The sequence below is a fragment of the Anopheles arabiensis genome, chromosome X (genome assembly GCF_016920715.1).
Source record: "Anopheles arabiensis isolate DONGOLA chromosome X, AaraD3, whole genome shotgun sequence".
NCBI classification, from domain to species: Eukaryota; Metazoa; Arthropoda; class Insecta; order Diptera; family Culicidae; genus Anopheles; species Anopheles arabiensis.
The window spans coordinates 3346227-3484365 of record NC_053519.1 but is presented as its reverse complement, the minus strand read 5'-3'; the positions used below and the strand labels follow the sequence as shown (position 1 = coordinate 3484365).

Here is a 138139-nt window from a genome sequence, read left to right as displayed (position 1 = left end):
ACACTTATCTAGGTGAAGGAGTAAAAGCATTTCTGCTCGTGATTGCACCGACGAAGTTAGCGCGAAATAATGGTACAATTTTATGCCCCGCTCGCCGCCTTCCTCGGCCTGGTCTGTATTCAAACCCACAGACACACACACACACTAATAGAAGGAGAGAAAAAACGACAAATGCAAGGCCCAGGAATTACCGTATGTGTGTGTGTGAGAGAGAGATAGAGAAAGTGAAAAGGAGGAGAGCACCGCTAAGGATAATAGTATTGCGCGGATTATGCCCACCGTGTTCTGCTTGCTTCATTTCCTCTTTTCTTTTTTCTTTTTTTTTTTTTGGTCCAGCCAGGAAAAGAGTGGAGTGAAACGCGCTGCTACATATTTTCACTTTACAGTGAATAGATTTGATGACGTTCGCTAGCGCGCGAGGCTCACGCCACGCGATGACAGGATCCCGACGATGTCGTAGCGCGAAGATTTATGGTCATTTTGAAACCCCAGCTAGCGTTTATTTGCCTTTTGCAACTTTTTTTTGTTTTTTTTTTTCTTTTGCTTCACTGTGACGATCTCTCGAGGGCAGGGGAGAGGGAGTAAAGGCACAGGGGCCGACCGACTTTGCTACCGTAGCGCTCTATTACACCTTCTGGGCGCGTTTTATTAGAGCCACCGCAGTGCCGCTGAAAGAGCCGGAGCTCCGATGAGATTATGGGAGAAATTTAATTACGAAGGTTAATTGTTGCTCGCGCGAAAATGAAGATGGAAGTGATGGGAGTGAAGGAGAGAGACAGAGAGAGAGTTGTTTCGCTCACTCACCCCTTCCTTGCAAGTGTCCGCTTTTTTGTGCGGAGACAGAGGACTCGCAGCTCTCAGGAACGTTGCTTCCGGGAGCGTGCCGGTTGATCTTTGCGGCGCAATGAAAAGCAGATTACAAGCAACTTGACTTTGCTCGTAAAACGTGATTAATGCTTTCGTGTACAGCAACACAAAGCCTCTCACACACACACAGACACACAGACACATAAACACAACACTGTTGTGGTGCTTTCACTGGGCGCAGCACACGAATGACATCTCCGCTCCGACGACGACGTACGTTAATTCAATACGCCACTGGGACAAATGTTTGATGCCCAGTTGCAGAGAAATTGAAAATCCTGGAATGTACCACCCCCTGGGGGTGCCCATCCCATCCCACCAAGTGAAAACCAGTTCGCATCCAGCTGGTGAAGGTGAGTGTAATAATCAAATTAAAAGCAATAATAAGGCAAAGTGTTGAACCGAGCAAGCGGTTCCTCCCCGGGAGGGCCGGCTCACGCTGAAAACCCCCAGTCGGGGGAAGGTTTCGATGGTGCGACATTCGCCTGGCAAGAGAATGGCTGGAGTGAGATCTTACCCCGAAAGATGGCGATGGCTCCTGGGCGACGACCACATGCCGTTGGAATTTCGAGCAGCATTCGCCGAGCGCTCGCCCGTAGGCACGCTGTGCAAAGAAGCGCTGCCAGTACCGAATGCCAGACTTATCAACCACTCCCTCCTCCCCACCCCCCACTCCCACCCCCCAGTCGACAAGTCCAATCACCTTCCACAACAGCGCGGAGTAGGAAAAGGAAAGGCTCCGTGCTGGGTTAGTAAGCAGCTGTTGCTTAGTAAATTGCATAATTTTGGGGCGCTTTAGTGTCATACCTCTGCAATAACGACACAGGGTATTAATTTATTTATTTGTTGAAGGTAATCGCGCAGCACGCGTAGGGGGCCTTTGCAATTATTTTTAAACATACTTAAGGTAGCCTCATTCTCGATACAGTTGAACAGAAAACATGAACATTGACACGCGGCCACAGAAACATTGAAGTCGAAATATCTTTGGTAGAAGCTGCATCAATTTAGCGTTTAATTGATTTAGTTTCGAGAACTGCTTGTGCTACGCCTATTTGAGACTTGCAGGTCAAGGAAGAAGCCTTCTAATCTCGTATGTTAGGGGCTGATCCATATAACATGATATGAGTTGTCCGGAGTCGTAGTCGTCTGGGTCGGAGTCCCCCGGAGTCGAACAGAGTCGTCGGAGTTGTACGGAGTTGTCCTGAGTCGTTTGGAGTCGTTGGGACTCGTTTGGATTTGTCTGGAGTCGAAGTCGTCGTGAGTCGGAGTCGTCCGGAGTCGGGGTCTTCCGAAGTCAGCCGAAGTCGGCCGATGAATCAAAAGCCTGTATACGAAGTGTAAGTGCAAAGAGAAGACAAAAAACACGAAATGAAATGTCTGATCATTAGCGCATTGCACCGGACGGCTCCAGTTGACTCCGACCGACTCCAGGTTACCTCCAATCGACTCTGGACAATTCCCAATGACTCCAACTCCAGTGAACTCCGGATGACTCCGACTCTAGACGACTTCGACTCCGGATAACTCCGAACGAGTCCCAATGACTCCGAACGGCTCAGGACAACTCCGGACAACTCCGACGACTCCGGCCCAGACGACTACTTCTCTGGACAACTCTGTATGACTCCGGACAACTCCGACTCTGGACGACTCCGGACGACTTCGACGTTTCTGTACGATTCCGGGCGACTCTAAACGACGCCGAATGACTCCGAACAACTCCGAACGACTCCAGATGACTCCGGACAACTCCGACGACTCTGTACGGTTTCGGACAACCCAGCCGACTACGATTCCGACTCTGACTCCGGGTGGAACTAGTTGTGCGGTGCGATTAGATTATCGAAACAAACCTGTGTTGGCTTGGATTGATGTAATACCAGCAACCACTAACTAGCGCTTCCTGGACAAGAATTTCAAGAATTTGTGGCTATAGCGCATAGATAAATTACGCCGCGGTAATTAGATATAACAAGTATCAGTCCTTTTTCATGAACTGGTGTCATCCAACAAGACTTCCAGTCAGTAGGATATTTTGAACTGTACAGAGAGAAATAGAGAGAACTTGACCAAGTGGACCAGTGGCTCGGAAAGACATGTTGAGCACTTCAGCGAGAGTACTGCCGGAATCTCGCCCAAAACGTTTTCTACTGGATTGTTTTGCAAAACTAGTGCGTCAATTCACCAGAGTGTTTTCGTCGGACTTAAGATTTGTACTACATTTGCAACAAAACTGCTAAAATCTTGTTCCCTGTGCGATGTGACTTATTACCGAAAGGATTTATTTATGACATTAATGAAGATCCTGATCATTATCTGAGGGCATTACGGGTACTTAAACGCCCCAAACTTTAAAGCGTGTCTACAGCGGCACATTACGGCAAGGATTGCGCGGAAAATGCCATAATCGAACTATAAAATGTCAATTAGCCGATCTCATTATCCTATTTTCCCATGTCGCCGACAGGGCAGCAAGCTCGCCCACACGAGATCTGGTATCGCACAACTACGTGCGTCCACAAGCGACACGCATCCACCTGCTGCCTGCTGCCCAACCGACACGCACGATCAATCTTGTCGACCGCGTTGCAGCCCTCGCTCGGCCCCATCCGCCGAGCTGCTGCGCGACATCATAAATCGTCCGGTAAATTTATGAACTACGGGCCGAATATTGATCACCGCGTGCCACCAGATGCTTGGGCACGCGTACCGCATCGTGCCTGCGAGCGGTAAAGCAGGCCCAGTTTGTTGTTTCTCAACAACCACCGCTCAGGGTTTGCTCACTCTCGTGCCTTGCCCGTACCGTACCCCATCCCTAGGCAGCTCTCCGCGCTGCGTTGCAATTTTCGCAAATTTTCCAGACACTTTGCCCAAACCCTAGGTCCACTCGGTCCACCCCATTCGCCCACCGCTCCATGCCATTCCAGCGCCAAGGACAAGTGTCAATCCATGTCGTAGCGTGTTTCTAGCGCCCGACGCTGATAGATGCGAAACCCACAACACACCCAGCTTATCATCGACCGTTCAGCCACGCAGGGTGTTGAGGCGGGGTGGTTGTGGAAAACTACGCAGCCGAAGCGAACCCATCTCAGACACACATGAGCGCCTCCGCTGGGCGAAGACGTCCAGCAGCGGGACGGAGCGGGTAAAACCAAAACCGGAACGTCAAAGTTTGCTCCACCATCATTGCACCACCGCTGGATGTGGCACGGCACGACGTATGAAAGGGTAGCAGGCTGGTGCGTACCAAAATTTAAAATGCCTTCATTTTTCATGTACCAAAAACCTAAGCAAATATTGTACTGCACGCTTCCACACCTTGCCTCCCAGCTGGTTACGCTCCCGGCTCAGCGTGAAATGTGTGAATAGCGGGTGAAATGGGGCGGCTACGACTAGGGAAGGGGAGGGGGGGAACGGAGAAGGAGCAAAGTGGGAAAGCGTTTTCGAGACGCCTGTTGTGCCTGTAAAGCTGCGATGCGTAATGGGGCACAAGTTATGAAACACACAAACTCACTCCCTCGAAGGTGTTTTCACGGCGGGCGAAATATGTAAATATGTTGCCGCCCTGCCGTGCCGCGCTGCACGCGTGGTGCTATTTATCAAAGGGCTTTAGGTGCAGGGGCGAGAACACAGGAGACCGGGGCGGTGGGGCGGGATCGGCAACAAGAAGCACAGCGGCAACAGCGGTTGAAACGCAGTCCAAGGTTACCGCAAGACGCTTGCCTGGATACGTCACACACCTCGTGTATCGCGGGCTGCCTACCTTTCGGGCGCACAGTATAAATTAAACGCCACCATCACCACCACGCAGCGCGGAGTGTGAACTGCCACTCTGGCTGGCGTCTCGGTTGGAAAAAGAGGTGGATACAAAAAAGAAAACGTCAAACCAGAGACGTCATTCTTGGGCGAGGGACACTTTTTGTTCGTGTTATTATCTTTTTTTGGTGCGCTTCTTTTGCTTCTTCTACTACTACTTCTGCAACAGCCTGATCTCGAAACCCAAACACCGCCCTTGTCGAGCAGAAGCACATGGTGCGGGCTAATCTAGCGAGCTGGCACCAACACGCCTTGCTACCATCGACAGGTGGCCTTGCCAAGCCGGTAAATATGTTTCAGCGCTTCGGCGTTACTCCTCTTCCTTGCCCTCTGCCGGGTACCGCTCGCACAGGGAAATTAACCTCATTACGATTTTCCGTCCCTTCCTTGCGCATTCGCTCAAGTGTCTTTTTATCTGGGCGTATGCGTGTGTATGTGTGGCATATTATCAACCTCCACCCGTACCGGCTGCACCCGTCGCGACCGAGGCTAAGTGCTATTAACGCGCGAGTTTGCGAGATAGCGCTGTGTGAACGATGGGCAATGGAAAAATCATACCTCGTTGTGATGAGTGGACAGATTTTGCCCGCATCGCGCATTGCTTCGGTGCTTCGTATCTTGTTTTTTTTTCGTTTTTTGGTTTTGTCTCCAGCTTGTAGATGATGTTTTCTCAACCTAGCAACCACGCTCATGTTCCCTTGCAAAGGATTGTGCGGTACGCGAAGGAGGGATACACAAAGAGGTGCAACAATACTGATACATTTTTTTGAAGAAGCCACCCAGCGAACCGAGAATTTGAATGTTTGTTGGAAGAGATCATTTACATTTTTGTTTGTGTGTTTTTTTTTCCTCATGTTGTGAATCCCATCTGTGGAAAATTATTACATTTTGTTCAACCCCGTACATAGTCTATTAAGGAGGTATGTAACAGGGTTTTCCAAGTTTTCAGTTCTTACACATCATTTTCCAAGTTTTCAGTACTTACACTTGATTTTCAACACATCACAAAGAACTGTCAAACTCAATCCAGCTTGATGCAATTCCACATCGATCAGCCATCATAATTTTTAATTTCTTCAGCATGATTTTCAACCCGTCGTTCAATCCAGCTTATAGGATTGAGTGCGGCCGTTCTTTGTGATGTGTTGAAAATCGTGTGTAAAACTGAAATTTCATTATGAAGCTGTTGAAAAACATCTTGGAGGCGGTGAATAATTATGTGCACATTCGATACCGACTTGGAAGACCTTGCAAAACAGGTTGCATACTTTCAGGCGTTTGTACGAGAAAAGAGGTATTACTAGAGAAGATGTACTAAACTGTACTGAACAGCGCAAACGCAGAAGAATATTGATAAACACCCTTTTTTCTAGCCAACAAGCTGAAAATTTAGCCTGTCAGTGAAACAATGGGGGTTTGACACTTAGCTACTGAAATCATGCCAACCAAGGTAGGAGCGAGATCCCGTAAAGATTTGACAAGTAGCCCAAAGTCCATTAGATCCAGTTTGACATCTGAAAGCCCTTTATGATTCAAAATTTGAATGTGATTATAATGATGAAATGATCTGGTCATCTCAAGAAGGGTGTTCTTTGGTTCATGAGTTGTACAGCAAATGTATGTCTGCCTCTTGTAATAATAATTATTCGCGGGTTGAATTGAGTTTTGAATTTTTGTTGTAGATCTAGCAACCGGGAAGTAATCCTCCCTCAATCATACGGGCCACACTTAGTAGGCCGTGAACCTGCCAATGAAGATCCTGACGAGCAACGGAGAGACGGAGAGAACTCTTCACCTGAATCACTCGACTGCGATGGTGTCCAATCGTGTAATGATGACGAAGCAGCGGACGCAGACGTTACCTCCCTTCGCATCTTGATCTGTACCTGTCTGTCGGCCCTAGTGGCGGGCGGTCCAGGAGGCGCTCCTCAACTATTTTATCGGGTTTAGTGATAGTACTGTTGGTCTTCCGTTCTCTTCAGACGTTCCTGAAATGTTTAACGACATTCATGCTCGTGAGAATCGTGAGCGATGGTATCAATCAGTACAAGACGAACTAAACTCCATGAAGGTCAACGAAGGCGTGAAACCTCTAAAGACAAAGTCGGTGTTCCGGCTGACGGAGGCTGAGACTTGTACTCAAAGGGTTTCTGCAACGGCTCGGAATTGGCTTTGAAGATACGTTTGAACTCTTCGCCATTTATCGTGGTTTACGCAAACACCAGAAGGACGCTAAAAAAGCTTTCCTACACAGAGTGTTGAAGGAGAGCCTCTGCGTGGAAGTACCCCAAGGCGTGAAGGCAAGACCAGGCATCGTGTACAAACTTCAAAAATCACTTTATGGTCTCAAACAAGCCACAGGATGCTGTAATGATCCTTTCAGCTGTACGTTTCAACCGAGGAAGGTGAGGAAATGTATCTGGTGCTCTACGTCGACGACCTTCAAACTGTTGGAAGCAATATGCAAACGAACGAGAGGCTGAAGCTGCGGCTTACTGGCGAATTTGAAATGAGCGACTGTGAACAAACAAAGTATTTCCTGGGAATGCGAGTGGGGTACAGCCGAAATCGTGGACAAATTTAGAAAAATTTGGAATGTCCGAATGAAATTCAGTGAAGATACATTTTAAAAGATCTTTTCAAACAGTTATGAGTCTTTCTTCACAAAATATGTAAGCTTCAGCAAAAAAATACAAACCTTCCTGAGCTAACCTAATGGAGCCTGCGACGAATTGGCGTATGTTTACATTTTATTTTTATTTTTTCAGGCTGAAATAATCTTGGCCGAAAAGCTGAGGCTAGTTTGGCGTATGGTTTTGTATGGAGTGATTGATATGATTTCAGCCACGTGCTGTCAAACTCCACACGGAACAGCTGGCTAGTATCGAAAAATTCCCCAAATTTGGTTTTTATCATGAATTGTCTACATTTAGGCGCAAAAGATCACGTCCAATTTACAGTTTTTTCTCCACTGCCCGATACGAAGCTTCCTTGGTGCTTCCATTTCGCTGGAATAAGCTGCCCATGTCCTTCAGCTGCCAAGCGGTTTAAAAATATTCCACTTAGCGTCCCTACCCTCCCTGCATGCCAACATTATTCGAGCGCATCAAAGTTACGTCAATCATCCGCACCCATTGATAGCCAGCGTTCTGGAAAGTTTATCCCCTCGGTGCGTCGGCTCTGTATTTTTTTTTTTTTTTGTTGTTAGGTTTTGTTTCACCTTCAGCAAATGATGGATGGCAATTGTGTTATCATAATGCTAACAATAATGACAATCAAGATTTCAATTTGCTGACGCTACCGTCCCGATCGGGGCATCCACGCAGTTACATGGATTCTGGCAGTGCTGCGTATACTTTCCCGGCAGCGTAACGTGTTACCCCGAAGGAGAAAAAGGAAGACAAAAAACCCCAGCACCGTGATAACCCCATATCGCCTCAGTGATGGAGAAGAGAACAAAAAACAAGAAACAACAACATCAGGGCACATAAACGACAAGAATACGGTACCCGTCACGCAAAAAAGCGAAAGGATAATGGTACCTTTACCCACGCCCGCGCTGGTAAATGGGTTTTTGTTCCAAAAAATTTACTTCGCACCAAACCGGGAAGGACCCTCGCCGGTGACCGAGTGCCGATCGGGGCGAGCGAGCGCCTCCGGTTCATTCCTTTTCCTGCCTTACGCCTTAACAGCGGTGTAGCGTGCGGGACAGACAGGCTGTAGCTGGGGCTAATCGAGTTTCGAGATAATTTTGCATATTTTCACAGCTGTCCCCGGCGGGTGGACTGTAACAAAAAACACACACACACACACAACTTTACATCCTGTGCTATCAACTCCGTTCGTGTCACTTTATTCTTTTTTTTTTTTTCTTGTGGCACTTTTGACTCTACCGTTTTGTGCGGTGCCAGAGCAGAGCATAGCTCATCAAAAGGACAGTTCGCGTACGGGGCAGTGGATTACTGAGCGGGTAACAACACCTTGACCGCTGGGCCGCGACTGCGAGTGCTTTCCCTGGTAGGGCAATTGCGTGGGCAGCAACGCAATTTGTAACCCTATTACGGCGATGACGCAAATGCGATACAGCCCGGCGCCTTGTTTGGCGCACTCGCTCCATTTGGACGCTTGCTGGCAATGCAATTTTCAGCACAACTCGTTCAAACTTTAATCTGCAACTGCTACCGAGAAAGCAATAGCATCTTGCGCGGTTTGATGCATAGCTTCACCTTCTCACAGTGAGATCAACAACGAAAAAGGTTCTACACTGCGAGAAATTGAAATAGTACCAACATGCTTTTTGTTGCAATTATTGTTGCCGACTAAGACTTTTTTATTTGAGAATATTAAAATACTCTGTTACACACCTTTCAAGCACATGAATTTGATATATTGATGGGCTATTTCACAATTATACTACAATATTCCTTAAAATAGGAACGAAATAAGCACCACCGCGTAAAATAAGTTTTATGTATTTTTATTTTTAGGATTTTATTTAAGTTATGATCCAGTTTCGATTAGTAATCATCAGAAAAGAAGTGTAACTCAAAACGAAGGAAAACCGATATTTTTTTTTTTCGTTAGACTACCAATATTAGCCGGCATCGCGAATATATGAACACATTTTAACAGTCGTTTAAAGTTCATTTTGGTTTAACCGAGTTCATTTGTTGTTCATTCCTGTTAAAATTAACGACCGTCAAAACAGTTAACGACTGCTCGATATCGCATATAGGCAAACACGGGGAAAAAATTCGAGCAGTATAATTAAACGACTGTTAATTTGTATCGCATACGCTCTTGACAGTCGTTTGTTTAACGGCGGCATAGGAACAGTCGTTAAAATTAACAAATGAACTCAATGCGTTCGCGATGCCAAATTCTAGCAATTTTTAACGACTCTGGTTAATTTTTAACGACTGTTAATTTTAAACCAATTCTTTCGCGATGCCAGCTATTGTTCTGATCGCTGCATCTGCAAAAATGTCAAACAATACTACTTCTAAGACAAAACTTCGAGCAAAAACAAGGCTTCAATGACATCTTCGTGAAGGATCAATACAAAAGCAGTGTACTACTTAACAACAGCTTATCAAAAACGAGCATGATTACCGTTTCCGTAAGTGTTGAACATAGTATTTTATCAAATTCTGCAACAAATCAATACATACAATCGCATTGATTCCAGACATAAAATGTCGGAAAATGGACCAAAATACTTGAAATTATCTAGATGAAACAGTTTGAGACAAACATAGGCCTAGACACAGTTGTATAGAAATGAAATTAAATAAAAACAAACAGCTGAGGTATGCTAAACCCCCTTATTTGTGAGCATTTTGAACCGATCGAGCATCACTCGCTGTAATAAATATGTTTGCCCATATATTAGCGATTAATTGAACTAAATTGTATCAGTAACATGTAACTTCATTCCTAGAATGTTCATTGTCTATTGAAAATATATGTTTGTTATGCTACAAACAGAAATTTATCAGAAAGTCCAACTGTTGCTATTTTTATTTCGCACCTGCTTTTAGGAATATTCCAGCATAATTTATATTTTATTTATAAATCTCATGAATAGTTTAAAGAGATTAAAATATGAATAGATTCAAGAGTAGATTAAAGCTTCCAAGGTGTAAAACAGGATAAACACTCTGAAGTAAAGCAAAAATCATAATGGGTAAGGTAAATCCACAATTATTGCAATAAAAAAAAACAAGCCGGTGCTAGTTTTATTACGCACACTGTATAGCGCATGTTTTGCCCTGCTTGGTTGCATACATTTAGGTGCCTTTAACTCCAACGATTGCATACGTTCGGGGGCGTCTTTTGCAACAAGCCGGCCATCGTACTTTCCACAGCGCCCGCTCAACACTTGGTACTGGTGGAGGGGGATGCCGGCAGTGTGGCAAATTAGTTGCGGTTCGCAAGGCACGGTGCATAATTAAAAGGGGCAAACACACACACACACAACACACGAACCACCCAGCAAGTGCAGCGCGAGTGCAGCAAAACAAAAACCGACTCACAATCGTGACGCTGCTTTAGTGGGTGACGCCGGCACGATTGATTGATTTGTGCAGCCCCTGTGTGCTCGGTTGATGGGGGGAGGGGGAGCAACTGTGGCGTGCAAAAACATTTGCCAACATCCATTAGCATAAAACCCACCCTCGACAGTCCCGTTGAAATAAAAAAAAAAACAAACACACACTCGCTCTCCTATAAACACGGAAATGGCATGCAGGCGGAAATATGAGTGTGCGGAAGCAATGCCAGGTAATTGCTCGATTTAGCAAATCATTCTGCCCCACTCCCGAGGCCCCTTTGCTCGATCGATTCGCTTCCGTAAGCCATTAAGGAACATGAAGGGTACATGCAAGCCGGGACGTAAGTGGACAGGTAAGGGGCAAAAACTACTACACACCCCATCTCGAGCATAAAACAACTTTATCGCGCATTGCTGCCGATCGTGCCCGAACGGCGAGCTGTCCCCGACTATGACGAACCCTCACCCCCCCCCCCTCCCCTCCTTTATTTCGTCACCTTTCACTGCGTCTTTTTCTTGCCCTGTTGGTGCTACGGCAACAGGGCAGGGCGTCTTCGCGCAAGGCTAGAGTTAACTGCATCGCTCTCCCCACCAATCAACCTGAATGAAAACGCTCGTTCAGAGTGCAACCAGCGACCGAAGGAGGCACAGATGAGAGAAAGAGAGAGAGAGAGAGAGAGAGAGAGAGAGAGAGGAAAAAGAAGTGCAACTCCAGCGCGGAAGCCGGCACCCGGTTGAACCCATATCCGGTGCCACTTTCTCCAGCCACGCTGCGGAATAAAAACGGAATCGTATGAGCAACTCGTTTTTCTTCCGGCTTCCTTCCATCAATCTGTCCCCTGCTACTGCCCCCCCCCCCTCGCCAGAGGTAGAAATCCACTCAATCATTCCATTTCCGCAGTGAATGCTTTCGTCCCTCGCTTCCACCACCGGCGAAAACCATCGAAAAGGACGCAGGTCGGTTCGGTAATTTGCACTCCTGCAAATGCCATGCAAGGCGAATGTCATGGCCCCAGTCACCGTGTGTGCGCCACACAACCGACCGATGATTGATTGTGAATTTTATTGGTCCCCGAGCGGCATGCATGTGTGTGTGTGTGTGTGTTGGCCAAATTGGTCCCACAGCAGTGTTTGTGGGACCTGTGTGACATCTGACAGTGGTGCACAAGGAGTACCATGGAGTACCGGTGCCGAATTTACGACAAAACCCGCCGGGGTAGCAGGCTAGCATTTCGAGGGGGGGGGGTTGCTCTGTTGGTGTTGGGATGCGGGTTTTCGAGGACAGCAGCCGAGCTCTCGATGTCTGTGTCGACATTGTTCCTGGTTCTTCAATACCAATGGCTTGCTAAGTCGTGCAAACAGACAGCTTCGAGAAGACAAACGGAATGCTCTAACCCAGCGGTCGGCATACTTTTGAGGCAAAGGGCCAAATTTAGTAAATGATTGAGTGCCGAGGGCCAGGAGAATGCGTTTTTTTTATTATTGCGCTTAAATTATTACATTTTAATCGTTTAGAAACCTTTTGGGTATTATTGATGTTTTTCTGTAATTATATCATCCAAGCATGGTTCAAAATTAATGATACCTACTTTAAAAACTAATTGTAATCTTTAATCATTTAAGAATCGGCAATAGATGGTAAAAAATGTGATCAGTCAAAAAATAACAAAAAAGGATCAATATCGCTTCTAGAAGACCCCATCCTTGCATAAATTGATAACTGATTCCTTATGAAAAAGCACATTGACAGTGTGGAATTGTCGTTCTCGTTAAAACAACTTCTTCTTCTTCTTTTTGACTCAACAACCGTTGTCGGTCAAGGCCTGCCTGTACGCACTAGTGAAGTGAGCTTGGCTTTCAGTGACTTATTGATTGATATTGAGTCCTACGTATGGCGGCCCGGTCCATTTGGGGCTTGAACCCATGAGGGCATGTTGTTAAGTCGTACGAGTTGACGACTGTACTACGAGACCGGCTTAAACTACAGGGGTTTTTTAATATTATTTTTGGCTTTCAAATACGATCGAAAATATCCCTAAAATAGTTTAAAGGGAAACCAACTGATTTGTGTGAAATTAAGAGGAACTTATGGAGGTATTTCACTATACTTAAAACTTTGTATTGCGTGCATTGCGTTCGCGAAAGTCAAATGCTCACCCATCGCCAAGTCGCATGCAAATCTTCAAATAAATTTATTGTAACCTGCCCTAAGTTTATCTCATCAATATAAAATTTCTTATTCGATTTCCTTAATTCCGAAAGTCTTATTGTAGTGTTGAAACAATGTTAAAATTACATAACGGTTGACGGTTGAAAATTGACTAATTCATTGGTTTATCAAGGGGTTATCTTCACCCGCACCAACAAAACGTTATTTGCATATACTTTGAATAGTAGTATCCCATAAGACAACAGACAACATCTATAAGTCACCTCACCTTGACACTTCTATCAGTCGAACTCTAACCGTGATGGCCAAAAAAGGGAACCAACCAACTTAGAATCGTGCGCGATCAACGAATGACACCCCGTAGCGTCTTAAGCTGATTCCGTACAGAAGTTTGTCGTCGCATAAGAACGTTTCGACGTTTTGGTCGCCAACATCTTGGCACCATTAGGCAACAATCAACGCATCGAAAGAAAGCCCAGGTTCATTTTTGAGGTTCCAAAAGAAGCTAAAAATGAAGACATAGGTACCAGTGGCTACATTACTGCGTGTTCTGGGCCGGGAGATCGATGTAACCCGCCAAACAGTGAAATAGTACTTGGGAAGCATGAACACACATATCAGGAAGCAGAAACCGCGTCCACTGGCTTCGGAGCGGCAAACAATGACGCCCAAAACTCAATGCGTTTATTTTAAGGTTAATTACGGCAGAATTTCTTACATAAGATGGCATAAAATGCTATAGCAAAAGATATTCAGTAATGTGTATACGAATAGTTTCTTCCTATCTTTCAAGATTAGTCAAAACTTTTCCGGACTTTGCCGACCGCTGCTCTAACCATTTAGTGCTTTGAATTGGAATCTACATTTAATTTAATGTAAAATTCCACAAAGAACTGATAACATTTTTTTGTTTAAGTTCAACAAAACACAACCCTTACAAAGAACCTGGCTGCCACTGGTTGCCACTGCATCGTTACTGCCGAGGAGCGCGCGCGAAAAATAACTGACAATCATAAAACAAATCGCCAGCAGCCAGATGGAACGATATAAATCATGCTACAATTTACCTATCGCCACTTGGTGAAAGGCATTTTACAGCCAAAAAACAAAAAATAATATAGGTAATAGGGTGCGTACCGTGCCCCGGGTGCCGTCGGTTATGAAAAATCGTTCAAAATTGCCGTACCGAATAAAATAATAAACTCCCGAAACCCGTCCATCAGGCAATGGCACAGGGAGAGGGGGGGGGGAGAGGAATGGGCGGTCCGTCATCATCCCCGTCAGGCTCGATGGAAGATTTATCGCCGGGCTCATTTATCCGACAGTCAACATCGGTATCGTCTGTCATGGAGAACATTCCCGCTTTTCTACCGCATTTAACGGGTAGTCTTCCCTTTGCTCGTTTTGCCGCTCCGTTTCCCCCCATTTCCCTCGGCACGCTCCTGGAACGCTCAATGAACTCAGCGGGCTTGTTGGTTTCTCTCTTTGCTCGGCCCACCACCCGCCCCTTACTTCCCACTTGCTGTCGAAGAAAAGGTGTCAGGGAACAGGGGAACATCCACTTCAACTTGGACGGAGCTATTTACTCCAACGCAGCGCCTGCAGCAGAAGGGCAAGAAGAAATCAATTCCAGGAAGCGAATTTTGTCAATTTGTTTGCCCCTTCCACCTTTCCACTGGGCAAAGAAAGCTCTTTTTCTCTTTCTCTCTTTCACACACACACACCTGGGTAAGTATGGAACGATTGTGCCCGTGGAGCATTCTTCACATTGCTGCGGAAAATCTTCATCTCGCACGTCCGATAAATCTTTCCAACAGAACCTTTTTGCTTCGTTTTGGGTTTAGTTTGTTGTTGGTCCGTTACTTTCCGAACAAAACAACCAAAAAAAAGTTAACTTTTCGATAGCTTTTCGATGGAGCAGCCGCAGTCGAATCGGGAACGAATCGGCTCAAGGGAGCCCAAAAAAAGAAAGAAACTAGCGCGCATAACGCGCGAAATAAAGGAAACGCTCTGCCGGCTTTGGCGGTGGGCAGTGGTGGGGCACGGGGAAAAGAAAACGACTAGCAGTTTGATTGCAAAACGTTGATTTATAGCGAAAGGATCGAGAAATCGTCCGTAGACTATGGTCGGGATTTTCCGAAACCAGGCACGAGCACATGGTGAGAAAATACAGAAAATAAGGATTCTTGTAAGCTCCACTACATCTGGTTTGGAGGGCGAGGATAGGGATGTGCTCACTGGAGCGCACCCGAGAACTCCGATTTGACTCCGGAATCCACTAGTTCCGCCCGGAGTAGAAGTCCTCCGGAGTCGGAGTCCCCCGAAATCCGGCCAACTCCGGACGACTTCGACTACAGACGGCTCCGACTTCAGACGAATTCGGCTCTGAACGACTCCAACTTCACAACACTTTGGATGGCTCCGACTCCGAACGACTCCGACTCCAGATGACTCTGGACGACTCTGGACGACTCCGGGCGATTCTGAACGGCTGCAAACGATTCCAAACGGCTCTGGACGACTCCGACTCTAGACGACTCCGACTCTAGACGACTCCTTCGGATGACTTCGAAGATGACTCCGTATCTAGACGACTCTGACTTCGGTCAACTCCGACTATAGACGACTCCGACTCCGAACGACTCCGACTTCAGACGACTCCGACTCTAGACACTCCGACTCTGGACGACTTCGATTCCAAATGACTCCAGCTTTGGATATCTCTGGACGACTCCAACCTCAGACGACTTCGAGCGTCTCCTATTCCAAACGACTTCGGCTCCAGACAACTCCGTCCCCGGATGACTCCGACTCTCGATGAGTCTGACTCCAGACGGCTCCAACTTCACACAACTTTGGATGGCTCCGACTCCGAACGACTCCGGACGACTCCAACTCCGAACGACTTCAATTGACCAGATGACTCTGAACGACTCTGGACGACTCCGGGCGATTCCGGCTGCGACTGCAAACGATTCCAAACGGCTCTGGACGACTCCTACTTTGGATGACTTCGGATAGCTCCGACTCTTGACATCTCTAGACGTCTCCGACTCCAGATGAGTCCGTATCCAGACGACTCTGTCTCTAGATGACTCCAACTTTGGACGACTCTAACTCCAGACAACTCCGACTTTAGACGACTTTAACTCCGGACAACTCAGACTACAGATGATCTCGGATAACTCAGATTCCGACCGACTACGACTGCGATCGACTCTGTCTTGGGATGACTCCGACTCCGGATGACTCCAGACAACTCTGAATGACTCTGGCCGACTCCGGACCACTCCGGATGACTCAGGATGACTCTGGACAACTTCGGGCGATTACGGACGGCTGAAGACGATTCCAAACAGCTTTCTTTCTGGAACCAGTTCTGAATTGTTTGGAGTTGGCTCGGAGTCGACTGGAGATTTTTTTTTTCCAGCTTCACTACCCATCACTAGTCGGTGCACTCCCCATCTCGCCTGTCCAAGAACGGAACGTGCCTTACCCTCGTCATTGGGTGCAGCACAAGCGTCCCAATTTCCAGCGCGATCCCGTTGCTCGATATTACCCAATCAAAAGGATAAAGACAAACGACACCTTCGTGCGGTGGTGGGAAATGATAAATGAACGTACCACCTACACGGACAGCTCGATTGGCAACACGAGCGCACGGGAAGATTAGTTGGGCAGTGCTGCAAACAACCACCAAAACAAAACAAAAAACCCAAAATCCAATGCAACTGCAACGACACACCGTCTCCAATTGGTTTCGACACGGTGGTGCTTGTACGTAGGAACGTTCGCCGAAACGGGGTTTCGTAAATTAAATTGTGCTCTGCGGGGGAGGGGTTTAGTGAACGAGGAGCGCATCATAAACCAAGCAGCTAATGGCGCAACCCCAAAAAGTCGAAAGCACGACCAATTAGCATTTAAAGCGATCAATTTACCTGCCCCACGAACCTGCCAACGATGCAGTTGAGTGTGGACAAACGCAATTACATTTTTCTCCATCGTTGTGCTCGTCGTCGTCGTCGCCGCTGCCGCAGGCAAGCTTAAGGGAATCCATCCCGTGAACTATCCTCGGAAAGAAAGAAAAAAGTTCGGACATCACTTTGGACACTTCGGATCCTTGCCTCAAATGTGGTTCACTTTTTGTGTGAGTGTGCGCGCGACAGGCAGCTAGATAGCGAGATAATCCGTTCCTCCAGTCCCGGACGTGATCCAGCGTGGGGAGTGGGAGGTAGGTGGGTGGACGTGTGTCGTGGAGTACACGGTGCACACGGTGCAGCGATGCGATAAGGATGTGAAGCGAGAATCCGCACCGACACACGCACAGATAAGATACGGAAGAAACTTTCGCCATCCCGAGACGCATCCCAAGGCCCTAGGCAAAAGTTTCGACATTTCAATTAAATGCTCGCTAGAGTTCTATTTTTTTTATAATGGAGTTTTTGGAGGACCGCATCAGGGCACATGCCCACGCCTGCGCCCAGAAGTGTGAAGGTAGTGTAGGAGCAGACACTAACGGCACACACACACAATGTGGAGAACATTTTAGAAATGGTTGGACGGTCGCACGCAGCATTCGCTCGAAGCGAAGGCGCCAGTATGGAGGCAAGCCGGGACAGCTACAAGAGTTTGCAGCGCTTCCAGCGCTATCCAGCAGTGGACATTGGCGCTCCGAAAGCGAGTGCTCGCTGTAAGTAAGCGTTCCCCATGTACTACGTGCAGGATTGATGCAATCACTTACCGCCGGAGTGGACTTGAAGGATAATGGGAACATTAAAACGTCCTGAAATCGGACCCGACGCGGACAGCGTACGTCCCTTGGAACGATGCTCCACGGCTGTGCGAGCCCTTCACTTCCAGGCTGTGCACACCTCTCCCCTCCCCGCTGGGATAACTGGAAAACCTTACTGTCAAAGAGCGGTAAAATACAATCGCTAGCGACAAACTTTGGAGTTCGTTGGAACCGAGCGGGACGAGAAATACAATCTTGAGTGGAGCAACAACAACAACAACAACAAGAAAAGCAGCAACCCACTCCCCTTCCGGTTTTCACTCCCCCGCAGGGCAGGAGCATACTTGGAGCATGGTGCGCGAGACTTGCGCCCTCACCGTGCAGGACGCCACCGGGTGACTTCAACTTTTGCATCGCTCACAATCAGATCGATTCGGTGGCATTTCATGCCGAGCATCATCGCAAGCTAATAGACAACCCTTAAAACATCCCCCCCCCCTCCTCCTTCTCCTCCTCGGCCACACAACAATGCCAGCATTAATTATGCGAGACCACTCGCAAACCGCTCACCCGCACCCATTTGCAACAGGTTCGCCGTTTCGCTGCGCTAATTATCCGTGCCGTTACTGGCCGGGGTTTTGCAACACTGGCCGCCTCAAAACGCATCAATCAGCCCCGTACGACCTGTGTGGCCCCCGCAGCTGTTGAGCCGCATCAAACATTCATTACCAGTGGTTCATCCGGCGGCAGGGGTACCGGGGGCAAGCACTCGGCGTTCATTCGTTTGCCGTTTTTTTTTTGTTTTGTACTTGAAGTGTGTTTTCGGTTTTCCACCTTCCCAATCAATGATTAATGAGGCGGAGCAGCTCGGTGACGCGGGATTAAGCCAATTCACTGGCACTGGTGCAGGTTCATCGTCGGGGCAATAAATATGCAATACCGGCTTGCAGCGCGAACGAGGTTAATTGATAGCTGTACGGGCTTAACGTGCGATACGGATCAGGATGCGTGCCACTGTTTTCTCCCTCCTTCTCTCTCTTTATCTCTCTCTCTCTCTCTTTGTCCTGCCTAACGAAGGGACTTTTGTTCGAATGAATTGTAGCTACCCGAAGCAGAGTGGTAGTGTGTAAAGGGTAGTCGAACGGCGAGTTAATAACGAGCATCGACACCGGGGATGAACCGTCAGTTGTTACAGTGGAAACAATGGGAAAGCAAACACATTGATGGACCCTGTTTGCGATACGTTTCGATACAGATCGTAAAAATCAGTGGCTGGCTGTGAACAAAAAAAGATAGCTACTTTTGTTCAGCAGATTGCATACCTTTGGGCGTTTCGTGCGCACGATGCGCGGATGCCGTCGTGCGCAACAGGGCCAGCCCAAAATCATTTAAGCTCCAATGGATACGCATTTCCGAACGATTTTCCGTGGTTTTCAGCACCCCCCCTTGGCGCGCGCATTTCCTACCCAACCTGCCGCAATTGTAATTTGATGATAAATAATTAAAATTTAATTGTAACACACAAATCCCGACCCGCCCGACCCACCGGGCCTGGGCGGGTTTTCCCCATTAGCCCGAATTCGCAAATTCAATTTACTGCACGCACACAAATCCCGTCACCTGTAGGGTGCCTAAACCCCCCACCACCGCCTTTCACACAGTCGGATGCATTGGAGCGGTCGGTCGGAATGGTGCGCGTGTTGCGCCCGGTGCTTTTCGCGTATGAAAACCGCCCCGGCGAACCAGCCGCCGAAAGATCGCATCCGGAAAGGGGGGAGAGGGGGGAGCATTTAATCGCATTCACGCCACGCTTGCTGTACGCGTACCGGTGCAGCTTTCCAGCAGCTTATAGCCTGCCATCGAGCCGTGTAAAATAAAGGGAAAGCCGGTAAAATATACTTTTCCCGGTAAAGAAACCCGAAAAATCGACCACGTGAGCGGGCACCCAACCACCATCGGGGAACCTTTCGGAAACATGACATTTGCTCACGAAAGCGTACGCAATGCAATTGTGCGAAGGTGGGTGTGAATTTTCCCCCGCTTCCCATCCCCCTTCCACTTCCCGCTCGCCTCTACGAGCAGGCGATGGAATGCAGTTTCCACACTCGCCTGGTTTCATAATTGAATGGGTGGGTGTGGTCGTTGGTTTGCTTCTGCTGATATACATCTAATTTTTGTTCTGTTTTTTTCCCCGAATGTGGAGCTACAATTTCCCTTCAACACGATACGATTTACTCCGGCGCGCAAAATTCTGGCACGGACGTGTTTTATGAAACGTACGCATGGGTCGTTTGTGCGTTGGCGGTCGGTCGGTGTGTACTTACGACCATGGTGCATAAGTACATTTTAGTACAGCGTTGCACAGACAAAGCGGGGGGGGGGGCGGTGCGAGAATATGTAAACTGCTCAAAGCGTTTACTACAGCGGCCCATCATCGCACAACGCAATTTGGCAGCGCAATCATTGGCGCTGGTCGGTGAGGTGAGGCTTCTAGCCATCAGCAACCGCAACCGATACGATGGCACTGGCAACCGGTAACACTAATCGTACAGAAAATGTAAGCTACAGCATTGCAATCGACACCACCGTGTGTCATGTATTGGGGAATTAATCTCCAATCCTTTTCCATCTATTCAGCTTGGTACCTGGTACAATGCGAACTCATGGTAATAAAAACTCTTTTTTTGCAGCAAAACATCTATTACTGCTCGAAAGTATATCTACTCAAATGCAGCCCAAGTGACATTTGTTCTTAATTTTTAACCATGATCTTCTCGAATGGTGCTTGAAATACCAACAATTGTGGTTTTGTGCGTGATAAACCGTGTTGAAAGCGTCAAAATATGACCAATGATAAGGATTGGAAACGTTATTTCCCAAAGGACAGAGAAGAAAGCAATCAGAAAGGTACATCACAGATGATGTTAAGATTTAAAGTGCCAGTTTAAGGAAAATAACTCGAAAGTCTATTCTTCTACATCGCCCTAGAAGGTGTCAAACGAAGCGCGGGGCTACACAACCACATCCGTGGCACGAACTGCTACCGGTCTCTACAATGTCTTGGCTTCGCGGATGACATCGACATCATCGGCAGAACAATCAATCGAGATTGAGAATCAATGCGACAAAGACGAAGTACCTGTTTGCCGGAGACTCAGACCGTCTGGAACGCAGTGTATTAGTTGATGGCGATATCCTTGAGGTAGTAGAGGAGTTCTGCTATCTTGGGACGGTCGTTACTTCAGACAACGACATCAGCAGCGAAATCCGGAGACGCATTGTGCAGGGGAATAGTGCATACTAGGGGCATTATCGACTGCTGAGATCCAGAAGACTTCGAGACCGTACGAAATGTGAGATATATCGCACATTCATTCACCCGGTGGTCCTCTTTGGACACGAGTCTTGGGCCATCCGAGCGAAGGATGCAATGGAGTTTGGAGGAGAAGGATGAACGACGAGCTTGCTAAGCTGTACGGTGAACCCAGCACCCTGACGGTGGCGAAGGCTGGCAGGATATGATGACTGAGGCATGTTATGAGGATGTCGGACTCATGCCCCATCAAGAAGGTGTTCGACAGCGAACCTCAGTTCGGCATGATCCTGGAGTGCATCCTGGAGAATGATTGTAGATGTCGGGCCATGTCACGACGGCGTGCTCTTTTGTGAATAGATCAACAAGAGAGAGAGAGAGATAGATAGAGAGATAGAGAGAGAGAGAGAGAGAGAACTCAAAGCCTCGAAAATGTGGCTTTGTGTCTGATTAATCGTGTTTAGGACCCCATTCAATGGACAAATGTATTGCCAAATGTGAGCTCATTATAGATTCATTTCGTTTTGGTATTTGACAAAGAAATAAGTTATTTTGTTTCACGTAATTTATTGAAAATTTTGTGATTTCCAGTCTATTAATGAATATACGACCAATTGAAAGGATCGGTAACGTTATTGCTTAGCGAAACAAGAAGAAAGAAACGAAACAGCTACATCATAGCCACGGTGGTGCCTTAAATCTCCCTTAAACTGTACCAGTTTTCAGAGAATTGGGAAGTGACATTTGTTCTACATTGTTACTCCATATTGAACACAAGTTGTGCATTTGTCTGTGATCAACTTCCCTGTGACATTTACTCGAAATTGCTCTTCCATATCTGGTCGACTAGTACTCAATACGCCCGAATTTGTGGATTTGTGTGAGATCAAGTGTGTTGAAAGCGCCAGGATTTTGTGTGTTAGTAAATTAGACTTTCCTCTATCGATGGATTATTACGATTATTTCGTGGCGAAACCAGAAGAAAGTAACAAAACATCCGCATCACAGTCGATTTTAAAGGATTTGTTCTACAGCTCCCTCACACTGGTGCAGTTTAAGGGATTTTTAAGGCTCCACTTTCGGAAAAATAGATCGAATACTCGATAAACCGTGCTCGAAAATGTCAACTGTGTTGGTAGACAAACTGCGCGAAATTTCTTGCGCATCGCGCTTGGGCTTGCTTGTGCAGGGAGCAAGCTACTTCCATTTGCTAGCCAACGTTTTTCTCCACCCTCCGCTGCCCTCGTTCCCTTTGTCGCCGCCTTCATCCGCCACTGCAAGAACCAGTTTGTGGGAAAATAAGGGAGGCTCACTAACGCAGCAAACGCACCATTCAACCGAACACAAAAAGGGGTTTGGTCGGCACAAACAGCCCAGCCAGCGCTGCGCGTTGCGGCACTGCTGTGTTGTGATAATTAATTATTCAATTATTTCCCAATCACTGGTCACCTGTGGCGGCAGCGTTCTGTACGTTTTCCCGCCCTATTGTGTATCTAGTGTTTCGTCCTAGAAGCGATTTTTTTCCAAAGAAGAACGTGATTTCTGTGGTGTCGGAATGCTGGGGTCCGGTTTTTGTTTTCTATTTCTCGTTGTACTCTCTCTCTCTCGCTCTTTTTCTATTTTATATCATTTGATGCGCTTCGTCCCGTCGGTTACCCTTTCCGGCAGCCATTAGGCAAAAAACAGGTACCGGCTTTTCTCCGTACAGTCGTCTTATTTATCGAAAACGGTAATTAGAACGCTTCGTTTTGGGGATGTTTGGCGTGAAGAAGTTCAAAAATTCCCCCCCCCCTCCTTCCATTCCCTTTTGCACGCAGACCCGCCCAGTGGGCAAAAGTTTTGCTCCTGCTTTCGTCATCCTCCAGCCACGCTTCAACAAAAAAAAAAACAAAAAACGCTTCAACCGCGCTTCACCAAACTACGGGCGTTTTCAACCCTCTTTTTGAAGGTGAGTGCAGCCAACGGGTCGAGCGGGTATGCAGGCGGCGTGAAATACGGCGGATTGAGCGCGGAATTCAATTTGATTCCCATTTCGCCCTGCCCCTGTCCCAACCCTCCCCCCCCCCCTGCGACGGGAACACGGCTATGCGAAAATCGAGACAAATTTGTGACTGATGCGACAGTGAACGTACGGGCAGAGCGGGGAAGGGGAGCCGGTAGCGAAGGGCAGTTATTGGGAGCGAACCATTTCCCTCGGCGAGTTAAATTAACTTTACTAATTGCCGTAAATCCTCCACAACCGTCGCCGCCGTGTAAAATCTCCGCCGCTCCGCAAAACAACCGGAGATAATTTCTTTCTCCTACTTTTTCGGGACACCCTACCATCTCCTACCCCCTTCTCTTTCTCTCTCACACACACACTCTTTTACACAACTTTTGCTCCAAATTGTTGAACCCCCGCGGGCGGCAGGAGCACGCGTGACGCGGTGCGGCCACGAGGGAGGAGGAACGCTTTTTGGGTAAACCGCGCAGCCGGTGCCAGTGCTGCAACCACCGCCTTTTTTGGTGGCGAGTGGAAGAGCGGGCCGAAAAAGAAGTCACTTTATTAGCAAACCACGACCAGAAGCCCTGGAAGCAGCACAGCAGCGCCGTGGCGCCGTTTTTCCGTCGTCGACGGAAAGGGTTGAAACGAAAAATCGGGAAAATCATCTCCTGCAATCAAAGTGTTGCGTTGATGAAGCGATCCGCCAACCCCGCTAATGGGTGGCCGATTAGCGAAGCAAATCAAACCAAACTTGGGCAAGCTCCGCTTGGGCTCCGGAGGAGCGCGGACGTGTTGCTTCTTGGTGACAATCGTTTTGATTTTGTTGTTCGTTCCGCTTTATTTTTTTGTTTTTGTTTTATGGTTTTCGGCGATATCCAACACAACAGGCTGCAGGATATGAAGCGCGCCGGGCTGGTGCAGCTGTTGCCACAGGAGCGACACCCGGGGCTAATGAGTTGCAGCCTGGCTGCAGGTGCCGAGTTTCATTGCCAACAAATGGCGATTCCTAAAACGACATCATCATTTGTGCGTCACGCACACATTAAACCTGCCCCGAAAACGAAGCCCAAACCACTCGCAAACCTCCTCCAAAACGGTCCATCCAGCAGAGGAAGCAGGAGAGAAGCAACCACAAAAACAACAACAAAAACCAAACAAACCATCATTCCTGTCCCCATGGTGCACGGGAAACACGTGCACCGAGTGTCCGTTTCGTTTCGTTTGCTGTCGCAAAGGACGCCGGCTGTGCCGCCAGTTATTTCTAGCTTTTCCGGGGCGACGGGGCCATTCGGCGCGTCGATCGAACGCTTAAAAAGCAAAACTGCCCGTAATGTGACTAACGACCTCGACGCTTAGCACCACCAACACCGACAGCCACAAGTGTACAAAAGCCCGATGACAGCCGAAAGAGGAGCAACAAAAAACGAAGCGACACACTGCAAACGATCGAGTTCATCGGTTGCGCCATTCCCCGAGCAGCATCCGGTTCCGGTCAGCAAAATGGCCACCCAGTCTCCTACACCCTAGTGTCCATCGCTCGGATGAGGGCTGATGGTGGCCGACCAGTGTACAGCCCATTCTTCGGCGTTGTCAATGGTTTTGGCTTTTATTTGTCGCCGCTCATATTTGTGCCGGGTGCTTTTATTATCCACCGATTCAGAGGGGGGAGCCGGAAATTCGTTTTACTTTGTCCAGCATGTTTCGTTCCGTGTTTGCTCCCCTGTTTTCCCCTAATGCCACACCAAAACACCCACAATGCCACATCCGCCCGCTGCTTGACGGGATTGGAGGACAATTGGCATTGATGCGCGCAACGTTCGGCGGGTTCGGCGCTTGGTGGCGATTTCATGGAGACGCACAACAACATCAGCAACAACACCTTGGAGATTATAATTTAATCTCCGAGCATAAGTGGGATCGGAACCATTCGATGCATTTTGAGTGTTTGCCCTTCCAACAGACTGCTCCGTTCGTTAGGCACCCGGGGGAGGTTATGCGACATTGGTACATTGGCCACTGTAACGCGTCACCCAGGCCCTTGCTCGGTGGCCTGTAGGCGGGATGAAAGTCATAGTATCTACGGTATCAAACTAAGAAAAGACACGAAATTTCAGACCTTCACTGGTATTAGTTATTAAGATGCAGAGTCTCAAACACTTAAGTTGTGAAAAAACCGGCTCAAAACTCTTCAAACCATTGTAACTTGAACAATTTTCAACTATTTTTTAGAAATGAATATGTTTAGAGAGGTTTTAATCTATTTTCAACCAAGATGTTTAGTTTATAAAAATATGTCTATCAGTTTAGAAGTTGAAGAGTATAGTGTGCGCAATAAAAAAGTGCTTAGTGCGCGCAACAAAACACCGTGGCCTCAGGTATACCACGTCAAAGCTTTACATCTTAACATCAAAAATTAGCCGTTATTACCCGCAGCTTTGGCAGATATTGACATTTTTATAACAGTATGATTTCATAAACAAGAATTCTAAATTGAACTTAAAAAACAAACTGTTACTTTATAAAACCGTAATTAGGCCAACAATTCTTTACTCATCTAAAATATGGGCAAATTGTGCAAAAGTTCATATAAATAAGTTACAAGTATTTCAGAATAAGTTCTTGAAAAGAGTCCTAAACCTTCCCCCATGGCATAGCACATTTGATATACATAGAATTACTGGTTTTGAACTAGTAAAAAATTTTGTCCGTAACACATAAGTTTTGTAATGCCAGTGAAGGCACAATTGTAAATAGCTAGATTATAATGTAGATGTAAAAATAGGAGTAAGGACTAGTACGTAGGATTATCTTAAGGTAAAACAATCAGAGGGTTTTTTTTTCTAATTTTTCCCGATCTACTTCAATTCAGGTAAAGATGTACAATCCAAATACGCAAAGCGTTATAACAATCAGGTTATTGCGTAGAGGTCCCTCGATCGGAACCAATGTATAATTCGTGGAATATTGTTACAAAACAAATCAATAAATTACTTACTTACTTACTTACTTATAACAGTATAACACTTTCAACAGGGCAAAGAGTTTTCTGGTGAAGAATCACTAATGACGAATCATTCTTGGAGTTGTTGGAGAAGGTGTTTATAAAAAACTTGGTCATTGAATGTGAAGATCATCAGTGATGTTATTTCGTTTTCATTTTATTTTTTTAATTATATATGTTTGCCTCTGGTGTTGAACATATATGCTTAAAACCTGGCTGGCCATAAGTATCTCAACATTTATGATGTATTTAATAATACGGATAACAAAGTTTGGAAGAATGAGACATCTGGTGGGTCGGCTTAATAGTGGATGACACAAGACATTAACAAGGTTGAGGTAATAAGGGAAAGTATAAAAGGATATAACAGCATTGAGATCCATGGTAACAGAAATAAGCAGCAGATAAGTAACAAAACAATTTCATAAAAACAAAATAGGTTGTATGAAATAGGTTGAAAATTAAAATCACTCTAGTTTTCATTAAATTGATAACAAACATATTAGGCACTGGTCGTTAGTGCCAAACGTTGTATTGCGTAAGGTTATCGCAAGAGCAGTTCGATTTCTTAAATTCCCGGAAGGAACATACCAACAAAGTTGGGAAAGCAAGTCTGGAGTATCTACGTTCCCCCGTAACCAATTGCTGATAAAAGCCACACATGCTTTTGTTTGTCTAGATTCGAGAGTCTTCTTCTTCTTCTTCTATTTGTTGTAACGTCCTACGCGGACATGCCGGCCTATACAGGCTTTCGAGACTTAATTTATTACCACGCAAGCCGGATAGTCAATCCTTACTACGGGGGAACGGTCCATTGTAGGCTTGATCCCATGACGGGCATGTTATTGAGTCGTTCGAGTTGACGACTATACCAAGGGACCACCCCAGATTCGAAGGTGTCGAGGTTGAATAATATGCAACGATCACTGTATGATGGCAATGTGGTGGTGGAATTTCCAACAACGACAATATTATGATGATGATGATGTCCCACCCTTTCCCCTGCATAGGGTCCAGATGGACGAGATTATCTTGAAGATATTTGGAGTAGTATCATTAAAAGAAGAAAGTCTGAAAAAAATGAATTAATGTCTGGGGACTTAATTCCGACCCGTGCCTCGGGCTGGAGATAAATTCTTGCCGACCCCAAAGCCAGTTATCTGTTACACTCAGAGTTCGTGTTCTGCGTGCGTTTCTCGAGACTATGTACAATCTTTCATTTTATCCGAACAATTTCATATCTCGCTGAAAGACTATATTATATGCCTGAACAAAACTACAACTCGCTGAACATGTCGATATAATCCTCGAAACCGCTGTAATATGTCCCGAACATGATCGGTTGAATGGATGGAGATTGGTTTCCTCAGTTATATTCCTTGGAAGGTTGTTAAAAATCTGAAGAAATATGAAGATCATGAAATATTTTCTATATGTTGGCATGACCCGGGGATCTATTATAAAAAGCCTTCTACAAGGTCAGGAAAAATCAATTAACTGACTATACGGATACGTAGTATATTATGTATAATAATGTTAACGTAACCATAATGTTGGTTACAGAGATAAAGAAGAGCATTTGTGGGTAATATGGTTTTGTTTTAATAATTTATATATTTGTTACATATTCATAAAATATAAATATTTTAATTAATTTACATTTTCAACGCTATATTGTACATAAGAAATCATATATGCAATGAAAATTACTTGTATCCCGCTTTATGTTCTACCCTGCCCACTCTGCCTTTGAAAGCGTAGAGTCGAATCCGGAGCACGCATATGACCGCAGTGAAAGTTGTCAACGTCAACACACCGAGCACTCCCCGCTGGGGCACTTCACACGAACGCTGGCGCTTTGTACGGGGGAAGGGCGGATTCCCATAAGCATCCTTCAGAATTTCAGAATGTTAAACACGACGAAAACAGACCGCTGCGGGGCTTACCTGCCGCTAAGACAATGCCGCTTGTTCTTCGACTGTGCCGTGTGCCTGCTGCAGGAGAAAACAGGGCAAATTTCCGCGCATATGTCGCACATTTCCCCACACGCCCAACTTCAGCTGCTTCAGCTCACGAAAACGTAATAATATGCTGCCAGGGACAGCGAGGCTCGGCTTCACACGGCATCCAACCCCGCAACGCCAGAAGGCAGCCTGGCGACAAACCTGCTTAACCTACAATGTGTAATGACTAATGAAAGCCACGGAGGGGCAGACATAAACCAGCCTAAGTACATCATGTATCAGCCATCTAAAAATGGGTAGCGGGGTGGGGGGGGTATGCTTCCCATTAAGTCAGCACTAGCTGCCGTTGCGCGTTGGATGTCTTAAAATCGCCCAAATCTCAAACGCGGCACTTCCTTTCGTGAGATTCGATTAGTATCATTAGTGTCGTTAAAAAAAGTGCTTTAAATTAAGCGTTCAGCTTTTTTTGCTTTCTATCTGTTCTCACATTCTTGCTCCTCTTACAGTCTCGCGCGGTCACAAAATATTAGTGATGGGAAGAAAAAAAAACATTCAAATGTTACGCAATGGAAGGGGACAAACCATAAATCACGTAACGCTTGTAGGCGGTGGAGTGCCTCTTGTTGCTTTATAAATAGAGGTGTGCCAAATGAACCAGGCACGGTTCATTTAGTTCACGTGAAAAAAACAGAATGAAAAAATAACCAGTCACAAGAAAAGAACATTATGGTTCTTTTTATATAAAATGATTCAGGTTGATTCCGGACGACTCCAGACGATTCTGACGATTCGGAACACCTCCGGACGATTCCGGATGATTTTAGATGATTCTGATGATTCCGGACGATTCAGATTGATTCCGGACGACTCCAGACGTTTCTGATGATTCGAAACACCTCCGGACGATTCCGGATGATTCTGGATGTTTCTGATAATTCCGGACGATACCGGACGATTCCAACGATCCCGGACCATTCCAACGATTCCGATGATTCCTGACGATTCTGGACGATTCCGGATGAAACCAGACGTTTCCTAAGATTCCGATGATTCCAGATGATTTGGGATACCTCTGGATGATTCTGGACGATCCCAAATCATTCCGATGATTTCGACGATTCCAGACGATACCGGACAATTCCAACGATTCCAGATGATTCCAACGATTCCGATGATTCTGAACGATTCCAGTCGATTCGAGATATCTCCAGACGATTCCGGACGAATCCAGACAATTCCAATTCCACAATTCTCCGGACAATTCCGGACGATACTGGATAATTCCAACGGTTCTGGACAATTCGGGACGACTCCGAATGATCACATCGAAACCGGACAATTCGAACGATTCCGACGATTCTGATGAATCCAGACGACTCGGAACACCTCCGGACGATTCCATATGATTCCGACGATTCTGACGATTCCGGAAGATATCGGACGATTCCAGATGATTCCGACGATTCTGACGATTCCGGAAGATATCGGACGATTCCAACGTTTCTGGACGATTCCGATGATTCCGAATGATTCCAGACGATTTCAGACGATTCCGACCGGTTCCAGCTTGTCAGGTTAAAGCTACCATTAGGAAATGTTTCCGAAATCTGTTAAAACCGACCGGAACCAGTTCCACTTTTTTTTGGTGAACTTTTTTCAATTCTACGAGGAAATCGTTCAGGAACAGAATCTAGCAGGTGCTGCGCGAAATTCCCAGCGCTAACGAAACCTCTCGCATGAAGAATGTATGAAATCATCCCGCTAGCCAGGGAGAACCACCCTAGCTCCCCAGTCACGTACCATGCCCACTGGGGAGGGAATCAAATTTGTGGAAAATCTGCCGCTCGCGTCCTTCCCTTCCCCTCCTAGTTCTTGAGTACACATGCTACCGGCGGCGGTGGTGGTGGGTCACGAGAAAAATGTGTGCATAAATCGTGCACGAGCCGGTCTGCGCAGCGTTTCGTTTTCCGCAGGCTCCGGGCCCGAGGGGCACGTGTGCACGGCCAGCATGCCTCGATCCAAAAATCTCGCCGTGTATCGAGTCGCGCATCCAGCAAATCCAGCAGCAGCAGCAGCAGCGGTGGGCAAGTGGGACCCACCCCCCAATGAAATGTAATGTTATGACACAGATTCATTGTGTTACTGTCACTTCCTTCTTTCGTCTCTGGTTTTTTTTTCGTTTTTTAGTACATATTAACGCCATTATGATGCGCCATATTTAATGTCGTGCGTTTTTTTCTCCTTTGTGCCGGAGCGGCGGTGCGGCTACAAGCGCCGGTGCAAACCAGCCGCACGGTTTGTCGTCTCTTGGCTTCTTATTAAATTTACATATTTTACACATCGATTAAGACCATTAACGGCACCATTGTATCGTTATCATCGGGCTGCCATTTTTCACATCCCCTTAGCGCCATCAATCCGTGGAGGGGAGGGAGGGGGGCGAGCAGAAAGAGAGGAAAAGGCCTCCCACACACACACACATACGCTGGCGTAGGATCGTTAATTTTGTGAAGCGTTCATCCCGCCCACGGAAGGTTCTTTGTTCCTGCCGAGTTGCTAGAAGGCATCCACTTAGATTGATGGTTCTTTTTTTTTTCTTTTACCGCTCCCCCAAAAGAATTGTCAGTGACACAAACGTTTCCGAGTCTTCTCTTTTTCGTTTCTAAACCGGCCTATTAAAGACAGAGCGTCATTTTTCCATCGGTCAGAGACACGTTCGGCGTCGAACGATCCCGTAAAATTGCTTTTAGCTGTTTCAATAATTATTGCTTGCATGATTATTTTTTGTTACATTGAACAAATAGCAGAGCCATTGTACAGAATAAGCCTACACAAGTTGTTGGTTGCACCCTTTGGCCATAACACTTCAGGAGAAGAAGCTTCTTGTGAAGTGATGTGAATTTAAAATCACTTGGTGTAGCATGCATGATCGATTTGGCATGATCTCTATCAGCCTACAAAGCTCTTGAAGCAGGCTTACAGGATTTCCCACGATTTATTGGTTGGTTCCCGTAACTTGTTGAGCTCGTCTCACGATTTATTCATCGTACCAACAAATGCGGTGTTTATCTTTCCCTACGACAGAGTGCCCGTCTCTCCCACTTTGATGGCAGGATGCTTACACCGTCAGAAAATAAGAATTTTTATAGCTTTCATTATTAATCTTCCTCTCGAACGCGCCTAAGAGGCTTACGTCAGATTTGGACAGTGTCCATGTCTCAGAGGCATATGTGAGTACCGGTACTATATAGGTACTATATAGTTCCAGCTTCGTCCGTTGCGACAGGTTATTTGAGGTGAACTGCTTTTTTCAGGCTATAGAAGGACGTGTTGGCAGCCAGACACTCAGCTTCCATGCTATTGTCATTACTGTCCTTTGGCCTGAGATAGGTGAATTCTGGATATTCAAAAGTGCGTTCACCTATCTGTAAGTTACGCCTTGGTAAGTTTGAATTTGTTGTTGGTAGGGCCGCTGATGTTGCCACCAGTGTGATCTTTGTGTCGTCTATCTGCAATCCTTGGTTCTGTGCCGCCTGCTCGATCCCTTGATAGGCCTCTGCTACATAGACGAGCCACAGACCAATGTTGTCTATATCATAAGCTTATTCCAGAATCTGGGTTGACTTATAAAAGATGGTTCCCGAAGACTCCACCCTCGAGTCCCGGATGGCTTTCTCTAGCGCCAAGATGAATAGGAGACAGGCAAGCCCGTCCCCCTGGCGCAGACCTTTGGTGGTAGCCAAAGACCCTGAGAGTTTTCCATCCACCTGGTAAGTGACATTGGTAATAGCCATTGTAACTAGCCATATCAGCTTGGTACAGTTTTACCCTGGCTATCGGTTATACGGTTTAGAAGTCAATGATGAAATGATACGGGTTGTGTAAGTTTTCTGCCATCTTGTCCCAGATCTGTTGCATGGTGAAGATCTGATCAATGGTTGATTTTCTGTTTCGGAATCCTCGTTGATCATTCTCGACTATCTTTTTGACATGAGGGACAAGTCGATCATGCAGGAACAGGCAGAATATTTTATAAGCGATATTCAACACCGGAATACTCCTGTAGTTGTTGCAGTCCAACCTATCTTGTATATGGGGTAGATGATACCGATGAAATATTGGATGCTACATTGTTGAATTACTCAATAATTACTTTTATCATGTATTTATGAGAAGTGTCTACCCTATTCGCAGTGCCCGTCTTTATCTATCTTCCTCTAGATTCTTGGTTCGTTCCCACGATTAATTGGTATCGTCCCATTAGACATCAATACAAGTGAACATACATTCTAGCAAACATTCTAGCATACACCCAAATAACCGTGGGAACATACCAATAACACATGGAAAACAATCAAAAAATTTCGAGAAACAACCAAAATACCTTGAAAACCCTGTAAAATATTGCGAACCGAAACACCACAGGAATAGGTCCAATGTGTTAGTGCCCCTTATCCCAATGTCGGAATGTATCGATTTCTCAAGCAACACCGACCATTAGGAACTGTTCGAAAATAAGGACAAAGTGGAACCGCAGAGCACAGGAATGTAATGGAACCCGTGGATGGTAATTTTAGTCCCGGAGCCCGAAGGGCCAGAGCATCTCTCTTTGATCTAGGCAAAACGCTCGACGCGGTTCGTTTAGTGGTGAGGTGACACGCACGGGAGGTGAGCACGGTTGGTTGTGCTTTTATTAACATCATCATCGCCCTCTTTATTATTACTGCAAGTGTTTTTATTTCACCTGCCACGGGTGGTCAATTACCACGGCGGGTCCTGTTGATACAGACCGCCCAGCCAGTTTCCGAGTTTCCAGGTACGGCTACTACCCGAAACTCCGAAACTCCAAAGTGCCGTGCGGTCACTGGGAAGCACCGCACTGAATTATGAATAATGATTTTTGTTTAGCTTTCATCACTTCTTCGCGTAAACCCTCGCCGCCAGCATCCTCCTCGCTGAGGGTTGTGTGCGTGTAGCATCCCCAGCTCATCTACATTCCTAGTACGTCGTAGATCCCTTCAAAGGTGTCCCATCTGCATCACACGAACACACGCACGCACGCACCGGGTGACACCTTTTTGCAGCATCCGGTTACCGTTCCCGTGTGCCCGTTTTTCGGACGGTAACATTTTCGCATAATTAATCAGCAGCTCGCGCGCCCCAATATGCTGCTAGTCCTGTGGGAGTGGGAGTTTGTTGGGACGAAGAGAAGAAAAAAAAAGCATCACACACTAGACTACCTTCATTAAAATTCAGCACGAAAGGTTGTCCCACGGTTGGCCATGTGTTTTTCCTGGGATCATCGGGTTGTTTAAGTACGAAGCGGTATGGGGAGCGTGGCAACGGGGGCAGCTTTTCCGGTGACGAACCAGGTGGCTGTATCGGTTAGCTAAAGCTACCTGGGCGCTCGTGTTCGCCAAGCGGGGACCAGGTGCGAAATATGGCGATGGGACGTATCATAATTAGCTGCGATTAGTGTAAAGCGATCCAACTTACGGGGCATGAAGCAAAAACAGCTGAAGCAGTTTGTTTTTGTTAAGCACGTGGAGGAATCCAGGACTATCCTACTATGCGCGAAACATTCGCCGGAATTTTTTATTTATATGTCTGACGTCCAAAATTGAAGAGAAAAAATCAGAGTTATTCTTGAGTAGCTGGAACATCCGAGTATCTCCGGGATCAACCTGGATCCACTGAGTAACAACTTGACATGCGAGAGCTTGGAGTATGTTCCGCAATTGCATGGAATTAAATTGCGCCTGTGGAGTTAACACTGTAGGATAGGGAGACAGATTGAGCGTGCAGAACTACATGGATCCTTGGAGTCTCATCTGCAATTGGACAACTCTCCTTTTCGCTTGGAGCAAAGTGCGTTAGTGCGTGTAACTATGATGACTGAGGTTAACGATAAGACTGTTGGCTTAGCTCGAACAGTTTTCGCACCTAAGATAGGAACCTAAGAACCAGAAAGACCTAGGAGTCTTCCAAATACGGGTACGTAGAGAACGGAGATAAGAAGTTCAGTATTTTTTAATATCCTCTTCAATTGTTGAACCTGTAAGTAAGAGAAAACTGCAAACGGGGACAAATAAGGTTATGTTCTCAATAGAGATTTAATCCCGCAAGATCGGATGAGGCAGAACGTGCGATGCTTGAAGCCCTAGCACACGCTCGTGAAGTAGAGAAACCTCAGTGCACTAGTCTGGTTATTAATAATTTAAGCCTTCGTCTATTTATTGAACTCCACCGTGTACATATGAATACTTGATGACTTGAAATTATGTTTATGATTATGTCATTATGAAGAGTCGAGTCTGTAAGCAAGTTTGTGTTTTGTTTGTTGAGTTTTTTTTTTTTGTTCACGTTGTGAATGAGAGTGTGTGAAGTATTTTTTTCGTTTTCGTTTGTTACATTTTTATCTCATTTTTTTAGCGCTACACACTACACACTATCCGGAAATACAAATCGTTTGCCGTTAGTGGCTAGAGTTTTTGTTTTTGTTTTTTTTTCTTGTAAAAACGTCTACCGGCGATTTTTTCTCGTTATGACGAGCGAAGAAGGAAGGGATGGGAGGATCTTGTTGTGTTTTAGGTAAGAAGAGTCGAGGAGGGTATGAAAGTGAAATCTTAATATGTTGCGTGTTTTTTTTTTCTATTACCGTTCTCTTTTTTCTCTTTCTTTCCCTCACTTCTCTCTTCCTTTTTCTCGCTTCTATCTCTCTCTCTCTCTCTCTCTCTCTCTCTCTCTCTCTCTCTCTCTCTCTCTCTCTCTCTCTCTCTGTCTCTGTTTCTTTCTTTTTGTGCTATTCTAGTGTTACCCTCCTATCATTCCACCAAGCGAACAGAAGCGCGCTCCGTCTGCCTGAGAATGTTACGGTGGTTTAGAGAGTTAAGCAAACTTTAAAAAAAGAAAAGAACATTCACTATTTGGCATCTCCCTTTTCTTCTTCCTAACCGTTTCTCGGTTGCTGATCGAATGTCATGGATGGGATGATGGGATCGACATGAGAATAAAACATTTTTAAAATAAACCTGAAACTAACTCATAATACCATTCGTACATCTGTCCGCCTCTGTCACGGTTTAAAGATTGGCGCCCTTCTTCCTCCCCGCTCTCCGGGTCCGTTGTCTAAACCCAGGATGGGGAGGGGTTGGTTTGGACGCCAAACTTTGCTGCTGAGATTGGATAGCTGAACAGCTGAAAAATATACTGTTTCTGGAAGTTAGCTGCTGTCTCTAAAAGCTAAAACATAAAACAATCAAACAAACAAACAAAAAATGCACACTGTGCACATACACACACGCGCACCCATAGAGCGTGTGGGCAATGCGATGGCGGCAAAAAGCGCAGCCGGTGGCGGCCGCACGCACGTTGGTTTGTGGGTGGGCGCGCGGCAAAAATGCGATCAGGTTCCGTGTGTTTACTGAGATTATCTGAGTGTGTGTGTGTGGGTTTGGTGTACGCACCGTTTAGTTCTTCCCTTTTCATTCGCACCTCCACACCCCATTCTCCTCCTTCGCGACTACTGACCAAACGCGTCGCGGAATGTGCAGCCTGGGGCTTTCGTCTACTCGCTATGGTTTGTGTGGGGGAGGTCGGGGTGTTTCGTTTGTAGTTGCGGTTCTCTTGGCAATGCACAGGCACCCTATCTATACTAAAACGATTGGCAATCACGTAAAAAGCTGTGCGGATTTTCTTCTGTTTCTGTTTTTTTTTTTTTGTTCCTTTTTGGCCATGTAGAGTTGGAAGGGGAGCACTAGTGGGCTGGCGCGGGTAGAGTGGAGTGGGAGCGAAACCCTGCCCCCACACTGCACACGCTATGCAACGCTACAAATTATGCACCGTCCGTTAGTGTTGGGCTGTTGCGGGGCCCAAAATGCTGACCAAAAACCTAAACACTAAACCCTGCCCTTAACATTAAAAAAGCTGTAAAATCACAATACCTCGTTTGTTCCCCCTGTGACCTGTTCCATTTTTTGTTTCTCTTTTTTCGGTAGCTGTGTGTGTGTGTATGTGTGTTTGTTATGTGTGCTTGCCTTAACATCTATCGCTGCGGGTTTTTTTTGCAATAAAAAAAATAAACTCCCTCAATAAAACATACACATACACATCCATCTGGTTGCCGTATTATAAATATAAAAAAAACATCCATAAAATAAATAGATAATGACTTATGCGGTACACTACACGGTCTGCCTATACTGTCGATTTCATTGTTCCCCGCGAACGAGCTTCTCGCATGACTTTGTGTGACTGTGAAGCCCGTCGCTCCTTCCCCGTTTCCCTCTTACGCTTAAGCATGATACTGTTGCAATGATTTCCAGTGCGATTTTTCCACCGCCCCTTCCGGCGCCTCCCGCTCATAGCTCACTTTGGCCAGGGCGGCTGCACCGCGCTCTCCGTCGTCGTTAGCACCACCGCCACCAGCGTCCAGTTGGTCCCGGCCGGTCGAAGCTTTCGTGCTCGCGTCATGCAGCGCCGCCGTTTCCCGGTCGCCTATGGTTGGGCCCCGCTCGATCGCATCGCGCAGGGCCGCCACCTCCGCCGACGTGACCGACTTGTGGCGCCGGCCAACCCGGCAGCGGCGCTGGTAGCTGCTCTGCCGCTGCCAGCGGCGTACCTCCGACAGCCGCTCGCCCAGCTGGCGCCATTTGTCAAAGTTGATGTGCCCGTTCGGCAGGCTGCAACGGCAGGAGAAGGGAGGGCAATTAGTTTCGAATTAGGTGCGAAAAGGTTTGCAGCCGCGGTTTGCTGATTTCACACTCCGGCTGCCACGTGCCAAGCTAATCAGACACTAATGCACGTAAGAAGCGAAATAAAACTGTGATACTTAGAGTAGGGATCTCTGAACCTATCTGAACCTGGCCATATAAACTAAATCGTACTTTGCTCTAAATTAGCAGAAGTTGCTTGTAGAAAACAAAAATGTGATAATTTCCATCAAAGTACTTACGGCGTACTTCACGTGTTTAAGCTACCCTTCTTTAAAAATACTTCAGTAGGCTTTCCAGGGCCCCTTATCTTCCTAATCATGGCCATAGTAAGGGATTCAATTAGTCATGGAAAAATGAAGTTTTCGTCGTATTCGATTCTGGCTAGCTCCGAAGTGTTTTGGAATCGATTCCGGATAGTAGATCCGGAATCAGTTTCCGGAAGCGGCTCCGTAAACTGGTTCAACGAGCTGCTCCGGAATCTTAATCGGCTTCGGAATAGGAATTGGTTCCTGAATTGGCACCGGAATCGACTCCAGAATCGGAATTGGCTCCGGAATCAGAATCGGCTTTGGAATCGAAGTCAGTTTCGGCATCTCCAAAAGAATAGGCGTTTGGGTCCAATGAGGCTACGAATTGATAGCCGCAAAGAATCCTAATTTACTTGTAAATAATCCATTCTCATGAAGATTCCGGAGCTAATTCCAATTCTGAAGTCAATTTTGATTCCATTACGGGAGCAAATTGCGAATTCTCAGGTCGATTCCTATTCCGGCACTGATTCTGATTCCGGAGCCAATTCTGATTCCGGAGCCGATTCTGATTCCAGAGCCAATTCCTATTCCAGAATCGATTCCGGATTCGGAGTCGGCTCTGGAATCGGCTACGGAGTCAACTTCGGAATCGGCTCCGGCATCTTAATCGGCTTCAGAATCGGAATCGACTCCGGAATTGGCACCGGAATCGGCTCCAGAATCGGAATTATCTCCGAAATCAGAATTGGCTTCGGAATCGGAGTCAGTTTCGGCATCTCCAATGGAATGGGCGTTTGGGTCCAATGATGCTTCAATTCTGGACTCAATTCTGATTCCGTTTCCGGAGCAAATCGCGATTCCCAGGTGGATTCCGTTTCTGGAGCCGATTCTGATTCCAGAGCCGATTCCGGAATTGATTCCGGATTCAGAGTCAACTCCGAAATCGGCTCCGAAGTCAACTCCGGAATCTGCTCCGGCAACGGTTCCGGAATCGGCTCCAGAATCGGCTCCGGAGTCAACTCCAGCAACCGAATCAGCTCCAGAATTGACTCCGAACACGGAATTAGAATCGGGTAGGTCCGATTCCGAGCTACCACCACTAGTTTCAATGCCATATGGGCTTTAAAGATCTAAAAGCTATCGTCTTTCCTTAAAATAATGAGTAAAACCATTGCCCCTTAAACAACCGTTAGCATTCAATGTCTCTGGAAGTAACTCTAACGGTGGCTTCGAAGCCAACAGTCCAATTTTCCTGGTCTTTGTAAAACAGTGTGAAGTATAGATTCCTCCTGCCAGTTTTCTTTGTGATAATGGACCAATCAGGCAATGGGCAATGGAATAACCCCTCAAAACTGTTCCAGATCGCAAGGGTACAACAAACGGAGCAACCACTTACATCGAACTGCCGCTCGTCTCGTTGAGAAAGTGTAGATCTTTCAGCAGCAGGCTGAAGAATGGCAGCACCGCGACGGCCGAACCCTTTTTCGCGCTCGTTGGCCCCTGGCCGTCGTCCGACGAGCAGGAGGAGTTGTGCCGCGACGACTTGGACGAGGAAGAGGAGGACGTGGAGGAGGAACGTGCGCTAGCGGGGCAGCTGCGCCAGGCGGCAGCGTGCAGGGTCGCCCGGTACGTCGCGAAATTGTTCGTCGGATCGGCCTGGTGCTCCAGGATGGCGAGCTGCTGCCGGCCACCGCCGGCCGCACTGCTGCAGGTCGAGGAGCTGTTGCCGATGCCGCTGGCACTGGAGATCATGCTCGAGGAGGTCATGCCGGACAGCAGGGACGACGACGAGGAGGTAACCTTCGTCCACTGTAAACCGGAAGAGTGTGTGAGAGAGATAGAGATACAGATCTGTTTACACACACACACACACACACACACACACACACACACACACACACACACAAGGTGGGTGAACTTACCGTTTTCTTTAATCGCCCGATCGGACCGCCGGTCAGCGTGGCAATGATGGCCATCAGGCTGTTGAAGTTGCCCCGATTGAAGCACTCCCGCCCGGTTTCGATCCAAAACTCGACGGCCCGGGCCCGGTGGCGCTTCCGGGGCGACCGCAGTATGTCGGTCGCGACCACGTACGTCAGCCGGTTGTACCACTGCACGTACGCGAGCAGATTGCTTCCGGTCGGGCCGGTCCCGCGGTAGCAGGACGCGCCGGCCGACTGGCCGCTCGGCGGAAAGAACTCCTCCAGCCCGATGAACGAGAACCGCTCCGCCTCGATCGCGGTGAGCGTGTTCGCCATCAGCACGGGCGACCCGCTCGCCAGCTCGACCAGCGCCGGTGCCGTCTTCCAGTCGTCCAGCCCGCCCCCCTTCGCCGGTGGCCCGAGCGGGCCCTTCTCCACCTCGTACCGCTCCAGCTTGGCCAGCCGGTGGGCGAGCCGGCGCAGCGCCCGGGACAGCGTGCTGCGCTCACGCGCCTTCCCCCGATCGGGCGGATCGTGCGGCCGGCCGGTCGGTGGCGGAGGGCCTCCCCCGCCCGCCGACTGCTGCTCGGTGAAGCTGCGCACCAGCCGCATCATCCGCTCGTCCCGAAAGTCGTACGGGAAGTCGTTCATCCAGGCGGCGAGCAGGTGGGGCAGGTTGGCGGTGCCCCCGTTCGCGATGGCCGCCCGCAACGTTCGCTCCAGTATCTCGTCCGGCCGGAGGAACTGGCGCGCGGCAAGCAGAAAGGTGAAGATGAACGACCGGTCGGGCAGGTAGGAACCGGTCGGCGTGAAGTGGGTCAGCAGACCCTCGAGCGTGCCCGAGATGAGGTTCCCCTCGGTGTAGTGCAGCAGCAGATCGTCCGCTTTGGCGTACAGGGCCGGATCCTGGCGAATGAGAGGGGGGGGGGGGAAACAGAACAAGAAAAAGAGCGAAAAAAGCAACATGAAAAATCACCATTAGGCATTTTCAACATTTTAAATCTTATCATAGTTTTAACGCTGTTGTTACGGTTATCCCTTTAAGTCTTCTCTTGCCATTTGAATGTATTGTATGACATAATAAGACTACAATAAAACTCTCTTAAGACTGAAAGGGCCCATCTACAGAACTCTATTAAGGCTAGTAGTTAAAACCATTTCTAGACCATTAAGACATGAGGCGCATATAAACTATCAGAATTACGGCATATTGCTATGGATATGTTCTTGAGATGTCAATGAAGTACTGACTATGAAGTCATAATAATTGTTGATAGTTATTTTAGAATTATTATGCTGTCTTAATATTTTTTCTGATGAATACGCTCGCAGAAATCCATGTCGTCCATCGCTCGTTAGAGCAGAAATCCATGTCAAGAAAATGTCTCTGTTTAAAATATATTATATATATTAAGAAAATATAAAAGCGCCTCAATAATATGCAACTTTTAGGTTTAAAAATAAATTATTTTTAATATATAGATTTGTTTGCAATGCCCTCAATTTGCACCAAAAGCTTTTTCAAGGCTGTGCCATAATAAACACGACATGAAAAACGTTTGAGAAATTGCCATTTTTCTATTTGGCATGTAAACTATGAATTGGCTTATCAACAGTTCAACACGGCTGACACATATTGGATACATAAATCAACAATCTTGTGCAATTAAAAGGATTCCATTGGCTTGCTAGTGCTATCTGTTTGAAGACTCTCCACATACAGATAATCTCCTACATACACGAGACCTGATGTACGTAATTTTCGACATTCGCGGGTTTCTGAATTTGACAGTTCTTTGAATACGTTTTTTAATACGTTCTTGAATACGGCTGCATTCTTTCATCTAACAACGTTTTACTGATTTGATACATTAACAGTTAAGAGCAACATGATTAAAAAAAGAAAAATTGTTTAGACGTTGAAGAATAACCACCCACTGCAAGCAAAAGGAAAAGAAGCTTAAATATATAATAGCTGAAAACCGCTTTTCCACGTTTTGCGATAATAGCGTATCTCAGGTACAGTCTGTATAGATTGTTTCCTTCATCCAAGACTTAGCAAGCATTTAATAAGATCAACTGATCCTGATGCCTCAGTCTCAAATAACGAGTCTTAAAACATGCTTAAGAATACGTTTACAGGTTGGTTAAAGCCAGCCTTCAGAACGTTTGAATGGTTTAACAACTTTAAAGACTGCTAAGTATGTTCAAAAAACATGCTTAAACTATGAGGCTTAGTAAACTCATAGTAAAGCATTCTTAAAACACGTTTGAAAGTAAAAGCTACAGGAAATAGGAAATGCTTCTTGGGAATTGTGCGTTTCCCATTCACTCTCGCCTAAATGGGAAAATAATGTTGATGAGTTCTCTCTCTCCACAGAATTTGCAAATTTGCAAGAGCGTTTAAATTACCACTGCCGTTTGCCTCACTTCCGGCGGTGCGTCCGTCTCGGTCCACTGGCCAGAATCGACGCTACCGCTCGGCCAGCAGCGCTTCTGGTTCGCCAGCCGGCCGGCTCCTCCTCCCCCTCCTCCATCGTCCGCCACGCCCCGCTGATAGCTGCCACCGATGCCCTCCGTCATCTCGACCGTCCGGCTGCTGTACAGCTGCTTCTCCATCCGCTCTTCGGTCACCTCCCACGGGTCGAGCACGGGGTCGCCCGGCCGGCCGCTCCCAATCGGCTGCACCACACACGTTTCCGTCGTCTTGCGGCAGTTCGACACCGTGAGGGAGGTTTCGACCGCGACGACCAGCCCCGGTCCCGGGCTGCTCCGGTGCAGCTTCTCGATGATCCGGTTCAGCACGACGATGGACGGTATCTCGCCCGCCCGCAGCGCGTCCCGTATCGATGCGGCGTCCTCGTCCACCGCACCATGGTCGGCGCTTTCCGCCGGCAGCCGCACCGGTATGCCGTTGATGAGCAGTATCTCCTCCTCGTGGACGGTGCGCGACTGCGTGATGTCCTCCAGGACGAGGCCGGCCGCCGCACCGCCACCACCACCAACACCGGTCGCACTGGACGAGGTGGTGGAGGAGGCGGCCGCGGCCCCGTTCAGCAGCGAACTGATGCGCTCGAGTACGTGCTGCCCCTGGATGCCGCCGGTGGCGTCATCCTCGACCGTGTTGGACATGCTTTCCCCCCCGCACGCGGTTGCGCGTGTCTCTGTGTGTTTAACACGGTATGTGTGTGCGTGCGTGTGTTTGGTTGTGTCGCGCGACCTTCTTTCTCCTTTAGCGCATTGTTGTTTCCTTTGTCCTCGGGTTGTTTGTGGTGTTTGAGCTTTGATGGGATTGAAAGGTTGAGCAAACCACAGCCGTTTGATGGTTTTCTGGACGCTGGATTGTGTGTTGTTCGCGTGTAGGTATGCACGCTGTTCGTGTTCTTTCCTGCTGGGCTTGTAAACTGAGCTACAAAATGACTAATACTGCACTAGCTGCTCGGTGCGCGTTCACCCTCCTCCCCCGGGCACTGCCCGCTGCCGGTGGGCATTCGAGCTCAAGGTTTTCGCCAGCACAGGCAGCTGGAGGTCGGGACGCGGAAACCGGGGGACGGGGTGGGGGGTTTATGATTTCACTTTGTACTTTTCACTGAGCCGCCCAGCACCCGAGCACCGTACTGCACACCAGACACACATGCGGTCGTAAAATCAATGCCAAAAATAGTTGAGCGAGCGGCAAACTGCCAGTGCCGACGAATGCCTGGAGAACATTTTCCGTCCACGCCAGATTGAGCAAAAAAAACGGGGGAGAGTTAAAAAAAAAACAACAAAACGGGTGCGGGTCCGTACGGAACTTTCTTGTTTTTTTACTGCTCTCTTTTTCTCTCTTTCGCTCTCTCTCTCGGGGCGTATCACTCTTCCACACACGGAGGCGACACAGGACGGACACACACACACACACGCCCGCCGTTGTTCACTCTATTGCTTTTGCCGATGCTGCTGCTGCTGCTGCTGGTGCCGCTCCGGGGAAACCGTAAACAGGAGTTGGGAACGCTTGCTGTACACGGCCCTGTTCAATACTGCACCACCGCATTTCCCTACCAAACACGCACCCACACACCCAAACACACACGCACGCACAATAGCAAGCGAATCTGAACGCCAAGCGTCATGTGTTTTTATGCCCGTGCTGTTTGCTGTTGTTGCTTTTGCCAGCGGCTTTGACAGATCGGGTACGCGTACCGCGCTAGGTACGCAACGCGCCAGTATAAACACGCGCTGGTCACCCTGCTGGTGACATTCGCCAATGCAAGCGTTGAGCACGAACATTTGGCAGCTCGGAGGCGGTGGTGGGTGGTTCGGTGCGTGGAAATGGAAATAAGATTTTCCTGAGCGAGGGCGGGTGGAGGAAGGGCGTAGAGAATTGCGTTTACAATTCGAACGAAAGTAAAACTTGACATTTTACGCAAGATGTTTATAAAAAAAATGTGAAATTTAAAACTTTTACAATGCACACTTTGAGTGCTAGACCATTTTTGTTTATGTTTCCCTGGGTGCACAAGCACTTTTTGTTTACATTTTTGATGACCATCATATAGGATAGCCATGGCCCACAGGGAAGTGTTACTAAGAGAAATAGACAATCACTATGTCTACCTCAAAAAGAGACCTCTGATTATGGAGCATCCCGCAACATAGGACGGAAAACTCCGTCGAAAGAAGAAGAATAAGAAGAAGAAGAAACGTTACTGAATATAAACAAATTAAAGGTGGATGAAAATAGTGATGTTTAATACAATTTTGTTTCATTTCTTGTTATATTTCCATTGTTTTGCTTTGTCTTGATCATTTAATCGCAAAAACAACAAATATTTTAAAGATTTTTTTTCCAATAGGATGCTTCGTTGGAAAGCGATCATGTAAAGAACGTATGTTGACATTTGGATAATAATTTTACTAATATCTGCTGTACATTAGACAGTTTGAAAACTCAAATTATATCTAAAATATATGTGGCTGCACTATATTGATCGAAGGAATTGTTATTTTGCATTTATATTCCCAATTTTCACTTTTCGCTAAAAAGGAAAAAAACAAAAATTTGCCAAACCCGCATACACTATAAAGTTGCTAAACATTTTGTTGATTTTTTTCACAAAATGTCATGATAATACGCTCTATCTGTTACAAGATATTAAGATTTAAAGTCTATGGTTCCTGGCTATCATATATGATAGCCGTGGCACTCAAAGTGTTAATTTGAAATTAGTTTTGTCCGTTTCGGTATGCAAACACGTCCAAAAATGTTCCTGCAACAAATAAACGTGAAACAAATCGATTTGTTTCTCTTGCAACAAAAATTCCGCAGCATGCCTTTGACAGTTCGTCCATTCGATTTGGCAACAAATGTTCCCGCAACATTTTCATAGACGGGCCAAAGATTATCCACCATAGTTCCGTTTTTTTTTATTCCAGTCACGTATACTAATGGAATTGGAGTGCTTTTTTTAATTATTGCGGGTACAACCTGTCACCTTGATTGTTGTGGCGTCTTACTGCAGACTTCTCTAGAGTATAGACTATCTATTTTCTGTGACCATTCTCATTGTTGTAAATTGTTTCCTTTTTTTAACGGAGCGACACCCCTGACGCTCTGCCTAGTAAAAGGGCCTAGTAAATGGGAACATATCAAATGTCCACAAATATTGCGTCCCCATCTCAATACCTGCAATACCTACTGTTTTTTTTTTAATATCTGGTCTTGTCCGTTTCGGTTTGGAAATCGAACTCGGACACTGTCTGCCCAATCTGGTATACTGGTAAAGAGACATTTAAAGAAACAGAACGCACCCCCACTACTTACGTGTCCGGTCGGATCCTTCGCAACGCAGCCATTCTGAGGTAGTCGCCGTTCGAGCAGAAACCTTGCCTTTATGCTGCCGCATTGGCGGCGCATCTCCGCCTGTAATGCCGCCTGCAGATTGTGCTCCTCGCCCGACGGTTTCTTGTTGTGTCTGTCCCCGTCGCCTAGTTTGCCGTCCTCGCCCGCAGCGCTTAGCTTCGGCAGGCGGCCCGGCGGGGTCGCGTCCAGCTCGCCTAGCCCCAGCCGCAACGTTTCCTCCAGCCGCTGGGCCAGCAGGGACGTGCGGATGCCGCCCTTGGGCGTGTTGTTGTGCTGTGCGGCCGACGCCATGTGCGGATTCGGCGGGGGTGGAATCGACCGGGGCTTCACGGGCACGGGTGGTTTTTTCGGGGGACCGGCCGTTGCCGTCGTCGCCGTCGGCACGGTTGTCGAGTTCATGGCGAGCGTCCTATGCGACACGCACAAATTTTGGAAACTACAGTCTCACTCTCCCGCCCGCCCACAATCCTTCCCCCTGTCACGGCGTGGCGTCAGACGATGTTGTGCCTGCTCACGGGTTCCATGCAAACAGGCAGTGCAGGATAGGAGGATGGGAAAGCACTACTAGCACCACTGCACCAGGCACGTGCAGACCGTTTTATTGTCGTGACGTGTGAAATTGTTGTGACTGGAAAAAGTTTTATTCACTAATTTTTGGCGACTGCACAAACACACGAGATTGAGAAGATAGACGACAAAAAAAAACCGCCGGATGTGTATCCTTTTCCTTTTTGCTGGTTGACTGTATGTAGATAGAGAGCCCTATATTCGAGGACCCTCGCGTATAACTAAATACCGTTCAACACGGTGCAAGCGTAACCCTTGGTGGCTACTGCGCAATCGCCACCCTTCGCCAGCGCGCAGAAGAGGCATTGGGGGAGACATGTATGCATCAGGATATACGCGTTTTACGCTAGACGTCTCCCATCCCTTTGCCAGGGCTTCTTCTGCTGCTTGTGGCATCGGAGTGGACGGCTTTCCCGTCCCTTTAATTATTCAACCGTGTGGGTGGGTATGTGTGCGGGCTGGTGAAACATGCTAGCGGCTCGAACCATCCCAAACGCGAACCAATGCATACGCGTCCTTGCAACGACTTTTTTTGAATTTTAATGCTAGCAGAAAAAAATGTTTCCGAAGTAGGGTAGGGTAACTGTACCAGTTTTCGGCAGCATTTAAAGTGAAAAATAATATGTTTATCGTGGTTTTAAAGTTCCAAACAAGTAAGAATAAATTATTCAAGTAAAAAAGCTTTCATAAAAATCACCCTTTCATTGGTTTACTGTTGTGGTTCGCTTAATCACAAAACCTGTAGAACAATGAAATCTGTACAATTTATTTGATTTTTTTTAAATACACAATGAAACTTGTACGTGAAACTTCGTATATGAATGAAAAAAAAACTAGGATACTTTCTCTTCAAAATTATGTTTTCAAACATTTTTTATTGCATTTTTGTAGAATTTCACGTTCTTAACTACCCCTCCGAAAATAGGTACACTGCCGAAAACTGGTACAATTACCCTATTTCAACCAAACTTGCGGTCACGGTTACGGTTCTGGCCACTTTCCGTTTATACCAGTTGTGCCAACGTATTATTCGTACCGTCGTTGACAGCTGTCAAAGTGGGCTCTGCAGCAGTGCTGCCAGTTATTGATCCCGCTACGAAATTCCCTGCACGCTACGTGTTGAGAGGAAAAGAGAGTGCGAGCGGAGAGAGGGAAAGAGTGAAACAAAATAGAACAACACAGCAGCACCCAAAAAGCATTCCGATCAGTGCACATATTGGCAGTTTTCTTCCGCAGGATAAATCGCCATTAGTGAGACCAAAACACAAAAAAGAAAGTGGACATTTCCCAGCAGCAACACACACAAAAGTGCCGCCACACGATGGTTTTCGGTGTGGTTCCGTAAGAGCTGTGGAGCGCGTGAGTGCGTGTGTGTGTGTGTGTGTGTTTTGCACCCGGGAGAGCTCAAATCCAGCTATTCAAACCAGATCCCGCCTCACCCACCATCCCGCAGGAGGTGTGCGTGTGTTTCGCTGGCCTGCAATGTTGTCATCAAACACGCCCGACTGCCCGTAAGCGAAACAACAAAACAGTCGCCCCCGTCTCGCCCGTCTGTTGCTGTTGTTGTTGTTGTTGTTGTGTGCGAGCGACAGCAAGGGACACGTCATTTTTTTCGCCACACTGACAGGTGTATTTGCAGGCGTGTGTGTGTGTGTGAGAGAGTTTTTTAAACATGTCAGGCTCCTGTTTTGCTTAACGCAATCGTCTGCAATCATTCGAACGAACAGTAGCGGAGAAAGCAGAAAGGAAAGACAAAACACAGGGAGAGAGAGAGAGAAAGAGTCCTTTTGAGGATCCTACATTCCAGCCCGGCCACCACCAAACACCCGATCAACCTCAATCAACGCCAATCCCACACATACGCGCTGCTGGAAAGGATCGAACCAGCCGGGTGCAATCTCTGTGTGTGTGTGCGGGGGCTCTGGGGCTAGTGTGAGCAGCATCCAACCGTGAGGAGGGAGGGAGGGGGTCGCGGGAGAACGAAGCATGATGTGGCTCGGTGGTGGCAGGTGCCGTACCTTTCCGGCGCTGCTTCTGCTGCTGCTTGTCACGGTCACGGCCGTGGCGAGCGGAGCGGATGGGACGAACGTGGACAAGGTGCCGCTGAAAGCGGCAACGCCCGGCCAGCAGGAGGAAAACGCTGGCGGGGAGGACGGTAAAGCGCAGCCGACGGCAACACCGCCGACGGGCGAGCGGGTGGAGAGTCCGGTGCCGTCCGGCACCAACCAGCAGCGCAAAGCGGCCGAAGGTTTGATCGACGGGCTCGGCGGGGAGGAGCGCAAGGGCGACGCGGAGCAGCAGCAGCAGCAGCAGCAGCATCCGTGGGAGAAACTGGACCTGGACACGATCAAGCTGGTGCAGATAACGGATTTCAGCAAGGAGAAGGACAACAAGAAGATACCGGCCGTGCTGTACGACATACTGGAGGTGCAGAAGCGCCTGATCCAGAACATCGTGACCGAGATCGAGGAGATCGAGCAGCAGCAGGAGGCGGAGGCGGGGGCGCAGGGGCTGGGCCCGGGCAGTGCGGCCGGGCAGCCGAGCGAGGAGGCGGTCGAGGCGCAGCAGATTTACGAGCATGCGATCGGCGTGCTGAACCGGACGAAGGTGGACCGCCTGCTCGGCCACAAGCTGATGGTGGAGGCGGCCGGCAAGGGCCACCCGCTCGCCCGCAGCCACGTCGCGTGGGCCCAGCTGCTCGGCAATCCGGTCCCGCTCGACATCGAGTCGGCCAAGCGCACCTTTCTCGAGCTGGCCGCGGACGGGCTGCCGGACGCGCAGATGGGGCTCGGCTTCATGTACTCGGCCGGCATCGGGTTCAACGTGAGCCAGGCGAAGGCGCTGCTCTACTACACGCTCGCGGCGGCCGGCGAAAACTCCTGGGCCCAGATGGCGCTCGGCTACCGGTACTGGGCGGGCGTGGGCGTGCCGAACAGCTGCGAAACCGCCCTCGACTACTACCGCAAGGTGGCGACCAAGGTGGCGTCCCAGGTGACGTTCAGTGGCGGGGCGGCGGTGCACCGCATCCGGCTGCTGGACGAGGTGGACAACTCCGGGCCGAGCTCGGGCATCCTCGACAACGATCTGATCGACTACTACCAGCTGCTGGCGGACAAGGGCGACGTGCAGGCGCAGGTCGGGCTCGGCCAGCTGCACTACCAGGGCGGCCGGGGCATACCGCTCGACCACCAGCGGGCGCTGCAGTACTTCAGCCAGGCGGCGAACGCGGGCAATGCGGTGGCGATGGCGTTCCTCGGCAAGATCTATCTCGAGGGCAGCGACAACATTAAGGCGGACAACGAGACCGCCTTCAAGTACTTCAAGAAGGCGGCCGACCTGGGCAACCCGGTTGGGCAGAGCGGGCTCGGCATCATGTACCTGCACGGCAAGGGCGTCCGGAAGGACACGGGCAAGGCGCTCAAGTACTTTGCGAAGGCGGCCGACCAGGGCTGGGTCGACGGGCAGCTGCAGCTCGGCAACATGTACTACAGTAAGTATATGACACGTGGACCAGAGAGAGAGAGAGAGTGGGAGAGGAAGCGAGAGCAATTCCATTTGAAATTAATTTCCATTTCGTTCGCCCCACCCAGGTGGCATCGGTGTGCAGCGGGACTTTAAGCTTGCGATCAAGTACTTCAGCCTCGCGTCCCAGTCCGGCCACGTGCTCGCGTTCTACAACCTCGGCCAGATGCACGCGATCGGGCTCGGCATGATACGGTCCTGCCCGACCGCGGTCGAGCTGTTCAAGAACGTGGCCGAGCGGGGCAAGTGGGCCGACCGGCTCATGTCCGGCTACCAGGACTACCGGTCATACCGGTTCGAGGAATCGTTCATGCAGTACGCACTGCTGTCCGAGATGGGGTACGAGGTGGCGCAAAGCAATGCCGGCTTCCTGCTCGATCGCGAGGAGGTGAACCTGTTCAAGGACCGCGGCGAGGAGCTGGTGCGCGCCCTGCAGTACTGGGGACGGGCCGCGGCTCAGGGCTACTCGGCGGCGCAGGTGAAGCTCGGCGACTACCACTACTACGGCATGGGCACTCTGATCGACTACGAGATGGCTGCCTCCCACTACAGGTGAGAGCTGGTGGGAAACGGGTTGCGCCAACATTTCGCAAGCCGTGCGACCGCCTCACACGATTACGATTCTGGAATCGATTCCGATTATAGAATCTATTCCGACTCTGGAACCTATTCTGATTCTGGAATCAACTTCGATTCTAGAATCGTGTGATCTAGTGGTAGGAGCTCAGAATCGAAACTACTCGGTTCTAGTTCCGTGTTAGGAATAAATTCTGGAATCGTTTCCGAACCTGGATTTGATTCCGATTCTGGAATCTATTCCAATTCTGGAATCTATTCGGATTCTTGAATAAATTCCGATTCTAGAATCAATTCCATTTTGGAAAACGATTCTGATTCTGGAATTCATTCCTACTCTGAAATTAATTCCGATTCTAGAATTGATTCTGAATCTGGAGCTCAATCGATTCCGATTTCGATTCCAATTCCAGAGCCGATTCCGAAGCCGTCTCCGATTTCGGAATCGGCTCCGCAATTAGAATCGATCTGGTATCCGTAATCAGCTTCGGGATCGGAATCAGAATTGGCTCAGGAATCAGAGTCAGTTCTACAATTGATATCAGAAGTTTTAGAAACGAATTCAGCCCCGGAATCTCCATGGGAATGGATCGTTTACAAGTAAATTTAGGTTCTTGGCGGCTATCGATACAATCGTTACTCCATTGAACCCAATCGTCTATTCTCATTGAGATACCGAAATCGAATTTGATTCCGGGGCCGATTCTGATTGCGGAGCCGACACCGATTCTGGAGCCGAATTCCAGCCGAATTCCGAATTCGATACTGGAGCCGATTCCAGAAACTGATTCCGGACCTACTCTCCGGAATCGATTCCACAAAATATCAAAGCTAGTCAGAATCGATTCTTTTTTTTTTTCAATCTTTTTCTACTCATTCAACCCACCCACAGGATGGCTTCCGAGCAGCAGAACAACGCGCAAGCGATGTTCAATCTCGGCTACATGCACGAGCAGGGGCTCGGTATGAAGAAGGACATTCATCTGGCGAAGCGGTGCTACGATTTGGCCGCGGACTCGAGCGTCGACGCGAAGGTCCCGGTAACGCTGGCCCTCATCAAGCTGCAGCTGCTCTTCAAGCTGGAATCACTGAAAGAGGTAAGTCGTTCGTTCGGTTCGGCTTTCCCATTCCACCGCTAACGATTACTAACGCTCGCCGATTTCCCTCCCCTCCCCACTCTAGACGCCGTTGAAAATCATCTTCAACCTGGATGAAAATATTGCCTCGAACTGGGACCTGTACCTGATCACGGTCATCACGATACTGTGCGGTGCCGTGCTGTACTTCCGGCGCCCGGTACCGCGTGCCCCACCGGCACCGAACCAAACCGGTGCCGCCACCAGCACCGGTGGCAGCAGCCAGCAGGCCCCGCCGTCCCCGGCCAGGACCGACCGCGATGACGCGCCAGCAACGTCCGCCGCCCCGTCCGGGTCCACCGGCGAGCAGGAGCACCGGGCAGCTGCCAGCGCCAGAAATGCAACAGCAGAAAACCGGGCAAATCGCAATACCGAGCCAGCAGATGCCACGTTAAATGAAAACGTTGAGTAGAGAGGCACATATAGGGTACGGCCGAGAGAAAAAGAGAGAGATAGAGAGGAAAGTAAGGGCCAACTTTAAACTATTGTAAATAAATGTGATATTACCTTTTGTTTCAAAATAGTTATCACACAAACAACACACACACACATAGTCACACCGACACAGCTGTAAGGTAAATGAAGAGAATCACTCGTGTGTAATTTTGTTTTTCTTCTTTTTTTGTTGTTTTATTCCGAAACTTTTTCTTCATCGCACACAGTGTGTACACGTGCTTCAAAATGTTTCATGTGTACACTTCTCCTTCTTCTACAACGTGTAACACGTCCTAACACTATACACAGGCCTTTTTGTGTCTTACTCAGTACACTAGGCAGCCGGATAGGAGGTCCCGGTCCATTCTAGACCTGAACGCAAGGCGGGCCATACTGTTAAGTCTGTGCCACGGGGCCGACCCATATGCGCCGTTCGAATGGTGTCAGCGCACTATGATTAAATAGCAATGGGTATGTTATTTAGTACCTAGCCGAAGGCAAACATAAACTGCTCGCCTACCTTTGCTCTACGACGGGAGAAAAAACGGTTATATTATCACCTGTACAGCGAGAAATGAATGTAAAAGACTGATTTGGAACAGAGACGACCGTGTATTGCGGGTAGATTTATTTCCAGAGGCGTGAACAAAAAGCAAAACGTTATGGACGACATGTGTGTTGCATATTTCTCCTTCTGTAGTTTGCCCTAACGCTCAGCTCCGTTTTCGAAAAATATTACAATCAGTTTTCAGCGCCTTATTTTCAGCGCAATCAGTGCAATTGTTGTGTTGTTGACGATTGTGTGTGAAAATCGCGGTTGGGAATAGAAATGGAACAGAAAAAAAAGTAGCCTCCCCTCCGTCATCCAACTTAGGCGAAATAATTCAAATTAGCCTTCTTCTTCGACTGCACCTCCATGATTGCGTCCATAAAGTCCTCATGTATGACGGACACGGCCGACCGGCGGAGCGCAATCATGCCCGCCTCGACGCACACCGCCTTGCACTGCGCGCCGTTGAAGTCGTCCGTCGACCGGGCCAGCTCCTCGAAGTTCACGTCCGGGCTGACGTTCATCTTGCGCGAGTGGATCTGCATGATGCGGGCGCGCGCCTCCTCGTTCGGGTGCGGGAACTCAATCTTGCGGTCGAGACGCCCGGACCGGAGCAGGGCCGGATCGAGAATGTCCACCCGGTTGGTGGCCGCAATCACCTTGATGTCGGCGGTCGAGCTAAACCCATCGAGCTGGTTGAGCAGCTCCAGCATCGTGCGCTGCACCTCGCGGTCGCCCGCCTTCTCCGAGTCGAACCGCTTCGTACCGATCGCGTCCAGCTCGTCGATGAAGATGATGGCCGGCGACTTTTCCTTCGCGAGCGCGAACGCATCGCGCACCAGCTTCGCCCCGTCGCCGATGAACATCTGCACCAGCTGCGGGCCGGCCAGCTTCAGAAAGGTGGACTTGGTCTGGGCGGCACAGGCGCGCGCCAGCAGCGTTTTGCCCGTCCCGGGCGGCCCGTACAGCAGCACACCCTTCGGCGGGTGGATGCCCAGGTTCTTGAACTTGTCCTTGTGCGTCATCGGCAGCACGACCGCCTCGATCAGCTCCTGGATCTGCTTGTCCAGCCCGCCAATGTCCGAGTACTGCTCGGTCGGCCGCTCGTCCACCTCCATCGCCTTCACGCGCGCATCGTACTCGGCCGGCAGCGTCTCCAGTATCAGGTACGAGTCCTTGTTCACGCCGACCAGATCGCCCGGCTTCAGCTTGTCCGAGTCGACCAGCCCGATCACCGGCAGGAAGTAGGTCTGGCGGGTGGACGTTTTGATGACCGCACACTTACCCTTGCGCTGCGAGTCGAGCACCACGACCGCCCCGTCGTCCTCCTCCTCCTGCGGGTCCACGTCCAGCAGCTCGATCACGTTCGACACCAGGTACGGGAGCGTTTTGTTCACCTTGATCTTCTCCGTGTTGTCCTTAATCTTTTCGTTCTGCGTCTGCAGCTCGTGATTGATGCGCACCACCTCGCTCTTCATGATTTTGATCTCGTTGTCCATCAGCCGGGTGCGGCTGACCAGCTCGTCCGTCGACATACGCAGCACCTCCTCGCCGAGCTCCTCCGAGTCTTCCCAGATTTCACGATCCTCCAAATTTCCGGCCATTTTTCAGCACACTCTCTTTTTACCGCACTTGCACGGAGCTGATGGGGCAGGAGTTCCGGGATTTACGTTGATGCGGTTGATTGTGATCGGTGTACCGTCTTGCGCTGTGTCTTCGCGTTCCTAGTTCTGGTGCGAAGCCTCTCCCCAGTGCAAGTCGCTGTTCGCAAGATGACTATTGAAATTCGCTGCTCCGACGCTGTCAACTATGATTATATTTGCGATTTCTGTGTGGTAGAAGAAAGGCCCCCGCTACACTTTTGCTCACTCACGCTGTCCGGTTGCCTTGCCGTGTGCTTCCTTGTCCCCTTCGCCCCAGAAGCGGCACCGCTTGACAGCGATGAGTTGCGTACGCACGTTTACACCGCGCAGTTGAGCGATCCCACCCTTTGCTCGGTTCGGACCAGAGTGACCAGAAATAACAATTCTTACCGATTTTTGAAATGCTTACCGATTCACAGATGACCACCCTAAAACTACCGATTATTCATTTTTCCTACCGAAAATCACAGATTTTTTCACACTATTCACCAAGAAATCGTAAAACTATTTCCTCAAACAGTTTAACAGACTGCAGGTGAGAGATGGCTGTGAGAGAATTGAGAACGGCGATACGATTGTTAAAATCCCAAGCGCCACAGATTAAGCTTAAACGACTGGAAAATTGAATATCCATAGAAAAAAATGAAAGCTCCTCAGCTTCATTGGTTTGATCAATAGATGGCGTATTACAACTCATCATTATATTGCTATCCTTTTCTTGCAATGTGTTTCGACAACTTTCATCTTATCATGACCTATATAGCCTTCTAACTTTCTGAGCAAAAATCTATATGAATGGTCGTGTGGTCAGATACGTGGGTATCAACACCAACGACCATCACTCAAATCTCACTTGCTTTAGTGCTGGTGGTTTCCATTGGAGTTTAGTATTTAAACAATCGTATCGCCGTTCTAGTTCTAGCGATGCATAACTTCAATGCGAAACCATACAACAGTACAGGGGAAATGAGAAAGCTCTCCTCCAAGCGATGAAGCTCAACTGGTTGTGGTATCCCTCCAACAGAGAGCGCCACCAGCTTTTTCGCTATTTTTAGAATGCATGAGTCGTTTGCCGTCTGCTAAACGAAGTCTTTCTATATTCCGTTTAGGTAGAGAACTTGAGTCGTTTAGAAGCCGTTTAGTGGTCGTTTAGTGGATTTGTGGCACTTGGGATACTTTTGTGTCGGATGCACGGGGATTAAAACAATTCGAAACAAACAAGACTTAAAGGTATCCACACAAATTATTATAAAACTTTATTCCCTATTCCTATACTAATGCTATAACGGGCCCGTTTATCCTAACCTAGCTCTACCGCACGAATGTGTCTGCTCTCTCTCTTCGCTCCCTTATCCTCCCCTTTTGCTTCTCTGGTCAGCGACCCGGGAACTCACGCACATCCTTTCACGCACACATCATACGACAGCCGTCGACTGCTGTCGGTGAGAGGCGCGTCACGGTGGACAGACTGCGTAGTCAGGTTGGACCACAATAAATACTAAACTCCAATAGCAGGATAGCAATATAATAATCAGTTTTAATACGCCATCTATTGATCAAACCAATGAAGCTGTGGAGCTTTCATTTTTTTTCTATGGATATTCAATTTTCCAGTCGTTTAAGCTTAATCTGTGGCGCTTGGGATGGCACCACCAGCTTGTTGCTATTTTTAGAATGCATGAGTCGTTTGCCGTCTGCAAAACGAAGTCTTTCTATATTCCGGTTAGGTTGAGAGCTTGAGTCGTTCAGAAGCCGTTTAGTGGTCGTTTAGAGGATGTGTGGCACTTGGGCGTTACTTTTATCATAACATGAAAAAGCATAATGAATAAATAAAATAGAAGAGAAAATGTGATCGGTATTACTTGCTTAATGTATTGAAAGATAGAACGCATTGTTTTCCTACATATACCGTTAATTATATACGTCAAAACGTATGGAATACCCGGGTATGCCGGTTGCCAACTTACGTGTGTAAATTTGGTTGCCAACTCTACGGTTAAAATGTTGGTGCTCCTACCGAAAACCGCCAAAAGAATCTGGCCACACCGGTTCGGACATTGGGCAATCCTTGAACTCGCTACTGTAAGCACTGCGCTACACACGTCATCTGTCAACAAGCTGTCTTGTGTTGTTTTTCTGTTGTTTGATAAAAAAATGCCTCCATTTTTAGCACGGTGATTAATTTATTTTGTTTTTCCTTTGCCGTCGCGTGCATGACGAAATCTCAGCTCAACATTAACGACGCAACCCCCAACCCCACGACCGGCACCACAATTAATCACCACGTGTTTTTGTTGTTGTAGCTGTTGTATCGCATCGACACTGAGTTAAAGCAGCCGGGTCTGCTCTGCCTCGCGAAGGAGCCGTATTGTGCAAACGTGGGGATTGCCAGGCAGCGCGTAAAGACAACCACTCAAGAATAGCGTAACAAAAAAGCCAACTCTTCAGGATGACGGTACCGTAACCAACCGTAGCTGTTGGCTTAATTTCCATACTTCCTATTGATTGAACCTTCCCAGTTCCATGTGTGTGCCGCCTGCTTACGTGTTTTAGAAGCATCATTTTGTCTGTATCATTTGCCTGCCTTTGCAACCGTGTCCCTCGCTGTGTATGTGTGCGTGTGTGTGTCCATACCCACCAACCATCACCCAACCCCACCCCGTAGTGTAGAGAGAGAGTGTGTGTGTGTGTGCTCATCTTCCGATATAGCTAAAAACTTTCACTTCTTCTCGCAATCTCTTTTTAAACATTTCCAACCTGTTTGCTGTGTTTCACACCATTTCATGCTAAACCGCAGCAACAGCAAGGCCAGGTATGGACCGGGTGGGCGAACGGGGGGTAGGGGAAAGTGCCTAACTCACTGTGTAAAGTGTGTTTCACTCATCGCAGTGTCCCGATCCGTTTTTTGCCGGAGTGCCGCACCCGCTTTCTCAGCCATTAAATAGCCTTTTTTTTTTGTTCTTCCTTCCCAATTTTCCCCCCATTTCCCAAAGGCGATGTTTGCAAGAATCACCTTCTACCCGTCACTGTTCTACAACGTGATGATGGAGAAGATCACCGCCCGCCACTGGTACGATCGGATCGACGAGAACGTGATCCTCGGTGCGCTACCGTTCCGGTCGGTGGCGCAGGAGATGGTGCAGAAGGAAAACATTAAGGCGGTGGTGTCGATGAACGAGGACTACGAGCTGTGGGCGTTCTCGAACAACAAGGCCCGGTGGGCCAAGCTGGGCGTCGAGTTCCTGCAGCTCGAAACGACCGACATCTTCGAGTCGCCGTGCCAGGAGAAGCTGTGGAAGGGGGTGAACTTTATGAACCGGTTCCTGCCGGCCAGCGACCGGATGGCTCTGCTGCCCGCCGCCCCCGGGGAGCTGGCCGAACCGGGCACGATCTACGTGCACTGCAAGGCGGGCCGGACGCGCAGTGCCACGCTCGTCGGCTGCTACCTTATTATGGTGAGTATAAAGGGCGGTGTTTGTTTTTGCCAATTTTGCTCGGAAAATGTTCTTCAAATTTAAAGAAAATTTATAAAAATCTATTAAATATTGCTTGAAAACTTTTTTTGCAAAAAAATATTTGCCAAATTGAAGCCATTTGCTCGCAAAATAACAAACAAACTAGTGAGCAAACTTGTTAATTTGGCCAGGTTACAGAGCTGCGCAAATAAATAGTTTTGCAAACCACGCAGCCTAATAGTTTGTTTTGCTAGACGGTCCATGCGGATCGCGTAAATTCAGTTTTTAGAATATATTGTATCTCTAAAGACTCTTGAATCACTGGAGATATATACATGTTAAAGGATTTATGAATCTTATAGAATCATATATCTTTCGAGATTCATGAAGACTTGGAGAATCTTTTAATTTGTAGAGATTCATGAATCTTTGAAGAGTCGATTCGAGATTCTAATCACTCATAACTGATGATTCATATGAATTAATCTCAACAAAAGATTCATTAAACTCAACACTACTCGAGACCCAATTAATATCAGGTACGATGGCCCCTTAAGATACTTAAAATTGAAACCAAAGTATACAGATACTGACACCAATACATAAAATATTCTGGTTCAAGAACTGCACGAGACCTAATGCCAGCCCTGGATCTGATGCTGAATCTATATCTGACCTGGAATTGATCATGAAACCATACCGGTTCAGGAACCCATACCGGTCCTGGATCCTATGATGAACCCATACTTGCCCTGGCAAATTCCAATAAAAATCCAATTTCAGTTTACAAACCAGTAAATGAGCAGCGTAAGAATAGTGTTTTGGTGTAGGAATTCAACGTAGGAAATTAGAAAAAAAACTGTAAAACTTGTATAGTGATTTCTATGTTATATAATATTATTACCTCATCCTTGTACGCATCTTATTGCCCACTAACGCATTAACGGTTCGTTTCTTTTTCCCGCAATTTCCAGAAAAATGGCTGGAGCCCGGAGCAGGCGGTGGAACATATGCGCCAGTGCCGGCCGCACATACTGCTCCGCAGCAAGCAGTGGGAAGCGTTGCGGTTATTCCACCAGACGAAGTGTCCCCCGCCAAAGACACCAACGTAGAGCTCCAGCGCACAGCCACACGCGGACGGACTCCCAACAAAGCATCCCCCCGGGTGGCCGGTGGAACAAATGCAACGAACTCGAGTAGGGGGAGGATGGAAAGCAGCAACGCCTTTTGCGCCACGGTGAGGAGGCTGGTTGGCACGACCAATCTGCGCCGTGCGTCCATTATACTATTGTAGCATGATATATATATATATATATTTATAACTCATCACAAGCTAAGAAAAGGCTGGCAAACGTGAACGTTGGCCTGGATAGATTGCGCGGTTTTGTTTGTGTTTGTGTAAAGCCAATTTATTCTGATCGCGCAGTTTGTTAGTTCAATTTGCTCAGGGTGGCGCGTAGCGCGCGGTAAAGGAAAAAGGATATAATGTACAATAAATTTGGTTTGTGTTTTGTATTTAATTTACTGATCTCTCGCTTCTGCTGTCGCGTTCAACTAGTTTCTAAAGGTAATAATCGTTAAATTGTTCTTCCCACCACCTGGCCGCTTCATTCCTTCGCCTTGGTCGACCAGATCTTGCGCACGAAGCCCGCGATGCCGATGTCGTTGTAGTTGAAGTAGAACAGCCCGCCGAGCGTGGCGGCGGACACGAGCAGCAGCAAACCGTGGGCCAGCTTCGGGACGGTGGTGCCGAACAGGATCGGGCGCACGTAATCGGTGACGATCGCTTCCAGGCCCCTGCGCAGAATAAACAAAACAAACAAAAAAGCCCGCGCAGTTAGCGATATGACCCTCACCCGTACCCCGTAGTCGAAGCTTACCAGTGCTGGTGCATCACGACGCTGACCGCGATCAGGGTGTCGCCGACCTGGGACGGGAACATCAGCCCGACCGGGATGACGCCGAGCAGCGCGACCGACAGGGCACGCTCGGCATTCCACAGCGTAACGTGGCTGCCGCCGCTGGAACACCGCACGGGCGAGACGGCAAAGTGGCGCACGGTGGTGCTGGCGAGCGGCTGGGCCTTGCGGGCAGCGGGAGCCACCAGGCTGCCGGTGAACATTGCCACCCTAGGCAGGGCCGCCGACTGGCCCGAGACGAGCGTGCGGGCGAACGCCATCGCTGAAATTAACCAGGAACCATTAGTAACCCGTCGAGCATGGGCACTAATTATGTAATAACTACGAGGCGGGGGGAACGGGGCAAACTGTGTTGCAATAGCTGGTTCGCCCTTTCGCAAATGGCCGCAGCTTACCTGGCTTCGACAGTGTGCCGCGCAGGATACAGTTGGCCATCGCTTTTTATTCTTGGGGAGGCACAAATGCTCGGCAGGGATTCGCTTACGACCGAAACTTTCGTCGTCACACCACAAACACGCACGCGACGAAGTGTTGAAGCAAAACAAATCGGCGCTCGGAAAGAGGTTGATATTTTCGTTTCGCTGCTCCAGCCCAAAGCTTTCACAACTGACGTTAGCAGTGACGTTTGACGTTTGTGAGTGATGTTTGCCTTTGGCCGGTGCAAGGTGTATGTAGAACGTGCGACATATTCCTACACCTCGTTCCCATGGCAAAAGCTCCAAATGTTTTGGTCACATTGCCTTTCTGTGAATGTGCTACTACAACGTGATAAAGCGAAAGGCCACGGGAGTGACAAAATGCTGACAAATTTTTCAAAATGTGAGCTTTTGTCACTTTTTTGAGCTTTTGTCAAAATTTTGTGACCTGGAGCAGCCACGAAAAAAAGTTGACAAAAGTTGACAAAATCTGACGTTCGTGAAAAAGCGTAAACAAACAGCTATTTGGCGCAGTTGTGACCCATTGTTATGATAATAATGCTAAAATGCATGATTCTATTTGATTTATGTACCTAGATAGTGCTTCTTAAACAAAATATCGATGATATTCAGATGTTGGAGCTTTTTGTCGCTCTTGTGTATGTTTTTGGTGCGGCCACGAGAAAAGCTCTTTTTTGCAGTTGACAAGAAATTTTGACAAAGTTGAAAAATTTTTCAACATTTTTTCAGCTCCGTGGCCACGCGCTAATAAATTTCACATCGCGTAGATAAAAGTAGCTCAATTCCCTCCTCTCTCCTCTTTTTTGTACGTAAACATAAACAAAAATAATTAAAATGAGTTAGGTCTAGGTAGGATGGCGTATTACAACTCATCATTATATTGCTATCCTTTTCTTGCAATGTGTTTCGACAAGTTTCTTCTTATTATGACCTATATAGCCTTCTAACTTTCTGAGCAAAAATCTATATAAATGGTCGTGTGGTTAGATACGTTTGTTTTAGTCCCCGTGCATCCGACCCAAAAGTATTTTAACAATCGTATCGCCGTTCTAGTTCTAGCGATGCATAACTTCAATGCGAAACCATACAACAGTACAGAGGAAATGAGAAAGCTCTCCTCCAAGCGATGAAGCTCAACTGGTTGGGGTATCCCACCAACAGAGAGCGCCACCAGCTTTTTTTTTGCTATTTTTAGAATGCATGAGTCGTTTGCCGTCTGCTAAACGAAGTCTTTCTATATTCCGTTTAGGTAAAGAACTTGAGTCGTTTAGAAGCCGTTTAGTGGTCGTTTAGTGGATTTGTGACACTTGGGAAGTTCCTTTATGAACCATACACATCAGGCTAAACAGCCTCAAGGTTCTAAAGAGTACCATGTGCCTGTTAAAAAGCTCCATTGTTCCGCAAAGTAGCGTCTATCTCTTAATCAGCCACAAAGTACGACATCGGAACGATTTTTCGTTAAACAGCCCTAAATCGATCAGGTATAAAGTACGAGCTGGCTATTTGGGGTGTGACCGTCCAAATAGACATAGAGCGACAACGTCGCGCGCGACGAAAAATAGCTCAAAATTTCACTCGGTGTAGATCAAAGTAGCTCATTTGACTCAGTCAACCAACTTGTTTTTTATTTGAAAACACACAAAAATAGATTAAAATGTGTTAAAATCTATTTTTTTGCGTTTGGCATTAATCTGGATTGTAGAACAAAGTAGATAATTCGATTATTTCGGATGAAGCAAAAATGTCGCGCGAGACGAGTAGCTCTCTTTGCAAAATTGAGCACTTTTTACGCGCGCGCCGTCGTCGCGCGCGACGTTGTCGATGTATGTCTATTTGGACGGTGACATCCGCACAGTTCAGTACTGCGAATCAAGGTGTTTTAAAATGACAAGGTGAAGTTGTTCAGAGCAAAATGACATTTCTCAACTTGACATAGCTGTTCCGGGTTACGGTATAAAAATCGGGGAGGACTGGTGCGGGGTAGTGAAATTTGTATGCAGCAAGTGACAGATGCCCAGCAAAAGCGATAAAAATCAACCTTCTAAATACATTACCATCCAAATAGACAGAGAGCGACAACGTAGCGCACGACGAAAAATAGCTCAAAATTTCACTCGGTGTAGATCAAAGTAGCTCATTTGACTCAGTCAACCAACTTGTTTTTTATTTGAAAACACACAAAAATAGGTTAAAATGTGTTCAAATCTATTTTTTGCGTTTGGCATTAACCTGGCTTGTAAAAAAAACTAGATAATTCGATTATATAGGATGAAGCAAAATTGTCGCGCGCGACGAGTAGCTCTGTTTGCAAAATTAAGCTACTTTTTGTCGCGCGCGAAGTCGTCTCGCGCGACGTTGTCGCTGTATGTCTATTTGGACGGTTATCCTCACTGCGAATAGGCGCTATAATCCACCTTGCTCGTCTGTGCACCTACACAGACCTTGATCCAGACCCAACGGTTTGTTTGAACCGGCGCTGACAGTTGCGCTGTCAGTCGGACCGCAGCTGAACCAACCGGGCGCGATACGCCGTCCACCTACAGGGCCCAAAAGAAAAGCAGCCCAAAGCTGGCCCCGTGCGGAAAAGCAAATCATTTTCGTAACCTTTTTTCGCCCAGAACCGAACAGTTATCCAGCACCAGCAGGGAATTAGAAGCAGCGCCGTTGCGAGCCGCTCAACAGCATCACCATGCTGTACCTCGAGGATTACTTGGAAAGTGAGTACCCTGTTGTTGGGTGTTGTGTATCCGCTGCATTGTGTGCGGACTGAAAGGCCGCAAAGGAGCTGCCCATCCACCATGGCTTCATTTGTCCAATGCATTTTCTCGCATGTGCTTCCGTCTGTTTGTTTCCCCTTGCTTCGCAGTGATCGAGCATCTGCCCCAGGAGCTGCGGGACCGCTTTACCGAGATGCGCGAGATGGATCTGGCGGTGCAGAGTACGTTTCCGGCCTTCCGGCAGTTGTTTGCCTTCAAGACGACTGTGTTCTGTGTACTGATTTTTTCCGGTTCCCCATTTCCTCCCAACCAGACAATACCGATGCGCTGGACAAGCGCGTTCGGGCCCTGTTCCAGCAGTGCCGGCGGGCCGAAATCTCGTCCCCGATGGCGGACGTCGAGTTCGACTCGATACGCACCAACTACTACCGCGTGCTGGACGACTCGGACGAGAAGATCCAGCTGGCCGGACAGATGTACGATCTGGTCGAGCGGTACCTGCGCCGGCTCGACACCGAGCTGGACAAGTTCAAGTGCGAGCTGGAGGCGGACCATAACGGCATCACGGAGATACTGGAGAAGCGCTCGCTCGAGCTGGACAGCATGACGAGCAATGGGGGCGCGAACCAGAAGGAGAACCGTTTTTACGACACGCAGAACGCCCACCCGGCCGGCCACTCCGGCCGGTCGGACGGTGGCAGCGGCCGGTACAAGGTGAAGGCCGAGAAGCGGCGCGACAGCGTGGCCCCGGGCATGTCGATGGGGGCGGCCGCAGCGTCCGTGGAGAAGCGCTCCGCAGCCGGCACGTCCAAGCCGCTCAACAATAGCGCCCTGCGCCCAAACACCCCGGCCGTGCTGGCGGCCGGTGGGCTGGGCGTGCCGGGAGCGGTAGCAGCCGGAGCAGCAGCAGGAGGAGCGGCGGGACCGATGGTGGTCGGCGGCGTGCCGGGAGCAATCGGAGCGATCGCAACGGGCGGTGTGGTGGGCGCGGCTGGGGCCGGTGCGCTCGCCACCGTGCCCTGCCCGCAGCCCGTCCCGGTGCTCGGTGGTGCAGCCGGTCCGGGTGCGGGTGGGGTGGCGGCGGCCACCTACAATCTGCAGACGTGCGGCGCCGGCAATGCGATCGTGGCCGCCGCCAGCCAGGCCATCGCGCAAACGCAGCAGATGCAGCAGGGGCGCCGCACGGCCAGCCTGAAGGCGTCGTACGAAGCGATCGGTGGGGTCGGGTCGCACGAGCTGCTGCTCAACAGCGAGCTGGCCGGCGCCACCCACAATGCGCTGCAGGCAGTCGAGCGGGAGTCGACCGCGTTCTCGAACCAGCGGCGGCAGAAGAAGAAGAGCGTCAATGCCCTCGGCTGCGGCAATCTGCGCACCAACCCGACCATGCTGGTGAACGCGTCGAACGTCACGTCCATGCTGTCGTCGAGCTCGCCGAACGTGCAGACGCTTTCCAGCTCGCCGTCGCTGTCCTCCGTCTCGGTGCACGTCCATACTTCGCCGCTCCAGCAGCAGCAGCAGCAGCAGCAGAATCAGCAACAGTCGCCACAGTTTGCCGCTCAGCAACAGCAGCAGCCGCAGCAGCAACACCAGTCGACGGTGCAGTCCCAGCAGCTGCTAATACACGCGAACACGCCCGTCAGCCTACAGCACGGTCAGCTGCAGCCGGTAATGCAGCAGCTTACCCTGCCGTCGATTCCCGGCATGAAGCAGCTCCTGCCCGGACAGCAGCAGCAGCTCCTCAATCAGCAGAAACCGGTGCAGCTCGTATCGGCCCAGCATCGGATGCCGCGACAGCTGCAACCCCAGCAGCTACAGCAATCGCTGCAAGCCCAACATCTCCAGCAGCAGCAGCATCAGCTGCAGCGGCCGCAGCTACTCCAGCAGCAAGCGCAACAGCTGCACACCGTTCCTCACCAGCAGCTGCTGCAGGCACAGTCCCAGCAGAAGCAGCAGCTGCAGCAGCAGCTAAAATCCGTGCAGCAGCACGCCACGTTCCAGCAGGCGCAACAGCAGCAGCAGGTCCAGTCGCAACTGGTCCAGCAGCAGCAGCAGCAGGTCGTGCAGCACATGCAGCAGCTGCCGGTGCAGCAGCAGTTGCTCGACCACAAAGACATCCAGCTGCAATCGTCCCAGCAATTGCTGCAGCAGCAGCAGCAGCAGCAGCCACAGCAAGTGTTCCAGCAACAACGGCAGCTGCTCCTACAGCAGCAGCAGCAGCAGCTGCAACAGCAGCCACAGCTGCAGGCTGCCCAGCAGCAGCTGCTGCAGCTGCAGAACAAGCAGCACGGTGCCGCCGGCCAACAGGCGGTACAAGTCCTGCCCCAATCGCTGCACCAGCAGCAACCGTTCATGACGAGCGTGGCGCAGACGAGCAGCAGCAACGCGACCGTTGTCAATGTGTCCTCCTTCATGGATACGCTCATGACGAACAGTGTCAGCACCGGCGCGACTGCTGGCACCAGCGGAACGAGCAGCAGCAGCACCACCACCACCGCCGCCGCCGCCGCTGCTGAACCGACGGCCTCCGTCGACCAGGCGCCAGAAGGAGAGTGGTTCGATCCGAACGAGCCGCGTTACTGTCTCTGCAATCAGGTCTCGTACGGCGATATGGTCGCGTGCGACAATGAAGACGTAAGTGTTCTTCCTTCTGTCACCGTCCCTGCGACCAAACCATTCAGTAATCTGCATTTTTTTTTTGTTGTATTTCCCTCTCGTTTCCCGCAGTGTCCCTTCGAGTGGTTCCATTATCCGTGCGTCAACATAAGCTCCTCACCAAAAGGCAAGTGGTACTGTCCGCAGTGCAGCAGCTCGATGAAACGACGAGCTTCGAGAAAAAATTAATCAGCCAATGGAGTGTTTTTTTTTATCGCTTTTTTATTTAGATTTTTTTCCTTCCTCGCATGGAACGCAGCCACACATTTGGCAAACATTCTAGGGAGAGGGCATTAGTATGGGGGATATGATTCTTTTTTTTATTTTATTTTATACATGGGATTTCCTTTGTTGCGCTAGTCGAGCTTGCAGTGAACGGAGGCGAAAGTGAACAGCTCGTAGTAAACAGCGGAAAACTTATTACGGTCCCCTCTCAAACGAATTAGAAAAAGAAAATCCCCGTTCCCCATGAACAGCTGGGCCTCCCGTTTCCCGTTTTTTGACAGGGTTGTTGAGATTCATCCGCGACCCCGCCAGAGCGATGTATTAATGTTCCGCAAACTTTTTTTGTTTCATTTTGTTTTTGAGTATTGTAGAGTTTGCAATGCATTTAGGGGTTCAATAAAGAGGAAGGGGGAAAAGCAGGAACATTTACAAGCAGTCCCCGAGATACACGGTTAATGGGGACCGAAAACGGCAGCAAAATACCGCGTATCTCGAATTTCCGCGTAAGTCGAATCTCGTGATTTCCAGCCAAAATATCACTAATTTTCGTGCAATATTGCTAGTAGGGGATGATTTTAACCACCAAAATAATTATTTAATATGTTTCTACTGAATTGAACAGTTTAAAACCTTTTGAAATGGTATTTCACATTCGATCAATACGGAAATTATTTGGTATTTCACAATTGATGTGTCAAATCAGTACAATTTGCTCAAAGAACTGTAAAATTTGAAAAACCGCGTATCTCCGAATCCTCGTATAAGAGGTACCGTGTATCTCGGGGACCGCCTGTATTTTAGCCCGCAATATTCTTTGCCCATATGTCGGTACCGTGTCGACCCTATTCTCTATTTAAAATTTTTATTTATTTTTTTTTAAATATTAGCCAAAACATATAATTATTTTTCTTTCCCCACAAAGGCCCTTCAAACCATTAGTGTTGCGGAAGCTTTATGTGCGTTGTCGCTAGGTAGCTCTCTCCTATGCATTGAAGAACGTTCCGAAGAAAGAAGAAGAGTTGAAACAAAACGATGAGTATCGAATTGCCATTTGAAAACTTGTTTGTGAATTGAGTTTGTGAAATTTGTGAATGAAGAATTGTAACACGTTGGTGAAGCATTGTGGCAGCCCTTGTTTGCTGAAATAGAGAAGGCTTTTTCAATTGTTATTTAAATTGTATTAAAGCACTGTTTTGCTTCGAAAAAAAACGCTCCTAGGTGTGCTGTGTGCGCTGCTGGGGTAATCCGTATGCCAATCAATGGCCACAGAATTCATCAATCAAATTATAATCGTAAATGTGTATGTGTGTGTGTTGAGCCTGCACTGTGCGAGCAGTTGCCTAAATCCTTAGCCAATTCTACTAGCTCAACGTCAATATCCAATCCAATCACTTGAGGAGCTGGTCTGACCGGTAGCCGCCTACTGGCAGTAGCACTGCGATGCAATGTCAAGGCGAATCAAATGCATTTAAGGTTCACGGCGTGGTAGATGTGCCGTCTGTGGAACGGCTGCGAAGGTAATCGTTCGGTGTAGTAATTGGCATTTTAGTAATAAGTTATCTACGCATCTACGCAAACAAACAAATAGAAATTAAATATGGTACGCGACCCGGTCTGTGCCAAAAACGACAAAACAATTGCGTTACCTCCCCGGGGGGAACTACATGATCAGGGTGGCCACATAAACGGGCCGATGGTCGGGAATCTGCCGGGAATTTTATGTATCCGAGGGAGAAGCGGAGAATTCATCACGACTCCTTTTAAGATCACGGTGTGTACCGCTGTAACCTGACAACCCCTGTCGTATCCGTTTCTCTTCTAACATTTGTTTTAACATGATGATCCAAGACATGCCAATATATTGGGTGTCGTGAGGTGCATCTTCAGCGTCGTGCGAGTAGCAGCATGATGCATGGGGGGCTGCTGTTTTCACCGGTATTTCGTTCTTTGCAGATTTCAATGCTTTCTCCAGTGGCTGGTCTGTCCATGACTTCCGATTACCGTTATTTAAGGTTACGTCGTGACTTCTGTTAATCATCAATCGATAGCAGATGCAACATTTCCTTAACATTTCGAAGTCCCTTCTTCCCTCATGACAGGGTCCGTCTTTCCCACTTTGGTGTCAGGATTAGTGTTGGGTAAATCTGATTCAAATTCATGAATTCGAATGAATTTCGGTTTGAAATATTGATGAATCCCAAAAGATGTCATGAATGTCGAAATATTCGTGAATCATAAGATTCATATATCTCAAAAGATTTGCGAATCTCTAGGGATTCATAAATTTCCAAAGATTCATAGAGCTTGAGCTTCTTATTATTCTTCTTCGTAGCGTAACAACCGACGTGGTAATGAAACCCACGACGGGCATGTTATCACTGTAATATATGAGATCGAGCAAATTCTTTTTTTTAAATCATACATCTCTAAAGAGCCATGAATCCCTGGAGATAAATGAATCTTAATGGATACATGAATCATGTAAGTTTCATGAATCTTAGGAGATTCCTTGGAGATTCAAGAATCTTCAGAGATTTATGAATTTATAGAGAATCATGATTCTGGAGAAATTCACGAATCTTTAGAGATTCAAGAATTTTTAGAGATTCGTGAATCTTTGGAGATTCGATTCGAGATTCGAATCACTCATCCCTGAAAATTCGTATGAATGAATCACAACGAAAGATTCATTAAACCCAAAATTAGCCAGGATACTTAAACCACCGGAAAATTTGTGTTTTTCCTTTGATTACCGTTGTTTTTTCACCAGTTGTTTGTTTAATAATGACGACGACTCATTCACAGAGGAATCCTGCAGAAAATATAAACATTGCAAGCTGTAAAGCTTAAGACCCGTTGTAATCTAATCAGATCCACAACTAGCACACGAAATGCAGTGAAACGAAAAAAAAACGGGAATTTCATCTAGTGGCCACCCTGTACATGAAAAGAGGGAAATTGGGATGCTCCTGTGGTAGGCTTTGGGAACAAATTTCCAGCGTTCTAAATTGGTTTCTTCCCATCACCCAGAACTCACTACAAAATATTTTTGGGAACAAAAGATTCGGAAAGGCTCTATAAACACCAAATGATGTGGCATTGTGTCGTTTTGTTTATTGAATTAACTTAGGAATTTGTTGACAGCTACGACTAACGTTTGTAATGGGCGCAGGCGGTTTTCCCCTGCCATTCTCATTCTCTACCCCTGTAACGGTGGATACTACCCACACACACAACCGACGCTTTCTAGCGATCGCGTTCGGCTCTAACAACTGTTACTACTTTGCGCTAAACAAACCAAACGTTAAGGAGTGGTATGGGAGCAAAAGGTAGAGGTGTGCAGTATGCTAGAGAGCGCAACAATAAGAAAAAGCAACTGCAATGAAATGAATAACTAAATGTATTGTGAATATTAGAACTATTCTTATTCTAACAATTATACAAATAATTTAAAAACAAAGCGAATGAAGTGTGAACGAATAAAACCTTTGCACACATACATAAATAAATATATAAATAATACCATAAAGTCATTGTATCGCAAATCGCGCTGTATAATCTGTGTTGTGGCACACTATAATGAAATAAAGGCAAACAAATGTATACATACAGAAATGGGTATTCTCTACTATATGTTCTTCTGCTTCTTCACTACTAACTAAAAAAAATACACGTCTAAGTTTACAAAACCGTCCTATAACGCGCCGAAACTGAGATTCTTCTTCGTTTTTCGATTCCGACAATAAACACATCTAACCGAATTACTATCTGATAGTAAGTAGTTATTTTTTTAATAATTGCATGTTTGTCACCTTTTATGTTTTGTTGTGTTTTTTTCTTCTGTTTTTTCATGTAATATTTTCAAACATTAATACATTAAACTACATTAAAATTGTACGCCCTCATCTGTGTGTGTGTGTTTTTCTGTTATTTTTTTTGTTTTTATTAAAACACACAGACGACAGTCACACATCAGGCAGAATCTCACACCGGTGGCGCGCCCCACCCTCCCCAGAATCCGTCGCGTAATCCAGTTGCGTCCACCGGTACAGCCCAGCACGTGGATGGGGGAGGTGAGTGCCCGTTGGTGCACCGACTTTGACTAGAAGGGAATAAAGTTTTGACGATTGTACAAACAGCCCCACACAGTGGCTGCCATCCTAACCGCCCACATCCGCCTTTCCCTCCATCTGGGTGGAATGTGTCCGAAAGGGATGGGGGACAGGCTGACTGGCGGGCTTTAAAAACGCTTAAAATTACATCTCCCTCCTGCATCTTCCTCCTCCTTCCACTCGGTGGAAGGGGCGGTGGTGGTGGTAGGGTTGTAATTTTGTAATTTTTTTTTATTTGCTTAACGCTTCTACCAACATAAGAAGTCGTTGCTCGCGCTCGGTATGGCGTCGTTCTAAATATGCGACCTACAAAAAAGAGCACACTCACACACACACACACACACATACACGATTATTCGCACAGGGAGTGAGGCGGGACGGATAGTTCCAGCGCAGGACGAGTGCAGCAGAAGGGGGAGAGAGAGAGAGAGAGAGAGGGGTGGAATAAAAACAAGAATTAGCATATTTTAATGTAAACTCTCTTTTCGCTCCTTCTGTTCGTGCTGTCGCAGGGCTGTCGTTTCGTTTCTGCCCCACCCCACATTTGGCCGGGACGGGTAAACGAAAGACCAAACACGAGCCAAGGTAAAAACGGGAGATAGAAACAACCAAACAAAAAACGGTGGGAAAACAATGCAACACAAAACGTTAGCAAATAACGCGGTAATAAAAAAAATCAAAATGTCAAACCAAATATGGGTGCAGCAAACCGAAAGCACGTGGCGATAATGATTGGCCGTAGACGAAGCTGCTACTCTTCTTGTATCCCCTGCGAATTTAGCTCTTGCAAACGGCTAGTAATGATTAAAAATTATATGTTGCTTTGTTGTTATCAGTGCTGCAAAATGTCACTGTCAATGTCATAAAGCAAACTGACTGAAACAAAATCCCTGTCAGCGTCACGTACTCAAATGCGATGATCAGAGGAGATAATCAAAACGATTCGTGTGACCAATACATGCTTCGTGACATTTTTGCGGCCATCGCTCAGTCACTATGTCATGACTTTTTTTTACTGTGATTAGTTTTGCAAAATGTTACTGACATAGTCATGACAAATTCTGGCTGAAACAAAATCATGTCTGTGTCACGAACTCTACTGTGATGATCAGCGATGAGACTCAACGGTGATTATCACCTAACAGAAAATGTCGTGATAACGTGAGTGACCAAGAGTTGGATGTTAAATAAAATTTTACCAAGCATGTTTGAGTCTCACCTCTGATCATCTCACTTGTGTACGTGAGCTGATTTGAGCTTCGTTTCAGTCATGACTGTTGGTGACCGAAGCAGTTGCATTTGGCTTTTCACAGTCAGAAAAAGTCATGATTATGCTTGTGTCGGCATTAAGCTCAGCTTGTGAGTCAGAGTTGCGCGTTTGACTCATGATATTTTGCAGCACTGGTTGTTGTCAAACACCTACTGGGAGATAAACTTCCTCTGCCCGACTGCGTGGCTGTGCGGTGAGTTAGCGACTTGAATAAATAACTGTTCGCCAATTCTTCGTAAATGCGGAACAGTTAGAGAAATTGATAAATATAATTCAGGTTAAACAAAAGTCAATCAACTCAGCACAGCCGCAGTTAACTCAACAACTGAGTTTGTTTTTCATTACGAATATTAGTACTTTAAACTAAACTATGCGCACTGATGGATGGTTAAACTATCACGGCTTGTGTGGGACATTTGCAAATTGGACGTGTCCGTCGCTTAAACTTTCTAACAATTTCTTTGGGTACGGTTGTGGAATTTGGCAGGAACATTTCATGTATTCGCTCTCTCCCTCTCTGTGGCATGTGTCTATCTGCTCCCTACAATATCATCTTCGTTAATTTTCGTATTTTGTCTGTTTTTTTTGTCTCGGTACAAGACACACCAATTCTCTTATTGTCTGTGCCCGTCGTCGCCTAGCAACAGTTTCGATTTCGTGCAGTGTAACTCATTTGCAAGCAGATGCACCAGCGCTGCTGCAGATCTGCCGGGCGTGTTGGTACTGCCGGCCGAGTGCCAACCGTACCGTGCGGTCGCTAGCCTCCCGACCCGCGGCGCAACAGCCCGCTTTAGTGGGCGCATTCGCTGTGGATCGCAGCACAAGGGAATGCGAATGGAATGGAAAAAAGTTGAGCAAACACAGGTGAAGAAAATTGGAAAACAAAACATAAACAAGGGACAAAACACGAGATTTAAAGACAAGAAAACAGAAAAATAGAGAGAGAGAGAGAGAGAGAGAAAAGAGAGAAAGAGAGAGAGAGAGAGAGAAAGAAGAAAGAAAAAGAGATAAAGAAGGATTTAATACAGATCAGTAATTGTTTTACCCAGCCTGCGCATTGAAGCGAAAGCGCACACACGTGGCACGAGGATTTTTTTGTTGTGTTGGGTGTGGTTTTAAGCAAAGCGATCAAGAGAGAAGTAAGAAGAAAGAAAAGGACACGTGCAAAATACCGTTAAATTTAAGCCGTGAAAAAGTCGTTTGCAAAATTAAGCAGAAACAAACAAAAATGTCGACTAAGCTGACCGGATCGACCGGCCTCAGGCGAACGAACGGGCTTTGCGATGGAGTGACATGGAGAGGGGGCGGGGTGTGGTATTTTTGCTTGGACGGTGCTGAAACGGACGGATCTATACCCTCGACCCCATCATCAGCATCATTTTGTCCCCCCCGCCCGGAACCACGCCGCTATACCTTTGCCTTCAGTCCGTAGTAATCGGTGCCGTGGTTCGGCCGGTGCTTGCTGTCCTTCCGCTGCAGCAGCAGCTCCTCCTCGCTTTCCGCCAGCCGCTGCTGCAGAAAGCGTATCGATTCGTGGCAGGACGCCAGCTCCTTCTCGTGTGCGGCCTGTAGCGTTTTCAGCTGAAAAAGAAGAACCAAGGGCAGAAGGAGCGTGTCAAAAAAACGTTCAAACATCGGCACGCGTAAGTCCCCGCATAACTTACGTCCTGTAGCCGCTTCTCCTGCAGCGCCTTGTAGTCCAGCTCGAGCAGCTTCACCTTGGACTGCGCATCGCGGAGCGCACCGGGCTCGGGACCGGCACCGCACTCGCCACCGCTCTCCGGCTTGCTGCGCACCTTCACCGGTGACCGGCCACTGCTGTCGGCGCCCCGGCCACCGCCACCGCCGCCATTGCCCGCCCCGACCGGCCCGGGTTCCTTCTTTTTCTGCAGCTTCTTGATCGTCTTCTTGCACTCCTCGACCTCGCGCGTCAGCCGCTGGACCGCCTTCTCCTTGATGGCCAGATCGACCCGCATGCCGCGTATGGTGGCGAGCAGATGGGCGTCCTCCTTGCCCTGGGCCTGGGCCCGCTTGGCGGACGGTTGGCGCACCGCCGGTACCACCACCGTTGCCGCTGCCGCTGGGGCCGCCTCTCCCGTCACATCCGTCTGCACTAAAATAGAGCGTACTTTAGCATTGGCAGCCTCGCGCTTGCGGCCTCTCGGCTCCTCCTCCTCCTCCTCTCCCTCCACTGTTGCGTCTGTTTGCGTAAAGCTAGCGGTGCTGCCGTTGACGGTGCCGGCATGGCTGCCGATGCTGGCCAGCTCCTCCATCTGGCGGATGATCTTCTCGTTCAGCTTCGAGTTGATCTCCTGCAGGCTGAGCACCTGCATCTCGAGATCGGCTATGTGCGTTTCGTACTTTGCCTGCACCGAGTTAAAGCGGGCCTGCACGTCGGCCAGTATACCTTGCGCCTTCGCGTCCTGCTTCCGCGCGTCCGCCTCGAGCTGGGCGATCCGCTGCTCCAGCAGCCGGCAGGTGGTCGAGTTCGAGCCGTCCGGTTCCGGCTTGCCCGTCGGCGATTTGCTGGCCACTGTGGATAAAGAGACAGAGAAAGAGAAAAATGCACCCGGTTAGCCGTTTGTTTAGCTCCCCGCTGCAACGATCGAGCAGTCGCACCGATTAAGGCGGATATGGAGTCGGGATTTTTGCGCATCAGTATCCGCTCCATCTCGCGGCACTGGCGCTGCAGGTCCTGTATCGTTTTCGTGTCCTTCTCGCCACCGTCCTGCAGCTTTTTGCGCTCTCGGCGCGATTCGTCCAGCTCGGACTGCAGTATTTTCTGCAGCTCGATGGCGGAATCCCGATCACAGCGGGCGGATTGCAGCTCGGACCTGCAAAAACCGAAAAACAAAAACAAAAGACCAATACACCTGGGTACAACTTTGCGCCGGGTTTCGCTGCTGCCACGTACCGCAACACGTCGGCACACTTGGTCAGGTGCTGGATGTCGAACTGCAGCTTTTCGCTTTCCTCCTGCAGCGTGCCGTAGTTTTCGCGAAGCGTCCGGTGCACCTGGGACAGCGTGTCGTACTGGAGCTTCAGGCTGTGGTACCGCTCCTCCGTATCCTTCAGGCGCTCCTGCAGCTCGGTAATTTGCCCCTCGAGCAGTCGCTCCTTGGCCCAGCTGGCGCACCGATCGTCCGGCTCGTCGTCCGGCGACGGTTGCGTCGAGCGGTCGCACGTGAGCCGGCCACGGTACGGCACCACCGGCGACGACTCCGTCGCCGTCTGTTTCGAGTGGTGCGTCGGTTCGATGCGCTCGAGCCTAGCCTTCGCTTTGATTGCTGTCGGTTGATCGATGTGTCGCCGCTGTGTGGGCGTGGTAGGAGTTGATGGTTGTTGTGCTGGTGGTGGAGGTGTTGGTGGTGGTGGTGGGTTCTCCGGCGGGGACCGTATCCGATTATTGGATGCTTTGGTCGACTCCGCTGGTTGCTGTCTACGCTCCCCAGTGCCATTGCAATGGACCGGCCCGGTTAATTCTAGCACCTGGAAAAGAAAACAAGTGTGAGCGAATAAGCATGTTTACGCTTCTGTTATGCTATTTCTGGATAACAAGGTGAATTTACGGCAAAACTGCACGACGAGGCTACAATATTTAGATAAACGATCAATGCGATAAGGACGATTCTTGCGTCAGTTAAGACGATCCTTCATTGCTTGCGTTCAACTTCAAGGCTGCCTACGACACCATGGACCGGAATGAACCCTATGAAGTTGATCCGGTTACAGACCACCATGAACGGGGTGCAGTGCAAGGTGAGAGTGTCAAACTCAGAATCATTCGAATCTTACAGAGGTCTGAGGCACTAGTGACGAACTCTCCTATCTGTTCTTCAACATCGCCCTGGAAGGTGTCATACGAAGCGCTGAGCTAGACAACGACATCCGTAGCACGATCAGATGACCTCGACATCAACGGCAAGACAACAGCGAAGCTGTGCGAGGCGTACAGCAAGAATTGGATTGAGAATCAATGCGACGAAGACGAAATACCTGCTTGCCGGAGACTCAGACCATCTGGGAAACAGTGTATTAATTAACGGCGACAATCTCGAGGCGATAGAAGAGCTATCTGCTCTCTTGGGATGATCATTACTTCAAACAATGACATCAGCAGCGAAATCCAGAGACAGGGGAATAGTGTATACTATGGGCTTCGCCGACTGCTGAGATCCAGAAGACTTCGAACCTGCACGAAATGTGAGGTATATCGCACAATTGATTCACCCGGTGGTCCTCTATGGAAACGAGTCTTGGACCATTCGTGCGAAGGATGCAATGGAGTTTGGAGGAGAAGGATGAACGACGAGCTTGCTGAGCTGTACGGCGCATCAAGCATTCACACGGTGGCAAAGACTGGCAGGATGCGATAACTGGGGCATGTCATGAGGATGCTGGACTCATGCCCCACGAAGAGAGGTGTTCGACAGCGATCTCTAGTTCAACATGAGGCACATGAGGGTGTATCAAGTTCCGTCGAAGATCGAATGTCTACATGGATGGGAGGCTGCAGCCAGGGATCGAGAATCTTGGATAATGATCGTTGACTGGGCCATGTCACGTCAAAGTGCTCTATTGTGAGCAGGACAACAAGAGAGAGACAGAGAAAGAGCATCCCTTCAGTGCCTCCTAAGAGCATCACCGTCTGCCGACATCCAGAACACATCGAATGGTCCAGAATGAGTGGTCTGCGAATTAATCGTGGCTCTTCATAATAATGATTGCGTGTACTTCCCCCATAAAGCGTGATTGTGCATTCGAAAGGGGTTAACGGACTGGCGTCAGAACTAGTTGTGCTGTAGAAGAATCAGATTCAGTGGCAGCAAGGGATACTCTTGAAAAGATTGAAAGATGAGGTGGTATCGTTTCTGAAGGAGAGATGAACGGATTTTCAGGGTTTTGTTACTAGAAAAATAACAATTCTGTTCGTTGCTTCTTCTCATTCCTTGGCAAAACACAACCCGTAAGGATGACCTATCGCCTTTCTTAGGACACCAACCAATCGGTGTCGTATGGCTTGTGACGGTAACCCGGACAAACAGGACAGCCGTAAGAACTGATTCTATGGTGTAGATCCACCGACCATTCATTTTTGGAAAAGGTAAATATTGTTCCATAATATCACATCAACTCTTGAAGATAATATGTTTTGAATTTGATTTTTTGTTCGGGCTTTCGTCACTGCTAACGCATATACTTACATATTTTTCAAATCTCCATAACACCCACAAATTCCAACCAATTCCATTTCAAACCATCCGCTTAACGATCGCTTAACGATAGGAGAGATCGATTCACCTTTGCCCGAAGAGGAGAGGGTGGATAAAGCGTGATTGGAATTCATAAGTACATATACATCCATGCTCCACGTCCCTCCTCCCTACATTTCAAAGCGTCTTGCCGTATTTGCGTTCTTGCGCCGTCGGGTTTTGCGGCGGCACGATCGTCCGGTTTGGCCTAGATTCCGGCGAAGAACAGGGCGACGCCACGAGAACGAAAACCCGAAAGCCAACGGGACTCTCGCGCGTCTCGCACTGTCTACACTGTCGCCCGCGGGAATGCATGGGGATGTAAAGGAAAGCCCAAAAGAAAGACGCACACACGCACACCAGTACCAGCATGACTCGTCTTTTAGCTGTTGCGCCCGCTGCTCGGTGCGGGCACTTGGCGCGGGATTGCTTTTTTTTTGCTGCTGTTGTGCTCGTTATTGCTTATTTAGCCTCTCCCCCATTTAAAACTCGTTCGTCCCTGCCCTGAACCCTCCTCTGCTCCCGGCGGGTGGGGACGGGAACCTTATAAGGCGAGAACGCGGTCACCGGCTGCAGACAGTTTGAGGTCGAAGCCTTCCAGGGTGAGACGACAACCGAGAACGTCGCGTCTCGGACAGGTACTCGGGGTTTTGATCCGGACTAAACCAACACTGTGAGTGAGTGTGTGCGTATCGATTTTTGTTTTCTTGCGTTCCTGGGGTAGTGTTATCGTGAACATTTTGCGAAGTTGCCAGCATGAACCCCATTCCGGTCAGCCGCACGGTGGCTGCGTTCGTAGTTTCGTTAGTGCTGTTGCAATGTGGCAGCACGCACAAGCTTCCCGCAGAGACTGCCAGCGCCAACGCAGCGCCTGATGCGCCCGAGCAGCCCTCAGTGCGAGCCAGCGACGCACCAGCACAACCGGTGAAGTACGATGGCGCTCAGCTGTGGCGCATCGCGTACGACGATCAACCGAAGAAGAATGCCGTCGCCGAGCTGCAGGATCGTTTCGGTTAGTGGCTCTCCGCTCCGTGGCACCTCAAGACAATCAACTCCAGCGATGTGTTTAACAATGTTTGCCCTCTTCTATCCCAAATCGTACGCCCGCCACCCAGATGCATCAATGTGGAACTACAATGCCACCTCGGTGGACATTTTCGTGCGGGGCCAGCAGCTCAAGAAGGCGGAGTGCTTTCTCCGGGCGGCCAACATCCCGTACGAGGTGGTTATCGAGGACATGCAGCGTGCCATCGACACGGAAAACCCATCGCTAGAGGAGACGGAACTGTGGGAAAACCGTAACGGTAGGTTGACCAATCTTGTCCCCCACCCCCTCGCTTTCCAGCGAGAATTGTTTGTTGTTGTGGGTTTTTACTTTCTGTTTCTATGGTAATTCAAGATGTGCGTTTGGAACTCAGTTCAGCTGAAGACGCTAGAGTATTGATTTTGAAAGCAAATGGGGGAACTCTGTAGTAGTGATGGATCAAGTTGGCAAAGATCCGAAGTTGACTCTGATCCGACTCCGGGAGTTAGGTCCGGTGAGCATTATCCGGAGTCGTACGGAGTCTTTCGGAGTCGTCCAGAGTCATCCGAAGTCGTTTGGAATCGTCCGGAGTCGTCTAGAGTCGGGCGGAGTCGTTGGAAGTTGGAGTCATCTGAAGTCGTCCGGAATCATCTGAAGTCGTCCGGAGTCATCCGAAGTCGTCCAGAGTCGTCCAGACTATCCGAAGTCTTCCGGAGTCAATCGAAGTCATCCGGAGTCGTTCGGAATCGTTCGAAGTCGTCCGGAGTCGTTCGGAGTCGTCGGACGATATGAAATGCCTAATCTTAAGCACATTGCATCGGACGGCTCCTGTTGACTCCGACCAACTCCGATTCCGGTCGACTACGATCGACTCTGGTCAGCTCAGGACGACTCTAGAAGACTCAGATCGACTCCGGACGACTCTGAATGACTCCGTCCAACTCCGATTCCCGTCGACTAAAATCGACTCTGGACGACTCTGGACGACTCCGGACGACTCTGGACGACTCCGAACGACTCTGACCGACTCCACACGACTCTGAACGACTCCACACGACTCCGGTCAACTCCGGACGATGCCAACCCAAATAACTACAACTCCGACTCGTGGCACAACTAGTGGTTGGTTTGCCGCGGAATAACAAGCTTCACAGCGAGTCTTTTGAGTCGTTACGTAGCCTGTTCTAACGTCTTTTTACACTTCGCCACCATAATCCACAGGGCACCGTATGACGTGGACGGCCTACCACCGCCTGGCGGACATCTACGACTGGATGGACTACCTGGCCCAAACCTACCCGGACCTGTGCAGCACGAAAGCGATCGGCAAGAGTGTGCAGGGCCGAGAACTGAAGGTCCTGCGCATCTCGAACGGCAACCCGTCCAACCGGGCGATCTGGATGGACGGTGGCATTCACGCTCGCGAATGGATCAGCCCGGCCACGGTCACGTACATCGCGAACGAGCTGGTCGAGGACTGGGACAACCAGCCCGACCATCTGCGCAACGTCGACTGGTACGTGCTGCCGGTGCACAATCCGGACGGGTACGAGCACTCGCACCAGTACGATCGGCTGTGGCGCAAAAACCGGGGCGGCCTGCAGTACGGGCCGTGCGCGGGCGTCGACCTGAACCGCAACTACGGCTACAAGTGGGGCGGCCAGGGCACGTCCAAGCAGCCCTGCTCGGAGATCTTCGCCGGCTCCGGCCCGTTCTCCGAGCCGGAGTCGAAAGCGGTCAGCGAGTTTATGCAGTCGTCGGCGGCCGACTGGAAGGGCTTCCTCACCTTCCACAGCTACGGCCAGTACATCCTGTACCCGTGGGGGTACGATCGGGTCGTGCCGCCGGACCACGCCGATCTGAAGCGGGTCGGCGACGCAGCCGCGGAGGTAAGCGGTGTTTGGACCGCGAGTCCTCTTTCTTTTGTCACTAGCTGAAACGGTTTTGACCTTCCTTTTTCCGGGGGTTTTGTTTTGTTTTTCAGCAAATGTTGCAAGCAAGCGGTGGCTCGCGGTACACGGTCGGACCGTCCGGCAGCACGCTGTATCCGGCGGCCGGCGGGTCGGACGATTGGGCCCGCGGTGCCCTCAACATCAAGTACGCGTACACGGTCGAGTTGCGCGACACCGGCCGGTATGGGTTTGTCCTGCCCGCCAACCAGATCAAGCCGACCGGCGACGAAGCCGTCGCGTTCGTTGACATCATTGCGCAGGAGGTAGCCAAATTGTAACGCCCGGTGGGCCACCCCAACACACTCCCACCCAGACACACAGACACACAGATATACTTAAGAAAAAGGCTGAAACAATAAATCTAATAGACAAGTGAAATAACACTGGCTCACCTTCGCACAAGCTGGACTTGCGATCCGCTGGGGCCGATGGAACGGCGACCCGCTCTCATCCCACTTCGTCGTCATTGGTGGCGGTGGCGCTGGTGGCGGCGGGAGCAGCAGTTCGCCCCACCCGACCGGTGACTGGTCGCCGGCAGCGACCGGCAGCTCCGACCCACCGTCCTGCAGCATCAACCGTTCCGCTTCCGCCAGTATGTCCTCGACGCACCGATTGTCCGCCTCGGTAGCGACGCCAAGCAGCTGGTGCAGCTCGCCGTACAGTTCCGGCCGCAGCGTGGCCACCTCCTGCCCGATCGGTTTGTCCTCGTTCAGCCAGCAGAGCAGCTCGTGCTCGAGAAACTCGTCCAGCGAGGATTCTTCGCTGTCGCCGCCCGGTGCTGCTGATTGCGTCGCGGGCTCGTGCTTCGTTCGCGCCTTACTTCCGGACCACCGTCCGCCGAGCCCGTTCAGCTGCGCGGACATGTTTTCGCAGCGGTGCGGGTACGGTGCTGGCTAGGCGGCGACGGTACTATGGGGTGGCAGGCGGGGCGGGGCGTTGCCAAGCGGCTGCCCAGTTTCTCACATAACAAACACGCCGCGTGCGTCGAACGACAGCTGCACACCGTTGGTTGTTTTCGCTCCCCACCCTTGTTTTGCTTGCTCGAAAGGTGTTGTGGATGCACACCACCTTTGCTCTTTTGTTTTGTGTTTGTATTGTGTCAAGCGTCAACTAATAAGGGAGTGGGAAGGAGGAGGCGGAGTGCAACGGGGCAGGGTGGTGGTGATGGGCGTCAAGACGACAGCGAATTTCGGTGACACAACAATACCTTTCCTGCACATTCGCACCCAACAGGCAAATATCAAGCTTGTCGCGACCTTGAATGCTCCGTTCGAGCAGTTCGTGGTGCTCGTGCTCGAACGGATCCTCGGCACTAGTGATGGGTAATCCGGAGCGGAGTTGTGTATTCATTCCAAGTCCGGATCACCATCAGAATCGACTCCGCAATTACGGTCGAGTCCAGTCGAAAGCGGATCTGGATTTTCACAAGACAAATCCCGCCCCCAGTTTAATATATTTCTTTTTTCTCGTGCGGGTCTCATCGGACTCAGTCGGACTTGCCGGAAGAGTTCAAGCGAGTCCGAACGAGTTCTGATCATTAATCCCTGCAGAAAACTATACATTTACCCATCACTATTCAAGCGCCATAGATTAAGCTTACCTAGCACCAATCGAGCACGACATCGAACATAAAAAATCTATGGGATTTGACATGTTCGATTTGATAACCATCCTCGATTTGATGCACGTAATATGTGGCTTATTTCTCTGATTCAAGGAATCCGATTGACTTGAAGTATGGAACCCTTCCCGCAAATTTCTGTTAAATGCCTTCTAATCGCCTTGTCACCTAATCGATTCGCAGTGCATTAAGCAGTAATTAAATGCCTTTGAAATATTTACGTGAAAAAAATCCTTTAGAATTTGAAATTTAAATTTGCAACTGCCAAAAGAAAACCTTACCGCATTAATACACGATGCGCAATTTCAGATCGTTTTATCAAAACATATGTCATTTCGCGTAGCCAACCCTGAACTATAAACGCAATTTTCATGCAATTTCAGATTGCGCCAAGATTGCGTATAAATTTTCAAGATTATATGTCCGAGATATATATTTTTTTGACCGATAAATATATCAAACCGATCCGTTTGGCAGATAAATATATGCGCAATCTGAGATTGCGCATCGTCTATTGCAACGGTTACAAGCGTCTTCAACGCTGCACTGTTGTAGTGTTCCCAGATATGAGCGTGAGATTCGATTTACATGTCAAACATGTTCTTAAATACCAACCCGTTGAAAGATGTTAATACATTATGCTTATTTCAATAGCTCTAATAAAATGAGAAATGAGATACATATTTCTCCCATCTTGCTAATAAAGGGTGAACATAGTGAAATTATAATGTTTTTTTCAATGTACAATTATAATTTTGCTTCTCAATAAATTTTGTTCATCCTAATTCTATCAAGAAACTATTAATTTAAATAGAAATAAACACAAAAAAAACAAAAAAAAGATCATAAATAATCAGGATTTGAACTCACACTTCCTCGTTTCGAAACCAAAAGTGTTGTCACTTCTCTATTTGGCAGTTACATTAGTGAGGGTGTGCTCCATCGCATGCGATTTTATCGCACATGCTGTCAAACGATTTATCGTATCATATTGCGATTATTTGGATAATTTTAATAATATAAGGCTGGAAATAGACGAACCGAGATCGAAAATCGCGTATGACTTGAGCTGTCAATTCTGTTATAAAATCTGACACATAGGCGAGATCAATCGCGGTTCGTGTATGGAACCATCCGAGGTCTGGTGACGATTGAATGTGCCAAGAAGAAATAATGTTTATCAATTTTCGAATCAAATTGGTTATTTCACATAGTTTATGCAAAATAAAATACGAAACTCTTTTCCCTAAACGTTTTTTCAAACGAATTCACCAGAAAAAGTGAAAACAATCGGTTCGCGCTACCGCGAAAATCTCAGGAAAACCGAAGTTGGGTATCTCTGGGAAACAGCAGGCGCGATCGAAGGCGCGGAAGATTTGACAGCCCAACTGTTCTACAACTGTTATAAACAAGGCGCGAATTTCGCGGTACCGCGACGATCTCGGTTCGTCTATTTCCAGCCTAACGATTAAGAAAAATTCAGATGAGATTGTTCCTACAAAACACCACACATTTAGTTTGACAGATAAAATCGAATGCGGCGTCCGACGAAATCATTTTTTTTTTATTCCGTCGTACGACGAAATCGCACGTCCGACGTTATCTGTCAAATCTCATATAAAATTTTGACAGGCCTTCCGATAAAATCAAGGTGCATACTGGGGGCTCCGGTATTAAAATCGGGGAGGGCTGGAGGGGGGTATAGAAAATTGTATGCGATTTGACATAACAATACTCAATGATGGCGCCCGGGAAACGCGCTAACAATTCACCTCCCTAATAAAGACACCTTGGATAAAATCGCATCCGATGGAGCACAGACACGGGCCTAACACCGGTATATAAACAAGCTAAGATGGCGGCATTTTACAATTGATGTGTCAAATCAAATCAATTTAGAAAACCGTGTATGTCCGAATCCGCGAATAAGAGGTACCGTGTATCTCGGGGACTACCGGTAAAGCGAAATCGCGTACATCGCGAATGGCGTATATGGGGGAGTACCCGTATACAGGTTGTCCATGATAAACGCTATTAATTTCTGCGTAAATGAAATCCCGTGGTTTGTTAGCAAAAACATCACTAATTAGTTACGCAAAGTCTCACAAATAATGGTCCATAGTTTTTGAAGCTTCGAAAAAAAAGTTTTCCATATCTGCACAGGCACACAGGTCTAGGGAGGTAGAATTTTCCCATAGTGGTGTTCACGCAAAGCGCTGCGGAACCGTGCATCTCCACGCTGCAGCCGGAGCGAACCAGAGCGAGACGGCTGGCAGCACCACCTATCCCTTTCCTGCGCGCTCTAGAGCGAATGCCGCACCGGATGGAACTATCGTTCCAGCGGCGTACGGCGGAGCAGAACGCTCTCCATTCGTGCATGTATGATCCGGCACGCGGAGCGCACACATCACTATATACCAAACGTTGAGTGAAGCGGACGTGTGTTACCCTCCCAGAGTGCTGTGCATCCCAAAATCACAACAGTTCCTACATTTTGTATTTCGCTGCAGCAAGCGACCGTACTACGCATTGCGTACGCATACACGGCAAGTCTTACGACAGCGGCATTAAGGTAAACACCGAAAAAAGGGCGACATACAGACAGCTTGCAAATTGGCGTGCCGTTGCGCGATCACGCAGTGTTGCCGTTCCTTGAAGGCGGCGGTGATTTTTTTATTTCGTCCATTGCGAAAGAGTCAGCGAGAAAGAGAGAGATAGGGAGAGTTAAAGATACCCCGTGCGTGTGTGTGTGTGTGCGCCAAACTATAACCCATCTAATTTTTACAGAAGCTACTTCGCCTTCTTCTTCTTGCCACTAGCGTAACAACCTACGCGATCATGCCGGTCTAACCGCAGGCCGAACTGTGCCGGGGACGGTTATACACACCACGTAACCTCCAAGCACAGCCAGCCCCAATGCCACTTCCGTAGGGAGGGTGCAGGAAATAGGCCGGCCCCCACTCTCCGGGAACCGGCACGAAGCCCCAAGTCCCGCAAACATTTCGCCATTTTTGTACAGCTTCGCGTTGGTGCTTCGTTTCCTGTGAGTGAAGCATTTTGTGCACTCGGGCTCGGGATTGGGACTTTTTGTAAGGTTAGGGACGAGAAGATGCAACTGTAGAGCGGGCCCGCCGCTTCGCTCCTTTTCTCGCTTTCGCCCTCTCTCGTTCGCCCGTGCCGTGATACGTGCCGGTTGCGTGTGTATGCGTGTAACGGCCGCAGCGGAAGGCATCAGCCTCGCCTTGTTTTCCCCTCTCTTTCGTGCCAACGCGTTTTGCGATTGCCCTACTAGCGCGGTTGCGCTGCTACGATGATGATTTGCTTAACCCGCACAAATATTCGAGATGCTTTTTTTTTCTTCCTCATCTTAAGCAAAATATTTGTGTGCAAATATTCAATTTATTCCTTTTTTTTTGCATAGCTCACTGCCTTATTTCGCTCAAAGCAATGGATCTACCAATTGCTGTAACGTGACACACAAACGCACACACATACACACTCCTGGTGTGTTTTTCACGCACCAAGCCGCACTACACAGGTGCGATAGTGTGTGCGCGTGACTGTGGGTTACTGTGTATGCGTGTGCTTACTTCTGTTGTGTGCAAGAGTGAGTTAACAGAAAAAGAGAGCAAGCCCAGTTAAGCCCCAAATAAGGTGTATTTAAGCGGGGTTTGGGCGATCGGCGGGACGGCACTAAAAGCAACTCTTTTTTTGGTACAATCAACAAAACTGCAAATAAACTAACTGTGTATTGTGTTTGTATGTGTGTCCATCTTATTTTATTTTCCAGCTTCCTTCACCCGGAACCCCTGGACGTTGGGCACCGACGAAGACGATTCGAATTGTGCAAAACACAACCGAGCAAAGGACAGCGAACCGTCGCATTAGTTATATACACAGAACAATAGAGCGCGCGCGCGCATCAGTGTGTGTGTGGGTGTGTGCGTACGTGTGATTGAAAGTGGTCGAGAAAAGACACAACTTGAGCTTATTTTTTTATTTTGGTTTGTTGTTTTATTGTTGACCGTGTGGTGGTGACCATCAAAACCAGTGTTGGTGTGTTGTGTGCTTGTCGCTGTTGCTGCATACGGAGCGAAGGCGAGATTGCCGTAAAACGACGCAGCAATAAAAGGAAGAAGCAAAAACCGGGTGCAATAAAACATACACACACACACACGTACGACCGGCCACACATCGCTAAGAGAAAGGCAGCGAGCAGCGCAAAGCAATAATAATGGTCGCCAGCGAGCCCGAGGACGACGTCCAAAAGAATTCTCCACCAACCATGGGTAAGTAGCCGATCCGGGGAATGGAGGGAGGGTTTCAGAATCGTAAAATTTCAACACAACCCACGGTTTGCTTGGCGGGCGAAGATTATTGGAGAGAGAGAGAGAGAACTGACATGTTTCTATTCGCCCGGTGAAATGGACATGGGGCGGGCCAAGCAAGCAAGAGAATGGGACAAGCCCCACAACCCTCCGGCTCTTCCTTTTTTCCCCAATTGCATAGGTGTGTTGGGTGGTGGTGGTGGTGTTGTTTTTGTATTTTGGAATTGAGTCATCCCGTCTAAATACACAGAAGCGAGGCAAAACACCAACCACGCGCCGGTTTTGTGGCAGCCAGCCGCGAATTTGCTATTTTCTCTCTTTTTTTCTCCCTTCTGTTTTCCCATTTTCTTCCAACCTCAGGGTGGCAACATTTAAAAAAAAAATGGCCGTGCGGCGATGCAGTTGGTGGAAGTATTTTAGGAAATGTTTGCAAGCTTACCTCATCCCGAATCAAAACGCACCGAAAAACGTGTGAGACACAGACAGCACACAGGATGTGTCATTTCGCGCGCGCTCTCTCTCACGCACTCACGGGCGAATTTGTTCATCGGGCTCTTGCTCGCCAATGAAGCGTGCGTGCGGTGCGTGAGATGAAGTCATCTCATCGCAATTGCCACACACCACCATCCTATCTTGTTCCCGTGTGTGTCTCTGTGTGTGGCACCGTGAAATCATTCTTATTTTCATATATTTTTTGGAACTTCACACACACACACACACACACGCAGACGCACGGTGCTAAAAAAGTGGCCCAACTACAAAACTCGACATGCTTTCTCGTTCTACCCAATTGATCGGTAAACCTGAGTGCCTGCGTGATGCAATATCTATTCGCGCATCTCTCTTCATATACATCATCGGCGCGCACACACATGCATATGCGGTAGCGCCGGTGATGATGGCGTTTCCGCCATGTGTGAGATGACACTCGCGTCACACACACAAACGCGCGCGCGCGCGCGCATACACTGGAGCGTGTGTAAATTGTGTGTTCTAACACCAAGGATTGATAATTTTCTGTTGTAGTGCTGTTGCTTTTGGCTTACCAACCCTCCCAGCAACACAAGCACAATGACCTCTCCCACTAACACGCCGCGGGTGCTGCAAAAGTCACGCGCCTGGTCCGTGCTGTGTCCAACCCGGCACGCACGTGTGCGCGCGTGTCATTGTGTTTTGGTGTAGACACACAAATTCGCTGAAGTTGTGCGAAAAAACGATGCATTGCTAAAAAGCGGAAAGGGTCAACTGAAATGGCTGAAATTGATTCTTAGGATGCAACACGAGAACAGAGACAGCGAAGCAAAATGGAGAAAACTGTAATCAATCGAGCGTGCGATGTGTGTTAGTGTGTCTGTATTCAGGGGTGAATAATTATCAGCACACACAGCAACGTTACTATTCACTCTCGTGTCTGCTTGCTTTCACTCTCTCGCGCTCTCGCTTCTCGCGGGTAAGATGGCGCCGGCTACAAGTGATTTACAAATTTGCGTGTAATTAAAAAAAAACAACTCGCAAGCACATTTTTCTCCAGATACATACCAAAAAAAACACACACACACATGAGCGCTTAGAATCAGACAATTTCTATTCCGAGTGCCTGCTGCTAAGATCTATCAGTGCACACAGCACCACCACCCTAGTGGCTTAATTAGAAATGAGAAAGAGAGAGTACACAATACACACGCACACACGATCATCAGCGTAGTTCGCTCTCGCTCGCGCATCATCAAGTGAGAAAGATGTGAACGTGTCTTCCAAACACACACTCACACACACACACACTGACGCGGATAGATGGTAACACAAGATGCATCTAACGCGTGCGCGACACACACACACTTGCGTGTATGTGTGTCCGTTCGGTGCGCCAGCGACTTTACCGATCGCGAATTATGGAGCACCTTGTTTGCGGGTGCGCTTCATTATCTCCTTTTTCGTACTCTTTTAGTCGATGAGAAAGAACGACCGACGACGAGAGGAGGGTGTAAGCGCAAGCGCGCCATAAAAATCTAATCAAAATGGATGACTGACGTAGTGAGAATCGTGTGGCAGATGGTGAGGTTTCACTGGTGGTGAAATCGCCGCTCTCCTACGCCTTTGCCGTTGGCACGTGCACATTTTGCGTCAAAAGCAGCAAGAAGGACACATCGCATGTCTTCTTCTTTCCGCAATTGTGTATGTGTGAGTGCGTGTGTCCTGGAGGTGTCCAAGCGATCATTAAATCGCCGCGCAACAGCGGCCACTGTTCGACGATGAGATCATATTTTATCGATCGCGTTCTCTCACCGCTGTGCCCCGCCCAGCAAAACTGGCACCCATTTGACAGTGGTTCCGTTTTTGTTGGTGCTGTTGCTTGTTTCGCACACATTCACCCCCCCCCCCCTGTGTGGTATTCGATCGGCCATAGCACCACCAACCCTCGCCCCCCATTTATCGTACGCGATCGCCATCGAATCGTATAAGGACATCCCACATACCGATTGCATTAGTTAGCGATTGTTTCGTTTTGTCGACACCCTGCTTGTAACACGCCGCCACCGCCCCTTATCTCCTCACCATCACAACCCCGGCGTACGTGCCGATGGAAAGCAGGGAAAACGCACAACTCTGTGCACAACCATTCGGCTCCGAAAATAGAGAGCGCCCAAGAGTACTCGCGGTATAAGTGTAATGTATGTGGTGTGCTGTATGTTCGCCGCGGTGCAACGGGTTTTTGATTTGTGTGTTGCCGCCGCCGCCCCACCGCTTCATCGTTTTGCTCTGTGGGCTTCCTTTTTCATACCCCCCCCCCCCCCCCCTGCTAGACTCACTTGGTTGGATGATTTTTTATTATTATTATTATGGATGTGTGATTCTTCTTCTTCATTTCATTCAGCTCCTCACACACGTTTTCCAATCTTTGGGTGGGTGGCTGAAATTGTGCTGCCCCGTTACTAGTCCCACTTTTCCCATCCGGCGGCGCACTCCCTCCCCCCTCCTTCCAACTCCGAAATGCGCAGCACACACACTGGACGAGAAACACACATCCGTGTATCCGGTCTACTGATGGATAAAATTTGCAAACATACAGAGTCGACTCCGATCTGACTACTATAATTTCGGAACTGACTTCGGATGTTAGGTCCGGTCAGCATTATCTGGAGGCTTTTGGAAGCGATTGGAGTCGTCCAGAGGCGTCCAAAGACGACCGGTGTCGTCCGCAGTCGTCTGGAGGCTGAGTCATCTGGAATCTTCCAGAGCCATCCGGAGTCTTTCGAAGTTCGACTCCGGACGACTCCGAATGGCTCCGAACGACTCCAGACGATTACGATTCCGGACGACTCCGGACGACTCCGAATGACTCCGACTTCGGAATCGCCCGGAGTCTTCCGAAGTCCACGGGAGTCGGTGTAATTCGGAGTCGTCCGGAGTCATCCAGAATCTTCCAGAATCATCCGGAGTCCGACTTCGGGTAACTCTGGACAACTCCGGACGACTCCGGACGTTTCCGGATGACTCCAGATAACTACGGACAGCTCTGACTCCGATCGAGGAGGACTCCGAATGACTCCGACTCCAGAGTCGCCGGGAGTCGTCCAGAGTCTTCCGAAGTCGACCGGAGTTGGAGTCATGCGGAGGCATCCGCAATCCTCCAGAGACCTCCGAAGTCTTCCGGATTCCAATTCTGGGCAACTCCTGACGACTTCGGACGACTCCAGACGACTCCGACCGAGGACGACTCCCAATGACTCCGACTTCGGAATCGCCCAGAGTCTTCCAAAGTCCACGTGAGTCGGTGTCATTCGGAGTCGTCCGGAGTTGTCTGGAGGCGGAGTCATCAAGAATCTTCCAGAGTCATCCAGAGTCCGAGTTCGGGTAACTCTGGACAACTCCGGACGACTCCGGACGATTCCGGATGACTCCGGACAACTACGGACAGCTCTGACTCCGATCGAGGAGGACTCCGAATGACTCCGACTCCAGAGTCGCCGGGAGTCGTCCAGAGTTTCGAAGTCGACCGCAGTTGGAGTCATCCGGAGTCATCCGCATTCTTCCAGAGACATCCGAAGTCTTCCGGAGTCCGATTCTTGGCAACTTCTGACGACTCCGGACGACTCTAGAAGATGCTGGATGACTCCGTTCGACTTCGGACAGCTCCGAATGAATCCGACCCAAACGACAACGAGTACGGACGGAACTATTGGTTCCCATTTTGCCGGAGTCGGAATCATATCAACAATAGTCTGAGTCGTGAGTGCGCTACAGAGAGCGAGTCCGCAGCCAAAGCTGCTTTTGTTGAGTAGCACGTTTGAACAGATCGATGAATCTTTTCGCAGGAATGTTATGAATCATACTCGCTATAATATGGTTTATAGCTCGTCTCGTTAGAATATCACACAAAATACTTATCACTATTACCTATACCCGGCATGAGTTTTCAGTCTTTGTAGCCCTTCACAGTCACTGATGCTAGCAGGTAGCAGGTTTATGAGTTTGTTTCCTCCTGCGAACAAAAATACAGTAAACCATTAAACAATACTTTAAATAGCGGGTTTTTACGATCAAAACCAAGTCAAACACATAAATCGGAAAGAAGGCCCATGCATACTCAGGATAATAAATATAAATGTAAAGAAAATGTTTAATACGTGACTAAATAACACTGACGATCGCTAATGATTCCGCTCCACTCTTGCGCACAGTATTGTTGCAGACCCCTCCCATCAAACGCGAACCTGTACTTTTTTGTGTGTGTTTGTGCTGTGCGTATGTATGTGCATGTGTATAAAGCGGAAACATTCCAGCAGAAGAAACAACCACCGCCCACCAACCCACCAACCCAGCGCACGCACTACAATCTGCTTCAATCTACAATCAACAATCACAACCGCACGCCGCTGCTATCTTCCTTTCTGATGCTGGTGTTTTGCTGCATCCACGTTTCAACTACCTCTTCCTCACCAGTCGTCGGCATAATTCGGATCTGCGTGTGTGCTCTCTTCTGTCTTCTTCAATCAACCGAAAAAAGACAACTCCCAAAACCATCGATCAACCGCGCTCAACCGCTGACACAGAATGTACTTCAACGCACAAACAAACACACACGCACGCATAAAGTACAGGCAAGCTGAACTGCGGATGTTTATGTTTCAAAGTTTTAATTAATCTGGGTTTCTCAAACGCACCCAGAAACCAGAGGCTCTTTTTTCGTATAGAAAGTGTCAATGTTTACCAAACTGCTGACATTGCAAACAAATCGGCGGATACATTTGAATCCCCGCGTCCGGATTAGAAAGTGATCACGAAGGCAAACACTACAGCTTGTCGCGGGGGTTGGTGATTGGCGCTGCATTGCAGCCTTTCCCTATCCAAAGTTATATTTAGCTTCCATTACTCATTGCTTTTGGGGACAAATTCGATTCAAAGCGAACATTGCTGTAGAAGGCGTATAAACATTAACTTTATATATATAACACCATGATGCAACAGGCAAACGACTGCTATCGACATCTCGCCCGCACATTTCACCACGTGTTCATGGCGACCGAGGGGCATAAAACAACGTTCGATGATGCGGGAGCAATACAGGGTTTATGAGGGATTGTTGCTGGGGCATCGCAATTGATAGAAATTAGCTTCCAAAATCTGTTCCAAACCTCCACCTTAAACCATACCGTTTCGTTTCTTTCCGGTATATTGCGCGCGCGCGCCGTGCAGAGAACAACGATGACAACGCACCCTCGAAACGCTTCTACCGGCAGCAGGTGTGGACCACGATGAAAGCCCTCTTCCCGCAGGGTTCGGCCTCGAGCAACTACGTCAACAGAAAGATACCACTCTTTCCGGCAGCGGAACAGACGGCCGAACGACTCGCCGACACCCCCGAATTCAAACAAGCCAGTAAGTAGCGGGGCGAACCCGTTCACAAGCCATTCCTATCCGATTCCGATTCCGTGTTTGGTATCAATTTCGGAGCCGATTCCGATTGCGGAGACCACTCCGGAGACGTATTCGTAGTTGAATCTGGAATTGACTCTGGAGCCAATTCCGAAGTTGATTCCGGAGCCGATTCCGGAGTTGACTCCGGAGCCAAATCCAGAGCCGATTCTGAAGCTGATTCCGGAACCGATTCCGGAGTTGATTCCGGAACCGATTCCGGAGTTGATTCCGAAGCCGATTTCGGAGTTGGAATCGGTTCCGGAATCGGAATAGGTTCCGGAATCAGAATCTGTTCCGGAATCGGAATCGACCTGGGAATTGTAATTTGTTCCGGTAACAGAAACAGAATTAACTCCATACTTGGAATTAGCTCCGAAATGAGAATCAATTCTGATTTTGGAGCCAATTCCGATTTCAGAGCCGATTCCAATTCCGGAACCGTTTCCGATTCTGGAACCGATTATGATTCCGATTCCGGAGCCGATTCTGATTTCGGAGCCAATTTCGATTTCGGAGCCGATTCTAATTCCGTAACCGATTCCGATTCTGGAACCGATTATGATTCCGGAACCGATTAAGATTCCAATTTTGGAGCCAATCCGGAACCAATTCCAGAGCCGATTCCAAAATCGATTCCGGACCTACAATCCGGGATCGATTCCAGAAAACTTCGGACCTAGTCGGAATCGATTACGAAGAAACCTTCATTTTTCCCATCACTAGAAAGTAGCCCTTTATCACTAACGTTTTTTATTGCTTCCGTACCATCAACAGCGAACATTAAGGTGAACATCGATATGGCGCAGGAAGCGGTCAAGCTGCAGGTGCTGAAGGCGAACAAAACGCTGTTCGTCGCGCCGTCGCAAAAGTCCGACTACCTGTACGCGAAGATCAAGCTGCCGAGCAGTGTGGAGGAGGTGCCGCTCGTCCAACAGAGACGCATCGTCAAGATGCTGGCCGGCGAGGACACATACGAGGAGCTCGGTACGTTCTCTGCCCCCTGTCTGCGCTACTGTGTTGTCCGTTTATTTTCTACGTTTGTTTTCGTACAGCTGCATGTTCCGTTGCTAGTGCAGCTGAGATTAATGCACTTGGTGATAGGGAAAGGTGTAACAGGTTAATCTGTCTACTGCTTCGCGTTGTCTGATAAGCCAAGCCAGCGGTTTTGACGGTGCAAATTTGTGCCCACAAACACACGCATTTGTGTAGCCGGCGAATGCTACAAGCTTTCAAATGATTATCATTATTAGAATTAATGAATTATTCAACTCTTGGAGAATGCGCGTACCGTGTTCGTTCATTAATTGAGCAACCGACAAGTAACGATCGTGTGTGTGTGTGAACTGATTCTGGTTAGGGAGCTGATTGATGATTGTTTTCATTAGCACTCCAGCTCTGCCACGCCAGTCCCTTTCACTCACGTCGGTTCAAACTGTTTTACAGCGGTTTGTTACGGGAAATAGATTCCAATAGCTGGCATTGATTGTGAACAGCATTTTAGAAACTCGCTTCCTACCAATCTCGATAGAAATTCTCTTTTATTATGGCGACTAAAATCAACAGGTGTAAGCTCACGCGTACTACTAACCTGTAGCGAAATCGTTTGTAACATCCAATCAAAAGTAATGTTTTTACTGACAGCTCTAACCGTAATTCCTAAACGTTTAGCAGAAGTATAATGTTCTCAGCAGCAACCATGCCAGAGAGAGGCTCAATCTGATACTTTTCTCAAAATAATTTTGGGGAAGTTTCGACCAAGAAGACTTACACATTTACATTTTAAAAATTAGGCCAAAAGTTCATCGATACGGACTAATTGGCATGTTTCCAATAATTTGCTGTTCGATTTGAAGCCCACTAGTCCATTCACATTGAACATGTCGCTAGTTTAGTTAAATTACGAACATGTAATAGATTTCGTTACAAAGTAATAATCATGATTTCAATAACATGAAACCCCAACATGTGGAACGATAGAAAAAAAGAACAACAACACTGCAATTTGAAGCCTAAACATACCTACGACTTAATCAGGCTTAGCCTGGCGCTCTGCAGACAGCGTTTTGTTTAATGTTTACTTTTGAACAAAAAAAACGCGATTAAACTAATTTCTCTCTTGCTCTCCCGCTCTTTCCCTTTCATACGCCCTGCACACAAAACAACAGGCATCGATCAGACCGAACCGCTCGACATGGTGGTGGTCGGGTGCGTGGCCGTATCCGAGCGCGGCCAGCGCATCGGCAAGGGCAACGGGTACGTTGACCTGGAGATAGCGATCCTGGTGCAGCTGGGCGTGATCACGCCGAAGACGGTCATCGCGACGACGGTGGCGGACGAGCAGGTGTTCAGCGAGCTGCAAGCGGACCTGTTCCAGCCGTACGACTTCACGGTCGATCTGATCGTGACGCCGACGCGCGTGATACGCGTAGAGCCGCGGCCGGAGCCGCGCGCGATCGGCGTCCAGTGGGGCCTGCTGTCGTCCCGCCGGCTGGACGTGGTGCGCGTGCTGAAGAAGCTGAAGGAGCGCCTGGAGTCGGAGGGCAAGCACATCGAGCTGAAGGACGAGGACACGGACGTGGAGAGCTTCCGGAAGCGGCGCACGCGCGGCAGCGGAAGCGCCGGCGGCCAGCAGCAGGACCGGCGCCGCCAGTCGAACCGGCGCCGCCGGTCGACGCGCAACAGTGCGGCCGGCGAGGGCGGCAAGAGCGGCAACGAGCAGGACGGCGGCAATGGCGACGGCGGGAACGAGAGTGGCGAGGGCGGCGGTCCGCGCATGCGCCGGAAACGGCGCTACTCGCGCAAACCGCGCCGCTACTCGCGCCGCGACTCGGGCGACTACGGCAGCCCGGACGGGGGCCGAACCGGCGGCGAGGAGGGCGGCGACGGTCAGCAGCACCAGCGGCAACGGCCGCACCCGGGCGGCAAGGGGGGCCGGCTGCGTCCAAACAATAAGGCGGGCGCCGCGAACGGCACCAACGGGCAGCCGGCGGGGCAGCAGAAGCAGCAGCGGCCACCGCGCCAGCCGAAACCGCAGCTGCAGGACAGTGTGCGCATCCGCGTGTCGAACATGTTCTCGGTGCCGTTCAAGGATTTCAAGGACGAGCTGCGCACCCGGGACTGCTACCCGGCCAAGATTAGCCAGAGCCGAAATGGGCGGTGCCTGCTCATCTTCCCCAAGCGCGACGACCTGGAGGAGCAGGCGCAGGCGGACGAGCTGCTGCAGAAGCTGGCCGATATGCGCATCTCGGTGCCGCAGAAGAACAGTGCCGAGCCTAAGCAGATCAAGCTGAAGTGCGAGCTGCAGCCCAAGTCGAAGGACTTTGGCGAGAACGATGCGACCTCGATCGCGTCCGCCGCGAACCGGGCCGCCCGGAAAGCGAACGACGCCGGCCAGAAGCTGGGCGTGGTCGGTGCCGCCCCACCGGCTGACGGTGCAGAGCAGCAGGGCGAAGAGCCGGCGAACGTGAGCGAGCTGTTGCAGGAGGTGCTGGCGGCGACGCAGCTCGCCGCCCGGGCCGCCAAGGCAGCGAAGACGGTCGTGGAGAAGGTGGTGCAGGAGGCGTTGGCGGAGGCGCAGAATCCGGAGGATCCGGACCGAAGCAAAAAACTGCTCGCCCAGATCGACGAGGTGATCAAAGCCGGTGCGGAAGCGCACGCCGCCGGCCTGAAGGTGGAGGCGGCCGTTGCGGCAGTGGCGCCACCGCCGGCGACGCCGGACGCCGACGTTGCCGAAACGGCGCTGCCAACGAAGGAGCAGGTCCCGGCGATGGTCAGCGCGACCCAGGAGGTGGCCCGGGCTGCCGCCGCCGTCGCGTACGCCCTCGCCACACTGTTCGAGCTCCTTCCCCCGCCGCCGACCCGGTTCAGCGTGGCCGTCGCCCCGGTCTCGACCTTGGTCCGCCTGTTCCGCTCGCTGTTTCCCGCTAGCACCATCGGTAGCAGCAGCATCACCACCACCACCACCACCACCACCGCCACCGCCACCGCCACTACCACCACCGACACCAATACCACTGCAACCGTGTCTTCTTAATTTAACGCAGCGACAGGAGGACGATAGCGTGCAACACTCACCTAAATGTATGGCTAGGACAACAATCACACACACACACTTACACACACAGAGATAAGATTTTTTGCTCGTTCCATCCCTTCACTTCTTTCCCCGTCTTCCCGGACTGTGAAATGGACAGGTTTTGCTTACCTTTTTTTCTTCTTCTCCCTCCCTCCCTCCCCATTGTTGCCTTTTCGATTACACGCAATTGTCGCACACCAACTCAACCAGTGCGCGTAAAATAATAGATTTATGTATTTTACAATATATACTATATATATATTTTATACTCATTTAAATTCATAACATACGCCCTAACCCCGCCTCCTCCACCCCATTTTCACACCTCGTAATGTTGGTGTGCATGCCGTGCGTGCGGATGTATGTGTGTATATGTGTGTGTGTGTGTTTTTTTTCGCCTTAATTAAGGCGCGCCACGTGACGGCACTTAGTAAACGCAATCGAATCGAGGGCGCAAACTATTAATAATTTGTATACGCTAATGTATTGGTGTGTCCTTTCCATTTCGCTTCATCCCCGTTACCTTCCCGACTTAATACTACCACCGTCTCTGGACGGCTTCGATTGTTTGGGTTTGCGCGTTAATAAAGCTTACTTTTATGGTTTTCTTTTTTTTGTTTGTTTGTGCGCATTCAACCACATACACACACTTACTCTCAAGTTATGGTTAGAATGTGACGTCCCTCACCCCTCCCGAGCGGGAGATAATTGCGGAAAGGCCTATAACATGTAGTAGTTTTGTTGAGAAAGCGAAGGGAAAAACAGGAAGGAAGCTTCCTGCTTTGTTTTGTTTTGTTTTTTCTCTCTTCGGTTGGTATATTTAAATCCAAGTCAGACTCGAAAAATGTTTTCTTTTCCTTTTTTTCTTTTAAAATTATTTTTAAAAAAAGTAGAAACAGAAACGGTATCGCGAGGAAGAGGTGGTAGTGGAAGGGAGAAAGTGAGAATAGCGCGTACACGAAAATGCGCACAGTCTTTTCAAACGAGTCACGCTGGCAGACAGGCAGGCGGATTAATACGGAGAGGGGGAAACCGAACGAACCTTTTGTAGCAGCAGACAGGAAACAAGAAAAATGAGATAAACACTTGTATATGAGAAATCCCTTTGCTCTAAGGAGATAAACACACACCCACACATACATACACACTCACACATAAACAAACACTGTCACATTTATGCGGAATGAATTGTAATGAATTTTGAATTTGGATTATAAAACGGCAAATACATGAAGAAATACAAACAAACAAACATGCTCTCGGGTATGCATAGAATGCATATACAGTTCACGCTAGCGAAATAGATTATATACCTGTATGTAAAGTTACACACAAACACACACTCACCACACAGTTGGTGAAGAAGGGTGTGAAGGGAGCGCAGAATATCTTTTCTGCTGCTTGTGCGCCACCGTGCAAATTCGCGCGCGTTCCACACTAAAATAGCATTAACATTTAACCTAACGCAACCGATGTGTACGATGTGCGTGCAGCCGACAGTCTGAAGCGGCCGCCAGGTGGCTCGCACTCCCCCATTTCATGAATCCACCGTCAAATAGCTGCGAATATGCCCCGGCTCTACGGCGACCTTTCAATCCCCTTGCTAGCTCTCCCTTTCCGCTGCTCCTTATATTCATATATGCATCATGCTCTCCCAGTGTATAATGAAGTGGAATAAATTTGAAGTCTAACACTCTTTTTCATAATTCTATTCTTTCGTTTGTTGGTCGTGTTTCTACGTTGCCTATTATTTACAGTGCTGCTACGTGGTAGAAACATTTTACAATTGGATAACGAACATTAATTAGGATTTGCTTTTTGAATACATGTACAGTAGTGTTGGGTAAATCTGATTCAGATGCATGCATCGGAATGAATCTTTGAAATTAATCAATGCATCTGAAGCTCGATTGCAAAGATTCATGAATCTCGAAAGATCCACGAATTTCTATGGATTCATCTCCTAGGATATCTCCAAGGATTCACAGAGCTGGAGCTTTTCATTATTCTTCTTCTTGGCGATACAACCTACGTGGTCATGCCAACCCATACAGGCTTTCGAGACTTCTTGGCAAGTACCACGCAGCCGGATAGTTTGTTTTACTACTGGGGAGACGGTCCATGCGAGGCTTAAACCCACGACGGGCATGTTGTTAGGAGGCATCGCGCAAATTCAATATTATAAAAATCATACATCTCTAAAGATGCATGAATCCCTGGAGATATATGAATTTTAATGGATTTATGAATCGTTGAAGAGTCATGAATCATTAGAAATGAATCCTTGAAGATGTATCTTTAGAGATCAACCATTGGAGATGAATCTTAAGAGATGAATCTTGAGAGATGAATCCTTCAAGATATATCTTCGAGATGAATCCTTGGAAATGAATCTGTTTTAAATAAATCCTTGTAGATGAATCTTTAGAGACGAATCCTTGTTGATGAATCTTTAGAGATGAATCTTTAGAAATGAATCCTTGGAGATCAATATTAAGAAATGAATCTTTAGAAATGAATCCATGGAGATCAATCTTTAAAAATGAATCTTTAGAGATGAATCCTTGGAGATAAATCTTCTAGAGTCGATTCGAGAGTCGAATCACTGAATCACTGAAGCTTCATATGAATGAATCTCAACGAAAGATTCGCGAAACCCAACACTAATGTATAGACAAGTGCTAGCCGGATGCTTTGGGACCGTTTCAGTCAGCAACGATAAAATCCGCCCCATCGCTCAACTGTCCCGCCTCGATTGAGCGCCCAATCCAGCGAACCTGCAGCAGCGTCGTGCCATCCCCGCTCGCGGGCTCACCGGCGGCCATCTGGTCGGCCCACCGCTCCATCTCCTGCACCGTGGCGGTAGTGCCGGGCGCAACAAACAGGTACCGCGCGCGCCCCGGCTCGGAGTCGCGCAACCAGCGGCCCCCGTACTGCACGAAGCGCAGCATGTCCCGCTGGGCCCGGAACTCGGCGACCTGCCCATCCCACGCCTGCGCGGATCGGTACAGCCGTCCGGTGAGACCGCGGAACAGACGCATGCGGGTGGCGAGCCGCACGCCCAGCAGCATCCGCTCGCCCCGTACCACCTCCCGGTCGGTCAGGCGGCCCGGCTCGCCGGTGTCGCCTCCCATGCGACGCAGCAGGGCGCCGAACGAGGTCGGTGTGGTGGGGCGCGTGTAAGAGTCACCGTACCGGTCGTACTGTTGCGCCAGCCGCATGCGCGTCGGCTCCGTTGCGCTGAGCATATCCTCCGGCCGGAACGCTTCCAGCCTACCCTCGGTGCCGCCTCGCAGCAACCATTCGTCCCGCACCACGTCCCAGCGGCCCGTCTCCATGTACTTGCGCACCTTGAAGGTGACGCGCCCGGCCACGATGGCGTACGTGGCCGGGGTCGGGTTGGCGACGGCCCGGCCACCGTGCCGCCGCACGAGCCGCTCGAGTGCGTCGATGGTGGCCGCGCCCGGCTGACTGCCCACGCTCATCACGCACACGTCCCTGCCGTGCAGCATGCCGCCCGGCAGCGGGGGCGGTTCCTGCTCCGGGTTGCGCTCGAGCGGGACCAGCGCGGCTCGTTTGCGTGGCGCCTTCGCTTTGGACACGGTCGGCGGTGCGCTCAGGTCCTCCAGCGTGACGTGCCGCTTGGCCAGCTTGGTGGCCCGTTGGCCGCCTGCGTTCGGGGCCGCCCTGTTACTGCCTGCCACCTGCTCCAGCTCGTCCAGCGTGCACACCTCGTCCGGCAGCTTGTCCGGCCGGACGGTGACGATGCGCGGGAAGCGTATGGTGTACCCGGCGGCGTACGAATCGCTCCGCACCAGCTCCGACCCACGCAGCTGCAGCGTGATCGAGTCGGCGGGCGCAATCCACACGTCGGGCACGGTCTGCCCGCACTGTACCACCGTACCACCTTCACCACCGTCCACCGGGCCCGTCCGCCAGTGGGGCCGCAGCGTTTGGTTCAGCTGCTGCCACTCGAGCGTCCCCAGGCCCATCGACACCTTCGCCACCGAGAGGTACTCGGGGCGGGGGGTGGTGCGGGCCGCCACCCCGACCAGGAACGCGTTCACGTACGTGCGGCGCTGGTTGTAGAAGCCTCCCAGCACGAGCAGATCGAAGTCCACCACTAGTCCGTCGACGTAGTCCGGCTTGATCTTGTACCAGCCGGTGCCGGCCCGCCGATTTGGCCGGTACGGTGCGTCCTCGCGCTTCAGCACCACGCCCTCCTGCCGCTCGTCGATCGCGCCGTTGATCAGCTCGAGCAGGTGGGGCGGGTCGCGCACCCGCACCCGCCGGCACCGCTCGAGAAAGCCGAACTGTTCGCGCACCGATTCGGCGAGCAGGCGGGCCCGCTCGGCGTACGGTACGCCGGCGAGCGAGCGGCCATTGTGGTGCAGCACGTCGTACGCACAGAAGCAGGGTCGCAGCTGCGTGTTGCCCGGGCGGAGTGCCTTCACGTCCGTGCCGTCGCACTTGTCCCGGTAGCGGAGCGTGCGCCGATCGAACACCATCATCTCGCCGTCCAGCACGAGCGATCGGACGGAGGGGGCGAGCAGAGTGGCCAGCATGGGCGTCAGTGTGCCGCCGACCTGGTCCGCGCTCCGCCCGAACGACTCGCTGTAGTCGTGCCCGTTGCGCGAGTAGTACCGGAACGTTTCGCCGTCCCAGTGCACCTGGAACCGCTCGCCGTCCATCTTCGTCTCGAGCCAGTAGGCGTCGCGGCGCAACAGCTCCCCGACCTGGCGCAGCTCCAGCCGCTGGCAGAGCATCGGGCGCACGAAGTGCAGCGGCCGGATCACGGCCCCATCCGGCTCGTCCAGCAGCTCATCCGCCGTCGCCTGTCTACTCTCGATCTGCTCCACCATCTGCTTCAGGTCGCTCGCACCGTCGTAAATCGTCGGGGCGCTCGGGTGGTACAGCTGCAGTACCCGCCGGCTGCTCACCGCGAGCCGCAGGTTTCTGAGCAGGATCCGCACCAGCCAGCGCTGGTCGAGCGGGCTGGCTCGCTCGATCAGCTGCACCAGCTCGGTCCGGGCGGCTGCCGGGCCCCCGTCCGCGATCGCATCGAGCCGAGCGTTCACTTCCGTCACAGTCAGATCGCCCACCGCCGGGCAGCGGCCGTGCAGCAGGGAACTGAGCCGGGTCGCCAGGTCGTCGGAGGCAGCCGAGAGCAGCCGCTGCACATCCTCGCTGCGCCGATCGAGCCCGAGCGCCCGGACGTACGCTTCGGCCAGCGAGCGCTCCCGCAGCCCGTACGCTTTCCGCTCGCGATCCAGCCCGGGCAGGAGCAGCCGCAGCCACGCGTGGATCGAGGGACGATTGGGCTGCCGGTGGGAAACGGGGAGCAATTAATAGGTAAAACGATGGAAATGGGGGTACCGCTCCGGACGGCAACAACCGGCCCCTTACCCCCTCTCCGCACGATTGCCGGTACCGCTCAAAGTCCTGGAAAAACTTGCGCAGCGCCGCCTCCTTGCCCGGCCGCTGAGCATGGTGCACCTTTTCCAGCAGCGAGCTTAGCACGCCGAACGATTCCATCGTTCGGTCCAGTCGGGAAGCGAACACATCGGCAACACTGGCCCTAGGAGGTGCAGTACGGGCTTTATCCGTTCGGGCATTACTGTTATACGCCGGTAGACCCTGACCGCTGTGGGCACAGGAATAGTCACGAAACCACAGGTAAAAAGCGGTGACTCAAGCGGATCAGCTGATTGTTGTGGGGGCAACGCAAACGTAAATAAACTGAGAACTTTGACAGCGCGTCGTAGCTTGCAACACAATGTAAGCAGCGGGACTAGTGTTTCGCCTAGATTGCTGAAATTGTTGTTGTTTTGAGCTTTTTATTGTATCTTAATTTTGTGTGTAGCAAAAAAAGGTACTTGCGGCTTCAGCGTTGCCTTACATTTAGCTGTAAATAGCGTAAATTTCCTTTAGAGCATTCGACGCACCACACTATACGCGACTGATAGGCCAATGCAAACGCTGTTTATTATCAGCAGAGTGACCAGAAGTACCGATTTATCTCCTCTACAATACCCAGAAATACCGTGATGAGCACTCTAAAACTACCGATTTTTAATTTTTCCTACCGAAAATCGTGGATTTTTTTCATACTACCGTAAAATCATAAAACCATTTCCCCGATCACTTTATGAATTAAACTTCATATGCAGATATTGAGCAAACCACCCAGGAGATGACCACATTTTTAGCTTAAACTCCTCCTGAACGGCTCGATTTAACCCATTGCCTCACATAAACGCTTGAAAACATGAGTGTGTGTGTGAACAACAATGTATTGAAGTCCCAAGTGCCACAAATCCACTAAACGACCACTAAACGGCTTCTAAACGACTCAAGTTCTCTACCTAAACGGAATATAGAAAGACTTCGTTTAGCAGACGGCAAACGACTCATGCATTCTAAAAATAGCAAAAAAGCTGGTGGCGCTCTCTGTTGGTGGGATATCCCAACCAGTTGAGCTTCATCGCTTGGAGGAGAGCTTTCTCATTTCCTCTGTACTGTTGTATGGTTTCGCATTGAAGTTATGCATCGCTAGAACTAGAACGGCGATACGATTGTTTAAATACTAAACTCCAACGGAAACCACCAGCACTGAAGCAAGTGAGATTTGAGTAATGGTCGTTGGTGTTGATACCCACGCATCTGACCATACGACCATTCATATAGATTTTTGCTCAGAAAGTTAGAAGGCTATATAGGTCATGATAAGATGAAACTTGTCGAAACACATTGCAAGAAAAGGATAGCAATATAATGATGAGTTGAAATACGCCATCTATTGATCAAACCAATGAAGCTGTGGAGCTTTCATTTTTTTCTATGGATATTCAAATTTCCAGTCGTTTAAGCTTAATCTGAGGCGCTTGGGGTGTTAAAGTTTATGTCAGAACTTCGGTAGAATCCGAACAAAAAAGAAGCTAGCAGTTTCGTCCTCGGTGTACAAGACCAAAACACTGAATAAGAAGAAATAAACGATCTACCAAGGAGTATCAGAATAGCGGGGAAACGCATGGACAAACAAAACAACGTGAAATAGTGTTTTATAATAAACTTTTTGTTTGATACAGATTGAAGAATTAGCATGTTTTGTTTTGGGCCGATAGCTTGTGCACAACGTGATGACTATTCTCAAAATGGCACAAGAAAAAAAAAAACGCTTCACCAAGGACCGTAAAGATATCAGGTCAAGTTATAAGCCCGTTTTGACAGCTAGGTGGAAGAAGAATCGACGAAGAAAACTGACAGTTAGTTTTCCGCGTTTGGCGAACGTTTCAAGTTCTCCTAGGAAAATTTTCATTGGAAATCACGGGCTGTGTTCTAATAAACTAAACTATTCATCCAAATTGATCTCCACCAAATATTGACCATGCAAAACGTAAAAAATCCATCAATACATCTACAAGCGGAAAACCATCTGTCAAAATCGGAGCCCAGGGGGGGGATCGCCAAAAGCGCTATAACTACACCTCATTATACATTCCACCTTGCGCTTCACTCTAACGATTCACCTGTAGCGATGTAACGATTCACCTGTATAAGCTTAAAATCGATGATATCGTCAGGTCTTTAAGCTTACTTTATGCCTGCTCTTTAAGCTTCCAGCAGCTCGAAAAATACTAGTACAGGCGGTCCCCGAGATACACGGTTAATGGGGACCGAAAACGGCCACAAAATACAGCGTATCTCGAATTTCCGCGTAGGTCGAATATCGTGGTTTCCAGCTAAAATATCAGTAATGTTCGTGTAATTTTGCAAATAGGAGAAGGTTATAGTTACTTTATGAATTAGTTGATATGATTCTTACTGAATATAACAGTTTTAAACCATTTGAAATAGTTTTTAATATTCGATCAAAACGGAAATTATTTGGCAATTTAAAATTGATGTGTCAAATCAGTAAAATTTGCTCAAAGAATTGTCAAATTTTGAAAGCCGCGTATCTCCGAATCCGCGTATAAGAGGTACCGTGTATCTCGGGGACCACCTGTACTAGAATGCCTAGTACAGTATGCCTACATTCGGGTGACCACTAAGAACAAATATAGTCCTTTAAATACATGAAAGATGCATAGACCCCCCTCCTCCCTCCTTGCTAAACTTCGTTTAAAATTATTGGATCGTTTTTAAACCTACCGAAAATTACCGATAAATTTTGGTGCTCCTGCCGATAACAACAAAAATAATCTGGCCACACTGATTATTTGATCCAAAACAAATCACCCCCCACCATACAAGTCAGGTGATCAGGTACGGAAACGCAGAGCTAAAACCGATCGAAACGATAACAATTCCCCCCAAAACCAAACCACAAGAGGGTGAAAAGCGCACCGACCGTCCGTCCAGCCAACCGGAACCGCCAACACGGAGATGCCTCCGGAACCGAAGGAACTGACTCCGCCTCAGGGAAAGGTCGAAGACGAGCAGCAGGCAGGCAGCAGCTCGGCCGACGAAAGCGATCCGCCAGCGAACGAAGAGGAGGAGATCGATCTGGAAGGCGCGTCCGAAGGTAGGCGGGGAGTCAAATGTCCATGTCTAACCGTTTTGCTAACATCCATACCACACGTTCCTTTCCGGTCCACAGAAATTCTCGAGCTGAACGATCGGCTCGACTCCCTCAGCACGGTGCTGGACAGTATCGAGCAGCAGAACGATGACCTGCGGGCCCAGATACTGCTGCTGCTCGATTCACAGCGCGAGACGCTCAAGTCGTTCAAGGAGGAAAACAGCCGGATGGCCGCGAAGGGCACAGCGGACCGGCCGGACGGTGACGAACCGATGCAGGAGAGTTAGGAAGTAATGTGCAGTTGTTTGTACTGGCGGGGGTTCGCCACGTGGGTTTTGTAGAGGTAATCATTCCTGGACAATGTTTCTGTGGTTTTCTATTTTCTGTTTGTGTTGACGGCGGAATTCGAGCCAGGCTATGCGCAGGCCTTCAGTGTCGTAAGCTCCAACCGAAAACCGGGTGTATAGAATAAAGTAGGTTGCTGCCCAAAAGGAGCTATTATAACTAATTGTACATTAAACTTTCCGCTAGCGTTTACGAGGATCACGAGCAACCTATGCTGCGAAAGTGGCACAGTTGAAACAACAGTTTTTTGGATAGAGCAGTGTGACCCGGGCGAGACTTCAGCAAACCCTTGCAAAGGCCAAAAAATTAAAACGAAGGTCGAGACGGTGTCCGTTGAGGTTCTGAATTCAATAATTGTTTTGTTGTTTTGTTTATAAAAACATTGAGTCTCGCGACTGCATTCGTCTCTCTTCTGAATTAAATCGGAAGTTTATTCAACAAAATCGGTTCTTCTAGACTAACATGTTTGAATGTGTTGAAACGTGTTCGTACACGTTTTTAAAAGAATTGGTGCGTGTGAAAAACATTTGTCCCTTTTTGAAAATTTATGAATTGGTCTTTTTCTCTGTTCCTTATGTTTCCATATGCTGCTTATGCCTCAATCCTAATCCGTGTTGCTTACGCTTATCGATGAGCTCAGTAAATAGGCCGTTCCCAGTTTTCTTGTAAACGATCCATTCTCATGGACATTCCTGGACTGATTTCGCTCCTGAAACTTGTTATTTCAATTCAAAATTCCGATTCCTAGGTCGATTTCGATTCTGGAGCCAATTCTGATTTCGGAACCGATTCGTATTCCGGAATCGATTCCAGCTTCAGAATTGGCTCCAGAATCTGCATGCATTTGATCTGCATCCTTTCGTTTCGCGATGGCGCAAGTTGCAGAATTAGAATTTTAAAGTGTTTAAAAGTGCTGAATATAATTTAAAAAACGAGTAATCATTTGCTGTATCATGTATCTCGTGGATTACCTGTATGTGATTAAATCCAAACATCAAATGAAAAATAAAAACCACTTAGCGGGAGGAGTTCATTTATTCTCCCCCTATTCTCCAAAAACATCCTCAATCCCAGTAGAAATCGAGAATACTAATAAACCATTGCTCAATTTGGACGGTTTCCAAATAACCGTGCAGATCGAAAAGATTGTTAATTTGCCAGGCCAAATCAAATGATAAACAACACCAGTCAATTTCGCCAGATTAGTTAACACGATTTTTTGTTGCTGGATTGGTGGAAAAAACACAAAAAAACACATGTTTAAATGTAAAATCTTCCAGAAACGAAATACAAAAAAACAACCAAAAACCCAAAAAAAACCCTCGCTCGAAACGTCCAAAACCCTCGCAACGCCTTACAAAAAACTTCGCCAGAGTGCGAACAACACTCGCTTTTGGAGCACTGGCGAGCACGCGAAAACCGGTTTTTAGCCTGCGGGCTTGACTTTACGTCACCCTGTCACAAGGTGCATGTATTTAGAAGGTGAATTGTTACAGCGTTTGGCGGTCACCATCGTTGGGAATTGTTATGTCAAATTGCATACAAATTTATACACCTCTCCCTTTCCCTCCAGCTCCTTGTATAGCTCTGTCTGGCAATTTGCTCTGGAGGAATCCACCTTGTCGCATCGATACACCTTGGTTTCGTGCAGGAATTTCAACGCCTTTGTCAATTCCGCCGTCTCCGTCACGAACATTGTTTATTACTTGCTTGCGATTGCTTTTCAGTGCCTTTTGCTGAAATATCACCCTCTCCTGCACAGTGCTGGGCGGCGGATTCCTTAACACAATTCAGGTACGTTTGCCGGACGAGCGACGCGCCACACGGCCACCGAAAAAAGGGACAACAATGCCCGAAGCATAGTCGCCGTACACCAACACCACCATCTGCATTAATCTGATTTAAATCGATGGCATTAGTCATACCGTCATTGATCTGTGCATCACAATTATGGGGCGAAAGAGAGAAAGAGCGTGTGTGTGTGTGTGTGTGTTTGTGTGTGTTGATTTAATTGTTACCGTTCCCGTTGCCTCCGCTACTTGCAGCAGGACGAAAACGATTTGACCGCCTCAAAGCGAACGGGGGTTCAGTGCCTGGTTGTCCGGACCATACCACCACGGAGTTGGACGCGTAATCGTGCGCTGGGCTGAGCGATGGCGTCCAGTTCGACCTTGCAGAAGGCGATCGACATCGTGACGAAGGCGACGGAGGAAGACCGGAACAAAAACTACGAGGAAGCGCTTCGCCTCTACGAACACGGCGTAGAATACTTTCTGCACGCGATCAAGTGTGAGTTTTCCGGCCCCCCAGACCGTTGGGAGAGGGGAGGGGGGGGATGAATGGGAGGGGTTTTATTGGGGAGGTTGTTGTTGTTGTTGTTTTAACCCCGTTGCTGCTGCCGGTCAAACGATCTGCATCCAGTGGTGTACTAGCCGGCAGGCGGCTTAACCGTGCGCATGAATTTTACAGCTGTTCCATCTTGGCGAACAATCTCGAATCGACTCTTGAAAGATCCATGAATCATCAAAGAATCACGAATCATAAAACATTTATGAATCATCAAAGATGTTCTCGAAGGATTCATCTCTTAAGATTTATCTCCAAGTATTTATCTATTTAGATTCATCTCCTAGGATTCATCTCTAAGGATTCATCTCTTAGGATTTATCTCTTAAGATTCATCTCCAATTTCCAAGAATTCATAAATCCATTAAAATTGATATATTTCCAAGGATTCATGTATCTTTAGAGAAGTGTGATTTAAAGAAATATTGAATTTACGCGATCCTACGATACAGTGGTGAACTCGCACGACTTGCAACAACATTCCCGTCGACGGTTTAAGTCTCGCGTGGACCGTCTCCTCGTAGCAAAACAGAATATCTAGCTGCATGCTACTCAGAAGTTTCGAAAGTCTGTACAGGCTGACATGACCACGAAGATTGTTACGCCAACAAGTAGAATAAGAAGATGCTCATGCTCTATGAATCGTTCGAGATTCCTTTAGATTCATTCAGATTCATCAACCTGAATCAGATTTACCCAACACTAGTCCCGAGCAGTCCGAATAATCGACATTCAACCACTGTACAATATTCTCCATTCAAACACAAACACACAGATGAAGCGCAAGGTGATAAGGCGAAGGACTCGATCCGGGCGAAGTGCTTCCAGTATCTGGACCGGGCGGAAAAGCTGAAGGAATACCTGAAGAAGGGCAAAAAGAAACCGGTGAAGGACGGGGACGGTGCGGCGAAGGATGACAAATCGAAGGCGAACGACAGCTCCGACTCGGACTCGGACGATCCGGAGAAGAAGAAGCTGCAGGCGAAGCTCGAGGGTGCGATCGTGGTCGAGAAGCCGCACGTCAAATGGTCGGACGTGGCCGGGCTGGAAGGTGCCAAGACGGCGCTCAAGGAGGCGGTCATACTGCCGATCAAGTTCCCGCACCTGTTCACCGGCAAGCGGATGCCGTGGAAGGGTATACTGCTGTTCGGGGTGAGTGGCCTTTTTTTGTTTTGGTTTAACTAGTTAATTTCCAACTAAATTTTAAAGATCTCCTTTACTCTTAAAATTACGCCGAAATTAATGGCCTCGAAACCCTATTCAAATGTGGTACTTATGACGACCCCTGAAGAGACCTAAAACCAAAACCAATGCTGGTCCTTACACCAATATATTTGCTTTTCCTGTGCAAGAACTGTACAATACATAATAACGGTTCTGGACCTAATATTGAACCTATACCAGTCATGGTACCGATACTGAATCCAAACAGGTCCAGGAACTGGTTATACCGGTCCAAGAACTGAACATGAACCCATACCTGCCCTGGAGCCTGTAATGAATTCATATCGGTTCTGGAACCTATCACGAACCCATACTGGCCTCTGAATCTATCATGATCCAATATCTTTTGTGGATTCCATCATGATCACATACCGGTCCTAGAACCGATCATGAACCCATACCGATTCAGAAATAAATCCCCCGATTTCATTTTTTTTTTCTGATCAGTACCTGGAACTGTTCCCGATTCAGATACGAAACGATACTTGATCCGGGTCTGGAACTGATACAATTCCATGTTCAGTCGAAAAACCATACCCGGTAGTACAGAGTTCTCCGGGAATTCTCATAGTTGTGGGACACTTCTTAACTCTCTCTTATGGGAAGTGAACTTCATTGGTTTCGGAAATTCGTATTGCATTTGTCCACCAAGGGTGCTATAGAGTCCAATTCCTATAACATTAAGTTAAATTCACGTATGAAAGAGTCAATGCAAAGAGTGTCCCACAGTTATGAGAACTCCTGGAAAACCCAATTTAGTAAAATTAGTATAAGGGTAGTTGAGTTGCAGTTTTTTTTTTATTTCTTATGATTCAATCAATAGTAAAGGAATTTGGTTTTGGCGCAAAGTAATCCTTAATGTAATCCTACTCAAACTTTTCCCTCAAGACCATCATTCCTATGGCAAGGCTGTAGTTAATATGTACGCGCACACATTTACTAAATGTTTGTCCTTGCCTACTCTTTATTGGATGTTTTTGATTTATTTTGTTTCCTTTTTTGTGTGTTGCTCTCTTCCATCTCTCCGCGGTCGAACGAGCAGCCACCCGGTACCGGTAAATCGTACTTAGCGAAGGCGGTCGCAACCGAGGCCAACAACTCGACCTTCTTCTCCGTGTCCAGCTCCGATCTCGTCTCGAAGTGGCTCGGCGAGTCGGAAAAGCTCGTGAAAAATTTGTTCGAGCTGGCCCGCGCCCACAAACCGTCGATCGTCTTCATCGACGAGGTCGACTCGCTCTGCTCGGCCCGGTCGGACAACGAGAGCGAGAGCGCCCGGCGCATCAAGACCGAGTTCCTGGTGCAGATGCAGGGCGTCGGCAGCGACAACGACGGGGTGCTGGTGCTCGGCGCCACCAACACGCCCTGGATACTGGACTCGGCGATCCGGCGCCGGTTCGAGAAGCGCATCTACATCCCGCTGCCGGACGAGCACGCCCGGCTAGTCATGTTCAAGATCCATCTCGGCAACACGGCCCACACGCTGACCGAGGACAATCTGCGCACGCTCGCGAGCAAAACGGACGGCTTCTCCGGCTCGGACATCTCGATCGTGGTGCGGGACGCGCTGATGCAGCCGGTGCGCAAGGTGCAGACGGCGACCCATTTCAAGAAGGTGAGCGGCCCGTCGCCGGTGGACAAGACGACGATCTGTGACGATCTGCTGGTACCGTGCAGTCCGGGCGATCCCGGCGCGATCGAGATGACGTGGGTGGACCTGCCGGGCGACAAGCTGTTCGAGCCGCCCGTAACGATGGTAAGCGGAGGAGTATAGCCACCACCGACGGCCACGGCTTGCTCATGCCTGTTTGATCTCTCTCGTTTCAGAACGACATGCTGAAATCTCTGGCCAGTACGAAACCGACCGTCAACGAGGACGACATGAAGAAGCTGGACAAATTTACCGAGGACTTTGGCCAGGAGGGTTAGGCGATTCGAAAAACAGAAGATATTCGACTGTGTGTGTGTGGAAAAGATGGGCACAGCGAGAGAGAGAGAGGGGGGGTGGGGAGGGAAAGCATTAGATAGAAAGGATTTATTGTCTCTTTCAAGGAGCGCGCGCGAACGGGTTAGAGATTGTGGCAGCGAAGTCTAAAGTCAGTTGTAACGCAGGGAAAGGCGCGCAGGCAAAGCGTACGTGTTAGTTGTGGGTGTGTATCTGCGTTTTTTGTATGTATGTGTGTGTGTGTAGCGAGGCACCGGGGGGATGGCGGACAAGGGACGAAAGGCAAAACACAACATACATCATCCATCATGCAAACACTGGATTTATGCAAACGATTATTTAAAATATTCTTCGTTAGAAGCAAACACCACTACACTCAACTGCAAATACACAGCCACACATACACACACGTGCGCGTGCGGAAGGAAGCATAAAGTGGAGGGAAGAGGAACAAAATTAATTAAAACTCTAACACTATCGACTCTATATACATGTATGGAAACAAACAAAAAATTCCGTTGATCTATGTATCATCATTTCAAAATAATGCCTTGCCGTGTAGCAATACTGGCGCGAAATAAATCTGTTATTTTCTGTTAATGCCGATTTACAACCGAATTGGCGGCGCATACGAGACTTGATCGTTCTTGTGAAACCGCGGTCACTTTTCGCCAAACACTTGGCAAGGACGACGTTTACATGCTGGTGCTCGGGCTCGATGTGGTATTTATGTTGCATTTCCCGTTTGCATTTCATACCTTATTGCCCTTTTTTGTAGCAGAGCATTGTGTAGCAGAGCCTATGTTAAGAGCCAGGGAGAAAGCGACACAGAGAATGAGAAAGAGAGAGGCAGTGGTAGATTTTGTATTAGAATAAGAATTTTCTTTTGATACTTATTTCTGTTTGATCAAGATAAGTTTCGCTTCCAAAATTAACTCATTGAAAATGTACGCAAGTAAAAACAAATGTAAAAACTTTGAAAACAAAGCAAGCAAAAAAAACATCCGCTTTCGTGTTGAGGATGAAATAGCAACATTTAATGCGCCTATTACAGGGCTTTCCAGGACAGTATCGAATGTAAAAACATTGTTATTCACCGCGTGCAAAAGATGTTAATATCAACATTAATCTGATATTTAATTTCCATCATAATAATTGTTAATTTCTTCAGCATGATTTTCAACACGCCTCAAGCTGGATTGAGTTTGACAGTTCATTGTTCATGCGTTGAAAATCATGTGTAAAAACTTAAATTCCATTTTGAAGCAAATACAACTTTTGACAGCGATGTTGAAAAACATCTTGAAGATGGTGAATAATTATGTGCCCATTCGCAAGTGACTTGGCACAAACCCTGTAATAGAGCAACAACGAACAACTGCAGTGGGTGGTTGATCAACAACACAATACCAATACAAACTTTTCCGAGTCATTTTCCAATGTCTACATCATTTTTCATTGCTTCCGAGAGATGTTTTTCAAAAACGCTGTCAAATGTTGTATTTGCATCAAAAACATTTTTCAGCTCTTTCGCATGATTTTCAACACAATCACACAAGCCCTGGTCTGAGTGTGACAGCTGTGATGTGTTGAAAATCATGAGGAAGAATTGAGATGTTATTGTGATGCAAATATGACGCGTGCCAGCTGTTGAAAAACATCTTGCAAGCGTTGAATAGTGCTGTGCACACAGGAGATTGGTTTGGAAACGCTATCACACACACACACACACACACACACACACACACACACACACGAATTCACCGTTCTATAGTTTTCTCCGCTCGAAGTATGTAGACTACCCGCGGTAAATATGTTTTGGGTTTTATTTTTGCAGTTTTAAATGTCAGTATGTTTTACAGAAACAGCAATGATAAAGATTGTTTTTGAAGGCCCTCCTCCACACCTAGACTGCTTTTGAATATTTGTTGCCCATTTTTGTTTCGGTTACTATATTTACCCTTCCTTTTTGCCTGGTTTGGTGGTTTTTGTTTCACCGAATGATTACACTTCTGTCCTGATATTACTGGAGCTAATGTATGCTCTACTGAATATCTTCTTTTTTCGTTCTTCTCTCTTAGGATTTGCGTGTTCGTTTTTACCCGCGTTTAGCAAACCAATAATCAATTTCGTGTTTTGCATAATTTGTTGCTTTTTTCCATTTTCTACTCCTTTTTTCTCCACCCGCCCGTAATTAGTTTTGCTATCGCCTGCCACCTTTCCCTTCCTTCCGCACACTACGGCGGGCTGAATAATGCAGCGCCAGTTAAGGTTTCGCACCCCGATTTTACTGACTTTTGCGATCGATTTTACTGATTGTGTTCATGCGCCACACCTCGTGTCTTCATGTGGTCTGCTCTCGTTCAACCTCGTCTTTTCCTTCCACGCTTGGCTCCTTCGCGCCGTGCAATCTACTCTAGCCAGCTTGTGACGGATCGAAACGCCGTTCTTGTTCGCTCTCATTGCTATTTGAATACTGGCCTGGTTTCTGCTCAGCATTCCATGGTAACGTTTCTTTCCAGTGCCTAAAATAAAGCGTACGTGTAGCTACATATTGCGTACAAAAACAAGGCTTAAAGCAAAACATTGAGCCCATTGAGGGCCCATGAACAACTATAAATTGTCCTATTTAGTGTGTGTGTGTGTGTGTGTGTGTGTGTGTGTGTGTGTGTGTGTGTGTGTGTTGTTTTAAAATTATTTTTCATTCACCTTTTCCCGCTCGAGCCCAGGGAGAAATGCATTACACCGTCTTGCTCCAAACGATCGTTTTTTTTGTTCCTTTCCTTTTTCTTCCAATTCCTTTAGCTCTAACCCTGCAAACCCCGCAAACCAGAACAAAACAGACCAAGATAGTCTCACGGAGGAGAGTTGTTTGTTTGTTTGTTGTAATTGTAACGTTTATTGGGACGATAATTCAATTCATTTGGTAGATTTTGAAGTTTGTACATTTCTTTCACATGCGAAATACGAAACAGGGGTGGCGCGCACAAGGATGCGGTTTTGTCCTTCAGGACCGCCCTTTGCTGCCCCCGGCCTGCGTACAAACCAATGCGTACAATAATAGTAAAAAGAGAGAGAGATAAAAAAGAAGGGAGAGATAAACAGGGTAACATTCGTAACAAGATGGAACAGGACAACGGAAAGCGCGAAACGTGAAGAAGCGTACATAATAGTTTATGAAAGAGGGCTTAGGTAAAACAAAAAATCACCACAACTTAGAGTAAACTAATATAGGGGCTAACATAAATCCCGCTTGATTGCTTTTCTACATTACGCCGTGCGCGCGTTGCTGCTGAGTTTTTGCGCATTTTTTTTGTTGAATTTTGCCCAATTTGTTTATGCATTTCTAGGATGCTTCAACACCTACGTTTATTTGCGTTTATATCATCATCATCATCATCATCGATCATCATCAGGCCTCATCAGCCATTCCCTCATCAGCTCATTCCCTTCATTATCCATGACCACCATTCTTGCGTTTAATAATTCGCATACCCCGCGTTCGCCTTTCGCTATTAATCGTGCATGGGTTTTCTCCTTTTCCCCTTTTCACCTGCTGCCCTATTTCTCTCTTACTCTCGAGTCTCTACGTGCCTCCCTGCTACCTGCTATTTTCATATATTTCTTTTTTTTTGTTCTTCTTCTTATTCTGCTCCTAAGTTTTTTTCGTCAGAACAGTTGCTGATCTTCTTATTATTTCCCGTGTGTTTTTGTTGTGTTGCCGTTTTTTGCTCTTTTGCACAATTTTCTGTTTCGGATTAGTTCTTTCTTTTAAGTTAATGTTTAGGCATGTTATATTATAATAAGCTGCATTTAAGCTGGTGTGTGTGTGTGTATCATGTTTTTTTCTTCTTTTTTTTTGCTACCAAATTCCAAATTTCCTTCACCAAGACGAAATATATGAGTGTCTGTTTGCGTTTGTTCTGTGTATCTGAGTGTCTTTGTTTGTGTGTATGTGTTGTTTTTGTTTCGTTTTCTTCTGCTATGGGTGCATAACTTCTTGTTACTTAGCTAGCTCAATGGATCTTGCCAATTTCGCGACTTTGATGCTAAAGGAGAGAGTGTGTGTGTGTTTGTGGCGTCGTAGTTTTCGCGCGTAGCGTACCTCACATGCTTGCTTGCTTCCTCTGTCAGCTCTTTCGCATCGCATTCGAATTTTCCCGTATTTTCCCCCACCGATTCTGTTTCGTCCACCTTTCTCTGCTGTTCTCGCGGAACACACAAAACTATCACCGAGCCCTGATCTCCACTGTTATCCATCCTTCCTCTTTCCCTACTGGTGCCTCCTTCCCAAGATTGTTTCGTGACACGACGACGCTCATCCCCACCCTCTACGGCTCTTTAACGCTTCCCATTCCCCCCTTTTTTTAATAATCGTGTTACGTTCTTATATGGAAAACAAATAAACAACAAAAAGGAAACGGGCAGCGTTGGCCGCGTACCCATTTTAAATTCCCCTCTCCTTCCCTTCACACCATTATAGTATGATCGCGCACTCCTCCCGCAAACAGTGATCGTTGCGTTTGTGTTCATGTTAATGTATGTACGTGTAGGATGCGTGGATTTTTCTGTGTGGCTGCAGTATGTTGCTTGTGTGTCTTTTTGTTGCGTCGCGCGTAGTTGTTTGCTGCTCTCATTCTCACGCCTGGTTATGCGCTGCACAGTTACTCTACTACACAAATGGCGCGCGCGAGCGTTTGCTGTACACGTATTTTTTTTTTTTTGTTTTGCCTCTTCTCTTGGTTTGTTTTGCCGCGTGTTTGACAGTGTTTTGAATAATCGAAAATCGAACCCAAATTGCATCCACTCGGAGCAGGTGCGCGCGGCCGCTCGCGGCAGGATTAAACACTGTTGAGACGTGGGCTTTCTCAAAGTGCGCGCTTGGCGCCTCGCTGACAACGCTCCGGTGGCTCCTGCTCCTCCCCCTCCCTTTGCTCCGTGTTTGCGCGTCCGCTTCTCCTGTGTTGCTGCTGCTGCTGCTGCTGCTGTTGACTCCATCCATCCACTTTCTACCTCCAAAACCACATCACCACCACCACCACCCACCCACCCGGAACACCGCGGGGCCATTGCATCTCGCTCGTTACCCGGGGGCCCGCAGTACCCACCCACATTCCCCTTCGTTAAATTAAACTTTATTTGCTGCTCTCGCCGACCATGCTCTTGCCGATCAGCACGCCGACGAAGCATATGAAGATGGCAAAGGCCAGCGCGTACCAGCTGTCCATCGACGGAATGCGGCCGAGCTGGGGCGGCGGTGGCGAGTACGGATTCTGGTAGTGCACGGGCACCGACTGGACCGGGACCGATTTGGCGGCGGCAGTAGCGCCGGCCGACGACGACAGCTCTTTGGCTCGCCCTTCCGCTTCCATGTGGAGCTGTACAATTTGTTCCTGCAAAGAGGCGAGAAAGGAAAGCATACCTGATTAATGCAATGACGGACAGGGGGGTTCTTTTTTTTAAAGTTTCGATACATAACGTACAGCGCAAATTAAAAAAAAATACACCTAACCTCTTAAAATGCCACCGCAAGCGTGGCTTGGTAAACGCACGTACTTTATCGATTTTTCCTCTTTGCCACACCAATGCTTTCCTCTGTGCGGAGCAGTGTGCTAGGTCGTGGTGTAAAACGGCTAAGCCAGACAGTGGCAACATGTAACACCCCTGAGACGAATCGTTACACCAAACGAAAATGGGAAAGGGATCGCAATGTTACGTGAGACCATATGAACGGTGCGTAACAGCTTAAATTAAGGCATTTTTTGTTATCATATGATTGAGTAGAGCTCATGACGTAATTATTTCAAACAGAACTCGAAAACCCAAAACAACTTCATTCAATAGAGGTACGTTTATTGAGCAAGAAAGGATGCACCAAGTGAGCTCTTTGTTTGCTCATTAAAGTTCATTTAGTGATCGTGGTAAAATCGGTGGTAGGCCGATACCGATGATAGATTCAACGGGCAATGGCGTCTTCTAATAATAAAAAAACAAGAATAATTTTAACTAGCCAACATCAACATAAAATTTCAGCTCTTACAAATGATTTTCTACCAGTGCTGTAAAATGTCATCGTCAATGTCATAAAAAAATCTGACTGAATCAAAATCCATGTCAACGTCATGTACTCAATTGTGATGACCAATAGTGATACTCAAAATAATTTGGTGTGTCCATTACATGCTTCGTGACATTTTAGATCCACCAACTGTATGAGTCTCACCTCTGATCATCACAGTTGTGTACGTGAGCTGACTTGAACTTCGTTTCTGTCATGAGTGTTGGTGACTGAAACATTGGCATTTGGCAGCACTGTTCACTGCCAGAATAAGGCATGATTATTCTTGCGACTGCATTAAGCACAGTTTGTCAGTCAGAGTATTGTGTTGGACGCAACTATTCGCATGTCGTGTTCGGCATGCCATGACGCACTTTCATTGAGTGATCAGCAATGAGCATCAAGCTACCACGGATATGTTCATTATTTTCGTTGGTGGACATCTCGCGATACTAATGACATTTTGCAGCACTGTTTTAACGCACCACAAATAACTGTCAAACTCAATCTAATCCAGAGGCGTATTGAAAATCAGGAAGAACTGATACATTATATGTGATGCAATTACAACATCCGTTGACAGCGTTATTGAACAACATCTCTCGCAAGGAATGAAAAATGTTGTTAAAATATTGCTTGAATATCAACTTTCTTGCATTCACGTATAGCTCTACAACTAACTGTTTTACAGGTTTTCCCAAGTCAGTACCGAATGTAAACATTGTTCTTCATCGCGTGCAATTATTTAGTTTCTTCTGCACGATTTTCAACACGATTTTGAAGCAAATACACCATTTGACAGCTGTTAAAATACATCTTTGAGGTGGTGAATAATTATGTGCACATTCGAAAGCGATTTGGAAAATTATAAAAATAAAAAAATAAAAATATATATTTTCTTCATGATGATTTTTCTTAAAACGTTACCATTTGACAGTCCCGTCATATTTCATAAATTTTTGGTCTCTTCAAAGCGAATTTCTCCCCAAAACGAATGTTCTCTATGGTACATATGAGATTTCCGACAGTCTAGGATACATTTTGGGAATGGCAGTTTACAAACATTTTCGGGCGGAAAAAGGCCATATGTTTTCCGTGGTTTCTTGGATGTATAGCAACACGTTACTTCATTTTCAGCAAGACAAAAATCGCTTTCAGCTGTAGATTGCTTTCAGATTTGCCTTATTCAGAGTTTAATGTAATTTCTAATTTCTCTTTAACTTTACGATCACAAACTGACCGCGTTCGTCCAGAGCAAAAAAGATTATGCAGGACTAATAGCCTTTTAAAAATATCATACAATCATTGGAGTGGTTTTAAAAATGGCCAGCTTCTCTGAAGCATCAGTTCCATGTGCTATGGAAAAAAAAATAATTCCAAAGCAAAACAAGGCAAATCACATCACAATACAGTATCATAATCTATAATTCATACGCCTGCCAAATTGCTGATGATGCCACAGGGGTTTTCCAGCGGTTCTCATAGTTGTGGGACACTTCCTTGACTCTTTCTTATGGGAAGAGAACTTCATTGGTTGGAAATTGGACTCTATGGCACCTTTTTTGGATAGACTTCTTGGAAATTCCTATTGCATTTGTCAAACAAGTATGCTATAGAGTCCATTTCCCGTTAAATTAAGTTAATTTTACGTATAAAAGAGTTGATAAAGTGTCCTATGAGAACTCCTGGAAAACCCTGTAAGGTCACCGTTTCGGCCGAAATTGTTTCATCGATTCGTTGTTCTAAATCCAGCTCGAATTACCAAGCAGCACCATCACAAAACTCGTTACAACATAGGTAAATTCTTCTGCTACTAAAGCTGAATCAAATTACCCAAGACAGAGCAATTTTGCAATACCAGTAACCAGTGCAAACTTGCGTGTATTTGGCCTTCAGTATCATTTGAATAATGCTATGGTTAAACAAAAAATGGATTCGTACGATCGCTCTGACGGTATGCCAAATGGTGCAAATTTGGTAGAACAGGCAACATATCTTCTCTGTCGGTCATCCAAATTCGAAACTGTAAGAGGCCTGCGTCGCAGTATCAATCGCTCGTGGCACTTACCCGTAGCTGCAAATTTTCCTGGCGCAAAACGCTTTCGTTGTCCCGCAGCTTCTTGATCTCCTTCAGCAGGGCCGCCTCCGACTGCAGCTCGTCGTCGTTACTCATCGCGTTAAACTGTGCGTTTGAGAACTGTGCATTGCCTTCGTTGCCTGCCGCAGCTTCGATAGGTGACGGGTAACATACAACATGAACAACAACAAAAAAGAGTAAAAAAAGGACACACAAACACACACAGGAAAGAAAGATTTGATTAGAAATCCGCGTTGGCATATACAACATGAGAAAAATGGGGGGGGGGGGGGACGGAACAAAGGCCAGCTGGGAACTGGACTGTACCGTTCGGTTGTTTACTGTTGGGTGCGGCGGCAGCAGCAGCAGTCGATCCGTCCGTCGCCTGGGCCGGCTGGTTGCTGTCCAGCGGGCATTCGAACACGCACCGCAGCTTCGAGTCCATCAGCTTCTCCGGGTACTTCTTCCAGAGGTCTTCCAGGTTCATGTCCTCATCGTCCGGCTTCACCATCGACTGCACCATGAACTTGTGCTTGTTCTTCTCGTTCGAATCGAAGATGAACGGCTGTAGGACGACTGCAGGAAGACAGGCAAGCAAAGGTAATGTAAGTAACATTTTTCTTTCTAAACAGGCCGAGCTAAGTGTGGCTTACTGGCTATCTCCTGTGATTCGCGGGGTTCCAGTAAGCCACAGTTGGGCCGCACGCAGTACTTCTTCGGTGCGGTTGTTTTGATTTTGAAATAGATATCATGGTCGGTCGGATTGGTGAGCCGCATGTACGACGCAACAGCAGTCCGGAACGGGCCTGGAAAAGAACCAAAGAGGGAGAGAGAGAGATGTAGCCAGCATGAGCCACATAAAGGAGAATATTAGTAAAGAAACGAAACACAAAGCACGGCGGGCAATAACAACAGCTCTAATGGACATTTTTAAAATAATCCCTCCCACGTTTACCTAAAAAAACAAAGGATTAAATGGAAAAGCAGTGCGCGTTCCATCACACCCTCCTCTTTCCTACCCTCAAATGCCTGATGCATCCAACCATCTTTGCCTTAAAAATAACCACCCCCTTTTCCAACCCATATCCTTGCTATCGTGCGCTTGTGTGTGTGTGTGCGTCATATGTGTCCACGTGTGTGAGTGCGCGTGCGGGCGGGCTGTTCCTTAAATTCCTTTCCTTTTTTTTTCTTTTCTTTTCTTCCATTCTGCTCACTGCTGTGTGATGGTTTTGATTGCAGTCCGGCGCTGGAAATCGGAAAACCGATCTCTTTAGGTTGATCGCGGAAAGCGCTCAGGCATTTTGAGAGCACGTGTGTCTTTTAACGCGGAAGCCTTTTGGGGGGCTGGCGTTCATGTTTTCATCCCCTTTCTCCAACATCCGGTTTTGATGGTAGCTTAATCGGTGTGCTGGTGTGCGTGTGTGTTGGATAACAGGATGGCCCACACTCGCACACACACACACACATACACACAGGCAAGGAACAGGCAAACCGTTGTCACAGGAATTGATTGGAGAGCGCTCGGTTTCTGTGAAAGCAAAAGGGGGAGCAAAAAAAAGGAACACACACACAACATCCTTTTTGCTGTAGAGCAGGAAAGGGGGTCGAAGGCGGGGGGGTATGAGACTTAAGTAACGTTTTTCATACTTGTTTTTCGTGTCTTATCCCAAAAAAAAAAGAAAAAAAAAAGGAAAATATGAACACACTGCACTGAAGGAGCGCACGATGCGGAACAGGGAGCGCAGCGGTTACATATGGGTATTTATATATATATATATATATATAAATATGCGCAACATAGTTCTAACCTCCACTCATCGAAGCTCTCCTGGCCAACCCCCCCCCCCCTCCCAACTGACCCCGCCACATCCTTCCACACAATGGCACACTGTTCTCAGCGCGCACACACACACAAACACACACATATGCACACAGAGAAACATAACTCTACACACATACACACAGGCACAGGCACACGGGCGCATAGTGCGCACATGATGATGGAAGGCAGGAGAGCCGGGGGCTGATTTTCCTCAAAATTATGAACATTTTCGGGCCCGACGGAACACTTTTTCGGCCGAATGAAATCGTCCGGATGTCGTCATCCCTCTCCCCTTCTCTCTCTCTCTCTCCTCTTTGAACGCGCGCTCGCTGCTGAAAGGTGCTGCGTCACCGCTTATCACACACCGCCGCACCCCTTTTATCCGTTGTTGCGGCCGTGCAAGGGTCAACGCTTCTTCCTCTTTCTTTTAGGCCGTGTGGCCGGAAACGGCCCAGCTACAGCGGTGCGGCCATACAATCCTTCTCCCCTCTCCCTTCCCCTTCTAACGTCATTGCCGACCTTCCCCCCCCCCCTTTCCCCGGGATCGTGTGTGTGTGCAGCGGGCGAGAGATGATGATGATGATGATGGGTGGCGCCGCGCGTGTACGTCATCTGCGATTGTTCTTTTGGCTAGAAAGGAAAAATAATTAAACGGCAAAAGAAACCCCTCCCCCCCCTCTCCCTCCCTACACACAGACCAAGCAAAATTGTGGTTTGCGCGGATGCGAATAAACCCTGCGATCGGTTCTTACCCTGGAATTTGAGCTCGTTCGCCGGTTCAATAGTTAATAACTGGGCAGGCTTCGCCATATTTGAACCAGGTTTGCAGGAAGGCCACACACTCTACACACCACAGAGACGCGCTCGCACGCACGCAAGTAAGTGTTCGATTTTTTCTGCTTCCTTCCCACCGCGTTTGACGTTCTTTCGCCTCGCACACACACACACACACACGGGCACACGGTCTCGCTCGCCCTTGGCTCGCTTTCTCGCTCGGTCGCAGCGCGCACACACACGCTTTCTCTTTCTTTCCACTTCTTCCTGCACACGGAGTGTACGCGTGTGTGCGTGTGTACGTGTCGTCCTTTTGACGGAGTTACGGAGATAGGGGTGGGAGAGATGGTTTTCCTCGTTTCCCGGTGGGTTTCACCCGATGGAACGAATGCTGGCACAACAGCGGGATTTGGGGATATTTTAGCCCTATTCGAGTCACACAATCGCACGCGATTAGTCACCACTTTTCGCTGGGGACGCAATAATGTTTTAGTGGACAAGTTTTCTGTGCCCCCACACACACACACACACACACACACACACTCACAACACACAAACACGCACGCTGGCTGCCGTCGGTTGCTCGTTTCGCTTCCAGTCGCACTGTGTGTAACGCGCTTTTCACGCTGTACGTCCGAAATTGCCCAAGGGAACGCGCAAGTAGGCAGCACACACTACGGTTCGGTGCGGCTTTCGGAAATGTTCACGCAAAATAGCTGCCAGCGCGTTCGTCACAGACCGTTTGGCGTTTTACGGAAGACACACACTCATACACAATACGTATACACAACACACTTATACAGGCGCGCCCGCGCAACTTGTACAACACACTTGAGGTCCGCTGTACCGCTCGCCGCAGAGGAACGATGAGAGCGCTGCTTTTGCCCAGGAGATGCGGAATGATCGAATGTGTGTGCGTTTGTGTGTGTGTTACCAGGTTCGGTTCGGTTTAGCACCAATCAAAACGCGGAGACAGCGTTATAGCGACGAATGTCATGGGCCACTCTGGCAGTGAAACGTCTGTTGCGTACACTAGCGCCACCCAGGCCAGATTCCAGATTGATCTATTCCGTTGGCCTGTTTTTTTGTTCGTTGCTGGTGTTGTATTTGTACCAAGATTGCTACAACACGCGGTGGTTAGATACACAGGTGGACTATGGACACGACGACCCGACTGACAAAACGAGTAGACATTCGAGCGAGCGATATGAGGAAACACGGGAAACTGCAGAATGAGGCCGCTGCCAGATACACAAAAAAAAACGACTATAACGGAAAAAATGCAACCGAAAAGTAACGCTTGTTATTTGAAACAAACAAAGTGAGTTTTTTTCTCTCAATTTTGACGAGAGTTATTACAAAACTCTAAAGATATTTATGATAAATTATTAGTTTGGATAGCAGAAGAATGCTAACAGCAATTTCATTCGCTACGTCAACGATGGACCAAAATCAGTCGACCGTAAAGAGTAGCGTTACAATGCGTTACATTTCGTGTGTCAATTTGATCGTTACGGTGGTTTTTCGGTGTGTCTGGCAGCGGCCTGAAACACGAACTGGGTTAGAGCGAACTGTTTGGTTCACTCGAACAAACCAGTGTTTTTTTTCGGTGAAGTTCTATGCCCACCTGTACTGTGCATAGCTTGACTTTCAAATGTTTCCGTTAGCTCCACGATAAATAAAATTAGATTTCGGACGTTGTCACCATTGTTTTACATGTTAATTATGTCAACTACAATTCAAAACAATACCAGATCACAATACGATTTAGTAAGACCGCTGCCATACGTACTGAAAAACCACAGTAACGAAAAAAAGACACATGAAATATAACGCATTGGAACGCTTATTTTTTCAGTCGACTGATTTCGACGAATCGCACGTCCGACGTTATTAGTACAATCACATATTAATTTCGACTCACATAATAGCATCGGATGAGCGTTGTCACCACTCTTAATTCAATCAACATCGTGGCAAACAAATCTAAGTTGTTTTTGTCCAGAATTACAAAAGTTATTTTTCGGTTGCTATTTTGTTTTCGTTGCGGTGTTTTTTTTTCTGGCAGCCAGACACACAGAAAAAACATGAAACAGATGAAATATAACGCATTGTTACGCTATTGGTATGATTATGCAGTGCAAACCAATAATATAACACAAACTAAACGTATGTTTTTCAATTAACCTCAATAAATTTCAGGTATGCAAAGCTCCGTTACTATACCAAGTGTTATCTTTCGGTTGTCAGAAATCTTCGTTACGGTGGATTTTTCGGAATAGCAGGTAATCTACGCGTACCAGACGGCATTGGACGATGCCATAAAAATTGAGCACACTAGCCCAAGCAGACACACGATTTACCTCGGGCCGGTCCGTATCGGATCACAGCGGGCCGATTTTTGTATGAGAATTGACAGTTGGCCGTTTTATGGCACTGTCCGATGTCATCAGGTACGAGCTGTATGAAAATGAAATGACAACTGAAAAATGATGCTTTTCGACGTCAGCAACAAAAAACTGCGCATTTTGTACCACAATTAGGATCACAAAACTTGTAAAAATTCACCAAAATTTTTGTTGAATAGCTTTATGAAAAAAGAAGCATTACAAAGCGTTACTAAAACCACTGCCACACATATCGAAACAGACACCATAACGAAAAATTTGGAAAATCGACAAATAACGCTTGTTATTGTAAAAAACAACAAAAAGTAGTAAATGTTTAGGAGTATAATTAGAAAGTTATTGTTTGTGAAATTGTTCGTTTGCACTTCACAAACATACTAGCAGCAATTTCGTTACCGTGGACCGAAATCGGTCGAACAAAAAAAAAGAACGTTACAATGCGTTATATTTCGTTACGAAGGTTTTTCGGTGTGTCTAGCAATGGCCTCACCGTTCAAATAGACATTGAGCGACAACGTCGCGTGCAACGAAAAATAGTTCAAAATTTCACTCTGTGTAGATCAAAGTAGCTCATTTGACTCAGTCAACAAACTTGTTTTATATTTGAAAACACACAAAAATAGGTTAAAATGTGTTAAAATCTAATGTTTTGCGTTTGGCATTAACCTGGCTTGTAAAAAAACTAGATTATTCGATTATTTAGGATGAAGCAAAATTGTCGCGCGCGGCGAGTAGCTCTGTTTGCAAATTTGAGCTGCTGTTTGTCGCGCGCGACGTTGTCGCTGTATGTCTATTTGAGCGGTCAATGTATCCAAATATAGTTCTTATTTTACAGTGTATTTCCTACCTACCTTACTTTACAGTGTACGAGCAAGAAAATTTTTGCGCACCATAAACCGCTTGACAGCTCCGACGTGCCATAAAGGTGTGATGTGGGAAAAAAGAAGAAAGGAAAAGAGAAAGAAAGAAGGAAGGAAATACCTTCGCACAACCGCACATTCGAAGATTGCCAAGATAATCGAAGTATCATAGGGTCGCCATATTGACACTTCGTCAATGTGGGTATTTGTCGCTTAAGTTTTTCGCTGGAAAGTGTGCATCGCATCGCGGTCGGACCGAAGACACCATTCTTGCTCCGTTTTGTGGTGCTCGCAAAACCCGTACACCGTCGAAGAATGAGTCATTACAGTATCCGCTAATGTCCTACAGAGTGTCTCTAGGAACCCGTGCTACTGTGTCGCGCTGAAAGAGGAGGGTGGGAGAGACATCGAATGTAAGAAGATTCGCTTATATACATTTAGAGAAATCCCTTTTCGTTTAATGTTAAATCGCATCGAGAAAAGTGATACAATTACCCACACACACACACAAACACACATCGTGAGTAGGAAGACAATACGGTACTTGTAAAAGTAGTTAGTAGTAGTGAAGAAAAAAAAAACAATACGAGCTACCATCAAGGTTTTCGGTGGCCTTTTGCATCGAATGTAGAAGAAAAAAAAACACACGTAAGTTTAACATTGTTTCGCAGAAGAAGAGGAAGAAAAAAGAAAACTCTCTCACCGACACGCACACCATCTCACGTACGTCGGTACGTATGGGGGGTAGGCAAAAGGGATTATTTGGTCGGGAAACGAAAATCAATGAGCCCAGTTCCTCAGCATTGTGTCAAACATTGGGAGGTTTTTTTTACTTTTTTTTTCAATTACAACGCGCGTCCCATTTCCCGTACTCGCAAACGAGCTGGAGTAGACTTGGGGGAAAAGGAAACTTATATTTAGCCAGCATGTGTTAGCGACATGCCTGTTCCCTGTTTTTACAGTTGTTAAGAAGGGTCCCCCGACACAGGAAACCGCTAGCAAAATAGAAGGTCTTTGAAGTTTTTCGTTTGATGTAAGTGTTTTTTTGTTGTTGTTTCCGATTTCCGGTAGTGTCTATAATTGTGGCCCTTACAAAGTGAAAATCTGTGTCTGTGTAAGGAGGAATTTAATCTGACGTTTTTGTTGCAGAAACAAGCACACTCGTAGAGGCGATCTTGTTTTAGGAACCATTTTTTCTGCTTTCGCAACATTTATTCCTTTTTCGTACTGTTCGCTTGGCCGTTTGTGTGTGTGTGTGTGTGTGGCCGACGCAATTGGGTTCGACAGACCTGACCCTGGTAGAAGATAAAAAACCCACTTTACAAAGGAAACTTCAAAAAAGGGTACGAATGAGCCCCCGTACGCAGTTGTGTGTGTGCGTGTGTGCATGTGTGGTTGTGTGTGTATGTGTGTGCACTTTGCTAAGGTAGTGACATCGCCAGCCCCACATATCCCGATACACGACGGTCGCGCGCGTGTGTGTATGTGTGTATATGTGCGTAAGCACGCTTGACCCGAATGATGGTACGCACGGTGCCGAAGGCTTGAGGAATTGGGAAAAAGATTCAATCGTAATGCACCAGAACTGACTACGTGCGTGTGTGTGTGTGTGTGTGTTTTTTTTGGTAACAAAAATTTTCAAACATTTGTGAGCAGCCTTTGAAGTGTTGCTCGATAATACAACTACGCTGCAGCGGGCACGGACAGAAATGTGTGTTTAGTGTGCGCGCTTGCTGAGTTCGTGGTCAGCGTTTTTTCTTTCTTTCTCGCTATTTAGAACACACGGTGTGTGCACAGTTGTGGGTCTTGCGTTTGGACTGTGTGTGCGTGTGGCATGTGTGTTATGCCTGAGCCATCGAGCAGGCGAGGAACGCGCGCTGTCAGTGTAGTGGTGTGGCTAATGTAGTTCAAGAAAATGGCAACGCGCTCTGACACGGGCCGACTTTTTTTTTCTCCTGTAGACGCAAATTCGAAGCGAATACTGTAAATTGTAAGTGCGCGCGATACACACCGTCCGATATAGGCCAGCTCGGGTCCCAAATCGAACCGTTGCGCGGAACAGTGTGGTGCGCCAGTTGCGGTTTTTTTTTGTGTGTATGTGTGGCCGAGGTCGTGAGAATGTTGCTTAACCATCAGCAGCACCATCGCTGCCGTTTCTAGCTGTCGCGATTGTCGCTTCGAAATCGCGTTTGGGGGAGAAAACAAAACAACGAAAAAAATGCACCCATTAGCCGGAAGAATTATACTGATTATCGATGATTGATTTTTCTCTCTCGCTCTTCGCTCCCCATCACCCACAACACCCCTTTTACTTGCAGCTTTGAGCCGTTTGTTTGGACGACATAACAGTGCTTCAAGCCACACGCGGAACCACACATCCACCACCACCACCACCAATCAACCGCAAGAGTCGACGACGGCAAGAACCGTTCGGCGCACACCAAGGGCAACAACTGCTGCGTGCACTACTACACCTTCGTCCGTTCCGAAACCGAAAACAGCAATCAATCCCGCAACACCCCCCCACACCCCATTTGCCATCAATCCAACACACTAGACGGGCCGGGACACGGGCGGTGGGCGACTTGGTGTGAGCACGGAAACAGGCGAGCAAACAGCGACAGGCAGAGCAAGATGAACGATTTCATCGTGGCCGGCAAGTACCGCATCATCCGCAAGATCGGATCGGGCTCGTTCGGCGACATCTACCTCGGCATCAACATCACCAATGGCGAGGAGGTGGCGCTGAAGGTGGAGAGCATACTGGCCCGCCACCCGCAGCTGACGTACGAGTACAAGCTGTACAAGGTGCTGACCGGGGGCGTCGGTATCCCGCACATCCGCTACTTCGGGCAGGAGCGCAGCTACCACGTGCTGGTGATGGATCTGCTCGGCCCCTCGCTCGAGGATCTGTTCAACTTCTGCAGCCGGCACTTCACAATCAAGACCGTGCTGATGCTGGTCGACCAGATGATCGGCCGGCTGGAGTATCTGCACATGAAGAACTTCATCCACCGGGACATCAAGCCGGACAACTTCCTGATGGGGATCGGGCGGCACTGCAACAAGCTGTTCCTGATCGACTTCGGCCTGGCGAAGAAGTACCGCGACTTCCGCTCCCGCATCCATATCTCGTACCGGGAGGACAAGAACCTGACCGGCACGGCGCGCTACGCCTCGATCAATGCGCACCTCGGCATCGAGCAGAGCCGCCGCGACGACATGGAGTCGCTCGGGTACGTGATGATGTACTTCAACCGCGGCTCGCTGCCGTGGCAGGGGCTGAAGGCGACCAACAAGAAGCAGAAGTATGAGAAGATCTCGGAGAAAAAGATGTCCACCCCGATCGAGGTGCTGTGCAAAGGCTTCCCGGCCGAGTTTGCGATGTACTTGAACTACTGTCGCAGTTTGCGCTTCGAGGAGGGCCCGGACTACATGTATCTGCGACAGCTCTTCCGGTGAGTTTACACATTTGCATCCATCTGCTGCAATGCTATTCAGCTATTTGACATGAAAAAAATCTATATTGTTGCATGGAATTTCGACTGCGGTAGCGGTAGTATCCTTTTACTACATTGCATTAAATTATTAAATTAAATTAATTTATTAAATTATTGTTCGTATGACTGGAATCCCTGGATGGAATCTCTTGATTTTCGTTATACAGGGTTTTCCAGGAGTTCTCGAAGCTGTGGGGCACTTTATTGACTGCTTCTTAAGTGAAATGAACTGAATGTAATGGGAATTGGGCTCTATGGCACTTTTGTTGGACAAATCCAATAGGAATGTCCACGGAGCCTTACCAAATAGGGTGCCATAGAGTCCAATTCCCACAATATGAAGTTCACTTCCAATAAGAAAGAGTCAAGGAAGTGTCCGACAAATATGAAAACCCCTGGAAAACCCTGTACTGAACGTGGTACATTCTTAAGATAAATTAAAGCAATTCCTCTCTCTCTAGGCCTTTCGATCGGGTTTAAGAAACTGGCTGTAAAGCTCTTTTGCAGTGTTGCAAAATGTCACTGTCAATGTGATGACCAGAGGGTGATACTCAAAACGATTCGTGTGACCAATACATGCTTCGTGACATTTTTCCTCCCTCGGTCAGACACTATGTCATGACTTTTTTTACTGTGATCAGTTCTGCAACATGTCACTGATACAGTCATGACAAACACATTTTGGCTAAAACAAAATCATGTCAGCGCCACGAGCTCTACTGTGATGATCAGAGGTGAGACTCAAACAGTTTGGGCGACCATCACATGTTTGGTGATACGTTGTGCAACCAACTCTTGGTCAGTCACTTGGGTGTGACATTTTCTGTCGATGATCATCACGATAGTCATGGGGATATGCGGTGCTTGCGAGTCGTTCCAACAGACAATCAAAATAGGCACGAACGAGAAAGAATGCTCATTTTGTTGCTCGGGACCACAAGCCACAAATATATTCCAAGAATGTCGTGATTATCACCGAAAAGAAAATGTCATGACCAAGTGCGTGGCCAATAGTTGGGTGCCAAGTATGTGATTGGTTTGATTCTGATTCCACCAACTATTTGATTCTCCCCTCAGATCATCTCAGGTGTGTACGTGAGCTGATTTGAGCTTCGTTTCAGTGTGTTGGTGGCTGAAACAGTGACAATAATCATGAACATATGAACATATCCGTGATTGTTTTCGTTGGTGAACATCTCGTGATGGTTATGACATTTTGCAGCACTGCGCTTTTGTATTAATAGTTTTATAAAATCATCGGCTCTAGTTGAACTGCAACATAGATTTAAAAGAACAGAAAAACTTGACCTAAAAAGAAAACAATATTTTTCATTCTGCTGCATTCAGCTACAACAATTTAAATCTTCACAATTTTATCGCAAAATCTACCACCCAACAAAACTATATGCACTTTCTTAACGTGTTGTATTTTTGCTTCCACGCTTCCTGCAGGATCCTTTTCCGCACCCTCAACCATCAGTACGACTACACGTTCGATTGGACAATAATGAAGCAGCGAGCGATGCAGCAAGGCAGCAACAACCCGCCAGCGGTCACATCCGGCGAAAACAAACGGGAAGAGCGGCGCGACAAAGATAAGCTGTCCAGCGACACGGATGAGTAGGAATTTTGAATGTTAAGCAGCAAAGCAGGGGGGGTAAGCAGCACAGCACCCAAGGAGCGGCGCCACATGTACAGGGTGTGTGTGTGATTGCAGCGTGTTTTCTCAAACACACAAAAAAAGGACGTGCGCGCATGAGAATAAGCGCGCGCGGTGCGGTGCGGAGGGGGGATTCAATCGTGGTCGGGACAGAATTGGGTGAAAACGGAAGAAAGAGATAGAAAGAGAGAGATGGAGAGGGAGTGGGAGAGAATGAGAGAGAGGCAAAAAGAGAGAAAGATCGCGACAGAGAGAATAAGAGAATAACGAAAAAGTGGTAAAAGGGAGGCAGTAGACAAGAGATGATGACGCGATAAATGTAACAGAAGAAGAAAAAAAGTTTAGGTTATATATGGAGCAGACTCGTTAGGTAAGGTGTCGCATACTACAACTAGAATTAGCAAGTTAAATTACTTCCCGATTAGGTACGTAACAACCCTTTGAGGATATGTGGGGTGATATGAACTGAAAAAAGGGAAATCAACAATAAGAATAAAGTACACATCCATACACACACATACATACATACACGCGACACACATACACACACGCCACACACGCCACACACACCACACACACACAGTTGTAGGATCACAGAGGCGAAAGAGGGGTTTAGCGGAGGCATTCAAAGGGCATCATGGAGAAAGAGCCGGGGCCGAGGATCGTGCATGCTTTGAATATCTTGTTTTGCCGTCTTTTGGATGCGCAGAGTAGTTAAATCCAAATCCTCAAAGATTGTTTGAACGGAATCCTTTTCTTAACACCATTCGGGCCCCATTCTTAAACCGATCGTTGCAGAGAATAGCTGAAGCACAGAGAAGATGGGCGTGCAATACTTCTCAACACACGGCAACGATATATTTATTTGTTTACACTTCCCCTCCCCCCGTAAATGGGCTGACAATGTTTTGATAAGTTTAAACAAAAAAAAAAAATTGCAAATGTTTCTGCAGCAGCTAGAATTTCAAACGCTTTTATTTTGTTTTTGTTTTTACCCTGAAGATAAATGATGAATTCAGTGCTGGATCATGTATGGCAGCCAAATATTTTCCTTCTTTCTTTCTATCCCCTCATCCTCCTCCTCCTCCTCCGTACTACGCGGAGTGTAAGCTAAGGGCAACACAGATTGTTACGATGTAAAACCGAAAGAAACAGGAGGAATTGTTTGAGGAAACACCAAACGCGTAACCGAGCGTTGCAAATAGATTTTCAGCAACATCAAGCTGGTGCGCACCTCTTGTAAAACAAAACAAAAAAACAAAAGCAAAGATAAAGCGTGTGTGTTTGTGTATGTGTACCAAGAGCACTATAAAGGCTAGTTTCCGTCACTTCATTTCTCTATTTCATTTCCACGAAAATATTGCGCGGTTCGAGCCTCCGAGCCTTACACTATCATGATGCCGTTCTTAGGAGGGGATGGGGTGGAGGAGCGAGGAAAACATGTGTTCTGTATTATTACGTTTTTGCCAACTGCACGCTAAATGGCGGACGTTTTGGGGTGTTTTTTTCCTATCTTGTATGGGAAGAAAAGCCAACCCCCCCTCCCCCTCCACTACATCAATGCGGAGGGGTAGCCGATGCATCTTAATTGGGAGAAGTAATTAGTAGACAGTTTCCTTTTCTTTATTTTTTTTTCTTCGCCTTATTTGTGACATAATGTTGACGCGGAAAAGGGCTGTTAATAAAATTTTGCTACATCAGCATTTAGTAAAATGTGCAAACAGTTCAACAGCAAAAAAAAAACAATGATGGTTTAGTTTCTTTTATTTGCTTCCTGTAATTCGAACGTCCTGAAAGTAGTAGCTCTACATTTGTGGTTCTCTCCAGTACTCCGGTACGCGCTCTCTCTCTCTCTCGCTCCTACATAGTTAACATAGCAATTGCGTGGCGAAATCATTTTCGCTGAAGGTGAGAACAACTTTTGCTCAGATAAATTACGGATGACCGAATTGCTTGTTTTGCGCCTGCAGCACACGTGCTCTGACTGACCGCACTGTCGAATGGCATCGCCAAATACCCAACAGTTTCATACAGATCTCAATTGCTGTGTCCTAAGCCGCTGCGCAAACGGTTTGCCAACATTTACGCCGTCCCCAGTTTTCGTAACCGCTGTGTCTCGCCCGGAACTAGCTGTTTGACAGCAGTGCGACCCAGGGACAGTATGGGTGTGGCGTGATTAAACGGGTAGCAGATAAACCTGCGCAGAAAAAGAACGACTGTCGAAGGTGTCGATTCTCACACGAAATCTAAAGCGGAAGATGTTTAGATGTTTGTTCAAGCGAATGAATCGTACAGTTCTGAGGTTCTTGAGGCACAACTCTACTCCCTACATGCCTATCGCCTGAAACCGCTCGAGCCCGTGTCGGTGCTCGGTCACAATAATCCCGAATGAATAATCGGCAATACAGGGGTTTTCCAGGGGTTCTCTTAGTTGTGGGACACTTCCTTGACTCTTTCTAAAGGGAAGTGCACTTCCTATGATGGAAATTGGACTCTAAAAGTTCCTTCTTGGAAATTCCTATTGGAGTTGTCCAACAAGGGTACTGTAGAGTCCAATTCCCTTTACATTAAGTTCATTTCACGTAACATAGAGTCAATAAAGTGTTCCAGAGCTATGAGAACTCCTGTAAAACGCTGTAACTACAGGAAAAGTTAAACACCGTCTCAGAGCCGTATCACGGGCTGCGTTGCTTTTCTCCGTTTCGGAGAACTTACAGTCGAATGTCATATGCAATAAATATACAGTTGGGAAAGTAAGACAAATAAAGGAACACTGTACTGTATTGCTGACTTAAGTATAAGCCACAGAACGAGCAATGACGGTAACCGCATACAGGAAGAATTCCGCATGATAAGCAACCCCTTAAAACCACGGATAGGGAAGAACTATGAGATACATCGGCGATTAAGCGATGCAAAGATTGGTGGAAAACTGGACGAACTGCCCAAATAGGACGGAGAAGAGGCTGAGTTTTTCCTTTTATTATTGTACGTAGTTTAGATTTTGTTTGACCCCGAGGAGGAGAAGCAAAGAAGCTAGCAAAACTGCAAGATCAGCGTTCAGGAAGAGTGTTTCGATGGATGTTTAGAGCGAACACAGACGAGTCCCAGATACATCTGGATAAACTGGCGCAGTAACAGAACAAATAAAGCTTAAGAAGATCAGAGACAGCAATGGAGCACCTTACTGTAAGTTTTGGTTTGTTAAACAGAGGACAGGGTGTGGTGAGTTATTGGGAAAATGAAGAAGAAAATGAACTGGCGAGATTCTAGCCCCCGCATCCACGTAATGTTAGATAAAACTGCCCAACGGAGAGTAGGAGCATGAATCGAAATCGCGTAGCCGCAGCAACAGAGCTCGGGGTGGTGCGATGTACGGCCCAAGGATGTTCGGGTTGCCGAACAAGATCATCGGTTTCACAGACAGAGCGACCAGATCTGTGTCTTCTGCCTAGCGCCCTTGGGCACTCCTGTTGCGTTGCATGCACCGGTGTGTATGTGTACTTGTTTGTGGAAGGATACGAGATGTTCTTTGACGCTGAAGCCTCAGAACGAGTCAAAACGGAAATTTCTTGAGGTACCTTTTTGCCTACCAACCGCAATGTTTTTCTGGTGCAATGTGATTTTTTAATGTATTACTCATGGCCAGCTCCGCTTCTTCCCTTCCGTGAAGATTTTATGTCGTCATTTTTACCATTGCAGTCTAGCGGTATTATACAAGTTTTATTCGAGAAAGTTTCATCCAAAAGCCCCCCCCCATCTAGCACAATAAACCAGTCCGTTTGCCATTTATGCACCCGAAATTAATACACCAATTTGAAAGAGTTGAAGCATAATCCGTCAAAGAAACTAGTGAAAAAAAAAACAAACAACTAACGTGCTTAGTTTAAATAAAGCTTACAGATACCATTGCTGATTGATTTTACAAACTGATTCAGCAAACACAACAAACATATAATTTTGTTCAATTTGTTGTCGTTTTTTTGCTCTTCAAATTAATGCGCATTAGGTTGCCAAATAATACATTCACGGGAATGGAACAAAGCAAGATACACACATACATACGGATTTATGCATTAAGGATTTATGCGAAACAGGATAGACGAACCGTCGGTAACAAAGCAGACCGTCGTGCAACAATTAATCTAGATGTGTTTCGCAGGAAAGATAACTTCAATTTAATTATGCATGATGGATTTATATATAAAATATAAAGATTACAAAAAAAACAAACCCAACATTTCCATCGTTTTCTTTTTCTTTGTGCAACCAATACGTTTTACTACAACAGTGCTACCTAGAAAAATGTGAAAGAACTCGACGAACCTTTTTTTCTCTTTCCCATTACCATTGCGTACTTCACTCAGCATGAGTATCACCTCGTATTCCCATTGGAAAAAAGTGTGAAATCGGTGATGCTGACTTCAAATTTTCAATAAATAATATGCCTTTTACTACAGTGGAGCGCCGTTTCTACGGGTACCTTTTATCCGGCTTTCCGTTTATCCGTGCTGTTGAGAAATGACAGTTCAATACAAAGGTGACATAGCGTTCTGAGGAGGGTATTTGAAAAAGCGGTTATAAGAGCACATTGTCTTAACAAAAAACATTATAAGTCATGGCATATTTCAAATATTCTCAGTGGAAAAACATGAATTTAATAAAAACTGGGTTATTTTTATCAAAAAATAAGAAAATTTTCCAAAACCTAATGCGGAATTGATGATAAATTATATCATTCGACTCATTATCCGTGTTATTTGCTTATCCGGGCGATATCAAGTCCTGGGAAGCCCGGATAAACGGCGCTCCACTGTATCTAGCAAAAATCAAATAAGATAAAATTTGATAAACACCATTATTTCTTGCTTCACATATAATCTGATTAACATAATTACCAATAAGAAAAACGGCAATTGAAGTAAGCACATTTAAACAATGAAAATTATTTTCGTACAGTGGAGCGCCGATTGTCCGGGCTCTTCGGAACTCGACCTCGCACGGATAGTCGAAAAACACGGATAATGAGTCAAAGAATTTATTTTATCAAAATGTCCTGATTTGTTTTTGAATTTTTTATGTTTTGGTATATCCTAGCCAGTTTTTATGAACTTCATGTTTTTCCGATGATAATGGGGCCCTTTCCGTTTGAAACTCGTAGGCTGAAATTTCAGCCTGTCAGCTGTTTGCATTGTATAGCAGCTTTCGAGCAGCTATCTGAGGGAGTATAATATACAGGTGGGCTTATCCCAAGGTGTATGAATTTAGAAGACTGATTGTTATCGCTTCTGCTTCTGAATGCAGATTTTTAGAGTGTTTTGAGTATTCGTCAAGCCTCCAGAAAACTTGTTGGAGCAAAAGTTTTCACTCTTTCTGTCAAAAAGTGATATTCAAATTTGATTATAAAAAAATGCTATGATACCACTTTGATTCCAGATTCGATCACCTGATTTCTTTAATGCGCTTTGGGATAAATGAAACAAACCCGTGTTTTCGAGCAGGTACTCGAATCTAATTCTAGCTTTTAGGCTAAAATTTTCTAGACTGAAAATCGCAGGTTGGTTTTTTGTGTGGTTTTGTATGGATTGTTTACATGATTTCAGGCTACAACTGTCAAACTCCATACAAATACTAACTAGAATCGTGAAGGCCCCCAATATTGGAAATGTGCCATGAATTACAGCGTTTTTTGTTAAGAAAATACCCAAGCGACACAGATTAAGCTTAAACGACTGGAAAATTGAATATCCATAGAACAAAATGAAAGCTCCACAGCTTCATTGGTTTGATCAATAGATGGCGTATTACAACTCATCATTATATTGCTATCTTTTTCTTGCAATGTGTTTCGACAAGTTTCTTCTTATTATGACCTATATAGCCTTCAAACTTTCTGAGCAAAAATCCATATGAAGTGCCACAATTCCACTAAACGACCACTAAACGGCTTCTAAACGACTCAAGTTCTCTACCTAAACGGAATATAGAAAGACTTCGTTTAGCAGACGGCAAACGACTGATGCAATCTAAAAATAGCAAAAATGCTGGTGGCGCTCTCTGTTGATGGGATACCCCAACCAGTTGAGCTTCATCGTTTGGAGGAGAGCTTTCTCATTTCCTCTGTACTGTTGTATGGTTTCGCATTGAAGTTATGCATCGCTAGAACTAGAACGGCGATACAATTGTTTAAATACTAAACTCCAACGGAAACCTTCAGTACTGAAGCAAGTGAGATTTGAGTAATGGTCGTTGGTGTTGATACCCATGTATCTGACCACACGACCATTCATTTGGATTTTTGCTCAGAAAGTTAGAAGGCTATATAGGTCATAATAAGAAGAATCTTGTCGAAACACATTGCAAGAAAAGGATAGCAATATAATGATTAGGTTTAATACGCCATCTTTTGATCAAACCAATGAAGCTGTGGAGCTTTCATTTTGTTTTATGGATATTCAATTTTCCAGTCGTTTAAGCTTAATCTGTGGCGCTTGGGTAGAGAGGGTCATAAAAGAAGATTTTATGATTGTTTTAAAGCTAAGGATGATATACAATGGAACGTCGATTATCCGGGCAGCTCGGGACCGGACGGTTGCCGGCTAATCGATTTGCACGGATAATGGTCCAAGAAATGTCAAATTCATATAAAAATTAAAAAATCCACTAGTTTTATGATTATGACCCAAGTGCCACAATTCCACTAAACGACCACTAAACGGCTTCTAAACGACTCAAGTTCTCTACCTAAATTGAACCTACCTCACCTTGAATCAATCAATAAATTGTTAGTAGAATATTATTTTAATCAATAACTATAGGTTTACCCACTCTTCATGAACAAAAATAAATTTCGAAAACACCACTACAACACTACAGAGCTGCACAAAAAACTGGTTGCACACTTGACTATCGCAGCAAATGTTCGCTGTACGTTTGAACAGCTGTCACCCCAGGTGCCAAAAATCCATTAAACGACCACTAAACGGCTTCTAAACGACTCAAGCTCTCTACCTAAACGGAATATAGAAAGACTTCGTTTAGCAGACGGCAAACGACTCATGCATTCTTTTATGTTTGCACTTTTTACAACATTTATTACACTATTGAATAATACAAAACACAATACAATGTATGGGGCCGCGCGCACGAGCTGCACCGTGAGCCCTACCGGGAGCCCTGCTCGACCGGTAGCCTGTATCACACTCCTGCGTTAGGTGCGCTCTGCACACAGTTAGCGCGCATCGCTAAGTGCGGCGTGGTAGTGTGCGTGAGCGCAGTGTCGATTCCTGGATGTCGACCAGCAGCAGCGCAACTGCTACGGTGAATCCAGGGCTCGGCACGTCTATCCACAACACATTCTAAAAATAGCGAAAAAGCTGGTGGCGCTCTCTGTTGGTAGGATACCCCAACCAGTTGAGCTTCATCGCTTGGAGGAGAGCATTCTCATTTCCTCTGTACTGTTGTATGGTTTCGCATTGAAGTTATGCATCGCTAGAACTAGAACGGCGATACAATTGTTTAAATACTAAACTCCAAAGGAAACCACCAGCACTGAAGCAAGTGAGATTGGATTAATGGTCGTTGGTGTTGATACCCACGCATCTGACCATACGACCATTCATGTTGTAGTTGGTCATGAAGCCATTTTATACTTAAACGATATCGAATTTTTATAAAATAACGTCACACAAAATTTGATTTTGTTTTTTATCAAATACCAAAGCTATGAATATAAAATGAGCTCGACGGCAGAGTCCATCGATAGAAGAAAGTCTTATTTACGAACACACAAAATCTGGGTGCTTTCAACACACTTGATCACACACAAATCCACAATTTCAAGCGTATCGAGTACTAATCGAGCAGATATGGGAAAACAATGTCGAGCAAATGTCACTTGGGTTAAATAATACCCAATTTTTATAGAATAATGTCACACAAAATTGTTGAAAGATGTTTTTCATAAAAAAAACATATCTATAAATGAAAAATGAGCTCGACAGCATCGTCCATCGACAAAAGAAAGTCTAATTTACGAACACACCAAGTCTTGGCGCTTTCAACACACTTGATCACACACATCGCAATATCCAAGTGCCACAAATCCACTAAACGACCACTAAACGGGTTCTAAACGACTCAAGCTCTCAACCTAAACGGAATATAGCTCAAGCTATCGGCCCAAAACAAACCATGGATACTCATCAATATGTATCAAATTTAAAAAAAAATAAACACTCTTTCACTTCGTTTTGTTGATCCATGCGTTTCCGCGCTGTTCTGATACTCCTGGCTAGATCCCTTATTTCTACATACTCAATCAACCACTTTCCCAAACTCGATCGAAGAGGAACGATAGCTGCAGTTGCCTAGATACAACAGTTGTTTTATTTTATCTAAAGATTATCCTGCTCAGTTATGCGTGCAATATGGCAAAATGTAAAAAATAAAAACATCCAACGAAACCACCAATTTATGTTATTTTAACAATCGTTACGATCATTCCCAAAATAGATCAAGTTTGGTAAAGTGGCTGAATGTTTTGGTTATCGAAAATCGAGGACGACACTCTAAGCGTCTTGTTTTCCGGCAGCTACCGAAGTTCTGACATCAACTTCAACGCTTGAACATATCGTTTATAACTCACACTTTCATACTTTCAAGCTTCTATATACGGCAATGGGTTAAACCGAGCTGTTCACATGGGAAAGCTCAATCTGTCTACTTTTTTTATGTTCTCCCCAAAACAAAATCGAGCAGTCTGTGAGCTCACATACTACTCGAATTCAGCTTCGCAATCCCGACAGCTTAGCGCCAGTAACCTTGCATGAAAGAAGCCCCAGTCAGACAGCCTTCCCAAGTGACATTTGCTCGACATTGTTTTCCCATATCTGCTCGATTAGTACTCGATACACCTGAAATTATTGCCTTGTGTGTGATCAAGTGTGTTGAAAGCACCAAGATTTGGTGTGTTCGTAAATAAGACTTTCTTCTATCGATGGACTCTGCCGTCGAGCTCATTTTATATTCATAGCTTTGGTATTTGATAAAAAACAAAATCAAATTTTGTGTGACGTTATTTTATAAAAATTCGATATCGTTTAAGTATAAAATGGCTTCATGACCAACTACAACATGAATGGTCGTATGGTCAGATGCGTGGGTATCAACACCAACGACCATTACTCAAATCTCACTTGCTTCAGTGCTGGTGGTTCTCTTTGGAGTTTAGTATTTAAACAATTGTATCGCCGTTCTAGTTCTAGCGATGCATAACTTAAATGAGAAACCATACAACAGTACAGAGGAAATGAGAAAGCTCTCCTCCAAGCAATGAAGCTCAACTGGTTGGGGTATCCCACCAACAGAGAGCGCCACCAGCTTTTTCGCTATTTTTAGAATGCATGAGTCGTTTGCCGTCTGCTAAACGAAGTCTTTCTATATTCCGTTTAGGTAGAGAACTTGAGTCGTTTAGAAGCCGTTTAGTGGTCGTTTAGTGGATTTGTGGCACTTGGGTTGGGTAGCGTCGCACAACTTTTGCTCGCGTTCTTCATCGATACCCATAGATATGTCTGTAAAATGAGCTGCACGCCATCGTGTGACGTTGGAAGAAAGTCTAATTTACGAATAAACAAACTTTTAGCTCTTGCAACACAATTTCAGGAGTATCGAGTGCTAGTCGAGCAGATATGGAAAAATAGTTACGATCAACTACACTTGGGGCGAGCACGCAAGCTGCTCAAATTTGTTCAGCGGGCAATAAACCATCTTCCTGTATTCACCTTGTGCAACATCGAGAGAATGGAGCCCATTTGTTTCAAAAAGATCACAAAGGTGGCCTGGCGGCATTCGGAAACGCATGCTATTGTTCGTATCACATTCGCAGTAACTTTCGTGGTGAACGTGTCGCAAATTAAAGCGGTAAGTATTGCAGGTTTAATAATTGTTGAATTTGTATTTAGTTATAGTGATATACAGTGCCTTAATCGGAAAACCGAACAAAATTTAGTTCAATAAAGTTTTGTTCCGGTTTTACGATTGAGACGCTGTATGGAAATCTGATCCAAATTCTCAGTATTTCATTACAAAGAGTGAAATGTTTTTTACTGACAATTTGATCTCTGGACTGTAGGCGTCCCATTTATTGTATTCTATAGAAATTATTCGTCCCCATAAATCAATCTATTGTTTGGTCCATACGCTGAAGCTGTATTTTCTTTATTTTCAGAAATTAACCCCACAGCTTTGCGCAACGGAAGTGATCAGACACTGGGAAGCATATTGAAAAACGGACAAATTGACAACGCGGAACAATATTCCAGGTAAGGATACATCCTGGCGATTGAATAATCCGCAAGAATCGTGGAGGCTCTTTTTTGTTCTGAGAGTAAATGTTAAACTGGAAGAGAAACGCAAAGTGGAAATACCGAGTGGACTGTTTTACCAAATGAAAAAAAGTGTGTTCGCTTAATGCAGGAATAATCTTTATTCAGAGTTCAATCGTGTGTGTGGTGTGCAAAGTGTGGCCCGATTGGCAATTAGTGATGGGTAAAGTTGACAAAAATCCTGAGTCGACTCCGA

General features: G+C 47.6%; 15 protein-coding genes across 23 annotated transcripts in view; 9 read left to right on the top strand and 6 right to left on the bottom strand.

Annotated features, from left to right (window-relative positions):
* Positions 1-34111: 34111 nt before the first annotated feature.
* LOC120906106 (ras-GEF domain-containing family member 1B-like) lies at positions 34112-45406 on the bottom strand. Of its 2 annotated transcripts, none has more exons than XM_040317553.1 (4): positions 44593-45406; positions 38790-39695; positions 38264-38676; positions 34112-36583 (listed from the first exon to the last, which is right to left on the bottom strand). In XM_040317553.1, the coding sequence occupies exons 1-4, from the start codon at positions 45028-45030 to the stop codon at positions 36196-36198; spliced, it is 2145 nt and encodes a 714-aa protein (XP_040173487.1). In that variant the 5' UTR covers positions 45031-45406; the 3' UTR covers positions 34112-36195. The 2 variants fall into 2 exon arrangements, with proteins under 2 accessions (XP_040173487.1, XP_040173486.1); XM_040317552.1 differs by lacking the exon at positions 44593-45406 and adding an exon at positions 41202-42949.
* An 888-nt stretch (positions 45407-46294) lies between these two features.
* LOC120905460 (protein sel-1 homolog 1) lies at positions 46295-51035 on the top strand. Its single transcript, XM_040316246.1, has 4 exons — positions 46295-48688; positions 48789-49272; positions 50189-50393; positions 50479-51035. The coding sequence occupies exons 1-4, from the start codon at positions 47185-47187 to the stop codon at positions 50842-50844; spliced, it is 2559 nt and encodes an 852-aa protein (XP_040172180.1). The 5' UTR covers positions 46295-47184; the 3' UTR covers positions 50845-51035.
* Positions 51036-51459: 424 nt separating this feature from the next.
* On the bottom strand, positions 51460-53329 carry LOC120905461 (26S proteasome regulatory subunit 6A-B). Its single transcript, XM_040316247.1, has one exon. It carries the CDS (start codon positions 53019-53021, stop codon positions 51738-51740), a length of 1284 nt encoding a protein of 427 aa, XP_040172181.1. The 5' UTR covers positions 53022-53329; the 3' UTR covers positions 51460-51737.
* A 1798-nt stretch (positions 53330-55127) lies between these two features.
* LOC120905462 (phosphatidylglycerophosphatase and protein-tyrosine phosphatase 1) lies at positions 55128-58035 on the top strand. Of its 2 annotated transcripts, XM_040316248.1 has the most exons (5): positions 55128-55234; positions 55364-55515; positions 55858-55872; positions 56054-56515; positions 57490-58035. In XM_040316248.1, exons 2-5 carry the CDS (start codon positions 55510-55512, stop codon positions 57625-57627), a joined length of 621 nt encoding a protein of 206 aa, XP_040172182.1. In that variant the 5' UTR covers positions 55128-55234; positions 55364-55509; the 3' UTR covers positions 57628-58035. The 2 variants fall into 2 exon arrangements, with proteins under 2 accessions (XP_040172182.1, XP_040172183.1); XM_040316249.1 differs by lacking the exons at positions 55128-55234; positions 55858-55872 and having other exon boundaries at positions 55241-55515.
* LOC120905463 (succinate dehydrogenase [ubiquinone] cytochrome b small subunit, mitochondrial) lies at positions 58004-59058 on the bottom strand. The gene is made up of 3 exons (XM_040316250.1): positions 58830-59058; positions 58396-58696; positions 58004-58312 (listed from the first exon to the last, which is right to left on the bottom strand). The coding sequence occupies exons 1-3, from the start codon at positions 58867-58869 to the stop codon at positions 58123-58125; spliced, it is 531 nt and encodes a 176-aa protein (XP_040172184.1). The 5' UTR covers positions 58870-59058; the 3' UTR covers positions 58004-58122.
* Positions 59059-61348: 2290 nt separating this feature from the next.
* On the top strand, positions 61349-65634 carry LOC120905630 (polyhomeotic-proximal chromatin protein-like). Of its 2 annotated transcripts, XM_040316601.1 has the most exons (5): positions 61349-61588; positions 61738-61809; positions 61902-64219; positions 64313-64367; positions 65388-65634. In XM_040316601.1, the coding sequence occupies exons 1-5, from the start codon at positions 61561-61563 to the stop codon at positions 65402-65404; spliced, it is 2490 nt and encodes an 829-aa protein (XP_040172535.1). In that variant the 5' UTR covers positions 61349-61560; the 3' UTR covers positions 65405-65634. The 2 variants fall into 2 exon arrangements, with proteins under 2 accessions (XP_040172535.1, XP_040172533.1); XM_040316599.1 differs by lacking the exon at positions 65388-65634 and having other exon boundaries at positions 61351-61588; positions 64313-64888.
* Positions 65635-67559: 1925 nt separating this feature from the next.
* Positions 67560-79495, bottom strand: LOC120905631 (centrosomal protein of 162 kDa). Of its 2 annotated transcripts, none has more exons than XM_040316602.1 (6): positions 78468-79495; positions 72762-73336; positions 72467-72681; positions 71512-72380; positions 71261-71428; positions 67560-70653 (listed from the first exon to the last, which is right to left on the bottom strand). In XM_040316602.1, exons 1-6 carry the CDS (start codon positions 78936-78938, stop codon positions 70462-70464), a joined length of 2490 nt encoding a protein of 829 aa, XP_040172536.1. In that variant the 5' UTR covers positions 78939-79495; the 3' UTR covers positions 67560-70461. The 2 variants fall into 2 exon arrangements, with proteins under 2 accessions (XP_040172536.1, XP_040172537.1); XM_040316603.1 differs by having other exon boundaries at positions 67560-68883; positions 78468-79490.
* Positions 75478-78456, top strand: LOC120905632 (carboxypeptidase B-like). The gene is made up of 4 exons (XM_040316604.1): positions 75478-76111; positions 76215-76403; positions 77345-78012; positions 78108-78456. Exons 1-4 carry the CDS (start codon positions 75856-75858, stop codon positions 78351-78353), a joined length of 1359 nt encoding a protein of 452 aa, XP_040172538.1. The 5' UTR covers positions 75478-75855; the 3' UTR covers positions 78354-78456.
* A 2590-nt stretch (positions 79496-82085) lies between the features above and the next one.
* On the top strand, positions 82086-95284 carry LOC120905557. Of its 2 annotated transcripts, none has more exons than XM_040316447.1 (5): positions 82086-82268; positions 83487-83985; positions 89722-89904; positions 90718-90927; positions 92109-95284. In XM_040316447.1, the coding sequence occupies exons 2-5, from the start codon at positions 83931-83933 to the stop codon at positions 93974-93976; spliced, it is 2316 nt and encodes a 771-aa protein (XP_040172381.1). In that variant the 5' UTR covers positions 82086-82268; positions 83487-83930; the 3' UTR covers positions 93977-95284. The 2 variants fall into 2 exon arrangements, with proteins under 2 accessions (XP_040172381.1, XP_040172383.1); XM_040316449.1 differs by lacking the exon at positions 82086-82268 and adding an exon at positions 83298-83410.
* Positions 95285-95712: 428 nt separating this feature from the next.
* Positions 95713-99820, bottom strand: LOC120905556 (DNA ligase 4-like). Its single transcript, XM_040316446.1, has 2 exons — positions 99425-99820; positions 95713-99339 (listed from the first exon to the last, which is right to left on the bottom strand). Exons 1-2 carry the CDS (start codon positions 99551-99553, stop codon positions 96724-96726), a joined length of 2745 nt encoding a protein of 914 aa, XP_040172380.1. The 5' UTR covers positions 99554-99820; the 3' UTR covers positions 95713-96723.
* Positions 99821-102247: 2427 nt separating this feature from the next.
* On the top strand, positions 102248-103946 carry LOC120906817 (UPF0184 protein AAEL002161-like). The gene is made up of 2 exons (XM_040318859.1): positions 102248-102545; positions 102621-103946. Exons 1-2 carry the CDS (start codon positions 102407-102409, stop codon positions 102827-102829), a joined length of 348 nt encoding a protein of 115 aa, XP_040174793.1. The 5' UTR covers positions 102248-102406; the 3' UTR covers positions 102830-103946.
* A 532-nt stretch (positions 103947-104478) lies between these two features.
* Positions 104479-109402, top strand: LOC120906814 (vacuolar protein sorting-associated protein 4). 2 transcript variants are annotated; one of them, XM_040318855.1, is made up of 5 exons: positions 104479-104681; positions 104936-105176; positions 106009-106385; positions 107500-108210; positions 108282-109402. In XM_040318855.1, exons 2-5 carry the CDS (start codon positions 105041-105043, stop codon positions 108381-108383), a joined length of 1326 nt encoding a protein of 441 aa, XP_040174789.1. In that variant the 5' UTR covers positions 104479-104681; positions 104936-105040; the 3' UTR covers positions 108384-109402. The 2 variants fall into 2 exon arrangements, with proteins under 2 accessions (XP_040174789.1, XP_040174788.1); XM_040318854.1 differs by having other exon boundaries at positions 104933-105176.
* Positions 109403-111552: 2150 nt separating this feature from the next.
* On the bottom strand, positions 111553-120197 carry LOC120906815 (vesicle-associated membrane protein-associated protein B-like). Of its 3 annotated transcripts, none has more exons than XM_040318857.1 (5): positions 119109-120197; positions 117188-117340; positions 116862-117110; positions 116526-116674; positions 111553-113792 (listed from the first exon to the last, which is right to left on the bottom strand). In XM_040318857.1, exons 1-5 carry the CDS (start codon positions 119164-119166, stop codon positions 113535-113537), a joined length of 867 nt encoding a protein of 288 aa, XP_040174791.1. In that variant the 5' UTR covers positions 119167-120197; the 3' UTR covers positions 111553-113534. The 3 variants fall into 3 exon arrangements, with proteins under 3 accessions (XP_040174791.1, XP_040174792.1, XP_040174790.1); XM_040318858.1 differs by having other exon boundaries at positions 116526-116683; positions 116877-117110; positions 119109-120196; XM_040318856.1 differs by having other exon boundaries at positions 116526-116683; positions 119109-120195.
* A 4547-nt stretch (positions 120198-124744) lies between these two features.
* On the top strand, positions 124745-129261 carry LOC120905752 (casein kinase I-like). Its single transcript, XM_040316822.1, has 2 exons — positions 124745-125856; positions 127351-129261. The coding sequence occupies exons 1-2, from the start codon at positions 125033-125035 to the stop codon at positions 127520-127522; spliced, it is 996 nt and encodes a 331-aa protein (XP_040172756.1). The 5' UTR covers positions 124745-125032; the 3' UTR covers positions 127523-129261.
* Positions 129262-137392: 8131 nt separating this feature from the next.
* LOC120906285 (tudor domain-containing protein 1-like) overlaps positions 137393-138139 on the top strand; it is a 3880-nt gene continuing 3133 nt past the window's right edge. Inside the window, exons 1-2 of the mRNA XM_040317835.1 lie at positions 137393-137479; positions 137787-137880. The gene's annotated coding sequence lies outside the window, so the exon portion shown is untranslated. The remainder of the gene's footprint in view (positions 137480-137786; positions 137881-138139) is intronic.

Bases quoted from the DNA above. Each gene is read 5' to 3' on its own strand.
- LOC120906106 (XM_040317552.1), bottom strand. From the start codon at position 41,921: ATGTCCAACACGGTCGAGGATGACGCCACCGGCGGCATCCAGGGGCAG. The intron at 38,677-38,789 runs GTAAGTTCACCC...TCCGGTTTACAG, and splicing joins TCGGGCGATTAAAGAAAACG to TGGACGAAGGTTACCTCCTC. The intron at 36,584-38,263 runs GTAAGTGGTTGC...CTGCCGTTGCAG, and splicing joins GAGACGAGCGGCAGTTCGAT to CCTGCCGAACGGGCACATCA.
- LOC120905460 (XM_040316246.1), top strand. From the start codon at position 47,185: ATGATGTGGCTCGGTGGTGGCAGGTGCCGTACCTTTCCGGCGCTGCTT. The intron at 48,689-48,788 runs GTAAGTATATGA...CGCCCCACCCAG, and splicing joins GCTCGGCAACATGTACTACA to GTGGCATCGGTGTGCAGCGG. The intron at 50,394-50,478 runs GTAAGTCGTTCG...TCCCCACTCTAG, and splicing joins AGCTGGAATCACTGAAAGAG to ACGCCGTTGAAAATCATCTT.
- LOC120905461 (XM_040316247.1), bottom strand. From the start codon at position 53,021: ATGGCCGGAAATTTGGAGGATCGTGAAATCTGGGAAGACTCGGAGGAG.
- LOC120905462 (XM_040316248.1), top strand. The intron at 56,516-57,489 runs GTGAGTATAAAG...CGCAATTTCCAG, and splicing joins TCGGCTGCTACCTTATTATG to AAAAATGGCTGGAGCCCGGA.
- LOC120905463 (XM_040316250.1), bottom strand. From the start codon at position 58,869: ATGGCCAACTGTATCCTGCGCGGCACACTGTCGAAGCCAG. The intron at 58,697-58,829 runs GTAAGCTGCGGC...GGTTAATTTCAG, and splicing joins CGGCACACTGTCGAAGCCAG to CGATGGCGTTCGCCCGCACG. The intron at 58,313-58,395 runs GTAAGCTTCGAC...TATTCTGCGCAG, and splicing joins GTCGTGATGCACCAGCACTG to GGGCCTGGAAGCGATCGTCA.
- LOC120905630 (XM_040316599.1), top strand. From the start codon at position 61,561: ATGCTGTACCTCGAGGATTACTTGGAAA. The intron at 61,810-61,901 runs GTACGTTTCCGG...CCTCCCAACCAG, and splicing joins GATGGATCTGGCGGTGCAGA to ACAATACCGATGCGCTGGAC. The intron at 64,220-64,312 runs GTAAGTGTTCTT...CGTTTCCCGCAG, and splicing joins TCGCGTGCGACAATGAAGAC to TGTCCCTTCGAGTGGTTCCA.
- LOC120905632 (XM_040316604.1), top strand. From the start codon at position 75,856: ATGAACCCCATTCCGGTCAGCCGCACGGTGGCTGCGTTCGTAGTTTCG. The intron at 76,404-77,344 runs GTAGGTTGACCA...CATAATCCACAG, and splicing joins ACTGTGGGAAAACCGTAACG to GGCACCGTATGACGTGGACG. The intron at 78,013-78,107 runs GTAAGCGGTGTT...TTTGTTTTTCAG, and splicing joins TCGGCGACGCAGCCGCGGAG to CAAATGTTGCAAGCAAGCGG.
- LOC120905631 (XM_040316602.1), bottom strand. From the start codon at position 78,938: ATGTCCGCGCAGCTGAACGGGCTCGGCGGACGGTGGTCCGGAAGTAAG. The intron at 73,337-78,467 runs GTGAGCCAGTGT...TTTCTTTTCCAG, and splicing joins CAAGTCCAGCTTGTGCGAAG to GTGCTAGAATTAACCGGGCC. The intron at 70,654-71,260 runs GTATAGCGGCGT...TGCGATCCACAG, and splicing joins ACTACGGACTGAAGGCAAAG to CGAATGCGCCCACTAAAGCG.
- LOC120905557 (XM_040316447.1), top strand. From the start codon at position 83,931: ATGGTCGCCAGCGAGCCCGAGGACGACGTCCAAAAGAATTCTCCACCA. The intron at 83,986-89,721 runs GTAAGTAGCCGA...CGCGCCGTGCAG, and splicing joins GAATTCTCCACCAACCATGG to AGAACAACGATGACAACGCA. The intron at 90,928-92,108 runs GTACGTTCTCTG...ACAAAACAACAG, and splicing joins GGACACATACGAGGAGCTCG to GCATCGATCAGACCGAACCG.
- LOC120905556 (XM_040316446.1), bottom strand. From the start codon at position 99,553: ATGGAATCGTTCGGCGTGCTAAGCTCGCTGCTGGAAAAGGTGCACCAT. The intron at 99,340-99,424 runs GTAAGGGGCCGG...TCCCACCGGCAG, and splicing joins GGCAATCGTGCGGAGAGGGG to CCCAATCGTCCCTCGATCCA.
- LOC120906817 (XM_040318859.1), top strand. From the start codon at position 102,407: ATGCCTCCGGAACCGAAGGAACTGACTCCGCCTCAGGGAAAGGTCGAA. The intron at 102,546-102,620 runs GTAGGCGGGGAG...TCCGGTCCACAG, and splicing joins TCTGGAAGGCGCGTCCGAAG to AAATTCTCGAGCTGAACGAT.
- LOC120906814 (XM_040318855.1), top strand. From the start codon at position 105,041: ATGGCGTCCAGTTCGACCTTGCAGAAGGCGATCGACATCGTGACGAAG. The intron at 106,386-107,499 runs GTGAGTGGCCTT...TCGAACGAGCAG, and splicing joins AGGGTATACTGCTGTTCGGG to CCACCCGGTACCGGTAAATC. The intron at 108,211-108,281 runs GTAAGCGGAGGA...CTCTCGTTTCAG, and splicing joins TCGAGCCGCCCGTAACGATG to AACGACATGCTGAAATCTCT.
- LOC120906815 (XM_040318856.1), bottom strand. From the start codon at position 119,166: ATGGCGAAGCCTGCCCAGTTATTAACTATTGAACCGGCGAACGAGCTC. The intron at 117,111-117,187 runs GTAAGCCACACT...GTCTTCCTGCAG, and splicing joins CGAATCACAGGAGATAGCCA to TCGTCCTACAGCCGTTCATC. The intron at 116,684-116,861 runs GTACAGTCCAGT...CACCTATCGAAG, and splicing joins CAACAGTAAACAACCGAACG to CTGCGGCAGGCAACGAAGGC.
- LOC120905752 (XM_040316822.1), top strand. From the start codon at position 125,033: ATGAACGATTTCATCGTGGCCGGCAAGTACCGCATCATCCGCAAGATC. The intron at 125,857-127,350 runs GTGAGTTTACAC...CGCTTCCTGCAG, and splicing joins TATCTGCGACAGCTCTTCCG to GATCCTTTTCCGCACCCTCA.